General features: G+C 42.5%; 12 protein-coding genes, 1 long non-coding RNA gene and 2 other non-coding genes across 28 annotated transcripts in view; 7 read left to right on the top strand and 8 right to left on the bottom strand.

The window, feature by feature from the left end:
• Positions 1-3,306: 3,306 nt before the first annotated feature.
• Positions 3,307-5,604, top strand: glrx (glutaredoxin (thioltransferase)). 2 transcript variants are annotated; one of them, XM_027003717.2, is made up of 3 exons: positions 3,307-3,694; positions 3,972-4,096; positions 5,025-5,604. In XM_027003717.2, exons 1-2 carry the CDS (start codon positions 3,488-3,490, stop codon positions 4,083-4,085), a joined length of 321 nt encoding a protein of 106 aa, XP_026859518.1. In that variant the 5' UTR covers positions 3,307-3,487; the 3' UTR covers positions 4,086-4,096; positions 5,025-5,604. The 2 variants fall into 2 exon arrangements, with proteins under 2 accessions (XP_026859518.1, XP_026859517.1); XM_027003716.2 differs by lacking the exon at positions 5,025-5,604 and adding an exon at positions 4,203-4,519.
• rhobtb3 (Rho related BTB domain containing 3) lies at positions 5,025-17,286 on the bottom strand. 2 transcript variants are annotated; one of them, XM_027003713.2, is made up of 12 exons: positions 16,737-17,286; positions 16,075-16,315; positions 15,345-15,537; positions 13,585-13,742; positions 13,291-13,399; positions 12,183-12,569; positions 10,453-10,562; positions 8,240-8,342; positions 6,792-6,965; positions 6,211-6,377; positions 5,763-5,859; positions 5,025-5,154 (listed from the first exon to the last, which is right to left on the bottom strand). In XM_027003713.2, coding segments are annotated over exons 1-12 (1,860 nt in total). In that variant the 5' UTR covers positions 16,739-17,286; the 3' UTR covers positions 5,025-5,035. The 2 variants fall into 2 exon arrangements, with proteins under 2 accessions (XP_026859514.1, XP_026859515.1); XM_027003714.2 differs by having other exon boundaries at positions 13,609-13,742.
• Positions 17,287-20,605: 3,319 nt separating this feature from the next.
• rfesd (Rieske (Fe-S) domain containing) lies at positions 20,606-23,035 on the bottom strand. The gene is made up of 4 exons (XM_027003698.2): positions 23,012-23,035; positions 22,276-22,444; positions 21,718-21,752; positions 20,606-21,469 (listed from the first exon to the last, which is right to left on the bottom strand). The coding sequence occupies exons 2-4, from the start codon at positions 22,433-22,435 to the stop codon at positions 21,173-21,175; spliced, it is 492 nt and encodes a 163-aa protein (XP_026859499.1). The 5' UTR covers positions 22,436-22,444; positions 23,012-23,035; the 3' UTR covers positions 20,606-21,172.
• Positions 23,036-23,123: 88 nt separating this feature from the next.
• Positions 23,124-27,062, top strand: nudt2 (nudix (nucleoside diphosphate linked moiety X)-type motif 2). 3 transcript variants are annotated; one of them, XM_027003701.2, is made up of 3 exons: positions 23,124-23,432; positions 24,136-24,256; positions 24,349-27,062. In XM_027003701.2, the coding sequence occupies exons 2-3, from the start codon at positions 24,136-24,138 to the stop codon at positions 24,669-24,671; spliced, it is 444 nt and encodes a 147-aa protein (XP_026859502.1). In that variant the 5' UTR covers positions 23,124-23,432; the 3' UTR covers positions 24,672-27,062. The 3 variants fall into 3 exon arrangements, with proteins under 3 accessions (XP_026859502.1, XP_026859501.1, XP_026859500.1); XM_027003700.2 differs by having other exon boundaries at positions 23,124-23,515; XM_027003699.2 differs by having other exon boundaries at positions 23,125-23,421.
• A 4-nt stretch (positions 27,063-27,066) lies between these two features.
• Positions 27,067-35,617, bottom strand: ube2r2 (ubiquitin-conjugating enzyme E2R 2). Of its 2 annotated transcripts, none has more exons than XM_027003696.2 (6): positions 34,990-35,617; positions 34,422-34,625; positions 29,188-29,274; positions 28,982-29,079; positions 28,640-28,774; positions 27,067-28,090 (listed from the first exon to the last, which is right to left on the bottom strand). In XM_027003696.2, exons 2-6 carry the CDS (start codon positions 34,596-34,598, stop codon positions 27,835-27,837), a joined length of 753 nt encoding a protein of 250 aa, XP_026859497.1. In that variant the 5' UTR covers positions 34,599-34,625; positions 34,990-35,617; the 3' UTR covers positions 27,067-27,834. The 2 variants fall into 2 exon arrangements, with proteins under 2 accessions (XP_026859497.1, XP_026859498.1); XM_027003697.2 differs by having other exon boundaries at positions 34,911-35,001.
• A 1,822-nt stretch (positions 35,618-37,439) lies between these two features.
• Positions 37,440-47,801, top strand: ubap1 (ubiquitin associated protein 1). The gene is made up of 7 exons (XM_027003694.2): positions 37,440-37,593; positions 38,501-38,549; positions 38,655-38,779; positions 38,942-39,751; positions 39,873-40,037; positions 40,196-40,297; positions 47,549-47,801. Exons 2-7 carry the CDS (start codon positions 38,510-38,512, stop codon positions 47,687-47,689), a joined length of 1,383 nt encoding a protein of 460 aa, XP_026859495.2. The 5' UTR covers positions 37,440-37,593; positions 38,501-38,509; the 3' UTR covers positions 47,690-47,801.
• A 2,665-nt stretch (positions 47,802-50,466) lies between these two features.
• Positions 50,467-59,215, top strand: dcaf12 (DDB1 and CUL4 associated factor 12). Its single transcript, XM_027003693.2, has 9 exons — positions 50,467-50,849; positions 54,717-55,007; positions 55,206-55,481; positions 55,618-55,678; positions 56,291-56,484; positions 56,610-56,675; positions 56,836-56,998; positions 57,087-57,265; positions 57,534-59,215. Exons 1-9 carry the CDS (start codon positions 50,793-50,795, stop codon positions 57,690-57,692), a joined length of 1,446 nt encoding a protein of 481 aa, XP_026859494.2. The 5' UTR covers positions 50,467-50,792; the 3' UTR covers positions 57,693-59,215.
• Positions 59,216-59,788: 573 nt separating this feature from the next.
• Positions 59,789-79,400, top strand: ubap2a (ubiquitin associated protein 2a). 6 transcript variants are annotated; one of them, XM_035527512.1, is made up of 27 exons: positions 59,789-59,824; positions 62,319-62,456; positions 62,702-62,779; positions 62,885-62,995; positions 63,887-64,052; positions 67,282-67,359; positions 67,454-67,517; positions 67,639-67,736; positions 67,861-67,913; positions 68,048-68,118; positions 68,232-68,406; positions 68,662-68,902; positions 69,418-69,701; positions 69,961-70,154; positions 70,435-70,723; positions 72,395-72,434; positions 72,530-72,701; positions 72,801-72,858; positions 75,275-75,497; positions 76,131-76,222; positions 76,463-76,513; positions 76,711-76,792; positions 77,061-77,423; positions 77,534-77,638; positions 77,795-77,862; positions 78,325-78,516; positions 78,630-79,400. In XM_035527512.1, exons 2-27 carry the CDS (start codon positions 62,361-62,363, stop codon positions 78,723-78,725), a joined length of 3,540 nt encoding a protein of 1,179 aa, XP_035383405.1. In that variant the 5' UTR covers positions 59,789-59,824; positions 62,319-62,360; the 3' UTR covers positions 78,726-79,400. The 6 variants fall into 6 exon arrangements, with proteins under 6 accessions (XP_035383405.1, XP_035383404.1, XP_035383403.1 ...); XM_035527511.1 differs by having other exon boundaries at positions 67,861-67,919; positions 72,804-72,858; positions 75,278-75,497; XM_035527510.1 differs by having other exon boundaries at positions 67,861-67,919; positions 72,804-72,858.
• Positions 79,401-79,447: 47 nt separating this feature from the next.
• nop56 (NOP56 ribonucleoprotein homolog) lies at positions 79,448-85,081 on the bottom strand. Its single transcript, XM_027003663.2, has 12 exons — positions 84,973-85,081; positions 83,965-84,054; positions 83,758-83,872; positions 83,380-83,541; positions 82,998-83,196; positions 82,175-82,362; positions 81,813-81,964; positions 81,468-81,568; positions 81,048-81,196; positions 80,735-80,856; positions 80,399-80,557; positions 79,448-80,168 (listed from the first exon to the last, which is right to left on the bottom strand). Exons 1-12 carry the CDS (start codon positions 84,973-84,975, stop codon positions 79,953-79,955), a joined length of 1,656 nt encoding a protein of 551 aa, XP_026859464.2. The 5' UTR covers positions 84,976-85,081; the 3' UTR covers positions 79,448-79,952.
• Positions 80,628-80,694, bottom strand: LOC113573473. Its single transcript, XR_003410210.1, has one exon. It is a non-coding gene; the product is annotated as a small nucleolar RNA SNORD57 (small nucleolar RNA).
• On the bottom strand, positions 80,925-80,997 carry LOC113573474. Its single transcript, XR_003410211.1, has one exon. It is a non-coding gene; the product is annotated as a small nucleolar RNA SNORD56 (small nucleolar RNA).
• Positions 85,082-89,646: 4,565 nt separating the features above from the next.
• On the top strand, positions 89,647-94,400 carry LOC118241587. 2 transcript variants are annotated; one of them, XR_004776218.1, is made up of 3 exons: positions 89,647-89,764; positions 90,331-91,034; positions 93,761-94,400. It is a non-coding gene; the product is annotated as an uncharacterized LOC118241587 (long non-coding RNA). The 2 variants fall into 2 exon arrangements; XR_004776217.1 differs by having other exon boundaries at positions 93,758-94,400.
• Positions 94,401-95,620: 1,220 nt separating this feature from the next.
• On the bottom strand, positions 95,621-101,761 carry zgc:64106 (uncharacterized protein LOC393348 homolog). The gene is made up of 6 exons (XM_027003728.2): positions 101,414-101,761; positions 99,513-99,752; positions 99,321-99,410; positions 98,999-99,187; positions 96,984-97,093; positions 95,621-96,451 (listed from the first exon to the last, which is right to left on the bottom strand). Exons 1-6 carry the CDS (start codon positions 101,574-101,576, stop codon positions 96,230-96,232), a joined length of 1,014 nt encoding a protein of 337 aa, XP_026859529.2. The 5' UTR covers positions 101,577-101,761; the 3' UTR covers positions 95,621-96,229.
• A 28,122-nt stretch (positions 101,762-129,883) lies between these two features.
• On the bottom strand, positions 129,884-133,492 carry tpgs2 (tubulin polyglutamylase complex subunit 2). The gene is made up of 7 exons (XM_027003686.2): positions 133,398-133,492; positions 133,020-133,099; positions 132,851-132,938; positions 132,223-132,354; positions 131,969-132,079; positions 131,682-131,845; positions 129,884-131,080 (listed from the first exon to the last, which is right to left on the bottom strand). The coding sequence occupies exons 1-7, from the start codon at positions 133,471-133,473 to the stop codon at positions 130,859-130,861; spliced, it is 873 nt and encodes a 290-aa protein (XP_026859487.2). The 5' UTR covers positions 133,474-133,492; the 3' UTR covers positions 129,884-130,858.
• A 197-nt stretch (positions 133,493-133,689) lies between these two features.
• The window catches only part of kiaa1328 (KIAA1328 ortholog), an 18,658-nt gene continuing 13,802 nt past the window's right edge, over positions 133,690-138,545 (top strand). For 2 of the 3 annotated variants that reach the window (XM_027003676.2, XM_027003674.2), the window contains exons 1-5: positions 133,690-133,749; positions 134,188-134,223; positions 134,492-134,715; positions 134,829-134,929; positions 135,187-135,302. In XM_027003676.2, coding sequence (XP_026859477.2) covers positions 133,698-133,749; positions 134,188-134,223; positions 134,492-134,715; positions 134,829-134,929; positions 135,187-135,302 — 529 coding nt within the window. In that variant the 5' untranslated portion in view covers positions 133,690-133,697. The remainder of the gene's footprint in view (positions 133,750-134,187; positions 134,224-134,491; positions 134,716-134,828; positions 134,930-135,186; positions 135,303-138,545) is intronic. The other variant, XM_027003675.2, reaches the window with a different exon arrangement.

Below are 138,545 nucleotides of genomic sequence, written 5' to 3'. Positions count from 1 at the left end.
GGGATGTAAAAAGATTGAATGACCTGAGACCTATATTATTTCAAATGGATTCATCATAGGTGTTCCAAGTTTCAAATACATTCGGAGTAGAGTTATTTATGCGCGCATATATATATATATATATATATATATATATATATATATATATATATATATATATATATATATATATATATATATAATTTTATTAATTTTAAGTGGGGAGAAAGGAAATTGTTGCTTTACTTTTGAAATAAGTCGAAAGTTATGGTTTGAAAGGAAGTGATCAAATATACACAACTTTATTTTCATGGTAATTAACAAATCTGTAAGTTAAAGGAGAAACGTTTACAAAACCTGTATGTTAGAATGCTTTGCCAAAAAAAAAAAAAACTGATTTGGAATAAACTGCGTCTATTGGTTTAGCATGTTTATCAGACAAGACAACTTTAGCTTCATTGGTTAGAAAACTAACATTTTAAGATCACTCAGCTTGTATTCTTATTTGCATTGAAGACAAGGTGATCCAGAAGATATGAATTTGGGAGTGTGTGCATCCTTCCCTGCTCTCTGGTCATTTTTGAATACTGCAGACATGTTCAAAGTCTTACTGGAGATGTGAGCTGTTTCTTATCCCTTGACTGTTTGAGTATTAACTCCACAGAGCTTACTATGTGTGGAAGAAACATATCGTGTAAAAGTGAGCTGGGTGCATGGGTCAGACTTTGCACCAGTCAATAGTCTGTCATATTGAGAATCGCAACTAGCCCACTTTTTAGAGCCATGAGGTATCCTGTAACGTGTGGTGAGAATTATGGATAAGGGCCATTGTAAGGCAACCTGCAGATGAATATATCGTATTCAGTATTTGCGTCTCTTTGACTCGAAAGTCTGCAGCAGTTCTCACCAGATGAGCTGCAAGCCTTTCCTTAGGGACTGGTGCTACCTAACCTAAAATCTGTTGGTGTCTGAATAAAATGGCTTCAATTTTTCTTCTTTTTTCCCCCCACCCCTCTACCTTCCTTGGATAGTTAATGTTCTGTCCCCAAAGTGGATCAAGTGGGGATGGATGACAGCCAGATGCATATGATGGTTAATTAGTGGGGTTCAGCAGCATGTTCACTCCTGGCCCTGCCAGCCCCTCTCTCTCCCTTCCCTGCACTGACGCAGCTTATCTAGAGACTGTATCTTCTAATTGTTGATGTTAGAGAGCTGTGGGATTGATTGTTGCTTCAGTGAACTTTGCAGCTGCACAGTATTAGAGGGAGAGAGAGAGAGAGAGAGTTTATTCTCTATACATTCACAGAAAGATGACATTCATACAGCTAAAGTCTGGAGGTTGGCCTATATCTGGCCTGGATTACTTCGCTTTGCCCTTTTGAAGAGGCTGGAAGATGTCTTTGACACTGCCAGAAGGAGTTTTGGCATGCATCAGACAGGAAACATGCAAATAAATCACTCTGAATTATGGTCATCTTTTGATTTAGCAGTGTGGTGGGGTTTATTTGGATTGTTAGATTTTCAACTGGCTCACCTGAAAAATGCATTACATCATCAGTTCAATAAAATGTGAACTTGATTAAATATTTATGCATCTGTACTTTTCTTGGCCTTTTTTGTTTACTTCTTAATGGCTTTGTCAGTGTTCTTTAAGAATTTTCTTTATTTAAAATCATAACTTGTGAACATCACACCTTGGTAAACTTTTATAATACAAACATACAGAAAGAGCAGTGAAGGAAATGGCACAAATTACCTAAAATGTTGGTTTAATCTACTGTAGTTAAAACTGCAATCTGTGCACTTTAGAAAAGGCATGTAATGGGGGTTGTTCTGTTTGTAATACATGTGACTCGAGCTCCTCAATGACTTCCAGCATTTTGGGCTTAAGAGTATTAAAGTTGTTTCGTGCCACTATAGCTGGAGCCTGCTCAGCTACTGCTCACTTTAATATGAAGTGTTAGTATGTTTTCCATTATGGTAATCTCTAATTGTAATAATTGATTATATAACTATGCAGTGCAATGCAATACGACTATGGAAGGCTCAGAAACTAGAGGAAAAATTGGATACCATGGCTCCACTTGGTTTTACATACTGGCCAGTGAGCTGTAATGTGAGCTGTCACAGATCAGTGCAAATAGCAACGATATAGGTGGTTTTCAACTACCAGGAATTTTCATTTAAGCAGAAATTAGTTTTCAAACACACAGTATAGATTTTGTCTAATCCACCATTGTTCTCTGTGATTTGAGAAGCCAGACAGTTGCATTCTTCTACTTTGAGGTCCATATCCATAAGTAAATGCTTTTGGAATTTCCTAAATATTTATTTCACAATGCAATAAGTTTAAGTGATGGCACGTGTTCCTTAGGTAAAACCATTAAAGATTTTTTTGAGTATCCATAGTAACAAATTGGCCTGTGTGTGTGTGTGTAAGATAATTTACCATCATATTTACACATTTTTAGGATTCTTATTTTAGTGCATCAGTAACATCTGTCCCACATTACTGATGGCAGAACCTGCGTAGAATGGTCAGTTCAGCCTTGGGCTTTGCCTGATATTCCAGTTAAAGCATACTACACAGTACAGCTCAGTGCACAATCTTTAGAATGAATGCAATTTCCATAAGTCACTTAAGGTGTTTAAAAGTAATATAAGGTCTACTGACACCAGCACACATATAAACATCACTCGGTGACGGCCCTAGTAATGAGTTTTCCCAAGATAGTGAATTAAGTGGTTAGTGGCATTGATTCCAAATTCAGACAAGAGCCCTAAAAACACACTGGAATAACTCTTAAAAGATAATGTATATTTATTCGAATACACACACATACGTGCATTTGCATAAAAGAAAGGAATTCTGGCAGCTGCATATGTGATGCAAGCACATTTGAGCCTAGGTCCCTGGTTGTGATCTAGATTAAGTTTTAGGACATATTACCCAATTCTGGCTGTATAGACAGTTGTTTTATGAATTCAGTAAATATTTATCTAGTCACAGCGTTTACCAAGACAGTGGAAAGTATTTTAAAACGACGCGTTTGGGCCTATATGGAACTGCCATTGTAAATAATTTAAAATGATTCGGTGAGCAACAGCTATTGGAAAGTATCTTTCAGTTGCATCTTCAGCAGCGCTATGGGATTAAACGACACAGCCACGACTCTTTGGATGGATGGCTAGGTGCAGTATTAAAGAAAGGGTAGTCTCTCTGGCACACTGTGCAAGCAATTCTTCCAGCACTGGGATGGAGGACTTACCAAACAGCACATAATTACACAAACCCGCAAGTGTGGACTTTAGAAGAGCTTGTTGACACCTAAAGTAAAACATGGACGTCTTTGATATGGCCGCTTAAAAAGAGATAGGACGCGTCGGTAAACCCTCCTCTGAGGGGGTGTGTTAGACGGACGACCTTTTGCTGGCTTGTTACTTCCAACACTCGTTTTCAACCGGACCGGAAATCGTCTGAATTATCCAAGCCGAGGAAACTGCTCCAATGGCTCAGGAGTTTGTGAAAGCGCAAATAAAAGGAGACAGAGTTGTCCTGTTTCTGAAGCCGTCGTGCCCGTACTGCACACTGGCCAAAGATGTATTGTCGAAGTACAATTTTAAACCTGGACACCTGGAGCTTGTCGACATAAGTGCACGGGAGGACATGAGCAGCATACAAGACTATTTGCAGGAGATTACAGGCGCTCGAACCGTGAGTGTTGAGTATTGCAAGTGTTTCAGCGTTCCTGCTCTAAGTTGGATGAAGTTTAAAAAACATGGAAAACCATGAGTAAAACATGTAAACGACTTTGCATGTCCAACCCTGCTGGCGGCCATGATTAGTCATGTGCTTTCCTGTAAAAGCAGTATGTGCTGAAGCCGATTGAAAAGTTGAGCTACTAACCACCATGGAGTTTAAGCGTGGTTTCTATTTTAAAATTTCTCTAGGTGTATTATATTGTTTTAAACTAACTGTGTCATTTGCGTAGGTGCCTCGCGTGTTTATAGGGGAAACGTGTATCGGCGGAGGCAGCGATGTGGCAGAGCTGGACAGAAAGGGCCAACTGGACGGCATGCTGCGTCATATTAAAGTACTGCAGTGACGACACAGGAGGTAAATCCGACTGCAAATGTCAGTACGAAATCTAGTTTGTATTCGACTTTTGGGCCCAATCCCATTTGGCACATTGGAACACTGCTATCCCTGTTGTTCTGGTTAGGCACTGAATCTCAGGACGCACAACTTTGGGATCCTCCTAAAATGTCTTTTATTCAGCATGGGATGAAGCTCAACAGAACTGGACTAGACTACAAACAGCCAAGAACAGGCTCCAAGTCCAACACACTGACTAAACTAAATCCACATGCTGGATGCATACTGTCTACATATTCCCTCCCTCCCCAAATGTATGTGTTACAAAAATAGTTGCATCGCCATAAAATTATAACCTCATGAGGAAAAAATAAACATTTGAGATGTTATTCAAGTAATTCTGCAAGTGTAATCACAGATTAAATAAATTTCACCATGAAAGACCATGGTAGACAATGATGATGAAATATAAATCTCTATAGAGAATGAGTTTGACCCTACCCTGTTTACCACTGGAGATTATACCAGCTTTGAGTGACTTGTGTGATCACATTTTCTGGATAGGGTTTCAACCATAGCCAAGTGCACTCAATCTGTGGTTACAACGTTATTGTAGTCAGTAGATCCCATTTGGAGTCACAGTTTATTTCCATGTACATGAAGCCAGAGATGTGTGGTTGCGCAGCATGAGAAGCACAGTGTGCTCGTAGCCACAGTGTCTGCCCCAAGTCTCTGAGAACACACAGCTTCATAACATCACAGGATCAAAGGTCAACGTCCATACAGACACAGTGCATCAGAATTCTGCTGCTTCCCTTGCAGAGTTCATGAGAAAGGCCTGTGTCAGCGTGCCTTGTGTGTCTTGTCACGCCTCTCGCCTCCTCGATGTGTCTTTTTTGTGACTCCCCTCTCCTTCATCTCCACGGCCTCGTTCCGGTCCACACGGCAGACGGAGGGAGGTCACATGATGCTGCAGCGGGACTTGCGCACTTGCCTCCGGCGTCGCTGGTACTCGCTGAGCTCCTGCAGATAGCCCCGGGATGGCCACCGCAGATGCTCCACCTGCTCCCGCTCCTCCTCTGCTCAACAGTAGCATGGTGACCGTGCAGAAACCATGGCAACAACACATCCCCAATACCTATATGGGCGGTGGTGTTCCTCTCCACCCTTCACTTCCTGCTTTTTATGTAATATTAACCGCTTAAAAGAGAATAGCCACAATAGTGTAAAACATAAAGCATTTGAAATGTTTAACGTTCGCACGCTTGTTGGATATGTAGACGGTCAAATCAGTGCATCCCACTTTATTTGCCTCATCTGTACTTTTTAAAATAACCTAATTTGTTTCCATTCTTGGTGTTGCGTAATAGCTTGCATGCTTACTTGTTTATATGGCAGTGTATGTATCTAGGGGAACAGCTTGAAATCATAGAAGCAAGAGCTGGAGACATTGTCTTGAGATAATATGCACCCCCAGCAGGAGTTCTGCACTCTGAATTGTATTAGAAATATATTTTCCCCCCACAAAAGCTGTGTCCTAATGAGCCTCTGTTGATTTCTGTTCTGTAACAGCTGTTAGGTGGCAAAGAGGGCATTTGGTCAGGTATTTCTGAGTTTAACAATAGCACTGCATTTGCTGTAATGAATAGGAAATATCCCCTTCCAGATGGCCTCCCAAACAACTCACCTGATAGCTCCAGGAAGTCGGGCTTGTGGCTGAAGATGAGATAGTTGTTAGCAATGAAGTGAAGCAGCCAGACATATAGTTGGTCAGCATTGTGGCACTGTGCACAGAGAGATATCCAGACATACTTTGTCAGCGTTGAGGCACTGTGCACAGAGAGCTGTCCAGACTTGTTAAATATAACCACATTGTGCCATCAGGTGCAAATCCAAATTTGTTTTGGCACAGGACTGACCACAGTGTAACCAGCGTTGTGTAGTGTTTACATCGGCTCAGTGTGTTTAGTTACATAAAAGTGAAGTGGAAAGAGCTGTCGATACACCCTTCTGTATATCAAAGTGTCAGACTCTTAAGCATTTGCGGTGACTCTGAACAGCCGCTGGCACTGGGGTGGCAGCGGTTTGTTACGGGGAGTGCGGAGAGACACGTGCTAGGGCAACAGCAAGCTCACCTTTGCTCTCCTCAGTAAGCGTATGACACTAATGCTGGTGGAGGCCAACTCACGGCTCGGCATGCTCTGCAGGTATGCGCACACGCACACCTCACAAAGGTGCTGCAGCCGCTTCACCTGGTACATCTCTGCACACACCAGTATGGCCATAGCCTGCAACACACTGGCTACACACACATACACACACACAACCAGCTGTCAGTCATCTCCACGTCCTCGTTTCTCCCCGATCAATCAGACCGTCGACCTCTGTCACAATCCACAACATATTCATCCGCCAGCAGTCATATCCAGCACGTTCCTCTACAGGAGAATGTGCACTGCTCAGTACAAATTACATGGAATCCATCACATTTAGTGGAACAGCTTGAAACACTGCTATTGATGTGAAAAGTGGTGTAATATGATGAGACAAATCTGTCGTTTCTAAGTCAGTCTGAAGATATATGTCAGATTAGCCCCTGCAAAAAAAGATGAACAGTTGGACTAAGCTGTCTGGCATCTGAAAAAATTGAGTTTTTGGAGGGTGGATCTCAGGGATCTCTTGGGATGATGAGTGCTCTACTCTGCAGTGGCCTCACCTGGGCAGCAGGTGTCAGTGTAGAGGTACTCCAGGAAAGCGAGGAAAGTGTCGGAGGAGACTCCGTGGATGGGCACCACCCGGCTCCGGGCCTCTGCATACTTCCCACTGAACATTGCGGCCATGACATCACAGCGGGCCACGAGCACAGCTCTGTGTGCTGGCAGCACACTCCCTGAAACCGGACCCCCAGAAACCTTCTTTAACCATGACACGCAAGCTACATTCTCCTACAGAGAAGCGTCTGCGTCCCCTGAATATGTTTTCCTCACGTCAAATCTGACACACATGATTTTGTGTGTGCATGTACAGTCGTGGCCAAAAGTTGAGACTGACAAATTTTGGTTTTCACAAAGTTTACTGCCACAGTTTTTTTTTAGATCCTTTTGTCAGATGTTTATATGGTATAGTGAAGTACAATTATAAGCATTAAATAAGTTCTGTTGTTTTTTTTTTTTACTTTTTACTGACAAGTATTGATTCCCTTGGATGAGAAGCAACCCCACACATGAATGGTTTCAGGATGCCTCACTGTTGGCATGACACAGGACTCATGGTAGTGCTCACCTTTTCTTCTCCAATCATTTGTCCAGATGTCCCAAACAGTCTGAAGGGGGCTTCATCAGAGAAAATAACTTTACCCCAATCCTCTGCAGTCCAGTCCCTGTACTTCCTACAGAATGTCAGTCTGTCCTTGATGTTTTTCTTGGAGAGAAGTGGCTTCTTTGCTGCCCTTCTTGACATCAAGCCATCCTCCAAAAGCCTTCACCTCACTGTGCATGCAGATGCACTCACACCTGCCTTCTGCTAGCAAGCTCTCATCCATGGGAGTGGGTTTGCCCAAAATTTTGCCTAAGAACACTGTCATGAATAAGGAATGGTATCAAAACATCCTCAAAGAGCAACTTCTCCCTACGATCCAGGAGCAATTTGGTGATTAACAAATCTTTTTCCAGCATGATGGAGCACCATGTCACAAGGCAAAAGTGATAACCAAGTGGCTTGGTGAATAAAACATTGAAATTTTGGGTCCATGGCCAGAAAACTCCTCAGATCTCAATCCCATTGAGAACCTGTGGTCAATCCTCAAAAAGAGGTTGGACAAACAAAAACACAGAAACAGTGATCAACTCCAAGCACTGATTAGACGAGAATGGGTTGTCATCAGTCAAGATTTTGCCCAGAAGCTGAATTTGCCTTGGCAAATTGCAGAAGTCGTAAAAAAAAAAGAAGGGTCAACTCTAAGTGTTTGCTTAAACTGAATATATTTGTCAATAAATAGATTTAAAAAAACTTATGAAATGCTTATAATTGAATTTCACTATGCCATATAAAAATCTGACAAACAAAACTGAGGCAGTAAACTTTGTGAAAACCAAAATTTGTCAGTCTTAAAACCTTAAGCCACGACTATATGTCCGTATAACACAGAATAAGCCAAAGACCTGCCTTGGACCATGAAAATGACATCAGAGTAGAGAGGGGAATTGAAGATGTTGCTGAGTGTTTGTGGGCCTTGCTGGGAGCGAGGAGTGGGCGTGTCCCGGGTGCCCTGCACACATGAAAAGACATCGCTGCCACTTATCAGGTGACTTTAGGAGCTGTAATTAACCTTTACAGATTCCCTGCACTCTTCCTTCTTCCATGAGTGATTCGGCCACTGCAAATCAATCTACCCACAAAGTGTATTGTATGTGTACGTGCGTTTTATGCATTATGTATTTACGCACCCTGCAACTGTATTATGAACAATTATCAATTATCACAGGAGAGTTTTTAACAGCTACACCAGTGTTTCTCAACCCAGTCCTTTGGGCCCAACAAATGCTCCACATTTGTAACTCAGCCTTGCTTTTAGGATATGTGTAATAGATACTCAGGGTTTCTATTCGCTTAGTTCAGGTCATGTTCTCAAAATTTGCTTTTCAAACCATGTCACTGGAAGTGAACAACTCAGGGGTATGAGGCCATTTGAGAGCTTTCCATTCTCTTCCATTCGTTCTGAGGTGTCTTCGATCAATAAAATTAAGGTATCTGCATGCTGTTTTACATGACCATATTGCTCTGTTATTTTCTAAAGTGTCTGGACTTTCTGCTTGACAAATCCTTTATAGTTGTAAAATAAGAATTTTTCTGTAAAAAAATAAAAAAAATAAAAAATGACAGGCTAAAATTACTATTCCAACTGTGCTGAAAGGTTTGAAGAAAGCACCAAACCAAATGCTCTTGTCCATATGCTGTCAGAGTGGTTCAATAGGCTTTTGTCAATTAAACTTAGCTTCCTGTGAATTGTTGTAATAGTTTCCATTGGGATCAATAAAGTCTTATTATTATTATTATTATACTACAATAACTGATTCCCTGCAATATTAACTGAATTGCTATGCAGGCTATATACACTTATACATGGAACATGATTGCTGAATTTTCACCTAGGCTATTAATTTTTCCTGGGCTGTTTTTTTTTTTTGGTAATTATTTTAAACGCCTGTCTAATTGCTGCTGAGGGAGCAAACTGTAAATAAAACTAACAGCTGCTGTTATTCACTTAATGAATTCCCATAAATTGAATTCCTTGTTGTTTAGCTTGTTATTTCTTAGGATTCCTGAATTATTTGTAATTAAGGCTTTTTGTATAGTGTTGAAATCTTCATATCAACCTGGTTCTTTGCTGATCACCAGTTTTTATTATTTATTTGTTTTACTACATCATCATTAAAACTTAGTTGTGAGTGCCAGATAGCACAGGTGCACTGAAGCAACACTAAATGATGGTGGCATATACTACACCAAAAAATATATTATCCTTGATTTGTCGGCATCAGCCAGACGCCTGTTCTGAACGTTCCCATTATCCCCTGCATGAGAAGCCAATCAGAAGTGGCATGATAGCAGTCAGACCCATTTGAAAACAGCGGGATGGCCGGGTCCAGTTTCTGTGTGAGCCCAGTTCCAAATGGTTCCATAATCCCTGTGGTCCTCCTCCAAATCCACAATCTGCTGACGTCAATGTGCATACCCATGGTGCAAGTCCTCAGGAGTGCTCAGTTTAAAAGCGTGCATGTGGGACAGCCACATAGATCTTACAAACCATGCATCTATATTGTACCTGACAGTAACCTGAAGTTATTATCTAAGGTACTATTTTTAATTACTTAACAACCAATAAATAAATAAATTTGAATATTTCTTCTATGCCATGATGATCAGACTACTTGACACAAAACTATACACTCTGATCGGTCCTCGCCTGTATCACACCGAGTTCTGGGTAATAGGCTGCTCCTACACATGCATCATTGCAGTCCTGGCTGAAGGCTGCAGTAAGGGCGTGTAGAGGGCACTCATGAGCTCTCCTTTTGATCGCCAAAATGAGAAATGGGACACGCTATGGCCTTGTGTGGCGTGCATTTGTGCACTTCAGGACTGCAAGTGCAACATTTGGGACCTGGGACCGTACTGTCTATGGTTGGGACCTGGGAACGTACTGTCCGTACTGTGCCATACCGTCGGGTGTGTTGGGACCTGGGAACGTACTGGGAACGTACTGTGCCATACCGTCGGGTGTGTTGGGACCTGGGACAGAGCATAAATGTGGACCGGTGGACTATGTTGGGAAACAGTGCTGTAGAGCAAGCCTAAAAAAAGCCTCTCATATCTACCTTTTCCCTCCCCACGAACGAGCGTATTCTGTCCATCAGCTGGGCTACAGCTAAAGGGTTCTTCAGTTTCTCAGCTATAGCCTCCTCCAGATACTCCCATTCCCAGGCTCCTGTTTGGGAATGTGCGCACACACACACACACACACACACACACACCGAGAGACACATGCATGCACTGATATGCAAGTACATTACTGCAAGCCATCATGCATGACCAGTCTGTCCAGATGGGATAAGTCTCAGCCTGGCATATGGGTGGTACAGAGGTCTGTGCACACACGTTCACAGTTCAACCCCTGATCCACAGCTGCTGGACTCGTTGCACGTGATGCAGCTTTAAAGGCACCGAATTATCGTTCTATTCCTTGTGCCTCTTGTGTTGGCTACAGCAGACCACGCTGGCTGTCCCTGGACACTGGCGGAGCTCATTAGAAAGGCAAAAACGTTTATCTGGCACAATGTCAAGCTGATAACACCGTTATTGACAAGCCTGTCTGAAGCGTTTTCTTATCCCAGATTCCGCCCCCGATAGTCATATTGGCCTGTTGTGTTAAAAAATCCAGCCTCCCCAGTACAGGCTGAACAGCTCTTCCCTGTCCGACTGCACAGTGTGTTTCAGGGTGCCATTTCTTCTTAATGGGATGACTACCCTTGGAGGAAAGCATGTAAAGGGTCATTGCACAATAGCCCTGTAAGCTTGCGATGATCTCATTGGTATGAGTCTCGCCTTCTTAGCCATATATGTCTTACTACTGATAAATGTGTCCATCCCCTTCATTCAGCCCCCCCCCCCCCCCCCCATCTCTGACTGACTGCAATTCAAACCATAATCATTTAATATTGGAACATGATGTATAGCCTAGCAACAAAGGATAATATTTCTATAAACACTTACGATACGTAGATTCTGGGATGCCTTCTAAGCACCAGAACGCATTTTTGCCACGAAAACAATTATGCATTCAGCGCCACACATCTACAGACACGATACATCCCATGTAGATGCCTCACTGCCTCTCTTTCCTCCTTCATCCTTCTCTTTCTCATTCTCCATTTCTCCCACTCTTTTTTTTCTCTTTCTCTCCATCTCCCACAAATTCACACTCCCTGTTTCATTCACTCCTCCCTCTCTCTCTCTCTCTCTCTCTCTCTCTGCGTGACAAGTTTATGTTTGTGTCTGCTCCTGCTACCCATGCTAATCAGCCCTACATCCCCCAGGGTCCTGCAAAAGGGCTGTAGGAGTATCACATGTGCGCCACATGTGAGATATAATACACGCGCAAACGCGCGCGTACACACACAGATACACAGCCTAAGCCTTATAGCACACTGCTAATAATAAAGCACTGCCACCAAAAGTGCCGCTATTCAAACACAAAGGAAAATCCAAGTACAGAGCAGTGAGATAAGAGAGGCATGGCAGTGAGGAGTTTTACTATGACTTGAACGGATTGAAAGTGGGTGATTTAGCAGGAAAATGACTCACCGGCAAGAACAGCTGAAGAAGCATCTTTAAATAAGGCTTATTTCCCTGATTTTGATTTTCAATTAACTCTTGAGTAAGTAGAGTTTAATGTGGTTACCAAATAATTAACATCTGTATGTCAATATGAGACAACAAAAGAAAATCTAGCAAAATTGGAAGACAGCCCCACCCCAGGCTACACACAGTGTTTATATTCCCGTTAACATCAGCTGGGATATTTCACACAGCACTTGTGCATGCTCACCTCTGTAGAGAAACATCAGTGTCTCCCACAGGCACAAACACAGCAGCGGGTCCTTCACCACCAGCCTGGACAGGCGGCCAGGTAGGTGCCCGTCTGGCCTGGGCAGGTCGTCCAAGACGCCGTCCCAGGTGGAGAGGAGGGAGTGGGGGCCATCCCTCTCGCGGCAGGCGCAGCGGGAGACAGGCCTCTCCCACGCCTGCCTGCCCACCAGCAGCTGTCTGAAGTAGGGGCTGCCGGCACAGAGCACGGCTGCGTGCGCCCAACCCAGCTCCTTCCCGGAGTCGCCGGCGTAGAAGAGCACGTCCGCGAACTGCACCCCTCGCTCCAGCAGCCACTGCAGGTCCTGGGAGAAGCTGGACTCCTCCACTCTTACTGGGGGCAAACGTGCTGGGAGCACGGCAAACATGGACGTCAGTTAGCAAGGGTTGAGTCCACGTAAGCGGGAAACAGAGCAGAGGCGAGTAAAAAGGAGAGACGGAAAGAAAGAGGGATGGAAATGTCAAGGGAGAAGGAGAGAGTGATAAGACGGGCAGGGGAAGGTGTAGCAAATGTAATAGAGTGTGGCGGAGGAGGAAGGCACTTGGATACGTGAGCCAGCAGGAAGGGGAAGGCTTTGTAAGTAGAAAGAAATCGGATTTGAGGAAGAGTAACGGAATTCTCCATTAGAAAGAAAGACTAAAAAGCATGCACAACAAGCCTAATGCAAATATACACCGTAAACATGTGGCGATGGTTGACGGATCACTGATGCAACGCCACGCATCACTTTTTACGACTGGGCATGTTTGGCTTTGCCAAAAAGGGCCGTCCAGGATTCAGCAGCCTTCATATTTAATAGCCCGTGCTCCTGTAAAAAAGGGCCAGTGGACTTGGAGCAGCATCAACACTATGGGAAACCTTTGGCTTCACTGTGTGGCAATAATCATTGCAGCAAAGATTATCCAATGCTGAGGCATTTGAAAGTGTTTTTGGTTCAATAATATACATTATATCTAACCGCTTGATAGGATCTTATTATATCGAAATGCCACATGCCCACATACAAAGATTCCCAGCCATTAAAGAGCTCTTGCCGATGCAGGTTTTATTTGCATTTTCATATTCGTACCTGGCTGGTCCAAGTGGGGAGGGCGGGGTTCGTTAAACCTTTGTCCCCGCCTCTTGTCAGGTCTCTCTTTAGCTTTCTGCTTCAGACACTGAATCATGAAGTATTCAAGCTAAATGAATGCACACATGAAGAGTGTCATAGTCATTATACATATGAACACAAACATACACACCTTCTACTATTAAAATAGTAAGATGATCATTGGAATGTTTCTTTAAAAAAAAAAACTCAAAAGCAATGCCTTGTTGTAATTATTAAACTGTGAAAGGTATTTTGGCTGCTGAGTGAAGATACCACGCTGCCAAAGTAGCGACCCACGAAGAAGTTGTTGAGTGAGGGCAGCTCTAGGTAAGTGGCCCCCAGGTCCCGGGACAGCTGCAGGCCGTCGCCATGGGGCACACAGCTGGTCCAATCAGATGCGCACAGAGGGCATGTGCATGGGGGCCCGTCATCTGAAGACAGTGAGGTAGTGTAGGAGTTTGAGAGGAGAGGTGGGAGTATGGAAAGTATACACAGACATTCCTGTGCAAATGATACACTGTTATGACATACAGGTCAACCGACATTTGCAGAGAGCAAGACCCTCAATAACGTTCACACATAGTAGACACTGAAGTAGGCTAACAGGTCACTGCTCATGAAGATGCATGACAATTCTGGAATTGTGGGTGCCATGCACGCCGCGTAGAGGGCAGAACTGAAGCAGCATGACTATTGTTTTTATAATGCCAACATGTAATGCCTTAGAGAGCTCAAGGAAAAGAAAAACAGGCAGCTTGGAGATACTGGGAAAGGTAAGACAAAGAGTGAAGGCTGGAGAGGAAATGACCAGTTCACTGACAGGGTATGGAATGAAGCATGTGGGTGGGTGTGTGTGTGTGAGAAAATGCACTGCTCTGAGACTGTTCTGGGTGTCCCTACAGCCAGACAACAGGAAATGCACAGTTATCCTGTCATACCCAATATCCTATCATACCCAGCATTCACCAACAGGCCATGTTTAGCACTTAGGTGATGCCACACAAGACAGAGACCTTTCATAGGTCTGGCACTAACCTGCACAGCTCATTATTGCCATTCTATTAGCCTTCAGGGGCAAACACAATTATTGTAGGATTTTATTATCACCTTCTTGATCAATTCTAGATTTGAAGGGCAGTTGAGAACACACTGAGATGTTGCTGTTTGGTTTATTGACTGAGAAGTCTGAGGTGGAGGACTGATTCCAAGCAGAATAAATATTTACCTCTGAACATGTGCATATGAACAAGCTCTTCACATATTCCTCTTGCTTGGGTTAATATTAGAGGTCATACATACAAAATTATGACTTTTGGACTACAAGCAAGACTGTGTAGGGTTAAATAGTTCAGCCATTACACATTGGCTGAAACTAAGGGTCCAGTTAGAATCCTCACTAACAATTTATCCATAACAGACAACTCTCTTGGACTGTGGAACTTGTACTGTTGTGACCTCCTCTCCCTCAGTCAATAACAACCAAACAGACTAACCTGGATTGTCAAATGCTATCTTGAACTTAGGGTCTGGTAACATTTCAGGGAATTTAATTAAGGTATTAAATGGATGACTAATTTTAACACTGTAAGATCCAGCCAGTGCCAGATGTCTTCATGCTTCTGAACTGATGCGCTTTGTTACTGTTTTGCTTCTTTGATGGGTTTTGGAGACTTGTCAAGGACACATTTAACAGAGCAGAGAAGCCTTACTCGAGAAAGCATCCTTAGAATAAAACCTCACTATCTTCAACAACCTCACACATTCATAACACCTCTTTGACCCTCTTTAATCCACAACAGATTACCATATGATAAATATTCCATGACAGATTAATCCATGACAGATTACCATATGACAATTCATGAGCAGACTCTCAGAATTCAACTCTACCATCTGATGTTTAGGTAAAGCATATCAGGTAAACGGCAGTGTGATTTTATATGCCTCAGCCTTGAACATAGCACGACAGAGAAATGGAACTGTGATTGCACATCAAGCATCAGACAGTGCATAGCAGCTGCCGCTCATCTCACCGTTGAGCCGTGCCCCCACTGCTACCAGGATGACGGGCATGCCCCAGTGACGAAGGAGTGGGCGGAGTCGGGGGGCATAGCCATTTCGCACCTGCTGGAATGCCAGCTTGTCATTGACCGAATACTTAATGACCACTATATCAGCTTGTTCCAGAACACTCCGCACACTTGCCCAGTCACTGTCCAACAAGTCCTGAGAGAAAGGTGGAAATCAACGAGAAGGCAGTGATACAGGATCTTAAGATACAGATCAATAGAGTGTCCATCCCAGGATGCTTAAGTCTATATCTAATGTAGAAGCCACATATGCACACCTCTGCGTAGATACTACCCCAAAGCCCCCTAAAGCCCTGTAATCCTGCCTTTGTAGTCCTCCATTCCAGGATCATTTGATCACTCACTCACTCATCCACAGTCATTCACTCAATCACACCTATACCTATTAACTCATTAACTCACTGTCCCACCACACATGCAAACACCTTTACATAGTCACATTCTACCACATCAGTGATCACTATAATGACTCACTCTCTCCTTAATGTACTTATTCGACACAACACACTCATTCCTGTACTCTCACACTCCTTCTTGTAGTCTATTGACCCACTCTCATGCAATCATTCATCCACATCGTACTCATTCTCTCCTAACTACTAACTCAGCCACCATGCTATACACAACACCCACTCCCTCCCTCTCTCACCCACCCACCCACTCACTCACTCACCCAGCTGGAGCAGTCCTGCACCATCACTCTCACATCTCCAAACACCCTAGACTGGTACTCCATAAAGGCTGGGTTTAGGAGATGTCTGGATGGAGTAGTAGAGGTGGGGTCCAGCTCTCGCGCTCCATGGCCCAGGTAGCTCCACAGAAGCCCTCCCTGTAACTGCCCCGGACCAGCAGTTTCCTCCCCTGGTCCCACCCCTCCAGGACACTCACTCCCCAGGGCCACTATGTGAATGGACCTACAGCATGGAGAACACCAAGTATGTTACTGTTAACAAGTGCATGTGAACTTACGTGTCATGTAGTGTTCCTGAAGTTTCTATAGGCTATGGTATATACGCGTGCATGAGGCTCAGACCACAGAGCTTTCTATATGGTTTACGACGAATACCCTTAGAAACTGCCTTCCTGTTTTCGTGACTTATTAACTATGTGTGTCACGATGCAATTGCATCACATTTTGTCATTGAACGAATGACACTGACAGTTGTTTCTGACATTTAATTTCAATGCATTGTTGCTATGATTATTATTAGTTTTGTTATTATTGTTGTTATTATTATTGTTGGTGGTGTTGTGTAATAAACGATCTCTGTCATGTTTTGCCTTATTTTCTTTATGGATAGTCAACGTCAGATTTTTAAAAGCTTTCCAACTTACATGGTTACTCCAGCTCTCCGGATAACGCTTGGCGAGCACGTACTTAAAGCGGTCCGATTTCACATTAGTCTTCGAAGAGATGATTTTCCGCAATGAAGGTCGAGCAGACTAATCCACGGATCCACGAGAGTGAAGCCGGTCGACTTTCGCCTTCTCGGCGTGCCCCCCTTTCATTCATCAAACGATCGCTTTACGAAGACTGTCCGGTGCGCAATCTTCCAGCGAGCACGCCAGCATGGAAACGCACAAACGAGACCGGATCGAGTGGTCACCACGCACCCCCTGGCACTGCGCTAAAAAAGAAAACAAGTTCGCTTGCGGTGAAAGAAAGACTGCGCGAAAAAATGCCACGCATCGGTCTCTCCGGAACTCGGGCCACCGTTTGAGCCATAAAGCCTGACACCAGGACCGTGCTCTTCGGTAGAAGGCTGTTTTTTTTTTCGTGTGTGTCTGTATGAAAGGAAATAATGAGAGGCAGCAAGCAGCGTCCTAGTAGACACGGTGTGAGTTGGCACTCCTGACTCAGCACGACATGGCTACTATTACAACGCATCCACGGCTGCCTGAACTGGAGTGTTGTGCTTTACCCGGGCAAACGTACCCCCCCCCCCCCTTTTTTTTTTTTTTTGGTTTGTTTTTTTTTGTTGTTTTTTTTTGTTCCTCGCCTATTTTAATACATTTTTATAACGTTCATTGCTACAAACATACTTGCTTTATATTAAAAATAAAAATAAAAAAGATCCACGAGATGTGATCACACTGTTAAGTCCATGAGTTGCATTACCAAAGCTAGGGCATCAGGCACGCTGCATCAACAAGCCCACGCCAACTGCATGAGGGAAACGCATATCTAATGAGCTTGCCATCGCACACACGCGTGGACATATGCATCCAACACTTTTGCAGGTTGCTTTTTAGTTCTGCGGTGTGAATAACTCTACAATGTTGCCGTTTTTCACCTTTTTCATTGTCTACAGGTAGAGAGGTCGAGAAAAGGTAATACAGATGATGGAAGTCAGTATTTGACATTATGAGATGATTGAAAGGAGCTGACGTACTAACTTCCTGTTCTCGATATCTAAAAGAGATAAGGAAGGAAGTGAAATGTGTGAGATTGTGTGTTATGTGGAAATTTCTTGTGTTTGCCATTTATGAGCTGGTTGTTTTTTGTTTGTATGTTTTTTTTTGTTTGTTTCTTTTTTTTATTACAACAGGGTTTCCTTACAGTTTCCTTACAGTTTAAGTCCAGCCTGTGCATGGGTGTTCCTAGGCCTTCAGTAACTTATGCCTGAAAATTGTTTCTATAAAAACAATAGTGTAACATAGTGTACATAGTGTAAGTCTGGTCTTTCACTAATGGCAAGTCTCTGGGTGTATTAGATAGCACACAATATATATTTTAATATTTGATTTATTGATGGACCTATTTACTGTCATATGTATATACTTTGAATTGAAGTCCTTTCAAATATTATTATTAGTTGCATTTATATAGCGCCTTTCTCAAACTCAAGGACGCTTTTACAAATATCACTTTTTTTCTTTTTTTAAAATACCAAATTAAGAATTGATCTGAAGGTGTGAATGCTTAAAGGTTATTTGATAATGTATTCTTCTTATTGATAATCATTGCTGTAACCTACTACTAAGACCATAGCCTTTTCTGCACTCAGATTTTCCCATAATTGCAGAATAACGTTTCATATGATTTTTGTCTTTTATAAAGAATAAAGTAAATTGTAAATATTTATTAAATATTTGCTGCCCAAATATAGCCCCATTTCCTCTACATGGCAATACGTCTGAACCACCAGCCTTCACTTTTAGTCACGCACTTGTTATTTCATCCTGAGATTATAATTGTACCATCACCGCCTATATTCTGCACAGTGGTAACCAGAAGAAAAATCCTAAATTTGCTGCATTTCTATTTATGGTACAAATTCCCCATTGATAATGTGGATTGAAATTGTAGACATGGGTTAAATAAACAGGGTTGACTGATGTGCTGTGCCTTTCAGGCTGGGGTTGTCTGTGCAGGAGTGATTGGTGTGCTGTGCCTTTCAGGCTGGGGTTGTCTGTGCAGGAGTGATTGGTGTACAAGACCTTCAGGCTTAATATCAAAAGCATTCCTCTTTTCATGGTCACTCTAATTTCATTTATTTCTGATATGGAAAAATACTGACAAGCAACATGTTAAGGTTGTGCCTTAAAATATGAAAGCAACAGAATGCAAGAGTGTCCAATAAATGAGAGCTATTTCTGTGTTCAGTGGTTCTTTTGAAGAGGAATTACTCTTTTTTTGTATTTATGGTTATACCTGCAGATAAATGTTTTTCTATTTTTAGATGCTTAATCTTTTCTGCATGACAGTGCCTGCTAATAACCAATATCTCATTTGTGGTTAAAAAAAGGAGAAGCTATATTGTAGTTTACAGACATCTTAATCTATGTGTGTTGAGTATAGCTGTTTTCTTTGTCAGGTGTAGAAGCCATACAATAAACAAGATTGGTTCTGTGACATGGTGAGTCACTGCAGAGAGCTCCAGCTTGCTGGAGAGTAGACTTATTTCTGCACATTCATATTCTTGGTGCTGGAGACAGTAAACTCTGTCCCTCTGCAGACAGAAAAAAAGGTCATTATTGTGTGCAAACTGTGCATATAATTATTCACCAATAGGTTGAAATTTGAGGACACATTATGCCATATTAAACTTACAATTGACCTGTAAACTAACTAATATAGACAGGACAAGATTTTAACATTCCTGGATTCCTGGAAAACCTCTCATTAGTATAGAGATAAGAAAACTTTATTTCTTTAAGTATTAGAGCATAGTAATAAAGAATGGCAATGTGTGAGCATGCACCACAATGTGTTTATAAGCTGTTAATCACTCTGTGCTTGCTTAACTAGAATCATAAATTCATAATAAATAGAGTTTATTATGGGTTCTAAGCAGTGTCACAAGCTTTTAACTTGCTCAGTACATTGCTGAATAGACAGATTTGTTGTTACAGTGCTGAATGACATATTAAGTGGTCACACATATTGATCATATGAATGAGAGTTATTATTTATAATGTTTAACCTTTAAATGCCTAAATGTCTACACTTTCCCTACCATGCAAAAGATTTTTAGACCACTGATGCAACAGAGGGCATAGTTTGATTGCAACCTATTAAAAAACATTCATAGGCTGGGTTAATATTATCAAGACGGGCCAATTTAACTGAATTTCCTCATGCCAGTTATGATCAATAGTCACCTTTCATGGTTTGTTTTTAGCTGAAGTCTTGCTCGAGGGTTGGACACACATGATGCGATCAGGGAAGCCCAGTTAGCCCAGTTATACTGGTGACAGTTTCTGATCCCATGCAGGTGTGTCCCAGATCTGGCAACATGCGTTAAGATTGGCTACGGTCTTGATGTCACAATGGACAGTCAGTATATCAGTGTGCAATACAGCTGTCAACGTAAATTAATTGGTGTACGAATGAATAATTATTTAAAAAGTGATAATTTAGGAAAACATTTGTCTGAAAATTGAGACCGGCACTGCAGTTCAACCTTCCTATGCCCCAAAGCCTGATTTAGCTACATTCTGATGAATGAGAAATATTTGACATGCACCCCCTCCAAACTCAACACTCATCTCTGCTTCATATCTTGTCTGAAAAGACTGTAGTAAAATAAAATGCCAGTGTGTCCAGGAAATGCTTCTTTTGCTCTTTAACAGAAATATCGCTTCGCGTAATACCAAAAGAATGATTACACAAGTTTATTAAATATTTTAGACAGAACAGTTTTGTTGTTGCAACTTACACATGTACTTAAGAACATATTAATAGACTAGTGTCAGTAACATAATATTAATAGAATAGTGATAGTAACATATGAAAAACCATGTCAGAAAATGGTTGCATGGTTTAAGATGTTAATATATGAGAACAGGGTTCTGCTCTATGATCTGAGGTCTGCATCTTTGACCTACTGTAAAATAAGATACAGGAAGTCCTTTTATTACCACAGACAGTTATCACCTAAAAAAGAAACTACTTGACATGGCACATCACAATCAGCTGCATCACCTTCACTTGCAATCAGCTGGGATGAGCCATTATTCCACCCCATGGCTGTTTTTCGTGCTGTAAAGACTGATATCTGTGTTGCAGGTTTTTCTTTTGCATGGCTCTGGTTTGAACAGTGGTATGTATAAAAGTAAGCATCTGTAGAGAATATTGGTCAAAATTACTCAAAACATGCATAAATGCTGAATGTGCTGCATGCAACAGAAAAACTAGTTCTTTTTGTTTTGTATTAGATACTGTTTCACATGAACTGTTTCACTAACAAAACCACTAGTACTTAGCACATGTCTGTCTAGTTTCCCAAGGCATTGTGAAGCTCGTTTCTCCTAGGTTGGGTCAGCACTTAGCTGTTTGATTCAGTGGCTGTTTCTTCATTCTGCGCTTTCTTTAGCTCTTCTTTGCCATTTTCTGTCTGATAATAGTCTGACTCAATCCATTTTGGGATTTCGGACAGTGTCACAAAGATGTCTCCATCCAGCACAGTCACATTGTGGACTCTCTGCTTTATACCTTTGGAATACCAGCGAGGAGGCTGGGTCTTATCTTTAGGATTGGAGGCCTTGTAAAGGCACTCGCCCTGTGCCAGGCTGATCTTGTACTTGTGCTTGGGACACACAATGCAGTGTTTGCTGTTGATTTCCTATGGGGGGGTGGGGGATATAAAATAATAAATACATTTAAAAAACAGCATGAAAGTATGAATACAAACATAAACAACAGTGTTGGACTGCTGGTCACTAAACCTTCTGATTTTATTAATTCGTATACATTTAATTTCATTACATTTGATTGGACTCATCTTAATTCAGTTCAGTTTGGCAAAAAACATCTTCACCACCAGTCATAGTACCTTGATTAGTTTTGGAATTTGAAGACGAGAATGCTCACCTCAATATCTCCATTTAACAAAGATCCACCTGCATCTGTTGAAAAGAGAGCTGTATTAGTAAATTAACAAAGTGACTTGATTTACACAGCTTTTTATTCTAACCAGACACTGTGACCCTCTTTTATAGGTTTCTACCATCTAGGATTCTTAAGAGCTGCTCATCTAGAGCTATCCAATAACATGGCTTTATGCAATATGCTGTCAGCATATTGAGAAAAGTCCTGTTTCTTTAAAAAATCCATCTCAGTTCTGATTCACAAGTTCCGCCCCCACCAAGTGTTCTAAAACAAAGCAACTGAGCATCTAATCAACCTGATTTATCCTTTATTGAGACTTTAATCTTGCCAGGTGATTCCTAAAACCTTTAATCCTGAAGAATAAACTTGCTGACACACTCATTTTAATCAGTGCAGTTTACAAATGTTTGGAAAAGTGCAGCTTTGCCTCCATCTGCTGGTTAAGGTGAATTAAAGTGAATTGAGGTGAATAAAAACAGCCAATGAGATCCAGTTCATCACATAATCCAAATATATAGGAAGAACTGGGCAGGTACTCACGGTAACAGTGCTGATCCATAGCATAGAACATTCCTTGATGATAAATGATCAGTAGGTCCCTATCACCGACTGTAATGTTTTTGCGTTTGGCCTGAATGAGGTCCTTCTCCTTTCCCACAAAGAAGCGCTTAACCGATTCTTCCATTTTTTCTGTGGCCATGGTGGTCAACTAATCAGAGAAAATTGCTCACGTGTTAGGAATGTTTCGTGTTAGGAACGTGTTTCGTACAGGTATATTTTGATGTGCTTAAGTACTTTGGTTTACAATTTAATCAATCAATCTAGTTTTCTAGTGAAAGCAGTTTAATTCATTTATTCAATCGTTCATTCAACTGGAAAAAAAGATAATTAAATGGTTAATGAACTCAGTGCATCCACTATTATACCTGACATGATGTACGTTACATGATGCAAACGGTTGTACAATATGGGTACACGCTACTGTAAACGTTTTTCTTTCACCCAAGCGTTACAGTGAACCTCTATGCAGGTAAATGAACAGTGGACGGTAACACAATAAACGCCAGCCATAGAGCATCTTAGAGAGAACCTAAAGTCATGCCAAAGGTAGCAAACCCCAAAACTCCATCAGGGAAACCACTCATCGTTTCAAGTCATTTTTAGTTCAATTTCAGATTACCAGTCTTGCGAAAAGTTGAAAAATACCATATACACATGCTATATAGTATAGGCCTAGTATTTTCCTTTAAATAAAAATAATACATGCATTTCTTACCTTTAACCAGTCAGCAGTACGTGCACAGGCACTTGCACACAGAGGCCACTGAGTTTAGGCCGCCCCTTGTATGGGTCTACTGCAGTTATCTCTGCAGCCAGCAGAGAGCAGTTACAACTATCGCCTCTTCCAATCTGACCTTTCCCATCCTCCGACATAATCTGTCTTCAACACGAGGAGCTCCCCTCTGGATAGGTTACGCATCGCTTTCAGATAAATTAACTGCTATCTGTTTGTGCATCACATCCAGTAACCCTAAAATATATATAACGAAGTTTTATAAAAAATGAAGCTTCTCAAAAACTTCGCAGTGGACGTCTTAGAAACCGGAAACACTGAACCCAGGAAACACGGGTCCCTCTTCTATAGCACAACTTGCCACGTTTGAGTTTTAGACTTTATTCAGCAAGGTAGGTCTGGTGTAAGTATGCTGCTAGGCTGTTTTACAGTCGTTCCCCACATAGATTCCGTGCCTGGGCGAAAATAAATCAGCCCTCAAGCAAGGTAGGCGACTTGGCTAGAGCGGTGTCTCAGGAATCATATTAGCTAGTAGGCTAACTTGGCTTAAACATTACAACACTGCTCACAAAAGCTTGTGTATTTAAAGATGACTTCGTGGGAATGTCCGCAGGAGATTTATAAGAATGGGTAACCCTTTCTGAACCTTAGCCAATGTGTTCATGGGGCTCAACAGGCGACCAATGGTTTTAAAACACAAAACATTTCATGCGAACCATTGTGCTGTAAACCACAGCTGGGGTTTTTTTTTGTTTGTTTGTTTTTTACCGCGTTTCTTCATATTAAATTCATATTATATTATAGAGTAGTTTCATGATAACATAATTTCAGTTAATCATGGATTGCATGTTTGCATCACGTTTGTGTTATTTCGAATGTGATAAGAGCCCTGGCCATGAAAATGCACAACCTCTTGAGGTTCTGTGAACACGATTGTTGTCAGCCACTAAAATGACAAGAATTACAAACCAATTTCAGATGGTGGATCTAAAAATAAGATAGGAACGGAGAAATATCTTGATAAGAAATCTAATTAATTGGCGGTTGCGAGTGTGGAGCCCATTTAAGATTAGTTATTGCTGCGTTACGAGCAATGTTTTTCGCAGATGATGTTGCGGGCATGTGGATTTATAATATTCCGGCGCCTGGCATGTTGTTCCCCTGGTGACATTGAGTATCTTCTCCTGCAAACCTCCTATGGAGAACACCACTGGACTCCGCCAAAAGGTATAGCTCAAACCTATCGTGTTTTACATATGCCTCTTTACGCAGGCAGCGTCCAACGCCAGCCACCTTGCTGTTGTCTGTCTGTCCTTTAGGCCACGTTGATCCTGGAGAAGATGACCTGACCACGGCGTGGCGGGAGACGCAGGAGGAAGCGGGTTTAGGGAAAGAGCACCTGCGTATGGTCGATGGCTTTCTGCACAGGCTGCATTATGAAGTGCGCGGCAAGGAAAAGGAGGTTCTTTACTGGCTTGCCGAGCTACGGGATCCCAGCATGAACGTCACCCTGTCCGACGAGCATCAGGACTATCGCTGGGCCAGGCTAGAAGAGGCATGCAGGCTTGCAAAATACAGGGATCTACAGGACACTCTTAAAGATGTTCAGCACTTTCTGGAGAAAGGAGAAAGAAAGAAGTGATTCCTGGGTCCATATTCTGTTCTTTAACATATGAACGAGGCATCTTTTATTGAGTAACAATTTGGATATACTGTCAGTCATAGTTTACATCATAGCCCTTGATCTCATTTTAGTGCTTTGAGGAGAGCAATAGAGAAGAGTATAACTCCTCTAAGCCCTTCTTAGAACTATTTAAATCATAATGGTTTTATTGTTATGAGCTTCCAGTGTTCTGAATATTTGAGGGTTTTGGCCAGGTATCCTTGGGACCTTCTGATTGTTTAAAAGTACTCCACCATCTGGGCGCCTTTGTAGAATATCACAGCTCAATTATCTTTGATCATTACAGTATTGTAATCTAAAATTGTGATGATAAAACAGGGATTATACCAAACCCATCAAAGTGATTTGTTGGTTTCATTTGCTCAGTACTAACAAATGATGGAGACAGACTGTAATTAATCTCTCCAAAAAGTTTCTTGAGGCTTTCCTCTGGATAATGCTGTCAATAACAAAATTGTTACACACAGTAAAAGCCAGATCATGCTTTATGCCACACATTTTTGCTTATAAAATATACTGTACTATGGAAATCAAAGGACACTGAGAAACAGAATTCTTGTGTGTTAGTAAATAAGTTAATGGTCTAATTTCTGCTTTATATAAATGTCATGGGACTTGAGAAAGAAGGTATTCTGTGGTGAAAAAAAAAAAACATAATGCAAACAAAACCAATGGAATAAATAGCAATTCTAAATGGGTGGCCTAATGATTTAATTGCATATTTAATTTAATTTAATTTAATTGCATTTAATTACATACCATTTCTCCCATACATACACAAACTGATGTAACAAGCATCCCTCGAATTGAAACGCACACCTGGAATAACGACAGATTTAGATTCTTTCTGCAGTGATTTTTCTTGCTTAAATGACATTTGTTTAATGTGATTCAGTCCGTTACATCACTACAATAAAAAGGAACTCTAACTTAAAGCAAACAATGACCAAATCATTTAGCATCCATCTTGATACCATGAAGTGTGGTAAAGAATTCCACATCTACATGTGTGGTATAAGAGATCCCTAAAATAGCTGTGAAAATTTCCAAAACACACCCATGACACATGAATAATAATTTCCTCCTGCACAATCCACAGATGTTCAGTGTCACAGGAGGAGTATCAGAAGTCATTCAGATGATTTCCTGCACCAAGCATATTTGTCGCAAGTCTCTTGGCAGGAAGGAATCCTCACCTTCATTAGAAATGAAATTTTATTTATTTATTTATGTGCTGTCCATACCCAGCAGCTTCAATCAGTTCCCAGTGTTAAAACATCCCACTGCGAATATGACAGTCCTGTTAGGGGATGTTACTCCGAGAACATGTTGAGGGTTGAAAGGTTGTTCATTAGCTCCAACTAATTCACATACTGCTGTCCATCATGATTTTTAGATTTGGGCGTCTCTCCTTTACAGCTACTATAAACAGGAACATACGTCAGTGTCCTTGGCTGAGTTGCTGGGATACAGTAAGGGTGTACCTGAGACCCCATGTGCATTAAAGTCCCAGCCCATTAGTAAGGGCACAGTGCTGTGCCTGAACTCATAAATGATACATTTATATAAAACACATTAAAACAAGCACATGTGCATGCTGTTGAAAGCTGCAGGCCTTGCTGAAGCCCGTGGAAAAATGCCGAACTCAAGGCAGAGGATAAGAGGATAAAGCTCATCAACAAATACTGATGGGCCATGTGTCCTTGGCAGACTATAATCCCAGACCCCACACCCCACACCCCAATAGCTTAGAAAATCACGTTCATAGCCAAGCTACTGGAACAAAGTCAGCACTGATAAAATAAAAAGGTCTGAAAAGGTGAAGCATGGTTCTATTTTCAACCATCATCATGGAATCTACAATAAAGGCTGAAAAAGTCATAACCATTAAACAGTCTCATAGCAAAGTTCTTTACCATAATTTCTGGGTCAATGACACATAGAAACTTAAAGGCTTTAGCAGAGACTGGATTTGATACTGGTGTACATGTTGATGCTGTGACTGAGTTTATACTCCAGTAGCATCAGAAAGCACCTTCACTGCAATGTACCCCAAATCAACAATTTAATGGCTCAAATGTCTCACCGAAAAATGTCCTGGGTGTAAAAACTAATAGAAGCTTGCAACAGTTCACATGCAATGAGTTTTGTCTATTACCAAAAGCTTTTTTTTGTCCATCCTGGATTCCCAAAGTCAGTCATGACCAACTCTTTCTACCACAAATACTTACCTGGCAACCTATATAAGAGCAGAGGACTCAGTCATACACATGTGGTTGGGGTGAGGGGAACAGAGCTCTTAAGGCCTGGCTGTTGACATGTGAAGACAAAAGAGGTATGCGTGTTTTTTTTGTTTTTTTTTTTAAAAGAGAGACTCATTCGTTGGACAGAAATTGTCCCGTGTTGCTGGACATGGGAGCTGAGTGAGTGGTTAAAAGCTAGAAAGACATAACTGGAAAGAAAGAAGTCAAAAGAAAAACTCAGTGAGGCATTGGAAGGGAGGATGCTAGGGAATGCTGATGCCCTATCCAAGACAAGAGGGAAAACGAGAGAAAAAAATTCCTCCCTGAAAAACACATACTCTAAAAATGAACTCCACCAGAGCCGAGAGCACACTTTGAAATTGCTGTGTCGTTAACGGCAGACTGAGAGGCGTGAGTATCCAAAAAGCCCTGAGTTTTCGAGACAGCCAGGGAAGGGTGGGTTCCAGAGTGGTGGGGACAGACCTGTGCTTTCTGCTAGGATGACTACGAGTCTTCTCTGAAGGCCCTAGTGAGGAATCAGTGAAAACTGTCCAGCGTTTTCTTACAAAGAAAATAGATGTTCGGTGTTACAGCACTGTTTTTGCTTAAAACCTTTGTTGCAGCACTAAAAATTCATTCCAATTGCTTTGATTCCTTACTGGGGATCTCAGAGATGGGTTATGGTTTACACAGAGCACTTTATTAAATGGGATGTACAGAATGAAGAGAACTCAAGGCAAGAGGCTTTAGACGACGAAGGATCAGGCAATCTAAACAGAGGCTCATGGGCACACATTAAGGCAGTCAGACACATGACAGTGAGTGGAAGATAGTGGAGGAGAGGAAGGTTTGGCGTCACGGTCAAAAGTGCTAAAAGGTCAAGATTCCTCGTTTCCGGAGTCCTCCTCATCTCCGAAGCAGTCTCCACTCATGTCTCCGGCTGGCCCACCGGCCTCTACCTCATCGTCATCATCCTCTTCCTCCTCAATGTCGTCATCGTACAGGTCGTCATAGAGCAGGTCGGAGCTGCTGTCGTGGGAAGGCACCTTGGTCTGGATGCAGTACTCAGCGAGCGTAGTGGGCACCTTGACGCCGTCACGCTCCGCATCTGCCTTCGTGGACAGCACCTGCTTCCTGCATGCAGCGCAGCACAGCACAGGGCAAAGAGCAGTCACCTCGCACAGCACAGCCAGCCCAGGCATCCTAGGCAAGGCTGCTGTGGGACAGCGTGAGGGCACTAGAGTGCACTGCAAGTGCAGGTTTATGGGTTACATCCTAGAACAACCTAGACCTGCAATCTACTAGTCCTTTGGGGTGTAATTTGTGGTGTTCCTGGCACAGCTGTTTTCAGTGGCCTTTTTAATGAATGACCTGATATAAAACTACTACAAAAAGAGGGCAGGTACTATTTGGATATTGTTTTGTGTGTGTGTGTGTGTGTGTGTGAGAGAGAGACTAAATTAGTCAGTCAGCTGACTTCAGAATACAGTAACAACCTATTAAGTAAAGCTATAGAATAGGTGTACTGACATTAAAATTATAACGCTGAAGATGCAAGGCTGCTAAAATGAGACCATATTAGTATAGTAGTGTTGATGGCTAGAAGGTGCTAACCTGGAACTTTAAATGTGTGGTCCATCAATCTGCATCTATGGTTGACCAAGAAATGAAAAACAATCATACCGGATGATTTCTGCATATTCCTTGTCCTTTCCCTTGCTATCCCTCCACTTGCGGAACATGACGGAAGCATCCACATTAGCCGGGGAAAAGGTGTTGGGCTCATTCAGCAGAGATATAACACTTAGCAAGATGGTTCTACAAAAAATTAGAGGGAAAACAAAACTAAACCAGCACTAACAACATTACACACATCTGTATACTTGTTCAGTGAGGTGTGGAGTAGAATGCAGTTCTTTGTTTTGTTCTTGCTTTTCACATGGGCATGTTCGATTCATATGCAATGCAACTTCCGATTTGTGCTTTTTCTACGCATGCAAAGTGTCTGCTGGAGTACTGCGGCACCTGACGTTCTGCGTGGGGTTCCACCTCTCAGATGGAAGCTCTCCACTCTGGGGATCATCCACAGGGGGATGCAGGATGGAAATGCACACGTCACCATTCTGGGATTCAGACAAAAACATCATTATGGTCTCACATGCCACCAAGTCAACGCAGATGGTTTAGTTATAAAACAAATATATAAAATAATATAATACTGGTTTGTTCACCTCATATATATTTGGATGCCACATCTTGGTTAGGAAACGGAAGGTTGGTGGTGAGTATGGGTAGTCAATGGGAAACTTTATATGGGCCTAGAGAGGGAAAACATGTCAGCTACAGCACGTATGTACTTCAAGAGTCAGCAGAACAAAGAAAAAGATTTTACATAATGGTGCATGTCAGGATGTGAATACCAGTCAGAAGTGATCAGACACCTTAAATGAAACATTCTGGAAGGCAGCAAAAACATTCAATGATCAACATCAGACTCTACACAAAGCGCAAGACAATGCTCACATTTACATGCTGAGAATTTTGCAAAATAGTCCATATAGTCCATTGGCTTAGACATTAAGACAATAGCCTAATGCCAGTCCAGTTTAACGTGACAGAGTTGTGCTGTGCTGAAACACAGAGTGATGAGTCCGTTATGGAAGAATAGTTTCTTCTACATGCAATTTCATTCGTTTAGTTTCACCTCAGTAGTGCAGACTGCTGACAGTATGGAAGACAATAGGAGGCAGAGGCTCATGTATTTTTAGCCCTATTAGTTGGTGTAATTTGACCACATTCATGTTAGAATCTAATGCACTGCAGAGAAATTAAGAACAGCTTGCCCCAAACCTACATTTCTCCTGTTTTTGCTTTTTTGTTTGTATATGTCAAAAAATGCTACAGATTTATGCTGCAGCAGAGTCACTGTGAAGTCAAAAATTCAAATGAAGCTTCAGTGATCGCAGAATCTTTGTTCCTAAAAATGTCCAGCAGGAGGTGCCTTTGTAGAGGCACACTTAGTGAATACAATTTTATATCTGAGCTGGTAGGACTCTCTTGTTTAGTGAGGTAGGCGGATAGCATGAAAGACTTTGCCCAAGGGACCATACTGAAGAATGTCAATATGAGATCAATAGATCAATAGATCAATAGATCAATATGTATAATATGAATGCTATGGCAACAGGGAGCTAGGACAACAACAGGTCAGAGGTAAGATATCATCATCATCATCATCATCATCATCATCATCATCATCCCCACACCACAAAATTGGGAACCAAGACAGTGAACCCATGCACCAAGCTCAACACCAGAGCTGCTACAAGTTGATCATGATGATGATGATGATGATGATGATGATGATCATCATCAAGGAGCAGTATCCTCCTTGGAGAAGGAGGTTACATGCCAACACGGAGAGAAGTTAGTCAGCTATCAGAACTGCATGATGAAGGTTCCTGAGAAGTACAACAAGCTGATCATACCTGAGGCCTTGGAGACTGCCAAGCAAAGATGAACAGCTCTGGCTGTTTACCTGAAGAAGTTTTCCAATGAGCCATATATAATTTACTCTCGGTGGCAGAGTAACAGCATGAGAACAGGCCCATCAAAGCTGGAGACTGAACAATACTGGAAAATCATATACAAGGAGGCATCACAAAGCAACAATGGTTATTGAACCTGAGATCAGACCACATAAACAAAGGATAAAATTACAGTCTCTCGAGACTGTAAGACCAGACAGACCAACCTGTGCACCATCTAGATTGAGTACAAGAAACCAATGACTCAATGCTTCACACATGGATCCTAGAATGCATCAAGATTGCGATTTACTGCTGTTCTGCGTAGGCTGGAACTCCCTAAGTGAAATAAATCACCAACAGCAGTTATGGATACCAGCTCTGGAATGGAGCCAGCATTAGCCACCTCCAAGGATGACATCGAGTTGTATGCCAGAAGTGAACAAGACATTGACTCACTAATATCTGACTAGGATATATAGCAATGACATTAGAATGTCATTCAGACAGGATAAGTGTGATTTGGATGCTTAAAAGGAGAGGCCAGGTAGCTAGAACTGAGGGGCTCACACTACCAGATTGTGCAACAGATGTTGAAGGCAGCTACAAGTACCCTGGAATCCTACATGAAGAGGCCACAAGGAAAGCGGTTACAGCCAAATATATACAAAGAGTGAGGCAAGTCCTGAGAAGTCAGCTGAATGTGAGTACCAAAATCTGGGCCATCAACACCTACGCTCTACCAATCATCAGATACCCGACTGCCATAATAAGATGGCCAAATGAGGAGACAGAAGCCACTGACATCAAGACAAGGAAACGCCTCACAATACAAAGAGGGTTTCATCCCAAATACAGCCCTCTGAGACCGTCCACCAAGCAGAATGAGGGGGGCCAAGGACTAGTGAGCATCAGAGCCACTATCCAAGATTGAAACAATCAAGACCCAGGAATACACCAGGAAGATGGCCCCAAGTGATGAAGTGCTTAGTGAGTACCTCAGACAGCAGGAACCCAAGGAGGATGGGAATGAAGAGGAGCAGGAACCATCATAGGAGGATAAACCTCTGCATGGTATGTTCCACTGGCAAATAGTGGAAGTGGCTGACATGGAAAACGCCTAACAATGGCTGGAAACAGCTGGACTGAATGACAGCATGGAGGCACTAATCATGGCAGCACTGGAACAAGCTCTTAATACAAAATCAATACCATACGAAACAGAAGCCCAGATGCAGGGCGTTCAAAGATGCCCCTGAGAAAATCCGGCACATAACAGCAGGATGCAAAATGCTAGCAGGCAGAGCATACATGGGACACCATAACCAAGTGGCAAGTATAGTATGCAGAAACATCTGTGCTGAGTACAAGCTGGGAAGTCCAAGGTCAAAGTGGGATACAGCCCAGAGGTGGTGGATAATGACCAAGCTAAGATCCTGTGCGACTTCCAGATACAGACAGACAAAATGGCTAACCAACTCGACATAGTAGCGATGGACACGTGGTGATGGACAAACAGCAGAAGTGGGCCGTAATGATAGACGTAGCAATCCCAAGCAATAGCAACATCAGGACCAAGGAACACGAAAAGCTTGAAAAATACCAAAGGCTGACAGAAGAGCTCTAAAAGATGTGGAAGCTGAAATCAACAGTGGTTCCTGTGGTAACCGGAGCACTAGTGGCTGCGACCCCCAATCTGGGAGAGTGGCTCCAGCAGATCCCAGGAACAACAAGATCTCATTCCAGAAGAGTGCTGTCCTGGGAACAGTTAAGATACTACACTTATAACACCCTTAAGCTCCCAGGGCTCTGGTAGAGGACCTGAGCTTAAAGGAAAAAGACCACCTAGAGTTAGCGCAATATTACAGTATAATATACTGTATAAAATATATGTAAAATATTAAATATACTTTCATAGATAAAATCTGAAATTCAGCAAATATTTTTGCAAAATAGTCCATACTCAGACATTAAGATAATAGTCTATGCCAAAAGTCATGTTTTTACTTTTAAAAATAAAAATAGTTAGTTTGAGGAACCCAATGCAGTAGTTCCTCAGCACATTAATATTTCTGCTACATTTTCTGCTTTGTGTCTTTCACTTTAATGTACATATTGTATTCATTTTGGTATAGATGGTTAATTTTGGTGTGTTTTATTTAAATAACAATTGAATGTATCTATTGGCATTTTTATGAGACATAAATGCATGGGTCCTCCTGTAGTTCAGAGCTGTCTCTGAGAAGAAGGCTGGCACTCTGTTACTTAACCGTGACATACGGTACACGTTTCACACAATGTTAATTACTCCAGCAATCACTCTCTAAAAAATAAACTATCTCCAACCACCATATTTTAAATGTTCAAATTAGTCATACTGACATTTCAGACCTTGTAGGACGTAAACTTATATTAGGATAAGGCTATTCTTTATGATGTAATTCTTATGCAAAAACTGAGCAGTACACATTGAATTTACCATGGGAGGAGCAGTCTGTTTCTATACAGATACTACTATCAATGTTTAAACGTTCAAGACTGCTTACGTCACCTAACCTTGCTTCCTTTCCCATACACAAGCCTAATGCTGTAGTGAACTGATAGCACTATAAAGTCATGTACAACCATGACAGAACTGAAATACCTTATGTCTATGAGAATGCTGCTGTACTTTGACTGAGACAGAGGTTGAATGTCACTGGCTACACAGCATAGTGCAGCATGATTTTTAACTTTAGTTTACACCGATTAATCTATAATATGATATAATACAATACTGATTAAAAAAAACTAGTAGCCTATTCCAATTAGAGACATAACTGCTATGCCAGGTTCATAATGTAAACACACTCTAAGAACCATGACATCATTATGCAATACTGTAATGACTTCAAGCTTAAATCAGTGTTATAATTAAGATAACTTTTAAATAAAGGATGTATAGGCAGCAGCTGTTCTGTTTTTTTTTTTTTCATTCATAACATATACTGACTGAGGGGCAACCTGGGAGAAACTCACTCTGTCCTTCTCTCTTTCAGCTCTTCCACTGAGAGACCATTTATATCTGTCAGAGCTATAAATAGCTTGTATAAGGATCACATCACTTGGGATAGAGCAAAGAGAGAGAATGAGAGAAGGGGGAAGGAAGAGAAGTGGGTGGGTGGGAGGGGTTGGGGTGTACTGCCAAGACGGATTAAGAACATGACAGCAGAAATAACACATTAGTTACAATCAAAGTGCCGACTACATGCATAAGCACATGCACAGCTTATGTTATTGAGGACCACTGAGTAACGGAACAAGTTTTCTGAGATTATTGACAGATTAAAAGTGTAAAATCATACCACAGACCCAGATGTGTGTGTGTGTGTGTGTGTGTGTGTGTGTGTGTGTGTGTGTGTGTGTGTGTGTGTGTGTGTGTGTAGGAAATGTGCCCCCTTGAGCCAATTTAGTGTCTAGCAGTCAGCTGCTCATCTGCTCCACCCATTAGGACTCAGTATTCCAAGTGCCATAGCACATAGTTCATCCTGGGAAGGTAAATCAGGTGTTGCACTAAATGCTCTCTAATCCTAACACTATGAGGATTTGGGGAACTGTGACCAAGTCACTGGTTGCTAGGGTACAGACTGTCCAAAACTTAATGAGTTTAATTTTCAGATCCTTGTTCTCAGTTCAGAAATGCATTAGTAGCAAAGAAATGCTGTGGTGTTGTATATAAATATCTTTACACTACTTTGTTCACATTTTAAATAAAACTGTCTGGTACTTAGTGAAATATAGAAATCCTGTGAGCTTATGCCATTTAAGTGTCAACATAAGATGGTTTAAAAAACCTATACTGGTAGACCACAAGTAGAAAAGGTGTTTTCTCCCCTTCTCTACTGTCATGCTAACCTATTTTAATCCGTTGATTACGCAAACATTTTCTTGGGACCGACCTTGAAGTAACCTCCTTCATAGAGTGTATTTGGAGGTCCGAAGATAGCCACTTCCCAGTTGTATAAGTCTGACTCCTCCACCAGTGTTATACGGAAGCCCTCCACTGGCTCCTCCTGTAGAGACTTCAGCTCCAGCATCAAGGCCTTCTGGGAGCTGGGCATCTGCTGATGTGCCATGTCAGTCAGGCTTCTTCACGTTCTCCACTGACAGCAAGAGCGTAAAAGTTCAATATCTGAAATTCACTGTTATTTCTACGTTTGTTTTCTTCGTCTTTTACTTGTAAACATCTTCTACATGTCTCAGTATCAATATTTCAAATATAATACCAGCTTCCCGCCCGATGCCCTAAAATAAATTAATTCGAGAATATACTCAAGAAGCTATTCGCTTACACAGCAAATATGCTATTACTAAAGACAAGTTATAATTTAATTAAATACATTTGTAAACTCAGGAAAAGCTACTTATTATTTGTTACTAGTACTTACCATTTGTTACTATGTAACAAGTAAATGAAAAAAAAGACACTTAACGCGTTATCTTTTTCTTGCGATATTCGTCCATTACCTTATATTTAAGATTTCCGGGAAAGTCGTGGTCGTGGAGCTATCAAACTTCTTCCCTGGTGTGCCTAAACGTTAGTTTGTTCTTTACAGAAAGGGCCAGCTGCCAAAAGTCTGGTTTGTTTTCTCCACAAGGCCGGTCTGTGCGGATCTTGACGTTTCTCTGCCGTTGGTGAATTATTGTACTGCCTGAAGCTATAGCGGAAAACACACCAATCCAGCTAGCAATGGACGAGGGAGCCGTCCTCAGCAGTACTGGAACTAACCTTTTATATCCCCATAACGAAGCCAAAGTCTAGCGCGTAGTAATACTGGCTATGCTGGCTGCCGTCAGCGCATCTCTGCGCCTTTGCCCTGGTTTCTCGGAGCCGACCCGGGCGTTGTTTACATCTGCTTAGCCCGCTATCTTAGCGCTGCTCGGAGACTGCCTACTTCATCGCACCTTTCAAAACCAGTCTATTTACGCCAAAGACACGTCCGGGAAGGCGACGACGTCGACAAAATCCATTTAGCACGAACACTCTTAAATAGACAGCAAACGCGGTAACGGCACGGAATTACGTCCTGAATTCACTCCTCAGGTAAATAGCTATATCCCGTTCCCCGCTCCTAAACAATCGCCCTATCGGTGCTTCCGGTTATCGTTGTGCGTGACTACGTCTACACGTTTATGCGCCATGACGTCTCCCTTGACCCGGATTGTTCAGATTATTCTATTTCTTACTATTTTCATTTTGCTCTAGTCGTAAACGTATACATTACGAGTAAAGAGTAGCTCTGACAGTCTTAAATGTAACAGTAACAACAATAATAGAATAAAACAATAATCATAATAAATCTAATTTATATAATAATCTCATATTCTTCAATTTAATCCTGGGTGCATACGAGAAATATTATAGACAAATATTTTAGCGTATAGGTTTGTGAATTAAACAGGCGTATAAAGAAGAGTTTTAAGCATTTTAGTAATGTCAGTTTAATAGTATGTTCCACGTATTCACTTTTAAGAGTGAATGAGTCTTTTGGCTACCATAAAATTGTTCTGGGGTGTGTGTGTGTGTGTGTGTGTGTGTGTGTGTGTGTGTGTGTGTGTGTGTGTGTGTGTGAGAGAATGAACAGTGATGGATGGCGCTCTGTCCTGGACGTTATCCTTACTCCCCAGTCTCAGAAGGGGGTTACGTTTTGCCGTTGAGAGTATGCTGGGCGCAATTGGCTGCCGCTTTTCATCGGTGTGTTGACTTAATGTAAAAGCGCTGGGTAGTGTGTCGATTGTAAATCGTCCTTGGGTACTGAGAAAGGCACTAAATAAAGGTAATTTCATTCTTAAACTCCATGGCCTGAAATAAAGTCATAGTAAAGATATCCTTCACATTTCGGATCATTTCTTTGTTAGAAATTGCTTTGCTCATCCAAGATGTAATTTCTGACTTTAGAGTACATCAGCTGTTTCATTGTGCCCGTGTCTGTGCTAATAAGCATACAAATGGCTTCACTGTGATACAGAGACAGATATTAAATCTTTGATATATTGTATATAACTGCAAGCTCGGTGTTTCATTTTCATTTGTGCGCCCTTAAGACAAATTGCCTGGGTGTACCGCAGTCTAGATTTAAATCTGGATTCCATTCTACGAGTAAATGACAAAGCACTTTTGTAAATCGCTCTGGATAAGAGCGTCTGCCAAATGCCGTAAATGTAAATGTAAATTTCACCGACAAACTGTGGTAAAGGTTCCACTTTTGTAAAAATAAATCGGTGTGACATTATGATCTGTTAAAATCGCTTTAAGAAATCCCCATGGGTAGAAGTATTACAATAGTCTACTTCCTCAATAATGTACATATATACATTAGACACAAAAATCCAAAATCGGGTTAAATCGCTTTTAATAGAGGGGTTCTTCACAAGGGCACAAATATCCTATAGAGAAACAGTACTTCTGCAAAACCTCTGAAATTTGAAACAATAGGGTCAGTCTTCCAAAAAACAAACAACAACAAAAAAACAAACTAACAAAACAAAAAACCGACAGCATACTTCCTGCTATTGTGATATATCTTAGGTACTAGTAAAACATATATAATTTCAAACCTTTAACATTTCAAACCTGATAAAACTGGCTAAAGCAAAGTAGTGGGACTAGAACCGTTTAAATCCCAGTTTAAGTTAGTTTGAAGTACCAGTTATGTGTCAGTTGTAGCCGGAGGACGATTGGCTGTAGGGTTATGCAACATTTTGTTTCGACGACAATGACGAGTAATAATAAATTTGAGTTTTTATGTTTCATGACGAGTAATAATGAATTAGAGTTTTTATTTTTAATCCACGTGCTGGGCGGGACCCCGACCTAAACACGTGCCGATAAAATCTGCCCTGATTGGTCCAAACTGGCGTCCTTCAGCGCCAGGGTAGTGACGTCGCCAACCAGGAACCAAAGCAATAGAGGCGAAACAAGCCAAGATGGCGGCCCGCGATGAACCAGGGAACCCATTCCGTTTTCATTAGTATTCGTCACGTCAACGTCTTGATCGCAAGGCTTATGTTGGGAGAAGGCTGATTACTCGTTGGATAATACATTGGAGACTCAAGACGGAGCAGATACTGGTAAACATTGCTAATGATTCACTGAGATTTGGAGTCGGGGCGGTGGCAGAGGAAGTGAAGGGGCTGCTGTTGGTTATTTAGCTTGCTAGCGTTAGCGTTAGCTAGCTAGTTTCTGTTTGGACTTCGGATTCGAGTCGAAATGCCTTCATCTGGCTACTTAACTACATCTAAAAGTGGTTAACGTCAGTTTAAAAGTAGCCATACAAGTCACATTCACTTAGATATTTTGTGAACGAGCTGTTTGTTTCGTGTCGCTTCATCAAAAATTGTATACATAAATGTCGGTTAGCTAAGATAGCTAGCTTTGTGGAACCAGCTGGACGATCTCGCTGTCGCTACCTACTCGCGATTTGGCCTCATGTCTCACACAAGATCGTAATAACGTTAGGAAACCAGTCAGGTATTGGCTTGCTGTCATTCTACTTTATTACAAAGGCTTCCGGGTGAAAAAGCGATTGAAACACGAAGGAAAGGTTCGCTGACAGCTCGCTGTTGCGCAGCAGAGCGGCGAGCGACCGCAGGCCTGCTGGCTGCGCGTTTTCCTGGAGCTACCATGTAATCCCGGATCACACTGCGACTTTAGAGATGCCACTGGTCTAGTCAACGTAGAGTCGTGTTTGTTCATGAGCTGGTCCCATCTAAGTATTTTGCTCAGTTCACGAAAAGATTGATTGATTATATCTCTTTGGGGTACGAAGGTTGTTTTGATCAACGCGCTTCTGTTCCGCTTAATCACTGAAAGAAACTGTTTTCCACCAGACATACCATTCAGTTACCAAACGCTTCCCTTTTTCATGTAGTATCCCGCTAGACTGAATTCTTGACAATCACCGCGTATTCTTTTTGTAGTTGACATTTAGGATTTGTGCTCTAAGGTTAATGAGAGAGTATTTTTTTTTAAAAAAAGGTACTCTAAATGGATGCAAGGAAGTCTGGATCAGATATCCACAACAATGGTGAGTGACGTAGTTATCACTCATTTTATCTCACACCCTCATTCTGAGATTGTTAATTTATTTACCTTTTTTCCTCTATCCTTCTGGCTTAATTCTTGTATCTAGGACCCATCAGCTATCTTGATGAAGTTCCTTTCAAGCTCAATGAGAAGTTCCGCTGCCCTGCAAAAGTGGGTCTACCCATTGGCTTCTGTTTGCCTGACTGTAATTCTTTGCTCTCAGAGATGCAGGTTGGTCTACTTTATCCTTTTTTTTGTTACATTATGAAGCTATTTTTTTTAAGGCAGTGGACAATGTAGTCAGGTGAATTACTTGGTTAAACATGTCTAATTCCTAAATTTGTTTGACAACATTTTTCTCAAGGCATTAATATCACCTTGTACTGCCTACAGTATGACTTCTCTCTGGAGAATCTGACTGTGCGTTGGGGTGAGGATCTTGCAAAGACAAGAGCTGCCGAGACTCAAGCAGCCGAGACACAACAGGTGGAAACCGAAAAAGATGGGCAGGCCACCTCACAGGACATTGATGTGGGCTTGGCTGTTGGAAAGACCGCCCGCTCCACAGAGGAACACGACATCCTCCCTCCAGCTCTGAATCCTGTTCTGGCAGGCCTTCGGCATAATGCCATCCTTACCCCACTCCCTGCCCCGAGCTTTGGACCAGCGCGACCTGTACCCAACAACCCAGCCCCTCAATGCTTGAACCTGGCTGACTTTGAGCGAGAGGAGGACCCCTTTGATAAATTGGAGCTTAAAACGCTGGATGACAAAGAGGAGTTGCGCAGCATTCTCCAGAGCCAACCGCAGTCGTCTCTCTCGCCCCCGGAGCCTCCTGTCCCAGAATCCCACCCTCCCTCACAGAGCAACACACCACCTCTGCAGGGCAAAGCACCTGTCTTCCATAAGCCCAATGGGCTGGTTGGACTGCTGGACTTGGAGCGGCCAGTCCCTGGGGGTGTGGGGACCCCTAGGGGACAGATTGATGCTGAACGCCCCTGCAACATTCGCTCACTGACTTTCCCCAAGCTGTCGGACCCGGGGGATTCCCCCTCAGATCCTCTCCTCGGTGTGTACCCAGCTGCCCAACAGCACAGCCTACCTAATGGAACCCCATCATCGCTGCTGAGATCGACACCACACATCAGTTCTACTCCACCTGTAGAACTACCAGGCCATACTCAAAATGGAGCAACAAAGCAGGTATATACACAGCCTCCTACTAAGCTTTCTCAGTACTGAACTACACGGTGCCTGTTGCTCTGTTATGATTCTCAGAGCTCTTGCTGTGATTTAAGTTGAGAGTTGCCTTTATGTCCTGCAGTCGCACCCTGCCCCTGTAGTGGGTCCCTCCTCATACTCAGCTCATGGAATGCTGCTTAACCTCTCCGCAAGTGAGAGGCAGTGTGTGGAGACCATAGTGGGCATGGGCTACTCTTACGAAGGGGTTCTCCGAGCCATGCAGAAACAAGGGCAGAATGTCGAACAGGTTAGTTGTGACTCCTTTCATTTTTGAAAGCTAGAGTAAATACAGCAATCCAGTGTCGTGCAAAAATTACTGAGTCACAGCCAGAGTGGTGCAGAGCCCTTTTGTTCTGTTGCTGTTGCAGATTTTCTCTAAAGGTTTTGTTCTCTGTGCCTCTGCAGGTGCTAGAGTACCTATTTGTCCACAGCCGACTGTGTGAGAGAGGTTTTGACGCCAGTGCTGTGGAAGAATGCCTGGAGATGTACCAGTGTTCTGAGGAAAAGGTTTGTCCGCTATAACACTCTGGTAGCAAAAGTAACCTGCCAGTCAGTCCCAAACCCCAGTCTCTCAGCCTGTCTCTTATATACAGTTTTTAGGTTGCAGACAAAGTATCCCATGGTGTTCTCAACTCTTAAGACATTTTCTTCTAACAGTATGTGTGCATGTCACCAGAGCTGAGGGAGGGTGTCTGGCCATGGAGCCTTGAGACTGGGCAGTAAGAGTTTAGAACAGGTCTTGTTCTCTATCAGTGCTGAGTACATAAGGAGTCAATATATTATTTAGTGATTGTAATAACTTTATTTGTCTGATATAATATACATGTTAAGGGCTAGGCTATTACACACAGAGACTAGTATACATGGCAAACACAGGCTAGAAATGAACATAACAAGGCTGGAAATAAGGAAGAGGTGAAAGTAATGACAGGTGAGGAAAACAACTAAAGAACCAAACAAAACAAATACATGAGGCAGGGAAACCATGCAGACAGGGATGCTAGGAGGGTGGCCAATCCTGTCTATCTGTCTGTCTATCAGATATACACACACATATCTATCATCACTGGTGAATAATTAAGTCATACTGTTAATTTAAAAACTGTCAACATAGTTATTTTATTATAAGTTTATTCATTTGTAATAGGTGTATATACTCAAACTAAAGTGAAACAATCAGAATTATTTAATTAGTTATAGGTGATGAACATTATGGCATACTGATCATTTAAATGGTGTTCTATCTATCTCATATATATATATATATATATATATATATATATATATATATATATATATATATATATATATATATATATATATATATATAATTTATTTTTTTAACCGTGTGTACAGTCTCTTCCCCCGGTGCCCAAAAAGTAGTCGCGCACACCAGTTTTCCTCAGATAGTTTTAAGAAGGTCTGAAGAGCTGGATATGTATGGATAAGCTTGATATGTGACGATGAGATGCAGCAGACTAAGGCAAGGCTGTGTCTGAAATGCATGTGGAAACAGAGACCAGTTGTCACTACCTAGGAAATGAGTGACAGTGTTTGATTGGACTCCATACTTCTGAAAAGATTAAAACCATATATCACTTGCTAGCCCATGTTATTGGACCTGCTAAATGGCATACTGTGTTGAGGGTGTGTGTGTGTGAGGGAGAGTCTTTCCATATTATCAGGGAGGTGTTTTCAACATTTACAGAATTTAGCAGGTGCTCTTATCCACAGAGTTTTACAAAAGATCCATAGTTGTCTGTTCAAAAAAGAGGAATCCTGAAGACTCACCCCTTTTCTGCCAACAGTGTTTCTAGGACAATGTAATTTTGCAGGACAATTTATCTTGGAGCAACCATTTCTGTGTTTATGGACTGGAAAATAGGGAGATTGAAGTTAGCCACTTTAGCCAAAGGCATGATGCATTCCTGCAGCCCTGGTCTATAGATCTGAAATATCTAGAGTAGAGAGGGAAACAAAATCTAGCTATCACTGCATTTTAGAGAAGAAATGATTGGAGTGGAATAATTCCTATTGAACCACACGTGCAGTGGCTATGTGGTGCAAGACTATTGTTGTCAGGGAAAACGTACATGGGAAAAACGTACATGGGAAAAACGTACATGTCGGGCGTTAAGAGATAGTGATGACAAGGTAGGTGGAACCATCAGAATAGGTGCCATCAGGGGCATAATAAGTAGCGTCACTCAAGACAGCAGAGCTGGAGCATGAGAACAAAGTGTTGTGCCGGGAAGCTCTTTGGCTTGCCACACAATACTGCTTATCTGATGTTTCCATTTACTGATATGATCACTGCAGGGAATTCGTGTAAGGGATCTTGTATCTAAGGAGGAAAAAAGCAGACCTAGTGGCTTTAAGAAACTTTATGCCAAGATGTTAACTCAGAATGACTTACTCTCACACTAATCCATAACAGTTGTAGAGTTTTAAGCGATAGTACACTGTCTAGGGTTTTAGATTTGCTAGAATAAGTTATTGAAGTCTATAGCTGGACCAGATATTGATTCCAAATATAGAAAGCTAGGGGAAAAACTGTTCTTAAGATGGACTTTCGTGCGATATGTAGTATTGGGAATAATGAGGAACTCAAATAGAAATCCTTGGGATTAGAAGGATGATAAAATATTGCTCAGTACTGGGATGACTTTCTTGGCTAGACAGACTGGAGTGGGGCAAAGCATGACATCAGCAGACAGATACATGTATACAATGCTGTCAAAGGACTGTTCATGGTCTGGACATAAATGACTTCAACTGTCCCTGATAAGGGGTGTGAGGGGGACATGACATGATTTTTTTTAAGTTAGTGTATATGGGAATGTCAAAATCGAATGGCTTGGTCAGGGAGGGTAAAGTCACACAATGATGGGGTACTGAAATTCTCATGGGCTCTTTCAAAGTTATTGTAAAGGTTTTAAGACTAAAACGATCAGGAGAAAATAAGTGAGTGGATCTGTTTGTTTGGAAGGAGGGTATCATGTATTGTGATATTGCCTTAGAAGTGCATGTTACTTAGTATTTATAAGCACAATCTATCAGTGTGAGTATGTTTAACTGAGAGAACACTAGAACAAGTAACTAGATAAAATGCTAGGATTGGTTCTAAATAGTTCGAAGAAATGTCATATGTTGCTTTTCTTTGTGGCTCCAAATATGAACAGTCATATACCCCTAGATAACTAGGTGAATCTGATGCTTCTCATGCTTCTACATGAGTCAGTCTGTAATTCCGTGGACCTGTGTTATGCATACACACATGCAGAATTTTCTTTGCCAGTTTCCCAGTGTTCTATGGATCATAAATGGATCAATTCTTCCATCGAATCAGGAATGGCTGAAAGACACGTTAATTTCCACTAGATCAGGATCACCTAAATGAAAAAAATGACTGACTGATTTATTAATAGTGAAAGCTTCAAGACAAACAGATTATTTTGGAGGATGCAGGGCCAGACATCAGGGAGGGGAGTCCCACAGGAGGTGACTTTAACTAGGAAAAGTGGTGACATGGTGACTACAGCAGTGAAAGGGCCACTATACTTACTAGCAAGACTTCCTATATGACCTTCCTGTTTGACATGAACAGTAGCTTCTATTGAACATAGTGCTTAAAACGCAGAGCCACATTTCGCTCCTGTTGCTGAGATTTAACTAGGAAATTAGAATCTTCTAGGTGTTCACGTTTGTCCTTTGAAATATATCTGCAAAACATCTCTGAGAAGAGTCAAGGGGTTAAGATCTAATGGTGCACTGTAGGGAACCTCATAGGGCATCCTATACAAAAAGGATAAGCCTGTGGCTTTAATTTAGCTGTCAGTCATAGCTCTTCTACATGTCTTCATAGAGATTCTACACATCTCTAAGGGTGATTATGGGTTATAAAATTTTGGCCTAATACCCAGGAGTTTTGTCTCATCACTTTACCTGTGGAAATGGGTTCCCTGGTTACTCTAATTGAAAAGGAATTCTCCAGCAACTGAAAATCTGGCATAATTTCCTTTGGCAGTATATAACCTGCAAGTTAAAGCTTCATCCCATCATGAGAACAAATTTACAATTACCAGTATACTTGTAACCTCCACTAGGGGCTAGAGGTCCAGTTAAATAATTTGTTTGTATCCACTAGGGTTGTTGGTTTCATGGTTATTGACTGTGTAACCATTTGACATTTTTTAAGTACTTAATTAAAACAGATTTCTGTCCATTACTTTCTATACTTGTTACTCCCACCCCTGGATGTAGACTACATGTAAAACATTTGTCTGAATAATACACTGCATAAGCATGTTATATTTCGACCTCTTCTACCACCTTTGTAATGTTTATAACTTTATCTTACATGATAACTATTTAACGCAAAGCAGAATATGACATTACTGACCATAACTAAATTATTTTTGACTTTTGACCATACTACTTTTGACCCTAGTGACTTTATTTTTGCTTATATCAACTATACTAATAACGTAGACAAATGTATGATTTTCAAAACATTTTTATAAAAAATACAGGCATGTTTTTTTTTTTCTTTTTTTTTCTTCTCCCTCTCCAAGTCTAAGAACTGACTATGTTGAGCAACACTGTGACCATGCATAGAACCCTGACCTCAATGTTACTGAACACGTTTGGGATGAATTCGAATATCAGTTATGTGCCTGGCTTTCTCGTGCAACATTTCTTGACCTCACAAAAGCCTTTTAACTGAATGGGCTAGATTCCCAAAGGCGCATTACAAAATCTTTTGGGAAGCCTTTCCAGAAGAGTGGAGTGTGTTATATCTGCAAAGGGGGGCAGGGATTGGGCTGGGAGAATCTCCATAATGTTGGTTATGGATTTGGAATGGGATGTTCTGTAAGCTCATATGTGTGATGGGCAGGTGTCCACATACTTTTGGCCATATATTGTTTATCAGCAATGCATCATTTTAAACAAATTAAAAGCTGGCATTTATTTAAGCAGTTTATCTGCTGTGTGATAAATTTATGAAAACCAAATACTTTTTGTTTCAACTATGCTAATGAAAGCCCAAGTCAAATTGTAGCCAATGATCTTTTTAGATAAGTTTATCATGCTATGCAAATTTAAAACCACAACACCCCTAGACAGCCTGAACTTTGTGTAGGGATTTGTTTTCAGGCAGTAAACATGGCTATGACCATCACACTCTTTGTGGCCAGAAATAGGTTTGCTGCAACATGATGCATTTTATCAGCCCCAACATGTCCTACTTAGTGATATAAATTTATATAGATGAGCTTTGAGGACAACAGTTGTCACCCGGCCACTAGCAAGTGTGCTTCCTGAAATTACAGCTCAGTTGTTCCTACTGCTGCATTTCACCCAATGAAGTAACGTTTTAAAGAAAACACATCTCCTCAGTGCTGGGGGTACAGGGATGAAGAGAGACAGCAGAAGCTGCTGTCTGTAATGGACATGATGTGCGTGGAGTGACTTTTTGTGCTGAAAGATTGGTAGCATTGATGCCAAGTGCTGCAAATGGCTGGCTCACACTGTGTCCTGTGACTTTCCATATAGAGACTTTAAACATGGAATAGTGTCTTTATAGGCAATTGGGCCATTTCCTACAATTAAAAAATGTGTTCCTTCCAAATATAGAGATGAGGAGTTGGGCTGCACATAGTGCCACTGATAACAAAGCAATTAATTGAAGGCTGTTTAAAAAAACAAACATGAAAAACGTTTTAAATGGACTGGTCAGCCACTGAATGATGCCTGTTATGTCCGACAAAAAACAGCTTCCAGAGTTTAATATTGCTTGCACTCTTGTGTTAATCAGAGCAGCTGAAAAATTTGGGGGCATTATCAGCCTGTTTGACAAGATTCTATCTGCCCCAAATTGTGTCAGCTGAATAGTCCAGTTATATCAGAAACAGTCCAGTTATATCAGACCACTTTCACTAACAGTGGCAGGTTCACAGTGGCTACTGTTTGAAATGCCTCTGTCCTCGCGTGTACCCACAGAAAAGTTACGTTATCTACAAAGTTCTCATGAGCTTTAATGGCTTTTACATCCTCAGTAAGGCACTTGCACTGTTAACACCCCACTGTACATTTTAAAACTGCTTCTTCCCTTTTATCTCTAGTTTTCTTACTCACGGGTCAGATAAGATGTTCGTAAACCAAACCAACAAAGAGAAATACTTTGTTCTCATCATTATACCCATCTTTCACCAAGTCACCCATACTTCAAAAAGTGTTTTACAATAATTCTAACACTAACTCAAACTAACAACAATTGAAAACAGAGTAAATGGAGGATTTACTCACAAAACACTGCAGGCCTGTAGAGTAACCTTTTGACTGGGTTCTATGTGAGTACCTTACTGTGCCTACCTTACTTTGAAAAGATCATCCAACGTTAAACACTTTGCCGGTCTGCAATCAGACTATATAACAAAAGCTGAGGACACAATCTGTCCTCATGCTGGCCAGCCCCCTCCTCATACAATAACTCAAGAGCCTCTTTCTCCCACTTTCTAGTACACTAGACTTTTTTTTGTCAATCATAGACTTTATTAACCGTATACATGTATATGTGTATATACTGTTTATTCTAAATGGATATATTTTCTGTAGCTACATTACACTGCTGTTATACACTTTATTATTATTATTATTATTATTATTATGCTAATTTAAAAATGTTAATTGAATCATGGTTGAGTTTTCAAACACCCCCACACACACTAAAATGATGAGATTGATGTAATTCTTTATTACTAATCAGTGGTGAATGTTTAAAATGTGCTATTAAAGTTCTTCTTTTTCTGTTTTTCTTTTTCACAGAAGTAGTCTTGAACATCAGTAATAGCTGCAGTAGAAAACTAATTTGTCTGATAAACCAAATCTTTCAGTAACCAAAAATTCCTAGAAAATTAGGTCCATAATCACTCAGACATTGGCTGTAGAATGGATCATATTTAAGAGCTCAATGACTTTAAAATTGACACCACAGACCAATTCATGAAATTTGTTCCCTGATCAACTACTATTGTAAAATAGACTCATCTACGAGAAACAACAGCTCAGCAGCAAAGAGATCGTGCAAATTCACAAAGTAGGGACATGTAAAAACTACCTGTCCCCTGTTGCCTCACTCACTAACAGATTTTCAAACTACCTCTAAATACATCACAGGAACTATGCTTCAGTATCTTCAGGATATGGGTTTTCCTGTCCAAGCAGCTGTATGCATACTGCCTAAGATCAGCATTTGCAATGCAAAGCGTGGGCTGCAGTGGTGTGAAGCATGCCACCACTGGACTCTGGAGCGGTGGAAACATTCAGTCTGGTGGATGAATCTGGGTTTGGCAGATTTTAGGAGAATACAACCTACCGGAATGTATAGTTTCAAAAATAAACTTAAGTGGAGGAGGTATAATGGTCTGGGGCATTTTTTTCAGGCTAAGCACCCTTAGTTCCAGTGAAGGGTAATGTCAGTGTTACAACATACAAAGTTGAAATTCTCACTTTATTTGCTTTTGTCTTCATGGCGACAGTTTAGGGAAGGCCCTATCCTGTTCCACCATGACTGTTATACTGTGCGCAGAGTAATCCATTAAGACATGGTTTGACGACTTTGGTTGTTCGACTTCAGTTGCCCCAAACTTTACTTTAGTAATTACTAAATTAGTTGGTAAACCTCATGTCACTGCAGTGAATCCATTGATGAGAAATAACGTAGCACGTTATTGGTTTGTTTCTCTCCTCTTTCAGGCTCTGCAGTTCCTGCAGCTGATGTCACGATTTGGGGAGATGGGCTTTGAAAGAGATACCATCAAAGAGGTTCTGTTGATGCACAATAATGACCAGGACAAAGCTCTGGAAGACTTGATGGCTCGGGCAGCAGCAAGCTGAAGAATAGCCACGTCTGCTCCTGGAGCCACCCCTCCCTTGCCCCTCAACACTGTGGTCACAGAGAGAGAGAGAACGACCGTGTGTGTCTGTCTGTCTGTGTGTGTGTGTGTGTGTGTGTCTGTGTGTGTGTGTGTGTGTGTGTGTGTGTGTGTGTGTGTGTGTGTGTGTGTGTGTGTGTGTGTGTGTGTGTGTGTGTGTGTGTGTGTGTGTGTGTGTGTGTGTAGGAAGAGCAGGTAGGGTGTAGGCTGAGGGTGTCTGACGCAGGACAAACAAATATGTAACCCTTAAAAATATACATGCCCATTGAGGAAGGACGTGATTGGACCATGCACTTTCATCCCACTTAAGCTATGACCCCGTTAAGTGATCTTCGATTGGTTGTGCGTGGGAGGAGACTGAGCCCCCCCTCAGTGGAGCACCCCTGGCTTGTTTCTCCATTGCCATAGGTACAAGCGGAACCGGAGGACAGTGGGTGGCACCGAAAGAGATGGAATTGAGAGGAACTCGCTCATAGCTACAGCGCTGCCGTCTCTCGCTTCTGGGTGCAGGCTTTCAAAACTGATGGGAACTTAATGCACACACAGGCGTACACATTCACACACCATGTCTGAACAGAGAACTCAGAAAAGTGCCCTCTCTGTTCCTGCTACTGACTGGCTTTCATTTTTTTTCTGTCTCTGCTGTTTATTTGTTTAATCATATGTTCCTTTGTTGAACTGTTTAACAAGACAAATATGTTTTGTCCTCATAGAGATTCTGTTTCTTTGCCTACGGGTGTAGTAATTTCATTAAATAATCTAATTACCACAGTGAATGTTGTATTGGGGAAAAGTGAACAATTAAGTAAAAGGATAACAGCTGCTGCCTGGTTGGCTTTAGCACTGGAATGGACAGCAAATTTAATTGCAAGAGAAACTGAAGTGTTCCTGGAAATGCAATATTTAAACATGTCTAAGCATTCTCATACAAATGACTGCAAGAGGTTCACAGATATTAATATAAATGTATTTCAATTTGTTCAATATATACTGACACTTTCAATCTGTAATAAAGACTTTAGAAAATCTTCGCCATTTACCTGTGGATGTGAAAGTACACTGAAACACTCATCAAGGTGGATCATTGAAAAAGCAGTAAAATTGGAATCAGCTTGAGCAAAACTTGCCTTATGGTTTTGCAGTAGACAAAGGGGAAGGGCTAAACTTTTTCCACAGACCTAAAGACCATGAGCACCATAGAAAACGTGAATTTATTTCATTTCATTCCTTGTTGAGTCCCAGCTGCTCAAGCTTTCAAAAAATGTTTGTTTCCTAATTGGGTTATGTTTTAGAATGATGGTGAGTGCAAAATGCATAAATAGCCACCACCAGTTTTACTTCCAGTTGCTGATTCACATGTAGTCTGTGCTGTCGGGGACATACCGATGACATTACTTATGGGTCTGTTTTGATCAGTTGGCCTCTGGGCAGCATGCATTCATGGTAGCTCTGCCAATACTTATGCTATTTGGGCCTTTTTGTTTAAGGCTTGTTTTTAACTCCATAATAACTTAAAAGCCAGACACTAATGTTTGAAAAGTAACTCCTAAGTGTACACCTACACAGGGTCACTTGACTGCTGTTATATTAGCTTTGTTACATCAGTTCCATCTCTGGAAAGCTTGTCACAGAGAACAATGCTTCAATGAGCATTTCCAGGTGTCCAGATCAGTTTCTCTTAATGGTCCTCTCTGGTTCAGGGCTTAAGCCTGAGATATTTTGAACATGATTTTGCTCTTTTAGTTTTTAAAGGCTGGTACTTGCTGATCCTTTTAGGAAATTACTTTTAGACTGAAGTGATAAGATGTAGAGGGTGCTTCCTGAGCTACTTTTGTAATACATTGTCTTCATGTCACGTAACTGAAGATAATGAGATACAAGGACTTGAAAGTGGTTTTATTGAAAAGACGTGTTAATATAAATACACAGAAGCAAACTTTTGCCAAAACATAAAAGAAGTTGATTAAAGTGTTCTAGTCCTAATAAGATTGATAGTGAAAACGTGAAGTCTGTGCAGAACATAAATCTAGATTTTGTTTTTCCTAACGTTGATTTTTCTAGACAAATGAAAAGTAAAGCCTTTTTTAATGTTCATGTTTCCCATGAAAGTCCTTGGAGTCAAGGCTTAAGCTTGAGTTGTGTCCAGAAAACCAGCTCATGCAGTTAATGCTGATACTGAAATGTGATTCTAAATCATTTGGCAGTTCACTTTGATTAAACTTCTTTTCAAAAGATGTGGCAGTTGTTGGTCTTATGTCAGTTATGTGGAGGTGTTTGTGACAGTTGTCTGAAACATATCTGGTTTAAAAACAAAAACAAGCCAGCAAGCAAATTGTGCCTACACTGCATACACTGTCCTTTGTCATGAAAAGGTTTGTATTGAAAGCAATAAAGACCATTTTTACTGCTTTTCTTGTTGAATTTACACTGAAGAATAATCTACTCGCTTGCTCCAAGATAGGGCGAGAAAAATCTTCTCGGGGGTAATTTGTTTTTCCGCACTTAATACTCTTACTCATCAGTTCATATAAATTCCAGTCCCAATTATTCTAAAAGTACATTCGGACATGTTGGGTGAGAAGATAAACAAATTGCCGTGTTGGTAGTAGTAACCGTCATCTGTCAGGTCGGGTAAAATATGCGCACGTTTTACGCGTGTTGACGCGTGCTGACGCGCGTACACGCGAGCGTTGTTGTTGTTTGAGTCGAGCACGGCTGCGCGTGTCCGTCCGCCGCTGCCGTTGGTGACGCGCTCGCTAAGGAACCGGGGGGGAGGTAGAGGAAGGTGAAGAGGAAGGTGAACGGCACTGTCCGACGACGTAGGGGAGGAGTGAGTTCTCGTCCAGCTCCTCTAGCGACATAAACGTTTTTTTTGGTGAACACCAAAGCAGCCAGTTGACAAGGGTGTAGAGGCGTTTGCCGTCGTCCGGGAGCGTCTACTACTGAAGCAAAGGCGCTGCTTCAAAGCCCGCTCAGCGAATTTGCACATCGCCATTATATGATCCACCTCCCAGCGTCGCTAGCTTTGCCCTCCATGTGGGTGAGGGACCTTTGTGTGTCGGATTATGGCGAGAAAAACAGTTAGCAGGAAAAGGAAGGCAGTGGAGCTCAAGGAACAACAGGTAGGTGGGGGAACGGGGTTGATGTCTTGAGTCGGCGCTGGTTGTCTAGCCAGCTAATGTTAGCCTAGCTTGCTAAATGCCTAGGTTAACTGACGCTAGCTAACTAGGTTAGCTCGTCAGCTAATAACTAGGTTAGCTAAACTAGCTAAGCTAAGCTAGCTGTTTTGGAGCCAAACTAACGGCAGCCAGGGTTAGCTGGCTATCAAACCTTTTGGGGAATATGACACGACTTTATTGCGCTGCTTGCAAGATCGGCAACTAGCCAAGCTAGCTAAGTAAACGAAGAGGTAAAATGACAATTATTAAAAATGTCTGCTGTTAAGGTTTAATGGTGAGTTTTTGTGTTATGGTATTTATAGTGCTAGCTGTATGGTTCATAGGCCGTAGATGGAACAGGATGGCTAACGCTGGCTAGGCTAGCTGTCATTGAACTAACCCTACCCATCTAGCCTTTGGTTAACGCGAAACAAATGATTTATCGTTGTCATAACCTAAATTAACTGGACGAGCAGTCTTTTAGTTATCTAGCCAGCCAGCCAGCCACATACATGGATCATCACATGTGTAGTGGTGGGTAATTGCATCCAAATTTGCTAGGGAGCTAAATGGCTAGCGAGGTTATTAACGTTACCTAGGGTTGGATAGCTTGTTAACAGTAATTAATCTCCGCTAAGATGGAGTAAATATGCAAGATAAAGATAAAGTTAGTTTTTTGGGTAGGTGTCATAATGTTAACCTACCTAGTGAAGCCTTTGAAGACTACGAACTTAACCTAAGTCCATAGCCGATAGCAAGTTTAGCCAGCTTTACAGTCGGCTAGGGACAAGGCCGTCGAGCTGGTAATGGGTAATACTTTCTGCAATTTTTATGTTGGTCATTAACGTTATGTAGCTACATGGCATAAGGCCAAGCGACCAATTGCAGCTAATTTGGCCTAATGAGTTCCCTTTTGATCGTGGGGTTCATCGGTGTTTTATCATGTCATTTCGGACAGCCATCTTAAAATCCAGTTATTTTAAGGCTAGCTAAGTGTTTTGTCCTCGACTGCAAGCCGTTTTAAGCATTGACAGATTTCCGTCAATGTCTGTGAATGTAAAGAGTCAGGCATGCTCTACAGGCCTAGATAATAAGCTTGGAGCTGAAATTGAAAATTTAGATGGAAAACTATACTTGCACAAATGTATTAAGTGACATTCTGCACTCAGCTTTCACATACACATAGCGAAGCAGTGTCATTTACATTCAGTTAATTATTTGGGTTCCGATCTGTGGCGATAGTTTCAGTGTGACAGATCAACCTTCTTTTCAAACAACTGATCAACGACTTGTCCAACATCTATGATGTTCAGTCAACATATTGATATTCCATATTTTGTTTGAAGGTAGGACACAGTGTCTTGCAAACATGATATTTTTCAAATCAAAATATAACACGCAATCTGGTTTAAAAACAAAAATGACAACTCTCAGATGATGATTCAAGTGAGAAACTACATTGTACTGTATTAAAGACACAATGTTAGTAGAACATGTACACAGCTGTTGTTTATACTTTTATTTACAAGATTTAGTTGTAAAACAGCCTTCAGTAGAGGTTAACCTGCAGAGATTGATTGCTTCCTCAGATATCAAAGGGCACTCACTGCAAATTGATTTTGAAGATAGGATGGAAGAAGAGTGAAGGGCTGTTATGCACTCTGTTTTTAATGAAAATATATGCTTCATTTCAACCAGGCAGTCTGTTATGAAATTAAATGTAAAAAAATATTTGGTGGTGAACTAAAAGCTGTTTATGATAGCAGGCTGTTTATAACACAGGCTACTTATTGCAGCATCACATTAGGTAGGTAATTGGGTTCGGTAATTGGCAGCTACTGGAGAAGGTTTTAAAAAAATGCAATGGCACCTAAATTGAATTCAAGGCCCAGCCTAAGCTTTTTAAGCATTATATGTTCAGGATATTCCCTGAAGATGTACACTATAGACTGTTTTGGAAGTGATTTAGTTAATTTGACAGACAGGCTGTTGGCCTGTAGATTACTTTTTTAGTTTAACTACAGTGTTAAATAAGTGTCTGCAAACGTTTTTGTTATTGCTGAACCTATTTCGCTCTATATGTGTTTGAGTCCTCAGACTGAAGGTTTGTGTGTATAGGCCAACATCCACCCTGACCTAGTTGGCAGCTATTATCTAGGTCAGTAATTTCATGCTTTTTGGAATATTAGGCTACACAATTCCAGCAATATGCCATAATTAGTTTTTAAATATGAATAAAATACTAGGTACAAGTTATTGGAAGTGAGTGATTTTGGAGCTGCAGCACTTCAGATAATTCATGGTACTGCAGCTTCTTTGTGCGGTTTCTTACTACCTCTACTCTCTGCACTGGTCAGCACTTGGTCATTTAGGTGTGTTTAATGTGTGGTGATTTCTGGAAATTCTTTAGTTTGTTTTTGGAAATCCTGTTAGGATTAATAACCGACATCATTTCGGAATCCACAGATTTATTTTGGAATTCACAATTTGTGTATTCCTATAGTGAAATGTGAACAGGTCAGTGTGATTGGTTGCACAGCACATAGACCTATGTATGTATGGTTGAACATTTTTAAGAATTTACATTTTGCAGCTGCAGAATAGATATTTGAATGCATCATATTTAAAGTGAATTCTACACTTTGTTAAAAACTGGATAAACAATATTCACATAAGTGCAAGTGTAAATGCACCCAATAGGCATTTAAAGTCTTAAAATCTAATCGCTCAGTCTGCTTCTGGTCTGACCTTCATTTGACAAATGAAACCCCTCCTAGTACACCATGTGTACAATAACAGGCAAATTTTATATTTTGCAAATAGCTGTACTCCATTTACACACAGTGCAACTGGAAAAGAACAAAAGTTCACACTAACAACTGGATTTCAATATGACTGGCTAGAGATGCATTTGACTACAAAATATAAATGCATATGGTTAAGATCTAATAAGGTTAGAATCCAATTACAAGTTGTGTAGACAGGGTCTTGGTAATCTAGCCTCATCATCCTCCAGTGAGTTGGTCTGTTTGCATGTCGATGCGCCTATAAATATTTGCATGTTAGGCACTTATTCTTTGCGTTTCTGTGGATTATACTTATATTTGTGGTATTTGGCAGATGCTGTTATCAAGAGCAACTTGAATATTTATGACTATGGCTGTATATGTGCTCCCTAGAAATTCAATCAATGACCCTGGTGGTATTGGCACTTGCTCTACCAAATGAGCTACAGTAGCACTAAATAACATGAAATTTCAACTGTCTGCATTTGTACTGTCCTTTGTTTTTAATTAAGTTAAACTAAGCAGCTTCTAACATGGCTGTCTGCCTTGAGTGTTTGTTTTTGTTTTGCTTTTTTTGGAAGGAATAATTGAGCATAATTTTTGGCTAATTTTGACAGTGCTAGTAGGTGATGTTAGAAATAATTAAATGTCATTTAACACAGGTTTAATAAAAAATGTTGGAATTATTAAATTATATACTCCTGTTTCCCTAAATATAGTTTTATGTCTTATGGAAATTTGTTTCCAAAATCATAGTTTCATGCTTTTGTTTCCCTTGGCCTACTTTTGTAATGCACCGTTTACTCAAGGTGTGTAGAATGCAGATGGTTTAAAAATGAGCAGTTTATGAAATTTATTTATTCACCTCATTTCGGTGTTTTTAAGGATGGAAAAAGCTACTTCAACTTGCACAACTCTTTAAAGAGCAATAGTCTATTTAAATCGAAGTCACTAATTCACAGAAATGCCACATAGGCTAAGATTTTGCACAATGCTCAAGAAGGAAAGCATTGTTATGTGTGCTTATATTTTCCTTCTCTGCCAGCCTGATTGGTGCCAGTCTTTGTATAAGCGTGCCCGTGTGTCATCCTTGTCGCGGCATGCCCAGCGGTGGTGGCAGGGCCGGCAGTCCGTGGTGTGCGCTATCCGGGGACGGGAGTTCCGCCCACAGCAGCAGCATGAGTGGAGGTTCCAGCGAAGCTTGCGAAGCTTTGCGGCTGGACGCATCCCAGGAATCCTGCGAGAGCGAGAGTTCTCCTTGGGCTGCCTCAACAAGGTGTTTGCCTCTCAGTGGCTCAACCACTGTCAGGTGGTGTGCGGGACCAAGTGCAATACGGTGAGATTTTTGTTTGTTACCATGTACTTTGTGTATTTTGTTGTTTTTTACATGACTTGCAGCACCAAACTAATTGGGGAAAGATCTTTTAACATATTTGAAATACTCATAATTCCAAGATTTGGGATTAGATTTGGATTCGAGATCTGTCATTGATGATGTGTGCTAATCGTCGTTGTCTTGGTTTTCCTTGCTTAGCTGTTTGTGGTGGATGTCCTCACGGGGCAGATTACCCGGATTCCTATGCTGAAGGACAGGGAGGGGAGGGGAGGAGGTTCGCTGGGCATGAGCGTGATAGGAGGCCCGCTCTTCCATGGCCCAGGCTCAGCTGCTGGTCTGGATAGCCAGCAGGGCTGTGGCATCCATGCCATTGAGCTCAACCCTTCTCGCACCTTGCTGGCCACTGGAGGAGATAACCCAAACAGCCTGGCTGTCTACCGACTGCCCACTCTAGACCCTGTCTGTGTGGGGGATGTGAGTGTGTCCCTGCTGTAGAATCTTAGATTTTTGCCATTTTTAATTTAGGACTGTTGAATGGAGAAATTTGAATACATTAAGACACCAAATAATACAAATTAAAACTCTCAAACTGGGGTTTTCATTTTGGTAGGATGGACACAATGACTGGATCTTTTCCATTGCATGGATCAGTGACACCATGGCTGTGTCGGGTAAGAAGCTTTTATTCAGCATTAAGATTTTTAAATCACATTTGTGCAGTGATCTTTATTAAACTGTACAACTACCTGAATGTATGGGCATATGAAAGGTTTATAGTTATAATCTCAGGATTGGTTATTATAAACATGTGGAGATTATAGTATAAAATATTTCAGTACAGTAAAATAATTGACGGTTTGACAAGTGGCATTTTTAATTTTCTTATTTTCTCATTGTTGCCTTCATCAGCACTGTTCGCCAGTGTTAGTATTTCAGAAACCTGTGACTTTCAAATCATATAATTAAATTAATAAGATTTTTACATAAATGATTTAGTTCCTCTCCACACTGGTGTTATATAGCCACTGACATGGCAAATTTGTCAGATTAACCACACACTATAATATTTTTGAGTACTGTATTTCAGGGATTTTTCCTATACATCAAATGTATAAAGACAATAGAAATTTACCACTGAATAATTAGAAGCTCTTCTTTTATAATGACACATGAATAATATGTGTATGTATAATAACACATTGTACTGTCATATAGACCATATCCTTCAGATTTTTGCATATCTGATAGCTAATTTTGGTTTTTGCTTGCTCATTTTCTGTTAGGTTCTCGGGATGGCTCCATGGGTCTATGGGAGGTGTCCGAGGAGGTACTGGACTTGGCAGCAAAACAGCAGGCTGAAGAGGGAGTCCCCTGCTACGCCCACATCTCCCACCGTGCCCTTAAAGACATTCCTAAGGAGTACACCCATCCCTACAACTGCAAAGTGCGGGCCTTAGCCTTTAATAACAACCGAAAGGTCTGACTCATCTCCTTATTGTGTGACGTTTTAAAATGTTTAAAAATTTAAAATGATACTTTCCTCCATCCTTGCCGTGTTTCTCATGTTACTGTGTGTGTGTGCATATGCGTGCGTGTCATCAGGAATTGGGTGCTGTGTCCTTGGATGGGTATTTTCATTTATGGAAGGCAGAGGACAACCTGTGTAAGGTAGAGTAGCAATGATTCTTTGTTTCCTTCTGTAATAAATTTACCTGTGTCTTAAGGATACCTTCATTTGTCCCAAAGTGAAGTGAAGTTAAGGTGTGCCACAGAATCAGGCAAATACATTTTTGTATACAGAAGTAACCTTTATACTTCTGACTTTCAGGAGCTGTCTACCAAGCTCCCATACTGCAAGGAGAACGTGTGTCTTGCGTATGGACTGGACTGGTCCGTGTACGCAGTCGGCTCCCAGGCTCATGTGTCTTTCCTCGACCCTCGGCAATCTTCTCAGAACATCAAGTCTGTGAGCTCCAGGGAGCGTGGCAGTGGTAATATTAACCATACATATGATAATTTTTCCTTCCTTTTCTCAAAGCTTCTGTGTTATGTAATTTTGCACGTTTAACATCTGGACAGGTATCCGTTCTGTCAGCTTCTATGAACACATTGTGACGGTGGGCACGGGACAAGGCTCCCTGCTCTTCTATGACATCAGGGCCCAGCGTTTCCTCGATGGCCCATCTAACACACCCGGCGGGTACCGGAATCGCACTGCGGAAGGCATCCTTAAACTCACCACGGGGAGAGGTTGGCTGGTATGGGGCTGTTTTTCGTATAGTATTTGAACCTTTTCTTGCATATTTAGAAACATTTCAGGGCTACATGATGTGGTAGTTTAAAAAAAAAAAGAGAGACAACACTCCTGTACATAGAGTACAAAAGAGGTAGCATGGCCCCAGTTCATAAGGTCTTGTCCCCCACCTTTGTTTTTAAATGGAAATTTTAAAGATTACAAGACAGCATTGTTAAAATTGATAGATTTGCCATCTTTTGTTTTGTTTGTTTATTTTTTTTGGCTCTTAGAACCATGATGAGACATGGAGAAGCTACTTCTCGGATATCAGCTCTTTCCCCAACGCTGTCTACACACATTGCTATGATGACTCGGGCACCAAGCTATTTGTGGCTGGAGGACCTCTGTGCTCAGGCCTGCATGGAAATTATGCTGGTCTCTGGAGCTAGCCACCCCCCCCACCTCTCATAATTTCTGTGTCAAAGACATTTCTGTATACATACCGGCCATCGTTGTGCCACCTGAAGCTCTGTATCAGTCTGTCATTCATCTTCAGCTTTCTTCCTTTACAAAGGACTCAGGAGCATCATCATAATTATTTTCCGTTCTTACATTCTGTGTCCCATCGTGTCTTAGTACGATTTCTCCGACTTTTCTTTCGCTCATATGGTGTGGTTCTCAGCTTCTCGGTCATTTATGTCCGTGACAGAGCAGAGCTTTGACTGGCAGTGAGGCCTGTGCTCTGTGGAGCGCTTCAGCCCCCTCCGCTTCATCTGCCGGCACTTGCCACTGAGAACACTGACACAGTGGAAAGATATATTAAAATATTTAACAGCTTCTCTAGGGAATTGTTTTTTGTTTGGTTACCCCCTCAGTGCTGTCTTGAGGATTTGAGGATGGTGAAAGTGTTATTTTTAGCGTGGACTATTTGAACAGTCTGTGATTTTTGCCGTTCATTTGCTTGCAATGGACTGAAGTACAATGAAGATGAACAGTAGAAATACTGAATAGAAACTGATTTTGAATAGAAAAGCACAGAGAACCATAATGTGCTGGACTATACCATGATGGTCACATAGAGATTGGCGTCTACAAGGCTGACGAGAGACCAGTGCGGAGAACCTCTGAAAGAAATGTCAATGAATTCACACAAGCCAATGAAGACTCCTCTTCCTCCCCCTGCCCCCTTTTCAATTTCCTTTGATGGGAGTAAATGATGACCATTTCAGATCACTGACACCAACCATAAGAACGAATTCAGATTCTCTGGTTGACACCGAGTTGAAAAGATTTTATTTTCATTGTGTCCAGCTTTGAGTGAGACTAATATCCACACACATCTGGTAAAGTTACAACTTTTTCAGTAATGACTACTTTATTTTTTTCCATCCTTATGTCACTCCTGCTTTTGGTCTTCAGGTACAATTGTTTTTGCTAGCAGTGTTTGATTTTGAACGTCACTGAGAGGAAAGTTACTCATTTGTTCTTTTTCTCTTATTCAACAGAGGCAGGGCAGTAGTGAATGACATTGTTGCCTTTCCTGAGTCTTTCTGTGAAAGACTTGCAGATTTTTCCCTTTTTTTTCTTTTCTTTTTTTTTTACATGAAACCTTTTATGGAGTCATTGCAAAAAAAAATAGTTAGAACAAAGAGTGCAGATGTGACCATATATAAAGCAAATAACCATCACTTTTAAAATGTATTTTATATATAAATGTGTATGTATACATATTTGGAATCTTACAGATGGAGAATACATTTTATGTATGTGTGTGTGTGTGTGTGTGTGTGTGTGTGTGTGTGTGTGTGTGTCTGGACTAATTGTCATTATTTTGGTGGTGCCCTTTTTTATACACACTACATGCATTTTTACAAATTACTGAGTGTGAAAGTGTACAATATCAAAAAGAATGCAACAGAAAATTGTTTAAAGACAAAATAATGAATAAAAGTATTGATGTATTTTTCTTCCATTTCTGATCTTGCGTTGTGCCTTTATTTTTTTTCTAGAGGGTTTATCTTTGTTTACGGTACAACATGGGCACATTACAAAGCTGGAGTCTAGCTCGCCTCAAGTCACACTAGTAGAGCAGCTCAGTACAGTTGGGGAATGCGCGTTCGCAGTCTACGTTCATGTAACTACCAGCGCACATCTGCAGTGCGTTTGCAACTGGGCATTTTAAAAATACGCCTGAATGTAAATTGAAAGAAGGGATGAGTATTGAACGTCTTTCTTTTAAAGTGGTGAAGCTGCCAACTGGCCACTAAAGTTGATGCCTTTTGAGAACGTTTTTTCGCAGAGAAAGATTGTGAGCGAAATCCCGACACGCACTTTAAAAGGGGCTTGCTCAGTAAATACAGACTCGTACTTAACAGAAAAGCATCACAGAAGGCATCTGCATTCGTCGTGCCTAGTTGTTTGATGATGCGGGCCGATGTAAAACCTTAACGAGCGCAGGACCATTGTGTGTGCGAAACTGCGCGCACACTGAGCGCGCGGCCTCGTGCTGCCGTTCTGCATCGGGCGGCGCGGCGTGTCACGTGACGGTGTCTGCTGCTGGCTGTGCGAAGCGTGTTAGCAGGTAATAACCAAAAAAAACCCAACAAATCTCACTCACGCGTTCAAAGACGCGCTTACAATTTATAAAATACGCGATGGACGAAACTTTGCGTTTTCCTTTATCGTTCAGCGTGTGACGTGAAAAATAACTGAAGTGTGTGTGTTTTTTGTGCCTGTAGCGTTAGCATGTTCCCCGGCAGGCTAGCGTCGACTTTGCTGTGTGTGGCCATTTTTCCTCAATAACACGCCGATCCGCTCGCTTTGATCGCGGACCCACAGCGATGCGGCCGCTCGTTTCCTTCTCAGCAACCGATATACGATCCGTTTGTTGATTTAGCGTGTGTGAAACAGGATCGCCGTTTGACGAGGACGTTGGCTCGGCCGTAGGTTTACCAGCTAGGTGAGCTAAGCCCGTCCTGCTTTCCGTGAGCAACCCGGTAGCTTAGCAACAGCGAGTTAGCCAGTTATAGGACAAAGGGGTCCCACAGTCTCGCAAACTGGCGTTAGCTGTTGTGCTAATATATATGGTTGATGCCTGTGTTCGAGATCAGAGTCAAGGGTTAAATATTTCGTGTGCCGCTAATTTAATGTCTCATATGAATTTTTTAAAATCATTTTTATGGAAACAAATGAACCCAAACACGACAGGATGGATTGTCAGTGGCTAATAAGTTAGCCTGTTGGCTAGCCATCTGGATTATTGAAAATGTCGCTGCAATAAATTATCTACATCCTATTGTTTGCACCGTGACTTGCTTCTTGTTTGGTTCGCCTGGGTGGGTTGTACTAGTGCTATTCCTTGCGAATATTCTTAGCTGTGCCTATATGTAAAAAAAAAAAAAAGGAAAAAAAGAAAAAAAACCCGCAGGCCTGTGTTTATTAGAAGCCGTGTCGAAATCAAAGCGTTGACTAGCTACGTTAGCCGAGATTCAGCAATCGTGACCTTTTTTTGCTTTTAATGTGAGTTGCAAATTAATAAATGACGCTTAATGTTTGTAATGCTTTTATCAGATTTGTCAGCCGAGTCCTGCTGTTTTATGGAGAGACCAAACTTGTCTCCCCCTTGTGCAGCTGCGGGCTCAGCGACTCTACCGGAGGTCCATAGAGAGCGACATCAGGCTTTGTTCTTTTTTTCTGTTTTGGTCTGGCTCTCTGGACTGGTGCTTCAGACGACTATAGTGTTAAAGTCGGCTCCTCTTCTTGCCATCGGCTTTGCTTTTTCGGCTGTCGTCAAAAGCACAACTAAAGCATCTCTTCTATAGCAGTAGTAATTGTGGGTCAGTGTCAAGCGTTCAAAACCAATTCTTCTCATATGTATATAGCTGGCTTCTTGCATCACAGGAAAGAGTGAGGAGAAGAGAAAGACCTGTTGGATCCATCTTTGCTTAGAATTGACTATGATGTGGCTTGGAAACGTTTAAAAATGTACAATAAGGTCGACGTCTTGGTCCTCCTGATGGCGGCATTTTCCCCGAAGCTGTGTATATTGGTAATAGTGATTTCAGTTGCAGTAATTGATCTGTAATAAAATGGTATAGCTGAATTGTGTTTAAAGGTATTGGCTCTCAGACTTGATTTAAAAAAAAAAGGTATTAAGAAGTCATAAAAATGAGCTTGTCATTGATTCTCTGAGACATTTAACTTTTCTAGATCTTGAGATTTTAATGTGACATTCTGAACTTTATCTATTGGCTTATCTCTTGATGATATTTTTTTTTAGCAAAATAAAAAGTAACTTCTGTTCTGGGAGCACAGAGGGACTTGAATCACATACAATTTTATCTTTATTTTAGACACTTGTGTGAGTGCATTAATTGATGTGACATTGATGTTTCTGTAGACGTTTAATACCGTGTTGTCTTCATAAGACCTATCAGTTTACCTGCCATTGTTTAGTATTTTGGAAATTTGTAGCCTTCAAATCTTATAAGTAAATGAGTAAGATTTAATCACAAAAGACATGCTCATCTGTGCACAGTAGGAATCTTGTGTTTTGGCTCCTGCCCACACTGAGGTGTTGGATTTGACAGATTTAACCACATTTTCAGTGCTGTTTGAAGATTTTTCCTGAATGCTGCTATTGCTTACAGAATTTCAGATTTACTTTCACTTAGGGAGTGGCCATGTGGAATGCTGTTATACTGTGGTATTAGGACAGTGAGAGTTACAGTTGTGATGTGTAAGTGGACACCACTTCAGTCTTGCTTGGCCTCTGTTTAAGCCAAGCGAGAGATGTGTGTGCGTGTTTATGCATGTGTGGCTTAAGTGTTTCTGGTGGTCACAGAATTGCTCAATCTTGCCCAACTGGATTTAGGAGGAAAGGAATCTGATATGGTCCCTGTGTTTCTGCTTGGCAATTACATTTAACCCTGCACATACCCCATAGTGAAAGTTCTTTGGAGGATGATGATGATTGAATGATTTTTACTTTGGATTGTTTAATATGTGGATCTTTTGATCTGCAGCCTGTTCTGATAAGTGAAGTAACCACCTCTTTGTGTATGTTTATTTTTCAGATTTTTCTATTTTGTACATACATTGTTTTGTATATACTGTATATGATGACCTCGCTGGGCAGCGATCGGGCCCGGGGCACTCGGGACAAAGTGCTGCCCACAACCACACAGACCACACAACCACAAAAACAGCTTCAGGTATGCAGGAACTACTCTCCTTGTGTTTGTACATAAATCTACTCTTTGTCTAATATAAAATATTCTTTGTCTAGTCTATAGTCGCTGCTTTCAAATCTGCATTTAAAAAATTAGCTCATATAAGATAGCTTGTTTTGCCACGTTGCTCTCAAAAGTTGTGGTTTTCTCCCTGGCATTTCTCATTTGATTTTAATAGTGCCTCTTAAGTTTGCTCTTCTCCTGTTCCGCATGCCTGTTTTTTACAGGCTACAGCCGAACAGATTCGACTTGCCCAGATGATCTATGACAAAAACGATGCAGATTTTGAAGACAAAGTCAACCAGGTTAGAGAGCTTAAAAACTCCACCAAAGAATTGTGCAGCTTGGTGAACTTACATAGTCCTGTTGAACTTTGTGTCCAATCCTGTATATTTGTTTTGCGCTTATAGCTCATGGAGGTGACAGGGAAGAACCAGGATGAGTGCATGATTGCTCTCCATGACTGCAATGAGGATGTCAACAGAGCCATCAACTTCCTGCTGGAGGGAACCTCTGACACGGTAGAGCGTGCCCTCATTACAAACAGCCCACACTGACCTCTGCCAGTTGTTTTTGTACTACATTGCATAACTGTCAGAAAAAAAAAAAACTTTCAAAAACACTTCAAACAGGCCATCTTGAATGTCTCACCTGTTTTGAAGATTAATGTGTATTGACTTAAAATGTTTTTATTGCCTTGTTTTGTATAGGAATTGTTATTTTTATTTAGGAGTAAAAGACATTGTTTAACTGCCTATACAACTGATTCTTATCGAGCTGACACCTCTTTATTTATGAGTATTGGGCATAAGTCTGAATAAAAACTGAGAGCCTTGTGCTTGTAGTTGTTGCATTGTGATTTCTGGGAGAACTCTGGGAAAGTGGGTTGTTCCTTGGAGTTCATTGCTGGGTAATTCCCTATCATACGAGGCCACTGCATGCAACATGGTCTCAATGCGAGTTGTTAAGTGTTTTTCCTTCACTTTTATTCACCGTCTGTATGTTTTTAATTTTCCTATAGTGACCAGTAATGTGGTTGTAGCAATTTTTGAAAAGTGTAATTTATATGCTTAATGAAATGGACAATCCAAAATAAATCCTGTCTACTTAATTAGTTGAATATTCTTTTTATGGTAGATGTAAAAAAAAACAATGGTGTTTTCCCTCCTATGTGGGAAGGCATAAAGGTGGTTGCTGATTGTAAAATGTGTACGTGGTAACCAGTCGTAGCCAGTATACTTTGCTGTTCTGCATAGCTTTGAAATATTGACGCATGTGGAAACGGTCAGTGTCATTCAGTTCAATCACACTTTTATTCATGGCACAAGCTCCACAACCCTGTCCAGCAGTTCACTTCTACACTCCTTGGCTACTCATCACAGTGACTGTTTCTTCATCTCTGCCCATTGTAGACCTCCTGGGAGACCGTGGGGAAGAAGAAGAGCCTAGGAAAGGATGGTGTTTCTTCAGAAAGTAAGGAGAACAAGGAGAACGGGGAGAAGAGAGGCGAGAAGGAGAGCAGCAAGGCTCGTGGAGGAGCCAACCGCAGAGGTAGAGGAGCCAGCCGCAACAGGCCAGGTAAGATGAGCCTTGGCTGTCGTCAGGCCCTCCAGAGTCCCTGCTGACCTCTCAGCAGATGGTCAGGCTTTTTTTTTTTTTTTCGCTTTCATCGAGCCTCAGACTAGCTTGCAAGCTCTCACTTTATGTAGCGTGATTAGATTAGGCGTTAGGCCATCTCAGCTGTTTCAGACTGCTTGGGTACATGGAGGAGCAAAGTTCTTTGCAAAATATGAGTCTGCTGTTGTATTTTTGTTTAGTTTTTTTTTTTTTTTTGCTTTATCTGTGTTATTGTTGTCAATATGCATCAATATTTTTGACACGGAGCATTTTGAAACGATACCATACTTGTTTAATGTCTGCAGTGTCTACTATTTATGTCAAATGCTGTTTCCTTCTTGTGCTTTATTTTTATTCACGCAGGCTCTCATAATATATTAATAGCGATAATATATATATATATATATATATATATAAAATATATAATGTCCACTAGCGTTGTGGTTTGTCATGCTAAAATAGCAGCTTAACTGGTGAAGTCTTAACTGGTGAAGAGAACCTCGAGAGTGCCGTGTGGAAATACTTTGGCAAATAATAACAAAAAGGCAAAGGACGTTAGTAAGCCAGTATGTGAAGGGTGCTTCAGAACAGCTCCAGCTAAAGCCCTTTTACAGCAGAAGTGGTGTGGCGGGTGCAGCAGGTCAAGCCACGTCATGACACTTGCTGTTCCACACCAGACACAAAGCTCCAAGGTAGTCTGTGTGTATAGGGACACAATGAAAACTATTCCTACACTGACAATAGGAATGGGGATGAGCTTAATGGTAACCTACTTCCGTGGGGAAGATCATAAAGTATCTGTTAACAGTTCGGCTTTGGTGACTGCATTTTCTCTGCATGTTTTAATGTAAAACAGCTTTGGTTGTGTTGAGTTTTGTCATAGATTTCCTTTGAAAAGTTCAAATACTGATGAATAGTAAAAAAGTAAAAACAAAAGTCTAGACCTTTTGTGTTAATACTGTTAGAAATATAGCATAGGCTGGCTATTTTTGTTTTATGGTCCTAGATTGTATGATACAGCAATAATACTTAATTTTGTGCTGTTTCTAGGTACAGATTGCTTAGACCCAAAGCATATTTTTTGCTTGTTGTAAACATTACCGCGCATGGCTGCTGTAACAGGGCCACACTGATTAATGCAGGAGCGTATTGCTTACAATGTGCTGAGACACGATTCCTGCATCTCTTGTAAAATGGGCTTAAAATGAGGTTGAGGCTGCTAACACATCAAGTCTGGCCAAACACCTGTAGGTCTGGCACAGTGACATGTACAGGGTTTCCAAGAGGTTGGTGATTGCTCCTGTTTTCAATACCACTCCTCCTGACAACTATTTATCTTATTCATGGGCTAAGAGCCATAAGTGCTATTGACAGCTAAGCTAACTTGACATTGTCCTAAAGCATCCAGTAGTGGCCTCAGCGTTTACTTCTGTCAACAACTGAATGTTTCTGGAGTTAATTAAAAATAATTTGGTTATTAATGTTGTTGGCACAATAGCTGTATTTCTGTTTCTCTCATTCCACTATATCTGCATTGCTTGTGTGAACATCAGCAACATTTTAGTTTGGACTAAAGTACACTTACACACACTTGATGTTTCATGTTTTATATTATTGTATTTGCTGTGAGTAGTCATTGTTGCATAATGAATATGAATATTTGAGTTGATGTGTGGCTGATATTTGCCCATTATTTGAATTTCACATGAATCCCTTCAAAGCTGTTGGGGTTAAATTATGCACCACCTTAGTCACACCACCTTTTTGGTTATTTGAGTTTTAAGTGTCCCAGTAGGTTTTTGCAGAAGTGATTTAAGAGAGAAACCTTATTAGTGGTGTAATGGAACACAGGAGTCCTGGTTTGGTACCCGGGGTGGCAACAAAACCCCCTGACTGCATAGGATGAGGCTAAGTTTATTTATTTTGAACAGACAATACTACAAGTAACAGTTTTGTTCTACCTAATGTCATGTATTTTTTTTAAAAAGGCAATAGGTCACAGTCGGCTATAAAAACCGAAAAGCATCTCTTATTAGCTATATTTCAACATTTAAAGCTAAAGCCACCTGATGAAATGTAAATGATGATTGTTTCCTCAGTGTTTTCTATTTTAGATTCTAGATGCTGCAGAAAAGCAGCAGTTATAAGTAGTTGCAAGACTCTTATCACTGCATTTGCCTCTTTTCAAATCATGTTACAATGGTAAGTCAAGTGTGGAAATGTAAATGATTGGCACATCTGAGTGATGCCACTGAACATGCATTAGAATGTTCACGTGTTCCTGGACGTCAAGCCTACAACGATGACACACTGTCCACGTTTGCCACTCAGTTCAATGGGAACTTGAAAATTTCCCGTACAGCTGATTTGAAAGAAGTAGTAGGCTATTGCTCCTGTGTGTCATTCGTTACACTATTGCAAATGCAGTCATAATAAAATTGAGCTAAGATAGCATGTTGCTAACTTGCGTACGGCTTACAGCTTGTTGTGTCTGGTGGATCTGGCGCTTGTGCAGTATGGCTTAAGCATTACAGTCAGCCTTTACACATGGGCTACTGCATGTTCTCTGTACGACTACACGTACTGACCCACAATGTGTACCATGCCGGTTTGGGGTAAATAAATGCTGTTACTCCCCTAACTTTGGGCTTTGGACTATCAGTCGTAAGGCTGTCGGTTCGAATCCCGACTCTGCCATTGCAGCCACTGTTGGCTCCTTGAGCAATGCCCTTAACCCTCTCAGTTCCAGGGGACCTGTACTATGGCTGACCCAAAAGAAGCTGGGTTATGTGAAGACTGCATTTTGTTGCTTGGTAAAGAATATCAGTGTATTTCAAAGTATTGAAAATTTGAGTACAGGGGCATCTGTGTCATGCTGGGGTTTTTTGTCATCTATTGAACCGCCGCTAGTTTATCAGTTCAGATAAACCCACTTCTTTACTGAGAACTGCTTCCTTCTGTGGAGCTGGACTGAAATTAAGAGGAAATCAAAGCTTAATTGTTTCTGCATAGATTCTCATTCTCATACAGAATGTAAGCACACTCATCTGTGCTCCTTTGCCCTGGTAATTCAGTTATGAGTGAAAATACATGTGAAGTAGTTTTATTTTTATTTGCATATATATTTATTCTTGTGAAGATTCTGAGTTTTTCCTCCCTCTGCGTCTGTCTCTAAATTTGTGGCCGTCAGCGCGTGCTGAGGAGAATGGAGTGGACTCTGCACCCGTGGAGAAGGGAGCAGACCGTGGCCGTAGAGGACGAGCAAGAGGTACGCACACGTACACACGCACACTCTAGCATTCTCTTTACCCTCCTGGCATGCTGCTTTCACGTTACACGTTTGCGTGTTCTTGTGCTCACAGCATCTGGAGGCAGGGGAAGGGGCCGGGCACCAGGGACCAGCAGGTTTACAGCACAGGGGATGGGGTAAGGAGAGTTGTGGGTTTCACAGCATGATCCTCACGCTTAAAAGGAGTTCCACTGTCCCATTCTAGCGGGTGCTATCCAAACTCCGTTCTCACTCTGCTTGTCCACTCTTTCGCCTCAGGACCTTTAACCCGGCGGACTACACCTCGGACGGCGGCACGACCAACTCGCACGCTGATGTCTGGGAATCGGGGGCCAATGATGCCACGGACGGGACAGGTGAGAGACGGGCGCTAAAGCATAGCCTGGCATTCTGTGGGGGGGGAGAGACTGCAACGTAGTCCTGCACGCTTGCTCTGTTTTCACTATTGCATGTTTGCTTTTCTCTGTCATGGCTGTGCAGTGGCATGGCGGAGCACTCTGGAAGACTGGGCAGCTGAAGACTGGAGTGAGGATGTGAGTGTAAGTCAAGCAGTGAGCTATTAATCACCCAGAGTTACATGGACATTTCTTTCTAAATATTAATCAGGCTATTTGAATAGCCAGGAACCTGAGTTATTTGGTGGCTCACAATCCGTTTGTCCTTCCAGCTGTCCGAGACCAAAGTTTTCACCTCCTCATGTGCGCGTCCAGCCGAGAACCACATCACCCCTGGACAAAGGTATAAGAATTACATTTAACAACCTCATATTAATGTCCTGATTTGGGCTTCTTTCCTGAGAAAATGTTGGTTAAAAGACCTTGCTGTGTTTGTGCGTGTGGCCTGGCGTGCAGTCTGGACCTGGCATCTTTGCTGCAGAAACCTGCTGGCCGGGAGGAGTTGGGGAGTCTGAAGCCGGCCTCCGCACAGGGGCTCAGCCATAGCCTGGTGTTCACCAACTCCCACCACCAGCCCACCCGCAATGGAGGCCCCACCACCGGCACTACCAGCTACGCACACGCCACCCTGGTGAGCCCCTGGCAAGGGGGACTTGAGGCCGGTGTGGCTCACTGAATGGCCTGAGACGATGGCTCTGGACTGCACCATCTTGCCATATAGCTTTTATCTTTAACTTGAGACTGAATTATTGCATTGCATTGCATTAATAGTGCAAGAAAAGTAAGTGTTTGAGTGAAAGTCTGCTGGGAATTTTTGGGACTGAAGTGTGTGCGTGTGTGATCCATGTGTGTGTGTGTGTGTGTGTGTGTGTGTGTGTGTGTGCAGTCCTCAGTTCTAGGCTCTGGGTTTGGGGAGTTGGGTGGTCCTAAGCTGGGACAGACTGCTGGGCAACAGATACTGGAGCAACTGAAGGCACCAGGTCTTGGGCAGCTTACCTCGCAGCCTCCCAGCACGGGGACCAGCTGTGCTCCTGGAGGAGGGCTGCCAGGGACGGGGATCTCTGTCCCCTCTTCCTCCTGGGACATCAAACCCCAGAGCTCTGCTTCACTGTCCTCCCAATTCAGTCGTAAGTACCAGTTCAGACTGTTTTCCTTGTAGAGAGATTCTCAGACAGTTTCTACAAGTGCAAGAGCTGAGCTTTTGATGGGTTATACTTTGATGCATGGTTAGCCAATAGAGCATTATGCGGCTAATTTGATGATAGGTAAAATCCTATCATTCGCTGTGATTTAAAATTTTTGCTTAAATTAAGCTCTGTAAGATGATGATATCTAGGTTGATCAATTTTACAGTAATGTCAATATTCTTGAATGTGTTTCCAAATCTGCAGAAAGGTTGCATCTTCTTGCTTTTAAAGTGAATCAGCCCAAGAACATGCCTAAAACAAATCAGCAACACACTGGCGCCGCAGTGCATTTCTGACACATGCCAGTATGTCCTTGAAAACCCTGCCTTGCACACTCGGGGCAGTCCACACCCGTTATCGTTAACAGCCCCTCTCTTGTGCCATCTTGGGCTTTCTCACTGTTTGAAAATGGTGACTGAACCTGGGTGATCATCCCCTCTGTGTCTGCCCTCCAGGGGAGTTTAAGATGCAACCAGAACCCTCCTTGGTGCTAAGCCAGCTGAGCCAGCGGCAGCCGAGCTCTCTCAGCCACTCGGGCCCTCTGCCTCTGGCCGGGCAGGCCAGCTCTCCGCCGCTCACCGGCGCAACGCCCCCACAGGGCTCCCTGGAGGGCTTCTCCAAAGCACCGGAGCCCTCTCATCCCCCTCTGACGGTGGTGCAGCCTGCAGACCCCCAGGCCAGCAGCACGCAGCACCGCCAGATGAAGACACAGAAACGAAGGATACCTCCCACCTCCAAGGTGAGGGCGCTCTTCAGCGCTTATGTTGCCTGGCAGGTGTCTTAACGGAGGTGGCGAGCAGGAGTCCATGGGAGCATATGATGCAAAATGTTGTACCAGTTCAGCGCTCCCTCCCTGATGGCCCACAGCACATTACAGTTTTGATTGATTTCATGTAAATCATCTTAATTGGCTGAATCGCATGTTTAAGATGTGGATAGTCACATGCAAGATGTGAAGTTGTGGTATGAAAGGAGAAAATCCTTTGTGCTTGCGTTAGATTCCTTCCTCTGCGGTGGAGATGCCTGGCTCGACAGACGTGTCCGGGCTCAACGTGCAGTTTGGCGCGTTGGATTTTGGCTCGGAGTCGCCGATGCCGGACTTCAGCCAGCCGGAGAATTGTAACAGTGAAAGCACGCGAGAGGCCACAGCTGTTTCTCAGACCCAGAGCAGCCTCTACTCCAAACCTATGAGGTGCGTTAGCAGGGAAACTTGCATCTGGCTCTTAACAGTCCATTATTGATGCTGTTCTATAGTTGGGATATATTTTATGGAGGCAAGATTCTTCTTCATTTTTATTTGAATACTTTCTGTAGACAGAATTTGATGGGGCTGAACTGTTTTTGTGTTGTTTTTTTGGGGGGGAGTGGGGGGGGGGTGTCTACTAATGCCACAATTGCTAAAGGTTCAGGCCATCTGATGAATGATTGTATATTGTATGCACACTGATGGCACCATGTCTTTGTCTCTACAGTGAATCTATGGCCAGTCCTGTCCCCCTGCTGATGCCTCTGGTCTCCTCCGACAGCATCTACCCATCTCCCTCCGTAGCTCTGCCCAGCCTGGCTCCGTCTCTGACCACTCCTAGCGCTGCCACGGCTCCTGCGACCTCCTCCTCTTCCTCTTCTTCCTCCTCCTCCTCCTCCTCCTCCTCCTCGGCTTCCTCGGCGGCATCTTCAGCTGGGAACAGCTTCGACTGTGGATTAGCGCCTCACTCAAGACTGACCTTCTCTCAGAGCAAGGAGCCTCCAGGCCCAGTCTCTGTGAGTGAGAGTGCGTGCTCCTCATGGCCTGGCTGCCTAACACTGGCCAGTGTGTTGTGATGACCAGGGGCTTTAGTATTTAGTACAGGTATAAAGATGCATTGCAATGCATCAATGTGAAGTTGGCAATTCAGCCACTTTAAATTGTAACTGTCAATTTTTTATATATATATATTATTCACTGAAGTGCTCATTTTTCTCTTGGTCAAAATAAAATTTTCAGGCTATTTACCAAAAAAAAAAAATCAGAATGTAAAGTTTGCAAAATTGTTTTTATCTCTAAACTGATCAGCCATAACATTAAAACCACATGCATAATATTGTGTAGGTCCCCCTTTTGCTGCCAAAACAGCTCTGGTCTGTCGAGTTATGAACTCCACATGACCTCTGAAGATGTCCTGTTGTGTTTGGCCACATGATGTTAGCGGCACATGCATTAAGTTGTGAGGTGGGGCATCTATGGATCAGACTTGTTTTTCCAGCACATCCAACAGATGCTCAGTTGGATTGAGATCTATGGAATTCGGAGGCCAGGATAACACCTTGAACATTTTATTCAAACCATTCCTGAACAATTTTTGCAGTGTGGCAGGGTACATTATCCTCCTGAAAGAGGCCACTGTTATTAGGTAATGCCATTGCTGTGAATGGGTGCACTTGGTCTGCAGCACTATACCCAGATAATGGTATGCGTCACAGTAACATCCACGTGAATGCCAGGACCTGAGGTTTCCCAGCAAGAATTGCCTTCCCATAGAGCCTCTTGGTGCTATCTTCTCACCAGGTACACGATGCACACGCACCCAGCCGTCCACGTGATGCAAAACAAAATGTGATTCATCAGATCAGGCCACCTGCTGCATGGTCCAGTTCTGATGACCACATTTCACATTCTAGGCCCTTTTGGTGAGGGACGGTCAGCATGGGTCACAATTTGTGCTCTAGTTGGTTTGTGGAATCCGACCAGACAGGCTAGCCTTGGCTTCCCACGTGCGTTACTGAGCCTCGAGTGCCCATGACTCTGTCTCCAGGTTAACCTTGGTCCATTGCTCGGTACGAACTACTGCATACCAGGAGCACCCCATGAGACCTGCTGTTTCTGGAGATGCTCTGATCTAGCTGACTAACCGGCACAGTTTGGTCCCTGTCCGAATTGCCCAGTTCCTTGCGCTTACTCATTTTTCCCTGCTTCTACTCGTCAGCTTCAAGAAAGGACTGGCTGCACTGACTGCCTAATATATCCCAGCCCTGGACAGGTGCTGTTGTAATGACACAATCACAGTCTTATTCACGGCAGCTGTCAGTGGTTTTAATGTTGTGGCAGATCAATGTATATTTCGGTGCATTTGGTATGTGGGTGTATGTATAGATTTGTGTGGTTTTTTTTTTCCTCTCCTCTTTTAATAAATCTGACCTGAATTCAAATGATCAAATTAATTGATTTGGTAAAATTTGAGAGAATTCTCACATCATAATATTCAGAATCGTTTCCTAAAGAATTGCTGAGGTCAGAGATGTACGCCCTTATCAAGCCGTGCCATTAGTAACACTGGATGGACGACCTGGCTTTGTTTTTTGTTGAAAGTGGAATTTCCTTTGTATGAAATGCATGTTTTGTTTTCACACGAAGGTGGATGCATACCGTTTGTTCTTGTTTTTGTCTTCAAACAGAATGGTTTTAATGGCGTACGGACCTCTGCTGCTCTAGACTGTAAGTGGAGTTTGGACTCAGCTCGCTCCAGGGTGTGACCCTCCGGTGTCTGTTTCAGCATGCCTTAACCTTCTCTCCGTCCACCCTGCTTTTAGCCGCGTCGAGCTCCTCCACTCCGAAGCCAGAGTCTCCCTCTTTGGGCAGCAGTACCAGTGTTGCACCTTCTGCCCCCTCGTCTCTGCTGCCCCCCTCCGTTACCCCCCACAGCTCAGCCCTATCCAGTCTGGCCCCTGAGCTGCCCTCTGCCAGCCTGACTCCCCTCAGCAGGTGAGTCTGGTTGGCCCCCGTGCCCTTTTACTCCCTTCTCACACTGGAGGTGTGCGAACCACTGACTGTTTGTTTGTTTCTCTGCTTTCTTTCTGCCAGTAGTCATGTGAGCAGTGGCCATTCAGTATCAGCACTTTGTACCAGCGCTTCACTAACGGTGAGTGTGATCAGAGGCACACACTCGCTGATCACTTTATTAGGATCACCATAATTCAGACTAAAACCACCAATTGCTCTTAGAACAGCAACTATTCTTTTGTGGAATGCCTTCCACAAGATGTTGAAAAGATGTTGATTTTGCTTTGTCGACGTGAGTGCATTATTTGATTGTCAGCTGCACATTTCTGCTGCTAATCCCCAGTTCTACCACATTCCAAAAGTACATTTAAATCTGGTGACTGAGAATGGTAATGAATTGTAATGGTCACGTGACAAGTTTGCAATGATTTGTGGTTTGTCGTCTGGTGTATTATTCTGGAGGTAGCCATTATAAGATGTGTAACTTGTGGCCATGAGTTCCTGAGAGAGGCTGTAGCATTTATTTGATCGGTTGATTATTGAGGGGCAAACCACTTCCACCAGCCTAAGCTGTTGGCACACGTCATGGTGGACTCGTGCTGTTGTGTCCATTCTAATCTTCAGCTCTCCTGTTGAAGTGAGCCACTATAGCTCAGATTTATATCCACTATAACTCGGATTTATGGCCGTGGCTGATGGGAGTGGGACCCAGCCTGGTCTACTGCTGCCTCAAGCTTGGACATGCCCATTTTGTGATGCTTTTCTGTTCATTAGGGTTGATAAAAAATATGGGTTACTTGAGTTACCGTAGCTTTCCTGTCCGCTCGAATCAATCTGGCCGTTTTCCTCATTAAAAAGGCGACTTCCACCCACAGAACTGCCTCGCACAGGATGATAGATTTTTTTTTTTTGCACCATTCTGTGTAAGCTCTTAAGGCTGTTGTACGTGAAAATCCCTGCAGTTTCTGACTAGTCCTACTGATGCCACCAACCACGCCACTGTCAGTCACGCCAATCACACCCCCCATATAATGCTGCCATATAATTGGCTGACTGATTAATAATAACAATGAGCAGGAGTATAGTTGTCCCTAATAAACTGGACAGTGAGTCTGTTACACAAATTACATGGCACCTGTGGATCCTTAAGAAGTTGTGAAATGTTTGAAAGTAGTTTACTAAATATATCTTGGCATCAAATTCTAAAATGAAGTCATAGCTAGACCTGCGTTATACTTTTCCTGTGTTACTATGTAGTGCGATTTCACATGCTTATTACTGGAAGAGGTGGCGAGCACCCACACTGTAGAAAACCGCAAACTCAACAAAAAATAGCTCCAGAATAAAATGTACTGAGACCGACTGGTATAAGCAAGCGATTGCCAGATGCACAATATGTTGAAATATTTTTAAAATGCGTACAGTGAAGATTTAAGGTTATGGGTTCATACATAGAATTTCAGAAGCATCACTGTTATGATTCCACTGTCCAAAATGCATTCAGTGGAATCATATTTCAGATTGCCAGCTGCTGCCAGTTCTGCTGAGGTTGGCTGTAACACAGCTGACCAATTGAGTTTGGTGTTTAGTAGTTTGGTGTTCAGTGGTAGAAGCTCTGAGAGCAAACGTGTAAAGAACCCACAATGCAAGTCGAGGCCAACCATGTAAAACAATATTCACATATTCAGAGTGCACCGTGTCATGCACCTGTGGGAGAGAGAAATCATTTGTCATGTTTGACAAAAATATAAGAACAACCCATTGAAGCAAACAGGTCCTGTTTGCTGGGAGACTAATGACTCAGGACATGTGTTCACTCTGCCAGGGCTCTCACTTCACGAGGCATTGCAGTCATGTTTAAATTCTGCCTCAGTCTGCTTCAGTTGGAGTCTTTTTGCTTCAAGCTTGGGCCCTCTACCAGATGCCTGGGAGCTTGAGGGTCCAGTGTAGTATCTTGGCTTTTCCCAGGTCTGCACTCTTCTGGACGGAGATCTTTGATGATGCTCCTGGGATCTGCCGGAGCCACTCTCCCAGTTTGGGGGTCACAGCGCTAATGCTCCACTTACCAGGAGAGCCACAGTTGCCTTCACCCTCCACATCTCTTCCAGCTCTTCTCTTGGTATTTCTCAAGCTTTTCATGTTCCCGGTGTTGCGATCACTTGGGATTGCCACATCTATCGCTACAGCCCTCTTCTGCCATTGATCCATCACTACTATGTCTGGTTGGTTTGCTATTACCATCTTGTCTGTCTGTATCTGGAAGTCCAGCAGGATCTTAGCTTGGTCATTTTCCACCACCTTTGGGCTGTATCTCATTTTTGACTTTGGAATTTCCAGCCCGTACTCGGCACAGATGTTTCTGCATACTATGCCTGCCACTTGGTTATGGTGTCCCATGTACGCTCTGCCTGCTAGCATTTTAGATATATAGATGGATAGGTTTTTATTTGTTCAGGTCTTCCAGTCTTGACTGCAGCAGCCGTATTCAACTGTGTAACTGTGTCCATGTCTCCCTGACCCGTCTCTGTCTATCTCTCCCTCTCTCTCTCCCCCAGCAGTACACTAGCGTGGACAGCGCGAGTTCCCTGCCGCCGCCGCCGCCGCCGTCGTCAGGAGCGTTCTCGGCGGCGGCCGCCTCGGCTCTGCCCAGCAGCAGCGTGAACAGTGCGGCGAGCGCTGGCAGCAGCGTGCTGTACTCCGCAGCCCTGGGCCTGGGGGTCAACGGCACAACAGCGCCCTCTGCTGTCAGGACCACACCCCTGCTCTCCTCCTCTACCGGTCAGACTTCGCCTGCGTTTTAACTGCCTTCCAAGCCTTGGAGGCACCTGTTTGCTAAATAACTTCCGTCTACGTGTAGGCAACATCTTCTTGCTGGGAATTAAATCACAGGTTTTATCTAGAATATTGAACATCTGCATATTTCATGAAAAATGTTTTGACAAGTTAGTCTTAAAAAACAACCTGTTGTCACACTGTCAAATAAAATACAGTGGATTATATTTTTTGGTAAATGTTTAATTAAAGAATTATAGTATACTTATTTCCTCAGTCTTTTTAAATGCAATATTTTGCTGGTGCATTATCTCTTCCATTAAATATAATAGTGCTTGTTGTAATTTATGAAAATTCCTCCATATATCATGCTACCAGAGAGATGTTTTTGCTGTAGTGTTCCCATCTACTCCCGGCTAACACTGATACGTTAGTGATTTGCCATGAGACCAGCCGGAGTTGAAGTACGGTGAAGTGCTCTTTGCACCTCTGTTATGAGTTACATTACGTTTCCACCCTCCAGCACACCATCATTGCCCACAGGGAACCCGTAGAAAGCTTGTGTGTTGATTTTGTTGAGAACAGTAGCCCTGCGTCTGTTGCTGTGTGCTGATCTGGACTCGCCCTGTTGCTCTGCAGGCAAGGCTCCCCCTAACTTGTCTCAGGGGGTTCCGCCACTGCTCCCCAACCAGTACATCATGGGGCCTGGAGGTCTGCTGCCTGCATACCCGGCAAGTGCCAGCCCTCCAACAGTAGAACACGGCCGCTTATTGGCTTTGAGTAGGAGACTGAGAGAGAGAATCTGTGTGTGACTGTGTGAGTGGTAGGACGCTTGTTAAAATTGCTGCAGAAGTTCTGTTGCAGTAAGGCTGTGCGTAGATGGCATGCTGACCTTACCAGCACAAGTTGGTGCTGCTGCATGCCTTTCAAGTGGTGACAAGTCATGTGATGTGCTGTTTTTTGTCCTATAGCAAATCTATGGCTATGAAGACCTCCACATGCTGCAGTCCAGATTACCTATGGTGAGTCTGCTCATAGCTTGTTCATCATACTTACAGCAAACCTGGATTTCGTAGCCCTCCTGTATGTTTTCTGCTACTCCAGTAAAAGTTCTGTAGGATATAACCTTAAAAAAGATAAGGAAAAGGCACATCGAGAGTTTCGCTTGTGTTTTCTGGTTTCATCTTACTTCCATTATCACCTACTTGTCACCCAACAGGATTACTATGGAATCACATTCCCGGGGCCCACAGCGACACTGTCCAGCAGAGATGGGAGCCTAGCCAACAATCCGTACTCAGGTAGGGCACTGGTTCCTCCCCTTCAGACTCGGCACCAAGCCTGCTACTTCAGGCCAGTGTACTTTTATGAGATTGTTTCTCGCATGTCAGCAACACACAGGACAAGCGCGCCACTTTTGAGAACAAAAGTGGGGCGAAGAGAACATAATGGAGCTTGCACAAATTGCTTGTGAATGGCAAAAGTGTCCTCTGACGGACTTCTTTACAAGTGGCTTCGTATGACACAGCCTCATATGTAGGCCTTCTTTCCCTCCCCTTCTACGTGAAGGTGAAGTGACAAAGTTTGGGAGGGGCGACTCCACCTCACCAGCGCCCCCTACCAGCCTGTCGGCCGCTCACGCGCCCCAGCAGGCACAGCCGCTGCAGGCGCAGAGCCAAGGCCAGAGTCAGCCCCAGCCCCAGGGACACCACAGCGCCCAGCAGGCCTTCCTCAACCCGGCCCTACCCCCCGGCTACAGCTACACAGGCCTGCCCTACTACCCAGGAGTGCCGGGCGTCCCCAGCGCCTTCCAGTACGGCCCCACCATGTTCGTGCCTCCGGCCTCGGCGAAACAGCACGGCATGGGCCTGAACAACCCCTCCACACCATTCCAACAGCCCAGCGGCTATGGCCAGCACACCTTCAGCTCAGGTGAGTCTTGCACGCACGCACGCACGCGCGCACACGTATACACTCACGCGTAGTACTGTGGCGCATCCGTAAGGATTAAATTAGATGACCTGATATGTTTGTGTGCTCAGGGTATGATGACCTGACACAGGGCCCAGCAGGAGCAGAGTACAGCAAAGGGTACAACAACAGCTCTCAACCACAGGCCAAATCTGCTGCCTCTGGCCCAGGGAAAGGTACCGTAGCATGTGTTCACACTTACACACGCACACCTTTTGTTTCAGAGGGGATTTTAGCAAAAACACATGAGATTTGGGAAGAAATTAGACATTTTTCTTGATCAGAATTCTAGCTCCAAATGTTATATACCAAAATCATATATACCTCCACAGGGGTCTCAGTGACATCCAGTAACTCTGGCGTCCCAGATATCAGTGGAACTGTTTACAATAAGACTCAGGTAATAACAAATCCTATTGTCATTTCCGTCATGGCCTTGGCTTGAGTGTTGTATGCCAATTGGATTGTTTGCATAATGGATATTTCTTTTGTACTGGCATATAAAACAGTGCACATCACAGCATTAAAACTGCTATAAGTGATGTTTTGGCAATTTGTGCTGGACAAAAAAAATCTGTCCCCTGGTTTGTCTCACCCTCCAGCACCAAGCACTTAGTCAATACTAACCCGTGGAAACTGGGAAACACTTAATTCCTTTTTTTGTCTGATGACTCCTGGTCTTGGTCCTTTAAAACAGTTCGTTAGTTGTAAGAGAGACTCTTGCTTGGAACCAAAACGTGCAGTCTGGTTGGCCCTTTACAGACTGGCCCCCTTCCCAATCATCTGTACTGAAGACTTCATTTCCCTGTCACATGTGTGGGTGTCTTCTCTTCTAACTGTTTTCTTGTGCTTCTGGTTACAGTCCTTTGATAAGCAGGGTTTCCATGCTGGAACTCCTCCTCCCTTCAACCTGCCCTCAGCCCTAGGGGGCACAGGACCTTTGACCCCGAGTGGTGCCCCTGGCTATGCCCCTGCTCCGTTTCTCCACATCCTGCCTGCGCACCAGCAGCCTCACTCCCAGCTGCTCCACCATCACCTCACCCAAGATGGCCAGGTCAGCTGCACACTCCCCAGCATTTGCATGCAATTCATTCGTTTGTAACCTCTCAGAATTGAATGTACATCAGAGGTAATGAGCTAGGAGTCGGTTTTGTGCTGTGTGCGCAGGGTGGGCCGAGTCAGAGGAGCCAGACCAGCACCATGCAGCAAAAGACCCAGGTTAACAAGTCCAGCTATGGCAGCTCCCCCTACTGGGGCAACTAAGTAGTGCAAGAGTCCCCTGCCCCTCCTACGCACGCCACACTGAGCCCGCAATCTGATCAGAGCGAAGGGACGACTATACAGTGCTGTGCTAAACTCCCATAAATACACACACATGCACACACACTACCATCTCCCTTAGTTCTCATCCCCCCCCCCTTTTCAAATTTTTGGCTGTTGTATGTAAAATATATTTATGTATGTATTTATACAGTATATATGTATTGGTAGGATATGAAATGTGGTTTACTGCATTACCTTTTGAAGGACATTTTTGTTCATTTCAAAATGGCTAAGATATGATTAAATAAAGAGGATGAGAACTAAATACTAAATGGAAGGTGAATATACTTGAACCAGACTCAGCATCATGAATACATGGGAGACTTTTCATTTTGTATACATACATGATCCCAATAACAGTGTACATTATTGCTAAGCATCATTTGATGGTGAACCCTTTTTTTAAACTGTTTTTGTATGTTTGCCCCTGCACCCTACTGACCTGTGACTTTTGTTTTTAAAATGAGGGGTTTTTTAGTTGTGTTCAACTTTCTCCTCCCATTGTGATATCCCCCTCTTTATCCTGTTAATTGGCTGAAACGTAGCAGTTCAGGATCAGAATCGTTTTAACAATGGTTTTACCCTTGCTGTCCAAATAAACTCTCTGACCATTTCCTTGCTGTGTCTGTCCCTCATTAGCCTGGGGCAAGGTAAGAAATGACTCGGTATGTGTATACATTTTATTTAAAAAAAGGGTTGTGAAAAGGAAGTTACAACCCTGCTTTAAATCTGAATTCATCAAATTGTGACCAGTCATACCAAGTTACCACCTCCCCCCAAGGCACAGTTGTCCTCAACTACATTGGAGGTGAAGCCAGATTAAGTGATAGGTTAGGAAACTTCATGCAAGACCTGATTACAAAAGCACTTACTGAGCTCATTAAACATTTAAGTACTCACAGCAATTGTGAAGGATGACATTTTTCTACAGCTTAGCTGAGAAGCATCTCAAACCAGAATCTGACCACTGATGACAAGAGGCATTTTAACTAACGAGGCACAGCTGTGGTCAGTCAAGGGGGGGGGGGGGGTTATCAATGAACAAAACCAACAATTTGACAAGTTTTGAAATCAACTTAAACTCCAAGGATGCTGTGCCATATCCTGCCATTCATCACCTCTGTAAAGTAAAACAAAGACCACTGTACAGTACGTTAAACGAGTGTGCTACTCCTCCTCCACCTTTCTCCTCCTCTTTTTCTTCTCAGGCTGCAGGGCCTCCGCCTCCACTTCCTGCTTCACCTCGGCCTCCGCCTTCCGCTTTTTCTTTTTAGAGGAAGCCGTCTCCTCTGGTCCGTTTGTCGTCACCTCCTCTTCCTGCTCCGCTTCCAACTTAACCTTCTTCTTTTTCTTCTTCTTCTTCACCTCGGCCTCTCCATTCTCCTTCAGAGAGAGGGGAAACAAAACGTTAAAATCATATGGAAATAAACAGCCAATTTATTCATACAGCTGTCCTGCTCACTTCAGTGATCAAACCCACTGCAGGGGGTCTGTCAATGGTTCGGAGAAGTTTTCCTCTAGCATGGTGTCCAGGGAGGCATGGCCACAGGAAAGGCCTGGCTCACGTCTAGTTACATGCAGCGTCAACGGCCCAGCAAACACACTACACTTACACAGGACCCTGGCTCTCCACCGGTTTTGACCTCTTCCTCCTCCTCCTCCTCCTCTCCCTCAGCCGTTGACAGGGCTTCTAGTTTTCTCTTTTCGCGCTTCTTTTTCTTTCTCTCCTTCTTCTCAAGTTTGCGTTTGATCTCCGCTGCCACCTCACTTGCCTGCAGAAGACACAGCTACACTTACTCCAGACTTGCACGTTATCCAGAAAACGTCACCGATGGGAGCAATGTGTCAGGCTCATTAAATCAGTTTTTGCCTCCATGTTCTGGTCAGGGAAGAAGAGTCATCACTCACAGCAGAGAAACAGCAATCGGAGAAACCCCCAAGCCACCAACCTCTGCGACTGCCTCCTTCATCACATCCAAGTTCTTCCGAGGCGTTTCGCCCGTCTCATAAAAGGCCAGACGTTCTTCCACCTGGTCACGCAGCTTGTCTCCGAACACACTAGTAGGAACCTCTGGAATACAGAACGAGAGAGTCGGTGACGCAAGACTAACAGCACATGACGCACAGGACTTGCCGGCCTTGCTCAGTTTCATTTTCTCAACATCCACTCGAGGTGGAATGCTGTTGACGAAAAATAAGAGCATCACAGCAAGGGCTTGGCCGGCCTCGTCGTTACTGTGTACTGCGGACGACAAAACTCACCGGAAAAGCAGTCAATACGAGAGGCGATGGTGCACTTGTTGGCAAGGTAACGGGAGATCCGGCCCTTGTTTTTGGCGGCCGCGCGGCCGATGAAGGTCGAATGGAAAATGAGGCCGTACTTCGGGGTGTTGCCTCTGGTCTTCAGCGCCCTAGATTTATGGAACAAAAATCATAGCAGTCTACACACTGGAGGCATCAGTTAAACATTACCGTGACCCAAGTTACAGCGGACCCAAAGGGGCTGCGTCTACTCTAACTACCTCTTGGAGCCCTGGGCGGCTGCTCAGACTCGGGGGAGCATGGGATCGTTTTCGGTGTGCGGTTAAAACGCACTCGAATCAACCACTGCAGCAGCACCGCCCCTGCCCTGCCATCACTGCAGCCGCCGGAACCCCCAGCAGGGAAGGGGTGCCCCAGTACCTGAACAGGGCCTTCTCTGCTCCCAGGATCTGCACAGTGGACGCCGGGTACTTCGCCAGGTTAGTCAGGCTCCCGGCGTGGGAGATGAGACGAGCGCCGACCTAAGAGCGTAAGGCAGTGTTAGCGGCAGGACAATTTGTACACACCGTTCCCAGGATACATTATAGACCAATTTGCAAATATCCCTTTATAAAGCACCACATTTGAGAACACATTGCCAACGTTGAGAAGCTAAGCTTATTTAAAAGCAAATTTAAGACTAGGAATAATAATAATAATAATAATAATAATAATAAAAACCCACAGGGCTGGTCACTGCAACCAGCAGCCAGAAACGGTACATACCACATCTCCAATGAGAGTCGACAGGTTGGGGGCCACCTGGCTCATTTTGGAGCGAAGATATTCCTGTAGCTCAAGCCTGTACGAAGTGAGGGAGATAACTCTGCTGGAGAAGCTCTCGATGTTGATCAGGTCGATGGGGGAGATGTCCATACCTGAGGGGGCAACGGTCAACGTTTCAGGCGCAAGTGCTCGCGGTGCCCTACCGTGCAGCTCCAGCACTACGTCTTACGCCAGCAGCTCGGGTGTTCAGTTAAGCAGCTATGCTGTCATCACGTGGACTCAGTGGATTGACAGATTATAGAGACATCACGACACCTGAACCAGATCGCATCCCTAAAGAATTAAGGCAGCGGGGCCATTACCCATGGAGCTGCGGGAGGCCTCCAGGATGGCCTGAGCTTTGGCGCCGTCCATGGTGACCTCCTCAAGGGCCTCCAGGCTCTCTTCGCTCAGCTCCTTCCTGTTCCCAATCAACTTGGCCAGCTTGCAGTAGGTCGCATTCTCGCTCACTATCTTAATTAGTTCAGGAAAGTGATATCCATACCACTCACTAGACACAGAGCCAGAGAATAAACAGCGTCAAAGACAAAAAGCCATTTCCACAAAACGTTGGGATCAGTAGCTGCTCACAAAACCAAAAGCTTGGTTGCTGGCTAGCCCAAACCGGGATGGCTGTCTCCGCCTCAGGCGGCGGTCTGCCCTGCTGACAGACCAAGTAGGCCCAAGGACTGGCTTTCAGTGTTCCTCCTCTTCCTGTACAGCCAGCCCAGGAGGGGGTGCTGCCTGCAGTAAGCACTGGGAGGCTGCTGAGTGCGTATTCACATGCACTCAGCCCCTCTGTTGCATGGGCTTCGCACACCCATGACAGGAGGGCTGAAGAATGAAGAACCACAGCAACTCGACACCTCAAAGGCACACACAAGCAGACACACCCCAGCAAAATGCCAATGACAAAGATATTAGGTGGCAAAAGAAAATGTATACTTCCTATTTCTGTCCTACAGATTGATGTACAGGGAATGTGGGCAAGAAAAATTGCACAACCTTTAACACAAGTTGGCAGACATTAGGGCAAATTTCCCTTTAGTCATCAGTTTGTAAGCAGACCCGCACACCGTGCAGAGACAGCCAGCCAAGCCCTGAGACTAGTTTACCGGAGCACGAGCTGCATTCAAATCAGCATACCGCACACGCATGGAGAACGTGTTGATGTCCTTGTCCAGCTGGTCGAGAAGGGCAATGGACTGTATGATCATATTGTCGGCCCTGTTGACGTTGAACTTGACCTTGGCTCTGGAGTAACTGTGGCCCAGGCCAAGCTGTGCTTTAGAGGCTGCCAGAGCAGTCAGGCCCTTCACCAGCGAGGAAAAGTGCAGCCTCACACCTAGGGACACAGAGGACTTCATTACCAGACCGAATCAGAGCTAGGGACTGTGTTCTCGAAACACAGGCCCGACTGTTCAGCTTTTCAGTATCAGCCATCAGATATCAGTAAGTATGGACACATCACAACAGAGCAGGCTTTCCTGTACTACGACACATTCAATTTTGGACAAATTCTTCAAACCTCGGAGTATCTCTGCCACCACTCCTCCGGTCTGGATGGATGCGCCTAGCTCCTCCTGCAAGGCTGCACCAAGCTTGCCATCAGCAACCCCCAACAGGTTCTTCTTTTTGCCAGAAGGCAGGTTTGTTTCCAAAAACAGTTTAAGGTCTGCATGGACAACTCCTGACAAGAATTTGAACAGTTAATAGCTAGGAAAAAGTTGCCTGTGGTTTGGAATTTTTACCCAAGACAAGTTATTAAACTGTCCATCAAACATTTTGCTCAGGTACTCAGTTTCAGGTATGCTGTCAGCACAAAAACTCAGTGGATTGACAGATTATTTGACATCATAGCATCTGAGCGACACGTGTACAAAAATCTAGATTCGACTTCACTAACCTTCTGAAATGGCATTTATGTTTTCAAGCGCACTCTGCGCAGACTTGAAGGGAAAAAACGCCGCCAACTTCACTACACTGTTTAGTTTCCCAACATTTAGCAAACTTTCCTCCACCTGAGCCAAGAAAGACGACACCGTTAAACTGTACAATATGAGCATGGCACTTTATAGTCTTATTCAAATGTCATTTTCCAAATGAGACGTACCTGGGGTAGAAGCATGCCGATCTCCTCCACCTCCTTAACCGCGAACAAGGCATAGCCCGCGGCGTGCTCAAACAGTACGTGCAACAGCACCTAGGCAGGAGAGAGAGAGAGGGTTAAACCAGACCATCTTATTCACAGCGGCCACGCAAGCAAGTCTGTCTTCACCGTCCAAGTTCATAACAACGGCAACAATGCATCTTAAAAAAAAAACACGCACCGAAACGTTAACCCAACTTCACACGTGGTTTAATTCCGCTGCAGGTAGCTAACTTTGATGCAAAACTCCGTCTGAAGTCTCATCAGAATAAACTCAGAAATCTAGCTATATTCCTGCTGTAAGAACACGTTGAGGATCTTGAAGATAAAATAAGATCAGAAGTCTATAGTCCTGTTGTAAGTGAATACACTGAAGATCTCGGTGTTATTGGCTAACCCACAGGCCTGGGCAGAAACACCACGTGTTCTTGCTGGATTAAACTCGCACAACGTGGCTACAAAAATGATCGATGTCGAGTTTACCACAATGCAAAAAAAAACCCCGATATGAAACGGAATCAGTACTTTGGCCATTTATGGTTTTAAATAAACCGTAGTTGGTTAAATCTGAAATATGCCTGTACCAACTATCTTAGCTAGGCCAAGGCCTACTAGCAGCTGCACAATTAGCTAGCGAGCTAAAGGAGCTAATCTTAAAACCGATGAACACTGAATCTATTTTTGCACCCAGATCACTAACACACGCAAATAAAAAAAACTAAACCCTGACCTTGATCGCCGAAATAAATTATTTCGTTATCAGGTTCAAACTGTAGCGAGCTATGCTACATAATGAAGAAATCTCAAGATAACTCAGCCAGCAGCTAGTACGATAAGCTATAAGTCAAATTTTAAAAGATCTTGTGAATATATGCCACTATTCGTCTGCACTGCCGTTAGACCCGTTTGCTACTCCACGTCCCGACAGTTTCTGCACGGTGCAACGTTGCATAAGGAGGTTAAACGTCCTACCATGCTGGGTCCGTCCGCTACCTGCACCGCGACGACTTCTGCGAGAAAGACAAGCGCACGCGCTCACGTACGCGCCCCGCGTGCGGAGACGACCCTTTTCTCTTTTTTCTTCTTCTTTTTTTTTCCCTCGCGCGATTTGGGGAAACGCACGCTGGACGCCGTCTCGTGGGCACCATCTGCAGGACATGCCGCAGTATCAGTGGTGAGCAATCTTATCCAGCATGCGTTCATATGAGCAGAGGGGGAGCTCATTGCATCTGCTTAAGCAGAGGGTCTCGTCCTTCAGGTGAGGAAAAAAAAACGTATTAAATTCTGTAACCCTATAGTCATGCTTGGTGTTGTCTACCCTCGCGCGGAAAGAAAGTTAATCTTCCACATTTCAGATCAGTTTAAAAATATATCATCTCTCTCTCTCTCTCTTTCTCTCTCTCTCTCACACACACACACACAAGCAGAAAAATGAAACTTTTCTTTGCCTCCATGTTTTATGTTTTTCTTCTAGTTTTATGTGCAATTAGTCTTTTCAATTGACAATTTCTATGTGATGGATCTGTGCAGGTATACAAACCTTTCTTTACAAACCAACCTGTCGACTGTGGCATTTATAGTTTTAGATGGTAAACTATGGCATCAGACACCAGACATATTTCTATCTGAGGTTGCATCTTTGTTTACAATTAATTCAATGCACAGCCCAGATATGTCCTCTGATGCAGAGGTGCTCAGCTCCTGGAGTACTGGATTCTAACAGCCTGATGAGTTCCTTGCTCAAACACCTCTACTAAAGCTGGTAATTAAGTGATGAGTTGAATCAAATGCATTTGGTGACTCACTATACTGTGCTAAACATTGGCCTTCTGGCCCTAGAGTTTAGCATATTTGCTATAAAGTGTAACCACAGCAAACTGCTTTGATTGGACCCCGATGTAACAGATATTTGATGCCATAGTTGACAGGATATTTTTTAGAAGGAAAGTACTGTGACGTCCACCACGTACTCAAGGAGTGGGCTGAGAGCCCAGCGAGTATTCCTTGGATGTCCTGTGCCTCTCTGATGAACTTATTTAGCTTGAATTTAATGTTTAATTGCTCAATTTTTGATCTGTGTAGTATGTGTGCATTTGGTTTCATCTAGTTTTGTCTTCTCATTTAGTGTTTTTAGAAAATGTTCCCCATTAGTTTGTCCTTTTCATGATTCCTGTGTTCCTGTTATTTGCACTCTTCAATTACAAAGCATTTTCCTTTCAACTGAAAATGGCATGCCCTAGCTCTTCTTCTCGGCTGTTGGAGTACCTTTAGCTGCATAGACCCATTACATAGAATTGGTCAGTGATAAAATGTGAGAATTTTCAGTCACATTTATTGGAAGCATAAAAGAGTAAGGTAAATTGTAAAGCTCTTTGTTTCCATGGACACAGGGAAAGGCTGGTGCAGATGACAAGGGAATAATAGCGGCAGTAAATGAAGACAGGCTGTGGATTGAGGATTTTTATAAATATCACTGTTATGATCAGAAATAAACAGTGATCCAACTCCATATCTGACCTCTACACACTCTCTCTCTCTGTTGTATTATCAGTGTGATATTTGGAATCACTATCTAGGAATCATAATAGGTATGAGTCCTGCACATAGAGCTTACTCATGATAAGTGAGATAACTCACAATGCAATCTGGTTTACATTCCTTAGGGCTCTATGCTCTTCATGTCGTCATTCCTAAATTTCTCTATTTGCTGGCACAGTAATTTCTTTCTGCAGGACTTAGCTTCTAAGAAAGGTTTACCGCCTTTCTCCTTGTGCTGAGACAGCACCGCTCCCACTCCAGCATTGGATGCGTCTACCTCCACCACGAAAGGCTTCATGGGGTCCAGCTGTTGCAGTACAGGTGTGGTGGCAAACGCGGTTTTTAACTGCTCGAAGGATCTCTCCACATCGAGGCTCCAACTCAAATGTTTCTTCTGACCCTTTAGCATGTCTGTGAGTGGTTGTACGATTGTGCTAAAAGATCTAATGAAGCATCTATAAAAGTTGGCGAACCCTAAGAAGTGCTGCAGAGCCCTACGTGTGGTTGGTCTCAGCCAGTCCTTAACTGCCTCCACCTTACCTGGTTGCATACGGACAATGCCCTCTTGTGTAACGTAACCCATGAAGTTTATTTCCCTGTGGTGAAACTCACATTTTTTGGCCTTGCAGTAAAGAAAGTTCCGCAAAAGGGTAAGGAGGACGTTGCACACGTCACGCACATGTTGGTCCCAGGAGGAGGAACAGATCAATATGTCGTCTATATAGGCGATGACTGATCTGTCCAAGAACTCCCTCAAGACCTCATTAATGTACGCTTGGAACACAGGGTGCTGTGACCAGACCGTATGGTAAGACCAGTTATTCTTAATGACCTAAAGATGTACTGAAAGCTGTCTTCCACTCATCTCCCTGTCTAATCCTTATAAGGCCAGTGGTAGCTCAGTGGTTAAAGTACTTGACTTATAGTCAGAAGGTTGCTGGTTCAAGCCCCATTGTTTCCAATCTTGGGCCTCTGAGCAAGGCCCTTAACCCACAATTGCTCAACTTGTACTCACTCATAATTGTAAGTTGCTTTAGATAAAAGTGTCATGTAATTAAGGTTATATGTGCTGTGTAAATTGAGTTAGCTCCCCTCAAGTGTGGCTGGAACCAGGGGAAGGGGATAAGGATGCTGCACGAGCAGTATGTTTATCCCCCGCTAATCCACACATGGCCTCAGACCCCCATCCTTCTTCTTTACAAAGAATATGCTGGCAGAGGCTGGAGACGTAGAAGGGCGTATGTATCCCTGGTACAGGGCTTCCTTAATGTACTGTTCCATGGTTCTCTCTTCCTCCTGAGACAGCGGATACGCTCAGCACCTGGGCAGTATTGCTCCCTCCTTCAGAGGGATAGCACAATCCCAGTTCCGATGGGGAGGGAGCTGTGTGGTCTGAGCGGGGCTGAACACTTGTGCCAAATCCTCGTATTCCTGCGGGATAGAGAATACCTTACCAGCCTCCGGATCCTCATCTGACATTGCTTGGATAGGCACTTTCTGGTTGGGAAAACAGCTACCCTCGCAAGAGGGTTCCCAATGAAGGATGCGGTTCTCCTTCCACAACAGGTGTGGGTTATGAAGGCGCAGCCACGGTAAACTGAGCATGATCTGATGAGATAGGGAGGAAAGGAGGTAAAATACCAGGTCCTCCGTGTGCTTCCCTTTGGTTTCAAGACTAACATAGGGGGTAACGTGAGTGATATAACCGGATCCCACCTGTCTCCTGTCAAGCGCTTGCACACTTAGGTGGGAAGGTGTGGCAATGGCTCTGATTCCCAACTTCCTAGTGAAACCCCAGTCCATGACATTAACCGTGGCTCCAGAATCGACCAGTGTAAGGGCTGAAAGCAAATGTCCTTTATAAGAGTCCTGCACAGGTAATTTAAATAACGAGATGTTCAAAGAGCAACTCACCGGATTGCCCCCTTCCTGCCCTACTCCAGCCATGCCGAGTTGTGTGTGTGTGTGTGTGTGTGTGTGTGTGTGTATATATATATATATATATATATATATATATACACATACAATACTATATATATATATATATATATATATATATATATATATATATATATATATAGTATTGTATTGTATGTGTACATATATATATATATATATATATATATATATATATATATTGCATTGTATTGTATGTGTACATATATATATATATATATATATATATATATATATATATATATATATATATATATATATATATACACACAATACAATATATAGTGTTCACTGATTATCTTGTGTGTGTTTGTCATTGTGTTTTACACCAGTCTGCGACAAAATTCTAAGTGCTGGAAAGCTTGGTGTCTGTGTGTGCAATGCCTCTGTTGGTCGGGCAGACTCAGGGGCACATCCAGGAAATAAGAGAGATGAGGGTGACAGCGTCATCTGCAAGACCAGAGCTAACCTGCATTCCGTGGCACTGGTATTGGTATGTTCTAAACATTACTACTACCGAAGCAAGGATACAGAGAGTCCATTAGTGGAACATGGAAACTGAGTATAAGAGTGGAAAGTGTGATGAACAAGGCCAGTGTCTTATGCTCTGCATGATGTGTCCCTCATTGTGCAAGACTGTTGCAAGCCACTTGGTTATGTGATGGAAAATGATACGAAACTATGTATTATGTGATTCATATAAAATCACACTGATCCTTTTGTTCGTAAATTAATAATGCTGTTTGCACATTTGTATCCACCTGTTGCTGATTAAGTTGAACATGTATCAGGAACTGTTAACATCAAGGTCAACTTGACACACAACCCACACTGTTTGGAGTCAGTTTGGGTTGGTTTGTGGAAAAAACCAAGCCGAGAGCTGATTGGCTTATAGCCACAGCAACAAAGGAAAGAAGAGCTGCTTAAGAAAAGATGATTGGTTAAAGACAGCACAGGAGTAGTATAACTAGCCACGGTTTTGTATACTCGGGGCTCCCTACCTGAGGAGAGGCAAACATTTATTTTATTCTTTTTTCTTATTAAATTACTCTCTTAATCACGTCTGACTTGCTGTTTGTTCAAAATTCCACAACAGAAATTGGCGTAGTCGGCAGGATCAGCGGTGACTAAACTTCCAGGACGCTCCTCAGAGAGAGAACTGAGCTGGAGAAAGAGGGGAAACCCGCAAGAATTCGAGAAAGTACCTAACCAGGGAGTGACGTCCCGCTAGACTCCGGTGGTGTACTCCGCCTGATCCAACGAACAGAAAGTAAGTGGTGAAGTTCAGTAATTCAGTCCTAGAAGAAAGTGACGTAGTGATCTGCCTGAGTCTACCCTGGGGTGGGTCTGTAAAGTAGCATAGTATATGAGATACTAGGGCTTAAAAATAGGGTCAAGAGGACTCCGGAGTCTGGGACTCCGCCAGCCTAAGAGAATAGGCACACTGAGTAGACGTACTAGTGTAAGAAATGGGCCCGGGCCGACAGAACACCCCGCAGGGAAAGGAGTGGACTCAGTGAACCAGCACGGATTGCTGGAGCAGAACTAAATTAAAGCAACGTCGGAGACGTGACTAACAGAAGGAAAGGGAAAAAAAAAAAAAAAAAAAAAAAGGGAAAATTTTAAATAAAAATATTAGTACGCCCTTTACCCTCAAACTCTTTTCTCTTTCTCCCTTTTTTAAATTTGTTTGTTTCTATCATATTTGGGTTTATTTGTTTGTTTATTTTATTTGTTTATCGCCCTTTACCCTTATAAAGGAAAAAAAAAGGGTGGAGGGAAGCAGCAGGTAGGGCATAGAAAAGGTAATAATGAAGTGTCTGTGTGTTTCCTTAGCTGATCCTGACCTCGATGCCGCCCCGCCGAGAGCCCCCAGCTGATTCAACAACCACAAGCATCAGGAAACCCACCTCCTTATCCCGAACCAGGGACTTCATCGCTAACATCAAAGCCGTCTCCATATGACGAACCAAGACGGCAACTGGAGGCAATAACCTCACCAGTGGCTCATCACACTCGAAGTCACGCCACTATAAAGCCATCCGCAGGGCCTGACAGAGGCTATGCCCCGCAGTTCCCGATGGTGGAGGTATCTGGACCTGAGGGAGCGATTATGGTCCACCGTCACTGGACTGCAGACGACATCATGAAAGCGGCCGACGGACTGAGCAAGCCAGGTGATATCGGCGGACGACGCTTCGGACAAGAACTGATGGCATTCGTGCAGTCCTGCAGACCAACACAGGCTGAACTGAGACGGTTGTTGATGATGCGGAAGAGGAAAAGGAGGGAAAATTGATTGGATGAAAGAACAGGAATGCTACAACTGTGGAAAGCTTAGACATTTTGCCAGAAACTGTCCGGAGGAGGATAACTCATATGACGGGGGCTCAGATCAGAATCCCACAATCCACGAGTGACGGGCGGTGGAGAGGCAGGACAGCAGCGGACCACTGAGTGAAGACGGCAAAAGGGAAGTGACGAATTTAAATTACCAACTATTGCAGCAGATTAGTAAAGGGTCAAGAGGCCTTCCTGAGGTAACTGTGAAAGTAGAAGGGAAAAGTGTTAGGTTTTTGGTTGACAGTGGTGCCACCCACTCAGTGTTAAAAGAAGGTTTAATAGAATGTAGCATGAGACCAGGATATGGGATAACAGTAATTGGAGTGGGAGGTCATCCCATTGATGAAAGGATGTCCGAGCCTCTCCAATGTAGTTTAGGAAACGGCCAATTCAAACACAGCTTTTTGGTGTCAGAAACCTGTCCAATTAATTTGTTAGCTAGAGATTTAATGTGTAAACTTGGGTGCACAATTAGCAGCAACCCAGAGGGGTTATTTGTTATGTGGGAAACACCTACACAGGGAGTCCAGCTAGAGGCAGGAGTCCCTTTGTACGTGTATGAATTGCAGTGCACTGCTGGGGAAGTACTAACACATTTTATGACTGAAGTTACTAACACGCTACCTGGTGAGCTGACAGTTAAACAAAGTGACTCTATTCACTGTACAATGAAGGTCCATGAGGGATCTGATGTTGATTTTGAACAGAAATTTGACTTAGGGGGCAGTGACAGTTGGATTATCACAGCTATAGCGTGGGACTGCGAGTGGGCTGCGGGAGTGGTGCAGCTCTCAGCTAAACAAAAATCTTTATATTCGATCTCACATGCAGCACCTCATGTGTCGCTGGCTAGCGCACATGTTGACCCAGACTGGCAGAGAGTAGGGTTGTGGACAAAACGCGTGTTGAGCGCAACTGATTGGATAAAAGAACCCCAGTGTAAAGTCATGTACAGCCCAAGCATAGATGTGTGGAAAATGCCAACCCCGTATAGGCTAAATTGTAAAAGGGGGGGTTGAGCTTGTAAGTCCTAATATAGTAATTATGGCAGCCTCTGTTACCCTCTCAGAGGAAGAGGAGGAGGAATTGAAAACAGTTCCTGCAGGGTTATGGGCACAGGGAAAAAATGATGTGGGCTTAATAAAAGGATGTGAGCCCGTCCACATCACCCCAAAATCTGATTATAGACCACACCAGCACCAATACCCTCAAAAACCAGAGGCAGTGGAGGGCATCAGGCCAGTGTTCCAACCTTTAAAACAAGCAGGAGTTATCATACCATGCCCAGATTCACCAGTACGTACTCCAATTTTCCCAGTTAAGAAGCCAGGGAGAGATGAATGGAGATTTGTGCAGGATTTGCAGGCTGTCAACACGGCAGTACACCCTAGAGCCCCAGAAGTTCCAAACCCGCACACCATTCTCTCTCAGATCCCACCAGACAGTAAGTGGTTCAGTGTAGTTGATTTGGCCAACGCTTTCTTTAGCGTACCTGTGCACAAGGATAGCCAATTTTGGTTTGCTTTCACGTTTGAAGGAAAGCCATACATATTTACAAGACTGTGTCAGGGGTATTGTGAATCACCAACCATTTACAATGCGGCCTTACACTGAAGCCTAGAAGCTTTAGAGCTCCTCGAAGGAACAGCCTTGCTGCAGTACGTTGACGATCTTTTGATTTGTGGGAAAACACGAGAAGCGTGTAAACAAGCCACGGTGGCACTGCTATATCATTTAGCAGGGGAAGGCCACAAGGCATCCAAATCCAAATTACAGTTTTGTAAACAGCAAGTGCATTTTTTTAGGACATGACATTACTGAACAAACGCGCATGCTGACTAAAGACCGAGTGAATGCCATCTTGACTATACCAAGACCCACGACGAAAAAACAACTGCTGTCCTTCTTAGGCATGTGTTCCTATTGTAGAACATTCATACCATCTTATGCAGAGCATGAGGGGCCACTCAGAAATATAATACGGACCAAGGGATCGAATTCCTCTCAGTTAGAATGGGTGCCAGAAGCTGAAGCGGCCTTTACAGCACTGAAGCAGTTATTACAGGTCATGCCTGCTTTAGGCATTCCAGATCCCAATAAATCATTTGAACAAACCATGTCTCCCCACTTCTTATATGAAAGGACCAATTGAGATTGCTCATGGAAGAAGTCACATGAGCAAAGGGGGGGGGGGGGATAGTGGAGAGTATAACGAGACATTGGTATGCACCGGGAATAAACACACATACCCAAAAAATTTTGTTCCCGATGCTTGGTATGTGCACAAAACACACCACACGGAGACAATCATGCCAAACACGCACCCGCCGGACACCCGCCGGACACCCGCCGCCTAGTGAGCCATTTCAACATTGGCAAATAGATTTTGTGGAACTAACACCAGCCAAAGGGAAGAGGTACATGTATATGTGTGTTCAGTAAGTGGGTGGAGGCCTTCCCAACAGGGAAACAAGATAGTGATGCAGTAGCAAAAGCGCTACTGAGAGAAATAATTCCCAGATGGGGGTTACCACAACGAGTGTCCATTGACAATGGGACACCCTTCGTACATGAAGGGCTAAAGGCTCTGACTAAATACCTAGGGGTGGATATGAGAAAACACTGCAGTTATCACCCTGCTAGTGCAGGGGCAGTAGAACGGGCAAATGGTACCATTAAAGGGGGTCTAGCTAAATTAATGCAGGAAACGGGCATGAATTGGGTAAAATGCCTTCCCCTCGTCCTGTGGCAATGTCAAACCAGGTCGCAGGCACGAACAGGCTTATCAGCTTTTGAGAGAGTGTTTGGACGGCCTCCCAACACGGGGATAGGTCCGCCCGACTGGGATACTAACCTGATCAATGAATCGCTTTTGCAGTATTGTGTGTCTCTGCACAAATCTCTTTTCCATGTGTCTAAGCAGGTGAAGGCAGTCCTTCCTGAGGTGACGGATAATCCCCTCCATACACATCAGCCAGGCGATTGGATGCTGATTAAGGACTTCAGGAGGAAGCGGTGCAGCCAACCCAGGTGGAGAGGACCATTCCAAGTACTACTGACGACACAAAACCGCATAGCCTTGGACATGCTCCTTGCTAAGGAAGGGGGAGTGTGCTCGATGATAGGCGACCATTGTTGCACGTACATACCGCCCAGTGATGCACCTGGAGGTAATATCTCCATGGCCTTGGACCACATGAGTAAGATTGCTGACCAACTTCGTGCTGAAGAAGCCGGAGTGAGACCTTGGGACTGGAAACGGGGATCTCTATTCTCAATGTGGAAAAGTATTGTAATTATGATTTTCCATCCATTTTACTACTTGCCTTGATTATATGTTGTGGACCCTTGTTATGTCAATGTATGCTTAGTACTATTCGCATGAATATGGATACCAACTTATTCAGGTCACTAAAGAGGACCTGGATGAGGATAACACCCTGTACCTGCACACCGTATTCTCTGATAATTAACAAATGATTGTATAAGAATCAAAGGGGGGAAATGTGATGGAAAATGATACGAAACTATGCATTATGTGATTCATATAAAATCACACTGATCCTTTTGTTCGTAAATTAATAATGCTGTTTGCACATTTGTATCCACCTGTTGCTGATTAAGTTGAACATGTATCAGGAACTGTTAACATCAAGGTCAACTTGACACACAACCCACACTGTTTGGAGTCAGTTTGGGTTGGTTTGTGGAAAAAACCAAGCCGAGAGCTGATTGGCTTATAGCCACAGCAACAAAGGAAAGAAGAGCTGCTTAAGAAAAGATGATTGGTTAAAGACAGCACAGGAGTAGTATAACTAGCCACGGTTTTGTATACTCGGGGCTCCCTACCTGAGGAGAGCCAAACATTTATTTTATTCTTTTTTCTTATTAAATTACTCTCTTAATCACGTCTGACTTGCTGTTTGTTCAAAATTCCACAACAGTTATCACTTTTGCCTTGTGACATGGTGCTCCATCATGCATTGTTCATCACCAAATTGCTCCTGGATTGTTGGGAGAAGTTGCTCTTGGAGGATGTTTTGATACCATTCCTTATTCATGGCAGTGTTCTTAGGCAAAGTTTTGAGCAAACCCACACCCATGGATGAGAAGCAACCCCACACATGAATGGTTTCAGGATGCCTCACTGTTGGCGTGACACAGGACTCATGGTAGTGCTCACCTTTTCTTCTCCAATCATTTGTCCAGATGTCCCAAACAGTCTGAAGGAGGCTTCATCAGAGAAAATAACTTCACCCCAATCCTCTGCAGTCCAGTCCCTGTACTTCCTACAGAATGTCAGTCTGTCCTTGATGTTTTTCTTGGAGAAAAGTGGCTACTTTGCTGCCCTTCTTGACATCAAGCCATCCTCCAAAAGCCTTCACCTCACTGTGCATGCAGATGCACTCACACCTGCCTTCTGCTATTCCTGAGCAAGCTCTCATCCAAGAGAGTTGGTTTGCTCAAAATGTTGCCCAAGAACACTGCAATGAAACTCCCCAGATCTCAACCCTATTAAGAACCTGTGGTCATTCCTCAAAAAGAGGGTGGACAAACAAAAACACAGAAACTGTGATCAACTTCAGGCACTGATTAGGCAAGAATGGGTTGGCATCAGTCAAGATTTTTCCCAGAAGCTGATATCCAGCATGCCAAGGTGAATTGCAGATGTCTTAAAGAAGGCTCAACATTGTAAATATTAAATCTTTGCTTAAGCTGGATGTATTTGTCAGTAAAAAGTTACAAAACATATGAAATGCACCATTGAAGGGGGAATTGCAGATTTTCATTTCAGAGATGGAAGGAGATGTTATGAGGAAGAAAACAACCTTGTTTTGTCTACTTGTTATCTGCTACCAAGTACACAGCCTTCTGATTATATGCTGGTGTCACCCACTGAGAAAAATGCAAGAATAATACACAGTATGAAATAAATGTCAAACTTTTCTTCAACAGTACTTAAATAGGGCTTTCTGGTCACAGAAGTAATAGCTTATTTAAAACTTGTACACAATTAAAGGATTTATTAAACAGGTTCAATATTAGATGATCTTTATCAGCAATAGACACTGTTCTGCATTTCTTTTTCTGTTAAGAGCAGGCAAATTTTGAAACTTGTGTTAGCGCTAATGAAATCTGCACAATTCCACTTTAGAAACACAGGACCAATAGAAAGGCATGCTCGCTTGTACAGGTTCATTTTATCCGCACAGTTGAGACTTGCTCATTGGTCCATTCCAAATCTGTGAAGTAAAGGCCTACCAAAATACAGCACACTAAAGTTGATTAGCATATTTCTACATTTTATGTATATGAATACTAAGCACATATATAAGGATGTACACTATCCTAAATCCCTCTGCATGTCAGTGCACTGGTTAGTGCCATACAGTTACGGGGGTGGAGTGTCTGGGTCTGAAGCATCTCCAGCAGTTCGGGGGCCAGCCGTTATTCTCTCGCAGTATTCGTATTCTTTGGCCAAAATGGCTGGGTCCCGGGCTGCGAGGGCAGGCAGTTTGAGTGAGCAGTCACTGTCGAAATACTTCCCGCTGATGTCCAGTGTCTCTTCAGCCACCGCGCAGTATATCACACTGACTGCACCTTCTTCTGAAGACTGGGTGAGAAGGTCATGAACAGAACAGTGTGTGTGCTAGTCCCTCCCGAATACTTTAGAGGAGTATTCTAGTGTAATCCGTTTTTAATAATACATCGTTTTGGGGCCCAGCAAATAATTCTACACAGCATGTAGAAAAAGCAATTCAAGGGTTATAGTCTTTTCTATTAGTCTTTCTGGTCTGTAAATTTTCTATTAGTCTTTCTGGTCTGTGATTTAGGTCTGTTTGGATTTGCCCGTCGGTTTTGTTTTCTATCTGTTCCCTGCTCATTACTGAACCCTGCCTGCTCTGGTATATTCTTCAAAACTACACTTTTACTTCTTAACAAAATATTTATTTTTAGCAATTAATGTTTTGGCATGAAACAATTATAGTTGGTGAGATCATGCATGAGTTGAGTTCTCTTGTTCCCTGTTCAAAGGAAATTGCTTAAGATGCAGCCACAAGTTATTCAGCTCTTTCCACTGACAACTAGTACCCGTTATTCACTCCTTATAAATGATTATTTTTGTTCTGAAGACAGGAAATTACCTTGAGGAAAAAAAGTCCCACCAAATTGAAGATTAATCGAAGCAGCCAGTGGTAATGTCTCATAATTTCAGTCACAACTGCACCTGGATGCACAGAGTTTGCTGTCACATCTGAAATGACACACACACACACACACACACACACACACACACACACACACACACACACACACACACACACACACACACACACACACACTCACTTACTTTAGAAAGCCATAGAACAGTCCATATTCAGCACATTTTTAAATTACTGACAGTTGTTTGCTTTCTGGGCATTCTGAACTAGAGGAGATGTGAAACTGAAAAAATGAAAAATGACATTGTGAACGTGCCTTCACTCTTCTGCTATGAAGCAATAGTAATAAGACAGTTTGTTAAGCAGGAATGTGATCCAGCCAGTTTTTTAGCCAATCAACTATAACAAAAAATACATCAAGGAAGATTTTCAGTACATATTGTCTGTTACATAATGACAAAGACACAGCACAACCAACTGCAGTAAGGCAAACTCATCAATCCATTAGATGATGCAACTATACATGAAATGTGATTCAAGAAGTTTGATTACTACAACACTCACTGTCACCATATAAGGCACCAACCTTAACACTTTATAAGGAATTAAGGGCTTTATATGGAAAAAAGGCAAGCAGTGTTGATGTCTCTCAACTCATGTTTCAAATCTAACCCGGTCTCGCTGATTTCTCCTTTGTAACTTAAGAAGGATTCGGCCCTTTCTCTCGCAGGAAGTTACCCAGGTGCATGTGCTTGTGATCTCAAAGCTAGACTACTGCAACTTGCTACTCGCTGGTCTTCCTCTAAGAGCCAATAAACCTCTACAACTTGTCCAGAATGCAGCAGCACAACTGGTCTTCAGTCTTGCGAAGTTCACATTACTCCGCTGCTATGCTCCCTCCATTGGCTTCCAGTAGCTGCACGCCTCAGATTTAAAACCTTGATGCTTGCCTACAAAGCCAAAAATGGACCAGCCCCTCCATACATGAAGTCAATGTTCAAAGCCCGATCCGTACCTCAAGTACTTTGAACCTCAAGTACAACTCGGCTTGAAATACCATGCTTCAGGTCTCATGGAAGACAAGCATCGAGACTATTTTCTGTCCTGGCTCCTAGATGGTGTAATGAACTCCCGCTTGCTGTACGGACAGCAGAGTCCCTTGCAGTCTTGAAACGCAGACTAAAGACCCATCTATTCGTGGAATATTTAAATGACTAAATTAGTACTTATTGTAGGGTATCATTTATTACACTGATGTTGTTTAATAAACTCTAGCACTTATTGTTTATTACACTCATCATTGTTTAAGAGGGACCTTATGTATTTTGTACTTCTAAGCATCAGCATTGATTCCTGTATTTCCACAGTATTCTATATCATTGGACTCGAACCTGCTGTACTGGCCAAGATGTATTCTATAAGCAAATGACAGCACTTTTGTAAGTCACTCTGGATAAGAGCATCAGCTAAATGCTATAAATGTAAATGTTACTACAGATCCAGAGAAAATGATTCAACACTTGGCTGATTTCTCCATTGAACTATATTCTTCTAAATGCAATGGTGAGTCCCCAATACTCAATAGTTCCTTGTGTTGTGTGTGCTTGCCTAAACTTAACAACTAGGCAATAGATGTTCTTGAGGCATTACTTCAGAAGAATTGAGTGGTACTATTAAGGCCAAATCCCTCCCTCTTTATTTTCATGCTGCATTGAGCTACTTTAATTGTTTTTCTAATTATTCCTGCAAATGCTTAATTACAAAAGTATTCATCTTTTCTTTGCTTTATATATTGAACAACATTGGTTAAAAAAAAAAGTGCTGTCATCTGTGTTGATTTTTTAAACATAGCAAGCATTAGTGCAAACAGAAACACTAATATTTGGGAGCCATCTGATTGGTCAATCATTTTACATTCCTTTACTGATTGACCTAGTCCACTGGACATGGTGTGCACAATTTTGTTGAAGTTTGCACACTGCGGTGTTGCTCTCTACCTGTGCCCTTCAGTCGGCGTGCCAGCTCATTGGTCCAGATGACATTGTGGAGCTTGGTGTGGTTGTACACAGTGTCCAATAGATAAGTCAGGTTTTCACCACGGAAATGAGAGAAGTCCACCTTTCCTCTAAAGTGGTTAACTGAGGAAACGTTCACAATGCGTGCAGGGGCTGATTTCTTCAGGAGATCTGACCCAAGGCAAAGAGAAACACGAAACAATTCAACATTCAAAAGTTGAACAGCACAGGCATGAACTATGTTGCAGTGTAGGTAAAGAGTCATAGGTCATGTCCAGCAGTTTAAATAGAAGTCAGCTCTAACCTAGTAGCAGACTGGTAAGGAGAAAAGGCCCAATGTGGTTAGTGGCAAAGGACGCTTCCAGTCTGTCTTCAGTGATTCCCCTGGGGATACCTGCACACATGTCGTGCATTACACACAGAGGCACACAAGCACATAGACTAGATAAACAGATGGACTAGAAAGGTAAACGGCGTATGCAGAATCCAGCACTACCTGAAACACCAGCATTATTCACCAGTATGTGCAGTTCCTTCTCTTCCTCCAGGATTCGAGCGGCAAACCTGCGGACAGAATCGAGGGAGGAGGTGTCGACCAGCTGCAGGTGCACATTCTGGTTGCCACTGCGCTGTTGAATGTCCTTCGCCGCGGCAGTGCCGCGAGTCTCGCTTCTGCATGCCAGAATAACCCGTGCCCCACGCTTGGCAAAATCCAGAGCAATGAACTTCCCAATCCCTGAAACAGACACATGCAGAGATATGGAGGGTGCAAAGCAGAGACTAAACAGGATGGAGTAGGCTGTTAGAATACAGAACGACTTGGCAAGGTCACAAAGATTATCTGGGGTATCATGGTACTGTGACAATGACATTTGATTTACACAAACAAAAAACTGAGTGAAAAGCTTGATTTACATTAATGTTTAGAATCTGTAATAAGCCCAAACGAGAAAAAAAGGAGGTTCTCTATAACATAGTTCTCTCCTGTTTAGAAATTACTCTGTGAAGAATTACTTCCATATGACTTCCCGAGTGCCGCAGGGTGAGGGGCAGGATGCACAGACTCCCCCGACTGGGAAGAACATTTATTAACAAACGACAGCGGCACTCACATGGACATGAAACGATTGACGTTAAACACGATACACAAGAATACATTTAACACAAAACACGTTACATTGAGACATTTCGTCTGCCATAACCAACACCTTGCACACTTTCACACGGGTTTATATACATTTAGGCAGCTTCCCTGCCTCTCTCGGGGCAATCCGGTACGCTCCACACAACGTTGCACCTGTAAACACGAAAGCGCAAACACACGATAGCGCCAACACACAAACATAAAGCGCTGTGACGTGACACCTGCCGTCCCCGCCGGCACCTCGACATGCGGGGGTGCACGTCCGCCCCGATTCCAGATGTGCTACCTCCCCTAATGGCCCTCCACTCTCCCGACGCTCCAGGAGCGTCCCTAAAGCGGGTTGCCTCCGAGGCTTTGGGCAGACCCATCCCGCTGGCGAGTCCGCTGAGGGGATAGGGACTCAGGAGATCCCGCTGGCTCCACCCGACCGCCCTCTTTCTGGTCGTCGTGGTGCCCCTCGGTCCTCCTCGGCCCGGGCTCAACAGCCTCCCACCCCTCCCCCCTATATTCCTGGGGGTACTCCCCTTCTCCGGCGAAGACGCGAACAACAGTAACAGTCCTCCGAGGAGGACCGGTCCTGCAGCAGTTGGTTATTCTGTGATGTGTTGCGACATGTACAGTATAAAACCAAGAATTCTTCTGTGTGACCGACTTGCACATGCCTTTTAAGAGAAACGTAACTCAAGGTGAAAGTACGCAATTTACTGACCGTTACAACTTACTCACGTACCAATGATGACTTTCAATCATTTTATTGTAGGAATTTGCAATAATGGGACGACACATTTCTATTAATTGTCTATTCGGTTCCATATATATGCAACATTTGAAGCTCTATAAAACAAACAATTCAAATTGTTATCAGATCACTCCACTATATACACTTTCTTTAATTAAGATGAAGAACATGTTTATTTTAGATTTTCAACGTCTGCACTAAAAGTGCGATAAACCTTCCCCTTACGTCGTTTCACAAACTGGCTATCGTAATACAACACGCAGACGTGTTGAGCCGTCGGTTTGGATAGCGCGACTGAGCTTTTGCGAAGTACAGATGACGTGACAAATGCACACAGGTAACAAACGTTTACGAACTCTTATTCTTGCTGCAAGTAATTGAATAAATATAAGCAAACGGGTTACGCTAATTCCGTTACAACACGGGTTACGCGCAAAAGAGCACAAAATTGGTGACTGATAAAGATATATCATGACTTAAACAAGGTAAAATGGTTGATGTATTATTAAATTACCTGTATTTGCTCCGGTGACGATGGCCGTTTTACCTTTGAGCTGAACGGGACAATCACACGGATTCCAGGAACCCTTCCGTTGCGACCGCACAACAACGGCCAATATTAGTGTAAATACAATCCATACTGGATTATAAATTATATCAGTAAACTCACAAGGCATTTACCCAGTTGACGTGCCTTAATTTAAAAATCCGGAATATAACAACAAAAGAAACGACGTGCAGTTGCTGAAAAAAAAATTAAAAAATAAAAATAAAAGTCCTGGGTGCTTTCAAACGAGCACAGACGTTTTCAGTTCACAAAGCAGACTAAAGTCCAATATCAGGGCTATGCGTTTCCACGTTAGTGGAAATTACTGGAGTTGGTTTCCCCGCCTCTACTGAGACTCAACCTCAGATAGCCCAGCCTGCAAGGAATTCTGTTAATACTCTTCTATTAATACTCTTTACTTTAACAACAAGAACTGTCCACAACATGACCATCGAATTAGTTACAAGACTTGAAAAGAATGATTAATAATGATATTAAAAATGATAATGATAATACCCGTGACACTGACATTGTTCCACAATGTTATGAGATTACTTTATAATACTGTAATTATGCTGTAATATAAAATTGTAATTTATCACCTGAAATTAATGAATTAATGAATCCAGCTGGGTAGCTATTAAGGATCTATATAAGAAGTACTGTATTCTTTCTTAGGTCAAAGTGATAAGAATGAATTAAAACTTCTTTCCATGCCACAATAAATCTCCTTGTATTTGTTCAGTGTAGAGATTATGTTTGTAATGTAGTATATCACAATGAGTAATTAAGGTTAAAATAAGGGAAATACGGACTTACAAAACATTGACCTTACTGTACTTGGTTTCCACCTGAATAAGTCTAGTTATATTATATTTTGAAGAACAAATATAAGGAAACGTTTAATTTAATTTTAATTTAAGCAAACCGCGACTGTGTCGGCCTTATTCTGTATGTGACACTGATGTGTGTGTCTTCTTCTTTCTACAGTTTGGGTATTAAGTAGCGATTCAAGTAAGTAGCCTGTCAAAGTTTTACTCTTGTGCGCAGCGTCGTCTTTTGTCTCCGCAGACTTGCGAGAGCGCAGCGCGCGTGCGTGCGCACGACGCTTATGTCTTTTCCTTTCTTGTCTCCTTTTGGCCAGAATGGATTACAAGCCCAAATTTAGGTGAGAGACCTCCGGCGAGCTCACCCTCCAGCCTTCGCCCGTGGCCGTGGAGCAGTCCGACGCCTACAAGCGGCGGCCGGCCTCGTCTCGGGCTTGGAACGCCGAGAGGGTGAGGGAGGAGGCCAAGGACTTCACGGGGGCGACCCGGGAACGCCCGGCTGGTGCTGAGCGAGAGCACGGTACAGTTCGGGCAGTACCGGGGTCAGACATTCAAATGGCTGCTGACACATGACGTGGGATACTCCGTCATGGTGTTGGCGGCCCATCAACGGGAGCGCGAGGGTGGCGCCACTTGGATGTACCCTGCCATGGTGAACAAGGACGCCCTGGTCCAGTACGCGAGCCTCTTTCCCGACGTGACAAGAGCCGTCGGGGATCGCCGGACCAGGGACGGGGTCTTCCCCTCCTGGACAGGAAGACCAGTGTCTCGTGGGCTTCGGGGAACACCAGAGCATCTCGTACAGGGATCTGTACGAGGGTAAGGAAAGGGAGAAGAGGAGGTATGTACTGTATTCACGCAGGACAAGCACAGCAGCGTTGGAACATGGAAGGTTTTGCTGTGACACGTGCGGTTTTGTTAATCCAGCTACGTCCAGTGGATCCGGCGGCAGAAGGTGAGGCCTGGGAGCAAGATGGAGGCACTGCAAAAGTACATCCAGCGCAGAGACTGAAATAGCTCCTTGTGTCCGTATGCAGGTGTCTCCGGCCTTCGGAGTTCCACAGCCAGCTGCTCCGCGTCGGAAGGCTCAGGTGCGCGGCCGGCGTCGGAAGGGTCCTGTGTTTGGCTGCTGTCCGTGGAACTCGCACGGCCGGTGACGGCACAGGAGCCTTCCGATGCCGACCTGCTGGTCGAGTCCGTGGAACTGGACACTGAAGGTGAGTTGTCCTGCCGAATGGACTGAGTGAACTACACAAGTATAAAATTGAAGGTCTGTCTTGTTGTTTGGCCTGACTGTAACTTGTTTTTGTTGTTTTGCATTGTAATGCAGCTATAATGGGAAGGACTTGGAAGCTGTAAGGTAGGTGATGCGAGACGATGGCGTTAGAATAGTCTCTGTTTCACCCTGCACGGTCATTAATTCATTCTTCACTTAATCATTAAATCACTAAAAGCATGTTACGTGGTGCTCTTCATGTTCGCTGTCACTGTCATCATTTCATCTGCTTATTTCATTAACATAGCTGCACATAACCTAGATTTGCTTGACGCTGCTGTCATCGTCGAGGGGTGGGTCTGGGAGCGGCTCACGCTTCGGTAGCGTTGGATATTTTCAGGCTTCTTGGCTGTCGTCCCCGCAAGCCGACATGCACCTGTGCTGTGATGTCAAGTGACATCTTTTGTCCTTTTCTAAGCTCATTAACACGTGGGGTTCCAGCTCCCACTTCCTCTGCTCCGGAGGTCCTTGCCCCACCCCAGCGCTCCCTGCCGACGGCTGAACCGGAAAAGCAGCCATCGCAAACGCAGCCAGTGCCCACTGCTGAGGTGAGCGGCACCACCGCGCCTTGGTGCTTTTGTGGTCGGTCGAGTTAATCGGCAAGCTCATATTCTCGATGCGTGCGTTTGTTCGTTTAAGGTGCTTCTGCCTGAGAGCTGGAAGCAGACGCTGCCCAGAGAGCAGCATCAGTGGGTTAGCTGGGCGCTCTTCACCAGAGAGCAGTCTGGGAGGCCGGCGCTGACCAAGAATCTGCGTCTGTGGTGGTGGCCTCCCGGACCCCGGCTGGTATACGCACAACCTTCATCTTCGCCTGACGCCTTCTTCCACAGCAGACTGTTCCTGTGGATGCCCTACCGCATGTGGGCATTCAAGCTGCTGTGCGTGCAGCCTGAGTGCCGTCGGCTGGGCCATAAGCTGACGGCCTGCGGGCTGTACAAGACCGTCCAGAGGGTACCTGGAGTGCCGCTGCTGTAAGAAGAAGGTGGCGGGCTGGTCGCAGGACATATTGGAGCAGCTGGACCCCATCCATCGTATGTGTGTGTGTGTGTGTGGTCACACTCTGGGGAACAGTGTGACCTCGCTGTACAGTCACCTGTGTGTCAGGCACAGACAGCAGTGGCTGGCCAAGTCCTCCGAGTACCTCTACGTGCTCAGGAAGTTTCTGGCCCTGGGCACCGACCCCTGCACCATCACCATCACCCGCCAGCTGCCCCCGATGGTGCCGGTTTATGCGCAGGACATGCTGTCACAGCTTGAGGAGATGAAGGCCAGGGCCACCTCCGCCTACGGAGACGTTTTGAAGATGGACTCCACAAAGAAGGTAAGCTTGGGCACAACCTGCACACGCGTGCCACTGAACCGCTACGATATGCTTGATTGTCTCATGTGCACTTTGTTCCTTCAGGTGACCAAGGGCTACAAACGTGGGGAATGAGTTTGGGCAGGTCCTCATCAGCGTCCTCTGCCCATGTGCGACAAGCTGATGGAGCGGTACCGGCGAGCCGGAGAGGCCCCTCCCCGGCTCCTCTACGTGGACCGTGACTGCTGTTCCAGCGTGGGGAAGGGCAAGGCAGCTGCATGTTCCACGAGTGGGACCAGCTGGTCGTCAGGCTGGACGTGTGGCACTTCGTGCGACGGTTCGCGGCGGGTGTCACCATGGGCAGTCACCAGCTGTACGGCCTCTTCACGGGCCGCCTCTCCTTCTGCGTCTTCGAGTGGGACGCGGAGGATGTGGCCCGTCTACAGGAGGCCAGTCGGAGCTCGGGGAGGCACCGCGGTCCAGAGGCCGCCTGACTGACGCCGGGTCTTCCGGCACACCCACGGCCAAGGAGCTGGCTCGGCACTGTCGGTGGCGCATGCGCGGGGCCCAGGGGACCGAGCTGCTGGTCCAGGAGCTGCTGGAAGACTGCATGGATGTGACGGACACCATGGGAGAAGATGGAGGACATCTGGCAGACCCAGAGGCGCCACCCCCACTGCATTCTGGACCCTCCTGGTGTTCAGCTGTACAGGAGGATGGGGCAGGTGACCAGGGGAGGGGTCATCCTGCCCGTGTATCGCTGCGCACGCGGGTCCATGTCCCTGGAGTCGTTCCACCTGAACCGCTTTGTACCTGGTGAGTGCCTCTCTCGCTCTCGCTCTCTGTATGCATGTCAGCACTGTTTGCTAAAAGCCTCCTTTCCTCGACTGCTGCAGGTACAAGTGCGAGTGCCCTGCACTTCCAGGCGTACCTGCTTGAAGGGTTGGTGAGGTGGAACGAGGACCGCACGGCAGCGGCAGTGGAGGGAAGCGATCCTACTCAGGTCTGCTACAGCGGCCAGCTGCAGCACTACGCCAACCAGCTGAGCCAGCAACTCCTTGGGCTCCAGCTGGCTGAGGATTACACTAGGCCTGGAGAGTATACAGGTAATTCCCCCCCCCCCCCCCCCCTATTTTCTCTCACACACACACTTAACCCTTTTTTCCCTTTGTAATGTATTAAACACTTGTATAGGTGAGCTCATCGGGGTGGAGTATCTCAGACCGGCGCAGTGCTGCAGGAGGACCTCGGCAGGGATCCAGATGGGATCAGCGATGAGGACCTTCCAGAGCTGGAGGACAAGGGCTTCGTGGACGTGGGATTCGATGAGTTTGCGGACCCCACGTGCTCCGAGCACAGTCTCGAACCACTGCCGCCTCTCCATCGTGCAGCAGTGGGACCTCGTTCTACGGCTGCCTCGTCGCGGACCCGGTCGGACCCGGCTGAGTCCTCGGCGTCTGAGATGACCAAGGAGACTGTCCCTGAAGGCCAGGTTGCTACCCAGACTCAGGCTTTGTGTGGGGATAAGGAGGATGTAAGTACACTGTAGTTCTTTCTGTTCACTTTGTATTTACATGTACAGCGCGACAAGTCCTAAGCAATCCAAAAAGGTGTTCAACCATATGAGAGCAGTAAACGTTTGTGTGCTTCAGTCCAAAAGTGTATGTTTCTTTCTTTTATTTCTAGGAGAGCCTGGGACCTGATGGTGTTCCAGGTTACCATCACGTAGTAAACCTGGCCGACAGTCTGGTGGACCTGCGTCACCAGGCCTTTGTGACACAGCAAAAGGTAGACAGCATCGTCGCTCTCTGGAACAAACTGCCAGAGAGTGACGAGGGCGGCGTTGCCTACCCACCGCGTCAGAGAGACCGACTTATTAAGGGACGGTTTAAAAGCAGCCACTCTAAGACCTCTGTTGTAACTGGAACAGACAGTCTGAAGCAGTAAGCGCACTCTCCATAAACCAGTGAGTTTCCTTGAGTTTGACTTGTAGCTGTGTGAATAATTGAGTCTGTCTGTCTGTGTGTGTGCTTTTTGTATCTTCACAGCTACTTCCTTGGACAAGGCAGCGGGCCTGCTCAGTGGCCCAGAGTCAGCCGCCTCGTGAAGGCCGTGTGCCTGGCACTTTGTCAGCTTCACCCGGCCAGACAGACCGTCGCCGGCGTCAGGGTGAACAGGTGGGCTGCCGTCACGAGGGACTACGGTGTCATCATGGACGTAGTCCTCGGCAGCCCCGGCCTCGTGACCCGGACCCGTATTCAACTTTTTGAGTTGAATCAGCAGACACTGACCCAGTGGTGAGTTTAGGGGGTTTTATATTGACCTTATTGGCACTGTGGACTATACAGGCTGAGTACTAATAGGCTGTGCTGCTGTTTTTGTTACAGGTACAACGCCAGGAAGAAAAAGCAGGAACACGATGTTCTGCACCTGAGCGTTGGCCAGTCCAGCACTCCCATGGTGGCCCCGGAACCCCTCCTTCCCGCGTTGAGTAAGCTCCCGGAGCGTCCGACCCGTGGGCCTTTGACTTTAACATACAGCAGGATGCGTCCGGGCAGGCTTCTCGGCGCGTCCGAGGCCAACCTCCTCTTCCTCCCGGTGAGACCCCGACGAGCTCCGGTCCGGAAGGCGACGCAGCTTCTGCCCAAAGTGCCCCGGACCACAGCGTGGCGTTGGAAGAAAAAAGCAGAGGCCGAGGCTGCCGCCGCCGCTGCGGATGGTCGGGCCGTCCCCGCGAAGCGACATGAGCATGAACACTATGCCTGCAAGCAGTGTGGCCAACCTAAAACTAAGAGTTTGGCCACAGCAGGTTTTGTGGGGTGCACTTCTGCACGGCGGCAGCGGGGAAGACCGTGGAGCAGTGGATGGAACAGAGGAGATGCTGGACAGGGTCAGTGATCTGCTGACCACTCCACTCACCCCATTGTTCATACTTGTACATAGTTTTATATGTATTCCTGCTTTAATTATTTATTCTGTGTGTTCATAATCATTTGTACTTTTGAAAAGTGAAGCAGCACTGTTTAATACTGTCATACTTCACAAAGTGAAGCAGCACTGACTTATTCTGCTTTGTACTTCACAACGTGAATGAGCACTGACTTGTACTGTGTTATAAGTCTCAGTTATTCTGCTTTGTACTTCACAATGAACGAGCACTGATTTATTCTGCATTCTGTTGCACAAAGTGAATGGGCACCAATTTAAACTACTTTAAGAAAGTGAATAACTTTTTGGTAATGAGACACAGTCTCCCAAATGATGCACTTATTTTGATTGATATTTATTTCATAAACAACTATTCAAACAGTTCGGTTTCCTGGGTATAAATGATTCGGTTAAAATAACTTTATTCAATTAAGTCAACTTTATTCATCTTATTCTTAAATGAACATGCAATTTTAACTATATATATATATTAGTGGGAGATATTTTTAAAAATGCAGAAAACCATTAGAAATGCGGAAGCCAATGAAACTGACATTCTGTGAAATGTCTGTTGGATTTTCGCATGCAATCTTAATCATGATAAAAGTGAATATAATTAGACACAGATATTCAAAAGCCAGTCTAACAGCATGAAACACAGCTAATTGACATTCATGCTCAACTGCGCATGGCTACTTAATATGCCAAACAACAGCCGACCCTCTATCGCCATAGTCCCGCCTCCTTGCCAGAGAGGTCACAGAGGTCACCTGGCCAGGAATTTGGGCAGATTCTGGGTTCTGGGTGAACCGCGGGTCCAGGAAGGCCGGGGACAGTGCAGATGGGGTCGGGCGCCTCCGGAAGGGCCAAAGGTGGGCTGAAGCGGCTCCGGAGGGGCCCTGGGGCCCTGGACTGGCCACAGAGAAGATTGGCCCCCAACCATTGCCCATAATAAATCTCACACTTCTTTGCACATGCATCCGCCTTCTTACCGCTCACCGTTACACTAACAAACTTCAGTACTTATTGTTTAATGCACTTATCATTGTCTGAGATAGAGCTTATGTATTTTGCACATCTAGGCATCAGCATTGATCCCTGTAATTCAACAGTATTCTAGTTCATTGTACTACTGTACTGGCTAGGATGCATTCTATTAGTAACTGACAAAGCACTTTTTAAAGTCGCTCTGGATAAGCGTCTGCTAAATGCCGTAAATGTAAATAAAAACTATTTTATATAACTCTTATGACAAACATGTTGAAATGTAGCTAGCCAAATTTGCTTCATACCATCATGTAACCTTTACATTTTAATAAATAATATTAATTCCTTTGGACTGTGGGTTTACGGAATACAGACAGGAGACCTAAATGGGTTTCCTCAAGCAGGCGAGACATGAGTCTCTACATGTTGGAGTAGTGAGCATTTCACAACTAGCTGGAGTATTGAAAGGACGGTGGGTGTGTCAAAAGGTGAGCGTGTTGACAGGAATAGTATCCTTAACGTAGATGCAACCTCCCATGTAACTGCCTTTGCGATTTCTAGAAGTATCCGCTCTGATGTAATCCCCGCAGATGGACCATCGAGGACCCAATCCCCTGTCTAGTGTTGCACTAGTAAGCAGTTAATGAGCAGTTTGCCCAAAGACACCTCTTACAAGGAGATATTTAATGGTGTATTTTATATTTAAACGTTAACATTTCAGGAGACTACTGTTACGAACCCCTGGAACCACACTCGCACACCCCCCTGATCGGGCTCACCAGAGTTCTAGCACACACCTGATTCTCATTCTCCTCATTGCTGGCCCCCTTTATAAGCTTCCCTCCCCCGCGTTCACATCGCGAAGTATTGCTAACCCTACGCGGCGTACCGAGCGTTTCCGAATCTTGTATGGATTCCTGGTTATTGACTCCTGCCTGCTTTTTAGACCTCGTCTCCTGCCTGACCCTTGGAAACCCCTCGGACACTACACCGTGCTTCGACCCTGGACCAACCTGAACGCGCTTACCTGCTTGATTCCACAGATCCGTTTGATTTCTGAAAATAAAAGTGTGTGTGAGATCTTTACACCTAAAGTCAGTACTGGGGCAGTGGTTAAGGTACTGTACTAGTACTCAGAAGGTTGCTGGTTCAAGCCCTGCCACTGTTGGGCCCCTGAGCAACACCCTTAACTCTCAACTGCCCAAGTTGTACTCAGTCATACTTGTAAGTCACTTTGGATAAAAGCATCTGTACCAGTTCACTTGGGGTTGAGATACTCCCTTATGCTGTCCTCATGGTGCATTCCTATTACACAGCTAACAAACAGATACCATTATCAAATAAACACCAATGCTTGACTCTTTTTAATGGCTTTGCTGAAGCAATGGTTTTGTTTTGTAAAATTGAAAATACAAACAAAAATGTCCATATATCAGTGAACATCTTTTTTACAGTGGCAAAACATCAAAATTATTTGCATATACCTGATATAAATGAATTAGGTTAATGTTACAAACCCATTAAATGTCAATACAAAATTTATTATACTTTCACAAAGTGCTGAACACTGCCTCTAATTTAACAGTGTGAAAGTTAATTATACAGAGACAAACAGTCTCCAAGGCTCAGCATATCAAATCATTGCTAGACCACAATGGAGGTAGAGAGCACCTGTCTCTCTCTTCCAAAAGGCGTCGGCAAGACTTTGGACTTATTTCCACTGCTTTTTATAAAGGACAGCTGTGTCAAGGTTTCCAGAGGGTGCAGATAAGGAGCTCATTTTAAGTCAGAAGGATTGCAGGCATATCAGGGTCTGATGAAACAAGAAGCAGTGGTCCTGCGCTAATGATTTTCATGACCTCTGCCATAAATGATATGAGCAGATCCTGTCTTCAGCAAAATTGATTCTAGGATGGCCACACATTCTCAAGACCTGTTTATCATGTGCTTTCTTGTGATCATCTTTTGATTTTTCAAACATTGAACATCCTAATCTATCTGTACTTAAAGCAAAAGTTGGACCTGGCACTTCTGCGTAGGTTGAAGAGAGAGAATCTTAGTGCTGTGAAAGGTCACTGAAGTTTTCCGTTAGCTGTATGATAGCGGGACAGGAATTGGCAATATTGAGAATGGATGCACAATAAGCTCTCTTCTAAACTGCAAAAGGACTCTTAGCAAAGTGTTTTTTAAATCCGGCCCACTGAGCATAACACTGTTCAAAGACACTCCTTCACATTCTGCACTCGAGTCAAAGACAATCTGAATCTGACCTGGCTTTTGTGGATGGTTCATGCCAAATATTGGAAGGTGCCAGCACTCTTTTCCTTCTTCCAGAGGTGGAGATGGCTCAGCATGGTCATTGTCCAGCATCTTTTGCATAAAAATGATGAAATGTTTTTTTCATCTCATGCTTCATGTCCAACAGCTTCCTGAGAGAGCAGAGGCATTTCATTGCTTGCTCCCTATTGCTGGTTAAGCAAAATCTTGAAGAACCAATTGGCAGAGGTGCCACCCAACATCTTGATCCCATCATCTTGATAAACCATTGTCCATGATTCTCAAGAACTGTTTATTATGTACTAGCTGTGTTGGCTTGTCATCATCTTTCAAACACTGAACTTACTAAACTATCTATGCTTAAAGTGAAAGTTGGACCTGGCACTTCGGTGTAGCTTGAAGAGAGAGAATGTTAGTGCTGTGAAACGCCACTGAAGTTGTCCTTTAGCTGTGTGATATTGGGACCGGAATTGGGAATATTGAGAATGGATGCACGACCTGTGCAGAGCACATTTGCTTTAATGTCACTGACACCCGCTGACTTATGGGGTGTGACCTCATCCACAATGACCCATCCTACGTCAAGGCGCTATGCATAAGGAGTATTGTTGGGTCCATTTATTTGTTCTCGTACCTTGTGCACTCTTAAGATGTCTTGGCCTAAGTGCAGAAGGATTTGTGCATTAGGGTCTACAGCTGGAATTTTGTCAGCAGCTGCCTGTAGATGTGGATAATGTCATGCTATCCCAGGACTGGGAATTTCTGACCTCTCACCTGGAATCATGTCACACTCTTTTTGCAGTCTCTGGTGACATGCTGAGTTGAAACATAACACCTGTAGGGAATTTTGCTCTCCTTGAAGAAGGTCTTGTGCTCCTCTAAGGGTTTATATCTAAATCTTCTGCAATTCTTCAGAGGGTGTGGCTTTCTGTGTATCAAACAATATTGCTCAGGGCTTTCCATACTCTTCTCTGTACTATATGCTTGGTTAACTGGAGGTTCTGATGTTACATCTGTCTTATGTACAAACACAGAGGTCCTATGTTATGTCTCACAGGTTTGTCAACCTGGACGATGTGGTGTGAGAGGTACTGAAGAAGAAACTGGGATAATTTCTTACTTTTCTTGCTTTATGTCTTACAAATCTGGAAACAATACAAAATGGAGGGAATGCAGTGTCGAACTCCTGTTTGTATGTAAATCCCATTTCTCCTGTATACATTGGTGGGAGCCACTACTGGTTTCACCTCATGTGCAATATTCAAGTAAGCTAGTGCAGAGAGATAGCCTTCTTCCTTTGCACATTGAAACTCCAGAAGAATGTCACCCAGCTCTTGAAGTTTGACATTATCATTGTTGGATAGTCTTCAAGCTCTTGAGTAGTGAAAACTTTTCAAGCTTCTTGAGTAGAGCATTTTGACTACTTCTCATGCTCCATATCACTCTTCAAGTCTTGGCCATGCCATGAGCAATCCTGCTGTGGGCCTGAGGGCATGCACGAATGATTTCTTTTTATATATTCAGGTGACTCAGGTCCTAGCCACTACATTATTAAGTGCAGTTCCTCCCTAGCAGAGAGATTTAACACTCACAAAGGATGCTTTCCATGACCAGTCATTTTTAGGTCAGTCAGGAGATCAGAACTCAAAATTTCGTTTCAACACTTTTTGGTTCAGCTAACTCCTTATGTTCTCTGAGATTCTTGGAGGATATCTGACATGTTGAGAAGTTAATTGATGTGTCCTTTAATTTAGCCTCAGCTTCTCTGTGACTGGGAGTATCATGTTGAAAATCACGATGAAGAACTGGTTCAGGCATGGACATTTTGGATTTCTCTCAGCTCTGTGACTTGTGATACAGCTTCTTCATAAACTGCAACTTCAATTGTAGCAGCAGCAACAGCTTTTTGACAGTGAGGATGTAGGTTAGTTTCTGAATCAGACTTTTGTCTTATAACTGCAACTTCTTTCTCAGCAAAGGCTGACTGAGTCCAGTAAGCTTCAGCCTTATCTTGTGCTTTAATGGCTGCAGAACTGGAGGATGACTGTCAGCTGCTCCTTGATGCTTTAGAACGCACTGAATTAGTATTCTGAGGATACCAATTTCTTTGTTCTTGCTGAATATTAGTATCCTCTTGTAGCATGCCATGTTCATCATTATGCAGGTGGTACTGTCTACCAGACTGTAGGCTCAAATTTGCAATATAACAATTCCTTGTTTTTGGGCTCAGTATTAGGCCCTCTTCTCTTCTCTTTGTATACCCTCTTCTCTTCTCTTTGTATATTCTCTTGGTGATATAATATAATCTTATGACTTCTCCTACCACTGCTATGCTGATGACACCAAATTATTTCTTTCTTTTACACCCTCTGACATGCAGGTCTCCAGATGTATCTCAGCATGCTTGACTGACATTGCGTCATGGATGACAGCCCACCACTTGAAGCTGAACCCCAGTAAAACCGAGCTTCTATACAGCCCAGGAACTCCCAACCCTTACCATGACCTCACAGTTTCCTTCGAGAACTCCCTGATGTCACCATCTGAAGCGGCTTGTAGCCTAGGCAAAACGTTGGACAAACAGTTGTCATTCTCAACTCATGTTTCAAATCTGACTCGGTTTTGCAGATTTCTCCTTTGTAACATTAGAAGGATTCAGGACATTCTCTTGCAGGAAGCTGCCCAGGTGCTTGTGCAGTCTCTTGTGATCTCAAAGCTAGACTACGGCAACTCGTTACTTGCTGGTCTTCCTCTAAGAGCCATCAGACCTATACAACTTGTCCAGAATGCAGCAGCACAACTGGTCTTCAATCTTCCGAAGTTCACACGTCACTCCACTGCTATGCTCCCTTCATTGGCTCCCAGTAGCTGCACACATCAGATTTAAAACCTTGATGCTTGCCTACAAAGCCAAAAATGGACCAGCCCCTCCATATATGAAGTCAATGTTCAAAGCCTGATCCGTACCTCGAGTACTTCGAGCCTCAAGTCCGGCTCAGCTTGAAATACCTTGCTTCAAGTTGCATGGAAGACAAGCATCGAGACTACTCTCTGTTCTGGCTCCTAGATGGTGGAATGAACTTCCGCTTGCTGTCTGGACAGCAGTGTCCCCTGCAGTCTTCAAACACAGACTGAAGACCCATAAATTTGTGGAATATTTAAATGACTACTGTCTCTGCTCCTATGTTGACTAACTGAGACTAATACTTATTGTAGAGTATTGTTTATTATACTGATGTTGACTGCTCCCTTGTTGACTAACAAACTCTAGTAATTATTGTTTATTATACTTATCGTTGTCTGAGACAGAGTTTATGTATTTTGCACTTCTACGCAGTAGCATTGATCCCTGTATTTCAACAGTGTTCTAATTCATTGGTATATTGGACTCTAACCTACTGTACTGGCTAGGAGGTATTCTATGAGTAAATGACAAAGCACTTTTTAAAGTCACTCTGGATAAGCGTCTGCTAAATGCCATAAATGCAAATGTAAATATAAACTCTTTTTATATAACTCTTATGACAAACATAGTGAAATGTAGCTAGCCAAATTTGCTTCATACTATCCTCAAGTAACCTTTACATTTTAATAAATAATATTCATTCCTGTCCCTCTCTTGCAAAAGGTGTCGGCAGGACTTTGGACTTATTTTCATTGCTTTTCATGAAGGCCAGCTGTGTCAAGGTTTCCAGAGGGTGCTGATAAGGAGCTCATTTTTGAGTCAGAAGGACTGCAGGCATATCAGGGTCTGATGAAACAAGAAGCAGTGGTCCTGCGCTAATGATTGCCATGACCGCTACTATAACTTATATGAGCAGATCCTGACTTCAGCAAGATTGCATCTAGGATTTATGGCATTTAGCTGAGGCTTTTATCCAAAGCTACTTACAATAATGACTGAATACAACTTGAGCAAATGAGGGTTAAGGATCTTGCTCAGGGACCGAACAGTGGCAAACTGCCAACCTTCTGATTACAAGTCAAGTACCTTAACCACTGAGCTACCACTGCCCACATGGCCACACATTCTCAATAACTGTTTATCATGTGCTTGCTTGTCATCATCTTTTGAGCTTTCAAACACTGAATGTCCTATGCTATCTGTACTTAAAGCAAATGTTGGGCCTGGCACTTCTGTGTAGGTTGAAGAGAGAGAATCTTAGTTCTGTGAAAGGCCACTGAAGTTGTCCTTAAACTGTGTGATATTGGGACAGGATTTGAGAATATTGAAAATGGATGCATGACCTGTGCAAAACACATGATGTCACTGATGCTCGCTGACTTATGGGCTGTGACCTCACCCACATCCTGTCCCATCCTACCTAAAGGCGCTATGCATAAGGAGCATTGATGAGTCCATTTATTTGTTCTCGTACCTTGTGCACTCTTAAGATGTCTTGGCCTAAGAGCAGAAGGATTTGTGCATTAGGGTCTACAGCTGGAATTTTGTCAGCAGCTGCCTATAGATGTGGATAATGTCATGCTATCCCAGGACTGGGAATTTCTGACCTCTCACCTGGAATCATGTCACACTTAATTAATGTAGGAGCTTTCCACTTATGTGCTCAATCTTGACCTTCACAGCTCTTTTACCACATGCCTCTGTTGTCCCTGAACAAGTTTCCATTGAGTGTGGACTTGTGCTTGTCTTTGACATAAAGATGCTGAAAAACTGTTTTTGTAAGTGATCTGTTACTCTGTTCATCGATGACTGCATACATCCTTATTGCTTGTTCTCTCTTGCCTTCAGGATATATTCTCACCAAGCATATTTTGGAGCAAGAGCAGAGGCTGGGAGCATTGGCCTCATCACAGATTCTGGCATTGGAGAAGATGTGCTTTCCTTTATCTCCCTGCCATGCCCTTCATCATCAGCAACAATGTTTGTGGCAGAAGATGGAGGACCTCCATATAAGGCTGATTTGTGATTTTCGTTGTTATATTCAAAACACATGACTTGCTTTTTGAAGCCTCTGGTGACATGCTGAGTTGAAACACAACACCTGTCGCAGATTTGGTTGTCCTTGAGGAAGCTATTGCACTCCTCTCAACTTCTGCACTTTTTCAGAGGTTGTGGCTTTCTGTGTATCAGACAGTGTTGCTCAGGGCTTTCCATACTCTTCTCTGTACTATATGCTTGGTTAACTGGAGTTTCTGATGTTACATCTGTCTTATGTACAAACACAGAGGTCCTATGTTATGTCTCACAAGTTTGTCAACCTGGACGATGTGCTGTGAGAGGTACTGAAGAAGAAACTGGGATAATTTCTTACTTTTGCTTTATTTCTTACAGATCTGGAAACAATACAAAATGGAGGGAATGCAGTGTCGAACTCCTGTTTGTATGTAAATCCCATTTCTCCTGTATACATTGGTGGGAGCCACTACTGGTTTCACCTCCTGTACAATATTCAAGTAAACTTTTGCACATTCCAACTCCAGAAAAATGTCACCCAGCTCTTGAAGTTTGACATTATCTTTGTTGGTTAGTATTCAAGCTCTTGAGTAGTGAGAACTCTTCAAGCTTCTTGAGTAGAGCATTTTTGACTACTTCTCATGCTCCATATCACTCTTCAAGTCTTGGCCATGCCATGAGCAATCCTGCTGTGGGCCTGAGGGCATGCACGAATGATTTCTTTTTATATATTCAGGTGACTCAGGTCCTAGCCACTTCATTATTAAGTCCAGTTCCTCCCTAGCAGAGAGATTTAAAAGCTTGGTAACACTCACAAAGGATGCTTTCCATGACCATTAATTTACAGGCCTGTCATCAAATTTCAGGAGACCAGAACTCATGGTTTCCTTTCAGATTAGGTATTTTGTGATATCTTTCAACACACCTTGGTTCAGGTAACTCCTCATGTTCTCTGAGATTCTTGGAGGATATCCATCCTTGGAGGATATCCTTGAGAAGTTAATTGATGTGTCCTTTAATTTAGCCTCAGCTTCTGTGTGACTGGGAGTATCATGCTGAAAACCATGATGAAGAACTGGTTCAGACATGGACATTTTGGATTTCTCTCAGCTCTGTGACTTGTGATACAGCTTCGTCATAAACTGCAACTTCAGTTGTAGCAGCAGCAACAGCTTTTTGTCAGTGAAGATGTAGGTTAGCTTCTGAATCAGCCTTTTGCAGCTTCTTTCTCAGCAAAGGCTGACTAACTCCGGTAAGCTTCAGCCTTATCTTGTGCTTTAATGGTTGCAGAACTGGAAGATGACTGTCAGCTGCTCCTTGATGTTTTAGAATGTACTGAATTATCATCAGTATTTTGAGGATACCAACTTCTTTGTTGTTGCTGAATATTAGTCTCATCTTATAGCATTCCATGTTGACCATCGTGCAGATGGTACTGTCTATCAGACCGTAGGCTCAGGTTTGCAATATAACAATTCCTTGTTTTTGCTGACACCTGCTGTAAACCTTTTTCTTTTTACCATACTGTCCTCACGGTGCATTCCTATTACCTAGCTAGTGAGCAGGTACCATTCTCCAATAAACAACAAGGCTGGACTTTTCTTAATGTCTTTACTGAAGTAATGGTTTTGTTTAGTAAAACTGAAAATACAAACAGAAAATGTCTGTGTATCCATGAACATGGTAGTGTCAACACATCAAAATCCTTTGCATATACCTGATATAATGAGCTAATGTTAAAACCCCATTAAAATTCACTAAAGAAATTTACTATACTGTCACAAAGTGCTGAACACAGCCTCTAATGTAACCCAGCGAGAAAGTCTATTACTCACAAATAGTATTTCAGGCTCAGCATACGAAGAAATTGCTAGATCACAATGGAGGGTTCTTTTCTCTTAAGAATGCCACTGCTTTTAAGCAACATCCTGTTTTATTAACTACACTCATGACCACCGCTAGGTGGCAGTGTACAGAAGAAAATAACAGCAAAACCCCCATTTCTGCAATTGCCATACATGAAAGACATCAGGGCCCTTGACGTTTTTAGCTAGCATGCTTACTAGTTAGCCAGCCAAGCTGTTCCACTTTCAACAAGATGGTCTGATAACAAAGAGGTGTGTGGAAAGAAATCTTTTTATTTTATTTATTTTATTTATTTTTTTATTACTTAGGATGCCCTGCTGATACACCTGCCTGTGCATTAATGAGCCTTTTAAGAAGCACTTCAGTCACCTGCCAGGACGTTTGGTGACATATAAGTCAAAGGGACACACATGGCACTGTCCCTATGCAAAGCTACAAACCTCAAATGTATTGCAAAGTGTCGCTTATTTCAAACACCAAGGCACTTGTTTGAGACAAAAATTGATTCACCTGTCACAAAGACTCATTAGCTCAGAAATGTCTACCCAGTTGTAATGTGTGGTACAATACATTTTCACAGAGACAAGCTTCCACTCCAACGGCGGCACTTAATTATCAAACAAAATGCTTTCCTTTTAATTTATTTGTTAGCCTGACCCCCACCCTCCACCCCCTTGGAAGACTTTTAGAATTTTATTATTATTATTATTTATAACTTCTCATTGTGTCCAACAATAAGGGGTGGAGATGAACAAACAAATGGGAAATGTACATAGAATATTTTTAAGTATTAGCCACCTGCACCATTACGGGAATGATGTGTGTATTTCTATGTGTATGTGTATGGGTATGTGCAAGTGCATGTGTGTCTGACTGTATATGCACACGTACTAGAGTGGGATATTTCTAGTTTATGGATTGGATCTATATGGTTTTTATCAAATAGATCGAGGGAAGAATTCTCAGAATTAATCAGAACTGAACCAATAGCCTAGACTGGACGCCTTTGATAAAAACTATACAGACCCAATCCATAAACTAGAAATATCTATTAAAAATTTTATTAATAGACTATATATCGATGGAAGAATTCTCAGAATTAGTCTATTAATAGATTTTTTCAGTGGGTGATACTAATGATATTTTTTGTTTTCCAATTCATAAGTATGTTTTTTTTTTTTCATGTTATACATAGTATCCTGTTTTTTTTCTATTGTCATATTGGTTGATGTTATGTCTCCTAGGAGACATGATGTTGGATGAATAGGGTTATTTAAAGCATGGGATATGTGCGTGATGACTTCTTGCCAAAATTGGTGATAGATGTGCTCTGCCACATGGCGTGGATGTAACTGTCAGCTGTGTTTTGAGTACAGTATGTACAGGTTACTAAGCTTGTGAATCCCATTTTAAATATCTCATGTGCAGTGTAATGTACTCTATGTATTATTTCATTCTGAATGCATTGTAGGTTAATGTTGTTGGTAATTATTACACATTTTAATCCAAAATTCAGCATCGCACGCTAGTAATAAATCTTCCCCCCGTTGTCATGATGGGAGTGTAATTGTGTGGTTTGATTATTTTGTATATCTTAGATAATATATATATTTTTTGTATTAGGAATGTATAAATTCTGATATGGGTGTAGATAAGTTTAGCATATCTGAATTGATTTTTGAATAGTTAAGGTTTTGAATAGTTAAGGTTAGCTGATGGAATTGTAGGGACTGAATGCTTTCTATATTGTATTTTTGGGCTAGTTGTGGAAGTGACATGAACGTAGTCTTATGATAAATGTGTTTAAGATGTGTGATGCCTTTTTCTATCCAAGATGTAAAGTTACATTTTTTTGTTGATGGTAAAGTGTGGAATGTTGCAAATGGGAGAGTAGTTTGTGTGAGTGTGGAATTTGTTACCTTGTAGAATTTCCACCAGGCTGTTAGTGTCATGGCCACCGTCAAACTATTGAAACACGGATGTTTTTGATTGATTGACTGATAAATGCTAAGTCTGTGATTTTTATATCTCTGCATAATGGTTGTTCTATGTCTTTCCACATTCTGATATACTAGATTGATCAATTTTATTAATTATTGTAGTTGATTTGCAATATAATAACGGAAACAATTGTGGGCTTCTAGGCCACTATGTGAATTTGATTGATATTGGGATATGTAATGTGATTGGTATTGAGGGGAATGGGCAATGTTTTAATTGCATCATAAAGTTTGCTCATGTTTAAAGGGAGGATTGTAGATTTTGTCCAAATGATAGAATATTCTGATAATTTGAGTAGCTTTTGATAGATTGGATAGTTTCTGTTATTGAATTGAGTGGTTCTTGTAAGAAAAGCAGAATGTCACCTGCATAGAGGCTAATTTTATGTTCCATGTTGTGTGTGTGTTCCCTTTACATTTATATTTTGGCGTATTGCTGCTGCTAATGGTTCAATGAAAATAGAGATGAGGTAAGGAGAGAGAGCACATCCTTGTCTAGTGCCTCGATGCAATGTAATTAGTTGTGATATTACTCCATTAGTGATAACTGTGGCCTTAGGTCCAGTTTAAAGAATCTGGACCCATTTAATAAATGATTATCCAAATCCAGAACAAAATTATTTCCAACCAAGACTACATGTTCTTTCTATCCAGGGAATCTGACATCGGAAAGTCCATTGCTGATTACCAATCATGCCATGATTGTGGGTATTGGTTGCTTTATCAACAGTAAGTCTTTGTTGGTTTAATTCGCATACCTTTTATGTCTTTAATAGTGAGTTTGCCTTTTATGTTTGTCTATAGATGAGTCAGCTTACTTCAGACAGTGCCCATTCCAAGAATGGAAAGAAGGACTCCATTTATTCCCGTACTTTAGCAGTATTCTAGTTTATTATATCTTGATATAACTTCTTGAATACTACCAATATCCTGAACACTAACTTACTGTACTGGTTAGTATACACTCTATAAGTAGATGACAAAGCACTTTTGTAGGTCTCTCTAGATAAGAGTGTCTGATAAATATCAAATATGTAAATGTAAATGTAGGGAATCCATTACAAATGATGATCATATTGTGCTAACTCTGGAACTTTGCATTTTGTTAAGGCAAATTCTACAGGTAAAATTGTACCTTGGTATGGTTTGGCACACTAATTAATGTGCTATTGACTATTAAATATTGTCAGTTATTGCAAAAAATTGTTATATTTCTTACAAATCCATACTGATGTGTCCAGAATGACTAGTTCTTCGGAGGGTCTCCATTGTGATACATTTCCTTACTGAGAAACCATACCACAAGCAAATTGCAAATTCAAGGCTCTTATAGGCCATGGATACAAATATACTTGTCTTGGTAACTGTGGATACCATCTAGCATTAGTCACCATAGACCTGAAAAAAGGAGTCTTTCAGCATGGCTGCTATTTTCACTGAAAGCATCTGGTTCTTTTCACTCCAGAATCCTCTCCACAACCCCACCTTATCCATTCCACAACCATATTTCCTCCCTCTTTTCATACCACTTCACCCCTTAGTCCTTCCACAGCACATCTCATTCCTGAGTCTTATTGCCAACCCCATTTGAGCTGAGTCCCACCCCCAACCCTATCTCATGATTTGTAGTGATGCATTTTATTTACTAACAATGCACCTGTTTCACGATGAGTGACTTAAAAGAGCCTCCTAACAACTTCATTGGAGAGGTCAAAATTTAAGACTTTTGGGACTGTCATTGTGGAAACAATTACTATGGTTTTGTTCCAAGTAGATTTATGCATTGCTACTTTACCATTATTTAAGAAAAAACTTGAAATATTGCTGCCTAGTGTCCTATTGTATTGGTTGTGCAAAAAAAAAAAATCCCTTTCAGTCCATCTTATGAGTATTAGGCTCCATGGATTGGCCCAGTTGCAGAGCTGTTCATATTGACAGAACTGCATCGTATTGATGAAACTGAGGAAACAAAAGCTAAAATACTGTAAATCTGAATCTTCACACTATACTTCGATTTTACTGATCAACTGCCTTATTAAACATAGGTAGGTGCAAACTGTGCAAGGCATGTTATATTGACCTAAGGGGATCACGTAGTGGTTTAATTGTAAGATTGCAACAGGAGATGAAAAACCAACATACTTATGCCAAGGTTTTCCCAAAAAATCTATGTTGTTAAACAATTACCTTCCAGTCATTTCTACATGTACCTTGACTATCAATGTTTTTTGTCTGAGATGTTTGATACTCTTAAACAAGCCCTTGTTTGTGAGTGTGAACCTAACCCCCTACCTGGCCTGTTCTCTACACCTCATGTCCATTAAAAAAGAATGTTATTTCACAGTGTGTTATTGTCTCTACTACCTTGCCAACAAGACTTGCCAGTCTCCTTAAGCTGAAGAATCCCACCCCTTTGACATATGATAGGTGGGTCCATGAAATTTTAGCTTGTGAAAAGTTAGACCCATGGTTACAATCTGAGCTGAATGGATGAGAAATTTAATTCTATAATATCTATTTAAGAGTTACCTATGGGAACAATGGCTCTCAGCTGAAAGCCTTATTTTTGGGGGTTGATGAAGGGCCAGTTACCAGTCCACCCGCATGAGAGGATGGGATAACTCAACATGATAGATTTCCGGATGAGCCGTGCGTGATTTGCCACACATAATTCTAATAACCTTCCTCTGCCCTTTCGATGACCCTGATTTCCTGCCCAAAGGTGGTCCAACATGACAAAACTAGATGGTCAGATTTGTTCAGTCTGCTCTGGACTTTGCTGAAGTCCCCGAGGCATTGAAAGGTGTCCCAAAGGTGTTTACAGGTGTACAGCCATCTGAACCAGCACCGATAGGTAGGTTACGCTAACAGTTGTTGCGAGAAGGGAGGACTCAGCTGGTCAATGCATGCATATTAATTGTTTCTTTGTTGTGGTCTTAGGCTTTGATTGAGCCAGGCATTTTCCTTGTGTTAGTTTACAAGACACAAAATAATTCAATGTAATAAATTAAAGAAGAATAAAACAAATGGAAAACAAAAGCATATTGAGATATTGATACTTGAGGTGAAGTGAGATCAATTTTCTTTTAGGCCATAGTAAGTGGGAGCATTTTAATCACACCAATTTCACCTGAGCATTAAGCCTGCATATTTATAAATGAAAGAATATAATATAAGACACGCAACAATATAGAAAGGAAATAGTTGCATTCTTCCTTAAGAGATAATCTATTTAAAGAGAGGAAATATGATTATTACATAAACATTATAGTTTTCCTAATGTTGCCAGTGACATTCATGGCTAAAATAGCCTATTATACTTGAACTGAGGAGGTAATCACTTAGCTGTAACAATTATGACGGTTATTATGCAGATACAACAAGGATAGGGGTAAGACAGATTTTATAACAGTTTCATGGGCAACTGACACAACAAGGTATAAGGGAAAGGTAAGATAAGAAGAAAGAAAATCACCTTTTCACACAGGGCCATGTAGGTTTGGATTTTTTTCCCCTTAAAAAAAACCTTCATTTAAAAACTGCATTTTGTGTTTACTTGTGTTATCTTTGTCTAATATTTAAATTTATTTGATGATCTGAAACATTTAAGCGTGACAACATGCAAAAAAAAAAAAAATATCAGGAAGGGGGCAAACACTTTTTCACAGCACTGTATATGGCAATCTCTTCTGGTGAGGCAATGTATTGTTAATTGATCCCGGTTGCAGACCCTGTTACAAACACTGGGGGGCGCTGTAGATTCATAGCTCACACAGTCAAGTGTTCGGTTCTAATCCCTTTTAGTAAGAAATAAAAAAAAAATCTTTTATTCAAGTTTGGTATTGTTGCAGTGGTTGGGAGGTGACACTTTGTTTTATAAATGTTAAAATCTAGTACTCCTTCAGGAATATGGAATTTTAATAAGTCTAGCAGATCGAGGAATTTATCCTTAAGTTCCAAGAGCGGTGTTTTATGGTCTTTGTTAAGACCTTGCAGAGGTCAAGAGGACAAGAAGGCTGCATTTGCCATTACAATCTGTTGGTTGCTACATTCATTACTGAGTTCTAAATAGCCTTTGGAAGCAACTTCAGCACAATTCAAGTTCTATTGGAAAAATCTTCGGGAAACCTTTCCCGGACCCACACTGGAGTCTGGCCTTCACAGACCAGGGTGTGACACCACAGTGCTTCATTAACTAATATTAGTTTAACACTCCTGAATCAACTTGTCAATCAATAATCAGGTTTAGTAGGTGTGTCTGAGGACAGCAATTGCTAAACTTTTCTGCACTCTGGCTGCCAGGACTGGTCTTTGACACTCCTGAACTACATATTAATGCATGGTTTTGCCAAAAGATGTTCAGTTATCCTCATACTGTCAAACATGTAGAGATATTCATAATTGTAGTGAAGTACACAAGGTTTCCAGAGAAACAGGACATTTCTTCATCAGCTGTGCAAACAAGGTGCTTCTGAAGTTTTAGGAAACCTTGTGTACTTCACTCTATGTAAAACCTCATGTCTATCCAATGTTATATGGCCACTGATTTCCTAAAATTCCAAATAGGACCTTCCATCACTGACACAAAGGGATGAAAACCACTGTCCGGCAATGGATATACATGCCTGTTTTTTTCAAAGCTTACAAGCAAGTAAGAATAAAATGTTCATTTGAATACACCTCATCTAAATTTAGATTAAAAAAAATAAATGATTATGCTTTTTTAATAGATCAATGTGTCCAGGAGTGCAACATAAGGCCTGCAGTTGGCTACATGGTGACTTGGGGTTTATCCAAAAACATTCAGAGAAGACCAGCCTTTTAGCTGCTGATGACACAACCCAGGACCATATCCATTTGAAAGTTTTAATATATTTTGTAAAAGTAAATCAATTTTTATTTTTTTTGGATAACCTGTTAAAAATATTTCTGTGCCACCAGGACATATGCAGAAGTCAAGGAAAAACCATGTATCATATAAAGAAATTCTGGTAATTTATTTAATTCATTATGTTTTACTGATGCAGAGAAAATGACTGTTTTGCCCTTCTAAACACTTGTTAATGTATTTTGATTGCAGATACTAGCGCTGAAATGTCTAATAGAATGTTCCAAATCAGAATTCAACCTTTGATCCTAAAATGAAACAATAGGGAGATGGGAGCATATCTGTTTTACAGAAGAACAGCTAATCATACTGCACTCCTCTTTTGAGTTAACAGGGTTTATGCTTTTGCTGTTGTATTTTCACATTTGGTCATGGTGTTTAGGATGTTGTTGTATTTTCACATTTGGTCATGGTGTTTAGGATGTTGTTGTATTTTCACATTTGGTCATGGTGTTTAGGATGTTGTTGTATTTTCACATTTGGCCATGGTGTTTAGGATGTTATTGTATTTTCACATTTGGTCATGGTGTTTAGGATGTTGTTGTATTTTCACATTTGGTCATGGTGTTTAGGATGTTGTTGTATTTTCACATTTGGTCATGGTGTTTAGGATGTTGTTGTATTTTCACATTTGCTGGTGCCTTTTTTTAATTTTAGTGTTTCCTTTTCTGATTTCCTGTTCTGATTTTATTTTGTTAAAGTGAAGTGCAATTCCAGGCCACACATAACTTCAGACACACTGAAATACAATTAAGAGCTACATCTGTCTCCTTAAAGAATGAGAAAAACAGAGCCCCACCCATGACATAGCTGAACGTCTGGCCAAATGGACAGAGGGAGAAAGAAGCCTTAGATGGCTTCATTTTACTGAACATGAGATGGAGCCTAGAGATCAGTCAGATACACACCAAAGACGAAAAAAGACTGAAAGTACAGGAGGTCTGCTGTCACATATCTATATGCCATGTCCGTAGAAGATGGCAGTATATTTTAGATGCGAATAATAATGTAGCTAGAATCTCTGGCTCACATGTGCTGCCTGTCAATTACCTTTCTAGTGTGTCTGACTTTCCCAGTCATATCTCGAGGGCTTAGGTTGTGTGAGATGATGTACAGTGTGCCTGTACAGTGACAGCCCGTAGAACGTTTGCTAGTTTAACGGAGCTCTAAGATTTTCCAGGTCACTATAGCAACTTGGAATCATTCTATTGCTATTTCATCCTATAGCAGATTATTTCCGGATTTATTACTAATTCTATGTCAGTTACTATATTATTGCACATGTATGTCTTCTGCATCTGATCCTGAATTTATTCCTGGTAATATGTGATAATCAGCAAATCACACTATACATGTTACACTGTAAATGTTACGATCATGTTATTTAAAAAAGGATATTAATGTAACATTTGATGTCTTTGTTTTAGCGATATCAAGAACAGCAAGGCTGCTTTCTCGTTTATTTTGTCTATTGTTTGTGAATTGGAAGTTTAGAAAACAATTGTTAGTCTAACTGTACTTGAACATAACCTATGCTTATTGCTTTATTTCAAAATTATTGTTGTCTTGTAGTCTGTTTAAAATGAAAACTACTTTGGTACCCAAACTGAGGCTTGTTTAAAGCACTTACTGTGAAGACACCATAAACTCCACAGCTGAATTACCATCTGTGTTCATTTTAAGTCCAGCTAAGCACAAATACACCTGTAAGAGTTCATTCAACACCTGGGATTTGGCTGTGTATGCCTATACCCAGAACAAACTGAGCTGCAATAAACGCAGAAACACTTTGAACAAAACATGAAATAGCCAAACTATTTATCTAAACAGCGGTTGGTATTTAATTTTAAAAGCAGTGTGTTCACTGAGTAGGTGAATTGCCCTGTTTTGAAAGTGCTGTAAGATAACTTGATATATATCAATGCTATTCTCATGTACTATATATCAAGTGCAATAATGTGGAATTTAAACTTCTATCTTAATGTAATGGCATAGTTATATAATAAACCTAGTTATTGAGCAACATTAAACCTCTTAATTAAATGAGATTTTAACCACACAGATTTCAGGCTAAAGTATTAAAAGTATTACACAGTTATATATGGTTCAAAGGTATTTTCTATGCCAGAGTGTTGTATGCCATGTTTTTGAAGAGAGCATTTGAAAATTCTCTGAGAGCTTAATAGGCTACTCCCCGCTGTCAATCATGTATTCTGCTAAACGTAGAGGCCTGTAGGGTAGCTGCATGGGAGGGTGGTGAGGTGGGACAGGTAAGAGGTGCCACACCCTTGAACAGCAGGAGCATGGAGATGAATCACAAACTGGCTCAGGAAACAGAAGGTGGGTCTGCCTTGCAGAAACTCTGCACGTTTGTCCTAGCGGGGAGATCAGTCAAGTAATCTCATTAAAAGGTACAATTTTAAGATATTTATCTTTTAGAATTTCACTGAATAAACATCCTACTCTTCAGTGGTTCATCCTACTGAAGAGTTCATCCTACTCTTCAGTGGTTACCATTTAGGTATTGGTAATAATTGATTGCATAATAAAAATCTGCTTACATTGTAATTTAAATTAATTAAAAATAACTCTGTAATTAAATAGTGTTGATGGTAATTAAAATGCAAAGTAAATGTTTATAAGCATAATTCAAAATAGTAAGATTTTTTTTACTCATAGCCTCTTAATTTCTACAGTGATATGCTTATAGTGGTAGTCTTAGAGTCCAATGCTATTGAATGTTATTACCTGGAAGATGTTAGTGAAAAAATAGTGAAAAATGTGTAAGTACTTTCTTTCAAGGACACTGATTGAACAGATGCCACACAAACATGGGTAAGCAGACACATAGACAGAAACAGAAACACACACACACACACAGAGAAGAAGACTGGTCTGCAGAATGTCATCCAACTGACTATGCCAAGTGAGATTCATGTCTGTTAAAGAAAACTGGCTTAGGTATATATTGACTTTTCTGTGAAAGTTATGCAGAGGAAATTGGACTGGCAACTCGTCTGTCATGCATGAACATTTTGGTTAAATAAAAGTGATTGAACCTCTGATTTCTGTCAGCATTTATAAATTCTAATTTGAAATGTGTCACCAATTTATCAAAATCCTGTTCTTAGAAACAAATGAACTAAAGTATATGATTTACAAATCCTTGATCATAAGCAAATGAACATTGAATGTCATTTGTCAGACATTCATTTATGTCAGATCAATGCATGGTTCATCATTTCCTCCAAAATGCAATCGTGGTTAGGTGTATTTTACTTGGTCACCAGTATGTTCTGCCCATGCATACTATTGTGGAGATGTATATGTGCTTTCTCTAGGTATGTTTTTGTCTCTATATATAAGTGTTTGCACTAGGCTCTGTTGCACAGGTGGTTACAGGAAAATGCACTTTTGTATTAATCTAGGTTTTGCTATGGGTATAGTAATGGAAGTGCATGTACGTGGGACAGTGTGAGGTAAGGTGGTGTAGTGGCCTAACAGCAAATGTGAAATGACCATATTCTTTAAAGAGGTTTAAATATGTGAATGCTAAAAGACGTGTATCCTAGTTCTCCTGCTATGAGCTCACCTGAATTCACCAGTGTCATTCACCATGTGCACGTATGGCCAATAGACCCCATTACTGATAGAGACCATTACTGTGGGGGCAACTTAAAGTCTGGCCCCAACGCAACAGCAGGAATCTCTGCTACTTATCCAGTATCTTGCATTTCATTTCAAGCTGGATTCCTGGAGCACGTGAGCCAACATCGACCAGCTGAGATCCTTCTGTTAAAGAAAGCAGGCTCATTACCTCCCAAACCCACCAAGTCACCACGAGAAGATCAAAATGCTAAATAAAAAAAGAGAACAGAAAAAAAAGCACACACTATAATAAGATATTTATTAAAACATTCCATGGATGTGAGGAAGAAAGCCCTTGGAACGTTCATAACTTTTTTTCAGATTAATTCCTTCATAATAAGTGTGACATGCCAAATACTACTTATTCCCATCTGACGCACACGGGCGCTTGGCACAGCCATGCTGTTGCTGTGCTCTGAAGGATCTGGGGAACCTGCCTGCCTGATCCGGTGGAGGGCCAGTGCTGCTGATTGGAGTTCCGCGGAGAGCAACAGAGGATATGACATCAATCCCAAACGAGACCTGGGGCTGAGGCTTTTTTACAGCTGGTGCACGCAGGGGATTAGACGCATTCTGGCAAATGTAGAGAGAAAAAAATTCTAAAGTATTTTAAAGCTGATAAAAGTACAAAAGTGACAATATTTAGCTTTGGCCAGAGTAGACAGAAACCATACACTGCAGAGTCTTTGTAAAATGTTCTACGTTCTTCTGTCACACATGTGGCTCTTGTCCAGAGAATGATCTGATTAGCTCTCTTCTTCTTCTGCCACAAATAGGAAAACACTCATTTCAGGTCAACATCAGATTAGATTGCTTAGGCCTTCTCTAAAGGAACAAAAAAATACATGCTGCAAAAATGTATGTTTCTTCCTGTCACAAAACTCTGTATTGCTCAGTGTTTGCACTTTGATGTCTAAATGCATTAGCAGTGCAATCTAAGCCATATTCACAAAGCAAATATGAAAGAGAATGATACTCAAAAATGTAATATGCAATATCTGTTGAGGTCAGTAAGAGTGTTTACAGGAAAAAGAGGAATAACATTGAATTAGAAATATTGATAACCTAAAACACAAAGGACTAGAGATATTCTGTATCCTTATAAAATCTGTGTACAGGGGCCTCTGTAGACTTCTGCAAAGGACTCTGGGTAATCCTCTGCAGACCTCTGTGTAAAGCACATCATCTCTCAATCACTTACAGGATGGTAGAGAAAAACATTCTTATCTGCAGATTTAAGATGAAGTCATTTTTTTTTAAAGAGAGGTCTTCTTTTGGAATGTAATGGTACCAAATTTTAACTAGTTTAAATATTGAAAATCAATTTGCATAATGGTAAATAATGTATGAGTTGGACATAATGGTGGAAACTTCAAAGATCAATATGTAAAAAAGGCAGGGTGATTATATAATCACCCTTGAAAAGGTGTATAAAAATTAAACTCCTGTGTACCCGACATTCTCCAGAGGGTACCTCAAATGCATGTTATCTTTAACTTGCAATAAAGGACGGGACCAGCTATTCTCTTCAACAAATTCTTGAGTCTGCATCTTTATTTTATGTTTGAATGTATCACTTTAAAGCCAGAAAATTGGGAATTTGGAAACGACACAATCCTAAAGGGGATGTAGATATATTTCATTGCTCTTTTCTTTTCCTTTTCCAGGGCAGGCAGTGGTTAGTGCTAGGTTCCTGTTGTGGCCCCATTAGTAGGTGGAGTTGCTGGGGCTTTCATCTATAGTGTATTTATAGAACTTTTCCAACCTGCTCAAACTGACAGAGAACTAGAGCCCAGAAGGAGGATCAGAGTGTGCTCAGACTCATTAACACATCAGGTAGCCTAGGCACTGGGACCAGAAAAGACCAGGAGAATATCCAGTCCAGTCCTAAACAAGCCGCTTTGGTTATGCACAGAGATGAAATCAGCCTCCGCCTGTTAAAACACACGGATGACTATGGAGCTGCCCATGGGCTTATGGCCTCTGCTTATTTTCCTGGTCTTCTCTGAACAGAAGGCCAAAGTTCACAAACTGGCAAGAGGGGCCTCAACTATGCTCAGTGAGATATGGAGGGCCTAGAGGAGATATGGAGGGCCTAGAGGGCCTACTTGTCCATGTATATAACAAAGATGGATCGACGTAAAAGATTCTCAGCATACAAGAGTAAAAGTAATTTTAAATGAGTTTGTAAATGCTTTAAAACAATGGCGCACAAACTGACAACAATTTTAGTCAGGGAAGTATCTACTATAGACACAGGATATGGATGAACATTGGAATCTTGTAAAAATAAAATATGTAGTCTCAAATCTTTACAAAAGAAGGAGAGTACTTATGATTTGCATGAGCCTGGACACTGACATAACATGCTGCATCTCTTTTCACATAAGCCTGACCTCAGTGCTCAAGCACGTGGATAATATTTCCCATGATAACTGGACAGTTGCTGAGCATGACAGTGTAGAACAGTCCAGGTTGCAAGCCGTGTTGCCCTGTGTCATCGTCTGTTTACAGTCTGTCTGCCTGTGGCGCCTTGCCCTTTCGCAGACACGTCTCCACTAGCTGGGACCTGGGATGGCTGCTTTTTCTTGGAAGCGGGCAGCTTGGCTTTGCCCCGGAAAGCCTTGTCTGGGTCCAGCTTGTTCAAGAACAGTTCACCAGCTGAATCAAGATGAGGGTCACCGTAGAAAGTAAGGGGTTGATAAAGAGACGCCCATTGCTGTGCAAGACGAGAGATCAATTTTAGTAAGGATCACTGTACCCTCCACTGCGCTGTCATTGCAGAGTCTGAGAAAATGATAACTAATTCTCTGAACTTACTACAGTCAGGCCTATGGCTCATATTCTGCAACTACTTTATTCAAAGACAGATGAAGGACAGTTAAGTTACTCTCATATAGTGAAAGCGATGTGGCTTGCATAGTAATGAAAAACTTCTAAAAACCTGAGAGCCAAGTTCCTGCAGTTATGAACTAGAACAAAAGGCTGCAGTGAAATAGTAAAGTTTTAAAAAGCCATGTGGTTATTGCCCCTACACTGAGCTAATTTTTATTACATCCTAATGAATACAAATGAGAAGCGCAAGCAGCATCTGATCTTTCACAGCCATTTAAAACTCAAGAACAGCAAGCTACAAGGGAGCCTTATTAACAACATTGACACCAGTACAAGGTTTACCACTCTCTCTTTGAATTTGATATTAATTGTACAGAGACTATATGCACCATTAAACAGTTAATTGGTTGTTTTTACAAAGGAAAAACAAGGTTGGCTGATGTTGACTTGGGGTGATTTAATTATAGTTAATGCTTTACTCCTACCTTGGCCTGTGGGCTGGGCCCGTATGGGGTGAAGTTGTATTGCCACTCGGGCAGGCCTAGATGTGTTATCATAAGCCTATAGTATGCAGTAAAGGAGGAGGTAAGTAAGTGCCAGTACAGCGACCGGTCCAGGAACCATATTTCACTCTGTTGGGCCACAGCACCTAGATGTCACAAGTTATCAGGTCATACAATAAATGTAGTACGAGTCATTTATCCAGTATATGAAACCTTCAGCACACCATGAGTTACGCTGGCTTTGTTTTATGCTTTAAATGGATTCTTACCGGGAGTGCAGTCTGTGTACACCAGGCAGACTCTACCATTTCCACCACAGGGGTCAAGCTCAAATATACGGCTACGGGAGTCAAAGTGGGGTTCTTTATATCCCTCTGACCCTAAAGATGATCAAAAATTCCTTGAAGGTACATATAGTAAAAATACTTATGCTGAATTCTACAACTTGTACCACTTATGCCTTAAAATCAAAGTTACTATACAAATTAGATCATATTTTGTAGGTGCCTTTAGAGAACCTCACCTTCTAATGCATCCTCAAAGTCAAGGTCAGCTAATGTGGGGGCACTGGGAAGGGAGTAGATGTTCGACTGGGCCAGAAGACGGAGTTTAGCCACACTGTTAATCACCATACAACCAACAGGAACTGGTTCAGCTGTAAAGCACAAAACATATTCTCATTCCTTGAGATTTTAATAGTGGGAAGATTTGAATGCTTTTATTCATTTATGCTTTGCTTTTGGCCATTCCCAGTTATAATTCACAGGTTACAGTGGCTGCCCTGAGACGGTGGAATGGTCTTCCTCTTTGTTTTCAGGTCTTCCCTTACCATTGACTTAAATTCCATTTAAAAATTAAACACTTCTGAGTAGCCCTTTGGTCTGTTTAAGGTATTTTTTCATCTATTCTTTTTTGCATTCTTTTCTTTACTTGCATATTTATTTTACTGAACTGCCTTCTGGCATTGTTGAGTGCATCTTATAAAATTAACTACCTGAATGAGTATTGACCATCAGTGACATGATGGAGAACCACAACTTACCAAAGGTTATTAACATACTTTAAATATCAATGCATGACTACTCCTTTGGTAAGGAAAGAGCAATTACTTAGATGCTTATCCTATATTTTTAATATAACATGGAACTCACTTTCTAGTTTGGAATTCCAGGTAAGAGTGAAGCCATCTGTTGTCAAGTAGAAGTCTCTCAGATCCTCTGGCAAAACACAGTTGTTTTTCTGAAGGACACACAAGCACATATTTAAATCTATTTATTCATTGGCATCTTCTCAGGATATGATAATTTTCTCCTTCCGTACCTGCTCCCATGAGAGGAGGTATCTCTTCTCTGCAGGTTCTCTCTCAACGAATCGTACATCAAGGACACCAGGGAGGCTCTCTGAAGATTTAATGGGGGTGTTTTAAAAAATAACTAAAACGAAAATCTCAACGACTGAGAAGCCTATGAGGACATCTCTAGTGTCACCTTTGTTAAAGAGAAAGCTATTTAGTCAACACAATCTCTAATTCATTAGGACCATCTTACTGTAATAAGGGTATTCAAGTTAGTTTGCGTAAGATGCTTTATCACAATGCACGACTCATAGCCCCCTTGCTTCAATAAGATACTATAAGCAGCTTATTATAAAGCTGACTGCTTTGATATGGTCAAATGAACACTGGCGGCGACGACTCACCCAGAACCCGAGTTATTCCCAGGGTAAGTCTTTCTGAAAACCCTCTGAAGGTCTTTTCCTCTTTCGCATCCTCCATTGCTTACGGCATATATGCGCTTGAATCCCGCAGTAAGGCGACCGCATAGCAACAAGGAACCCAAACATGTTAAATCCTGAACATCTATTGGTCAATAAAATGAAAGATGGCTCATTTGGCGAATCGTGCAGTCTGCACGGGGCAAGGTCAACAAATCACAGGTCTGCGTGCTAAGGAGGAGGCGGGGTTTTGTAAATGACTCTGGAAGTGGCGGTTGCTTCAATATGGCCGCTGTTGCCGAAGTCAGAAACTCTGAAATTTACTGGATAGATGACAGTATCCTTGCCAGTGAATTCATTCTTTGTCTGCCCGTGTTTACTTTGGATGTTTTTGATAGCTATGTTTTAAAGTGTCATTAACTGTGAAATGGTTGAGCCGAATGGTTTCGTTAAGTTGACGAGCTCCCTGCTGGCTAGCTACCAGCTAAATAACTGAGCTAACGCTAGCTAGCTGTTTTGTCTTACTGTGGCAACATCGACACAAACAGCTAAGTTAAGTATATCGTAACTAATTTAGCCAAACCCTTATCCAACTGGACAACTTGGCGAATTAAAGTTTAGCTACTTAGCGTTAGTAACCTATAAGCTTGTATTTTGTTGACATGAGAGCTATAGATTAATAATTTTAAAAGGAAAATGAGAACGTTTGTGCATATATTGCCTTATTTACAGTGGAAACAACACATGCATGTATAATATCGCTTGACTTGAACAGAATCAGACGACGAGCAGCCGAGAGTGTACGTTTCAGGTAAGACAAACTAGAAAGCAACGTAGTTAGTAGCATCAGTTTAGATAGCAAAGTTTTATCTGCGCTCCACTGGCCTTTCCTACACTATTCTTTGTACTGTTCCTTCCGGTGCACATTTATAAATAAATTTCCCCTTATCCACTTTAAAGATAAAGGTAAGGTCAGGTGACAAGACTGTTCCTATACTGAAGTTCTTTAATACTATACTGAGGTGTATTGATGTAAAGTAGAAGTGTGAGGTTATTCACTTGCCTTGTGCCTCTTTCAGGAATGAGCAAGAAGATGGGTGTTAAGGCTGCATCCATAAGCAGTAAAGACAGGAAAGTCAAAGGGAAATTCTCCTTAAATAAGGAAGGGAAGAGTGGGAAGAAATTAGACTTGTTCACATCACACGTTGCTGTAGAGCCACTTTTCGCTGAGTCGGCAGTGCAGAAGGCCACGGATTTTTCTGCTAAATCCAAAACCCTTCATCAGGTGTCAGAACCACCTCAGGTAGAACATAGATTTGCTTTCAGTGTCCTCACTCATGGAAGTACTGAGATATTGTTTGAAAAACAAAGAGCATAAGTAATAATTAGAATCTGTTCCTTTTCCCTTGTGTACAGGCACTGCCTAATAGATCTCAAGCCAAAAGCAAGGCTTCACTTAAGGATCTCTGCCCAGAAGACAAGCGCCGTATTGCCAGTCTGATTGAGGAGCTGGCCAGGTATAAGACCTTTTGATGCATGAGGCCTGCTGAATGTATAAATGATGCTTATTTAGAAAACTGTTTTGGTAACATCCTTGAAGGTCTTGCGTTATTGTCGTTATATGACATATGCATTTTGCTCTAATAAGCATAACATTACAAAATTATGCAGACACTAGTACATATTAATTTTAATGTTTACATGGATGCTGTAAGTGTTATATGTGGTATCCTTTGTAACTGTATGCCATTGTTCTGGCATCCCTACTCCCCAGAGTGAGTGAGGAGAAAGAAGAATCTGTGCAGAGACTCCGAGATGAACAAGAGACATTTGAGAAAAAAATACAACAGCTAGAGGAACAGAATCGACTCATCATACAAGAAAGAGAAAGTATCCTTTTCCCCTTTATTTTTATTTGAGAAGCACTCATACATTTGTGTAAAAATGTTATACTGGTAGCGCATACTGCAGAAAACATTTTGTTCTCTCTCTCCCTCTCTCATCCATATATATATATATATATATATATATATATATATATATATATATATATATATATATATATTACACACACACACACACAGAGTTATTGAGAATGTAGCACAGAATTTTTCTGTTCCTAGAATTGCGCTCTTCTGGACTGAGATTGATCTTGTCATTCCTGAGGTCTGTTGGATCCACTCCTCCAGCTTAGTGGCCAAAGCCCCAAAGTGCCCCATCACCTCTGGGGCAACCTTGGTATTAACTTTCCACATTCTCTCTCTTTCTTCTTTCAGTCCCTGATAGTTTTCAAACTTCTCATATTCCTTCCACTTGGGACTGCCACATCTGTTACTCTTGCTGTCTGGTTGGTTTTTTCACTACTTGTTTGTGTCTGGATCTGTAAATCCCACGGGATCTTAGTGATTCCTCCAATTTGAACTTAGGGGTGTCCAGCTCACATGCCTTGCATATGGTCCTGTATATGATCCCTGCCACTGGGTTGCATCTCTCAGTGTATGCTTTCACTACCAGCAACATACACTTATTACTAAGTGCTGGATTGTCTCAGATGCTCCTTTGCACAGTCTGCATCTTGGGTCTTCTCTGATGTGATACACCCATACTTCGATCAACCTAGTGCTTAGTGCTTGATCTTGTGCTGCATGATTATGACTCTGCTGTCCTGCGTTTTCCAGCCATTGGTGTAGGATTGTCTTATGTTCTTATGTCAGCCGGCTCTGCTGCCTGTCAGTAGTACATCCCATGGAGGGGCTTATCCTGCTATGGCACCTCCTCTGCTTTCCATGGTGAACATGTCCATTGTCAGGTCCAAGGAGCTCCGACACCAGTTCATCCTTGGGGGTCATTGCTTGGACATATTCATGGATTTTCTGTGTCTCGCCCTGGACAGTGGATCTTACACATTTTTGAATTATATATCCTCCCCCCCCCCATGCATCTATGTGTGTGTGTGTGTGTGTCTGTCTGTGTGTGTATAATCCTGACTCATTCTTCCAAAGTGTGATCATATCTTTTTCCCCCTTCACACTCGTGTATACACTCACACAAAACTTAAATAATGTTTGAGTCATCTCTCTATATATATTCATACACATAGTAATAAATATGTAGAGGTGTGTGAATGCATATGCATGTGTGGAGAGAGAAAAAGTAAGTTAGAGTTGGGTTTCATCCCTTTCACAGAATGGAAGTTGATTGCAGTGTTTCTAACAATGTTGCTGTTTGGAGCCAACATTCAGGTAGCATGTAGGTGGACTTTTATTTAGATTTTTATTTTGGACTTTTATTTATTCAAATTAAGATGTAATGCTTGGCATTGGTGAGGCATTGGCAAATGCAGGTGTTCTCAGTGTAGTTGATATCCCACATTTTCATAAGCCCAGTCTAAATCTCTGGTCTGTGGACTCATTGACTTCATTATCACAGGTAATCCTGCTCTCGGACTATTTCTGAAGTGGTCAGCGTCGTTATACAAACTCGTCATGTAAAACTGCATGGCTGTAAGTGCAAAAAAGTGCAGTTTTCACTGTTGCATTTGTTTGCATTTAATAACCATTACCCCTTTATGGCCCAGATGAATGGCAGAATTAGACCTTCTGAGGAATGTTCACTTAAAGTGCACGAGAGTCTGCAAGTCTGGAGAAAACTGGAGAATTAGATTGGGCTGTAATTACCTGTGTAATACCTGTGACCTCACTACAGGGGGCATTGTTGTTAAAGACAAAAATCTTTTTTACATTTTTGTTTTTTACTGGAGCTTAATTTTAAACACACTATGACACTGTAATGAACCATATCCATGTTTAAATGAAGGGGCAGTAGTATGCTGACATGATATGGGATCCAGGAATATGCAAACCTTTTTAACTTCCTCTTAAAAGCATGTTCAGTTATGCTGAAAATTCCACCCTCATTTCTGTTATGAGGGTGGAATGTAACATAAGCTGCTGCTGTGTGCAGTGTTACAGGCTAAATAATGCTGTCTGTGTCCTGTGCATTGAATGAGCCTGTTTGTGCTGGAAGACTTGGCTTAGTGTGGCTCCATTTTGCCTTTTATGTCTGTTAAATTAAAAGCGCTGGAATGGATCACATGAGTAGTGGGACTGTGCCAGCATGTCATTCTGTTTGAGCACCACAAACATCTCAGAGTTTTGAGACTCCTCTGTTTGGCAGCATTACAGTCTTTTGGCACTTTGACACGGGTCAAAGAATGTAGCATACTGTCAATTTTGCCCAGTGGTCTGAAATATGAAGAGTAATCGCTGGCTGCTAAATTGTACAATTGGCACTAGAGCTCAGAAATTAGGACTGCACAGCTCAATTAAATGCACTTTAATCCAGAGTCCTGGCATTTGCACTAAACTTCTAAACACTATTAAAAAGGGTTTTTATTTAAGACAAGCTGTGTGAGGGCCTCCAGCATCCACTGGATTTTCCATCTGATCCTATAGGAGGTGAAAGGCAAAGTCACTTAAGAAGATTTTATGTAAAATAATCTCTCTTATAGTCAATGCCATCTCATCTGCCAACACCACAGTTATCACCACAGTTATGTTTCCATGGTTGGCTAGAAGCAAGGAAAAAAATAATAAAATTTTCTCCTATGAGATGAAATTTGAAGCTTATATATAGAATAAAGTTAGAATTTTGGTGTTCTATTCCATAACTCTGAGCACTAAATTCCATTACAGTGAGCAGCACTAACTTTGTTCTTAAAAAAAAATCACATCAAGCACCCTAGTAGACACAAGGGGGAAATTGAATGCATTAATCAATATCATTAATCTTCTACAAAGTTTGGGTGGCAGTGTTTTGAATAGCATTGATAGATGGTAGTACTAAAACAACTTTTATAAAAGTTTGTTTGTTTGTTCTGAATCTGTTGATCATTTGCTACTTTGTTAGAGCAAGAACTTCTGAATTAGCTTCAGAATAAATGTTCTTCATGAATGATTACTTTTCCAAGTGTTCTAACTGTAAATAACCAACCAAATTTTCCTAGAAAAAAATGTAATAAAAAATGTTACATGAAATCAAAGTAAGAAAAATATCGCTCTCGGGTAGATTGTCCTCTTAGTGATTTACATCACAGCATAGACACATAACCAGACAGACGAGACCATCTTGGCA

The sequence above is a fragment of the Electrophorus electricus genome, chromosome 6 (assembly GCF_013358815.1).
Source record: "Electrophorus electricus isolate fEleEle1 chromosome 6, fEleEle1.pri, whole genome shotgun sequence".
In the NCBI taxonomy this organism is placed as follows: domain Eukaryota; kingdom Metazoa; phylum Chordata; class Actinopteri; order Gymnotiformes; family Gymnotidae; genus Electrophorus; species Electrophorus electricus.
Note: the sequence above shows the minus strand (reverse complement) of the source record. Positions and strands in the feature narration are given on the sequence as shown.

What these genes read in the sequence shown, in the direction of transcription:
- glrx (XM_027003717.2), top strand. Translation starts at nt 3,488, where the DNA reads ATGGCTCAGGAGTTTGTGAAAGCGCAAATAAAAGGAGACAGAGTTGTC. An exon ending in AGATTACAGGCGCTCGAACC is followed by an intron (nt 3,695 to 3,971) that starts GTGAGTGTTGAG and finishes TCATTTGCGTAG; the next exon opens with GTGCCTCGCGTGTTTATAGG.
- rhobtb3 (XM_027003713.2), bottom strand. An exon ending in AGTGGGGGCACGGCTCAACG is followed by an intron (nt 13,743 to 15,344) that starts GTGAGATGAGCG and finishes CACTGTCTTCAG; the next exon opens with ATGACGGGCCCCCATGCACA. An exon ending in CGACTTCCTGGAGCTATCAG is followed by an intron (nt 5,155 to 5,762) that starts GTGAGTTGTTTG and finishes ACTGTTGAGCAG; the next exon opens with AGGAGGAGCGGGAGCAGGTG.
- rfesd (XM_027003698.2), bottom strand. Translation starts at nt 22,435, where the DNA reads ATGGCCACAGAAAAAATGGAAGAATCGGTTAAGCGCTTCTTTGTGGGA. An exon ending in TATGGATCAGCACTGTTACC is followed by an intron (nt 21,753 to 22,275) that starts GTGAGTACCTGC and finishes TCTTTTCAACAG; the next exon opens with ATGCAGGTGGATCTTTGTTA. An exon ending in TGTTAAATGGAGATATTGAG is followed by an intron (nt 21,470 to 21,717) that starts GTGAGCATTCTC and finishes ACCCCCCCATAG; the next exon opens with GAAATCAACAGCAAACACTG.
- nudt2 (XM_027003701.2), top strand. Translation starts at nt 24,136, where the DNA reads ATGATGTTGCGGGCATGTGGATTTATAATATTCCGGCGCCTGGCATGT. An exon ending in CCACTGGACTCCGCCAAAAG is followed by an intron (nt 24,257 to 24,348) that starts GTATAGCTCAAA and finishes TCTGTCCTTTAG; the next exon opens with GCCACGTTGATCCTGGAGAA.
- ube2r2 (XM_027003696.2), bottom strand. Translation starts at nt 34,598, where the DNA reads ATGGCACATCAGCAGATGCCCAGCTCCCAGAAGGCCTTGATGCTGGAG. An exon ending in GGCATCCAAATATATATGAG is followed by an intron (nt 29,080 to 29,187) that starts GTGAACAAACCA and finishes TCTGAATCCCAG; the next exon opens with AATGGTGACGTGTGCATTTC. An exon ending in AACCCCACGCAGAACGTCAG is followed by an intron (nt 28,775 to 28,981) that starts GTGCCGCAGTAC and finishes AATTTTTTGTAG; the next exon opens with AACCATCTTGCTAAGTGTTA.
- ubap1 (XM_027003694.2), top strand. Translation starts at nt 38,510, where the DNA reads ATGGATGCAAGGAAGTCTGGATCAGATATCCACAACAATG. An exon ending in AAAATGGAGCAACAAAGCAG is followed by an intron (nt 39,752 to 39,872) that starts GTATATACACAG and finishes TATGTCCTGCAG; the next exon opens with TCGCACCCTGCCCCTGTAGT. An exon ending in AAGGGCAGAATGTCGAACAG is followed by an intron (nt 40,038 to 40,195) that starts GTTAGTTGTGAC and finishes GTGCCTCTGCAG; the next exon opens with GTGCTAGAGTACCTATTTGT.
- dcaf12 (XM_027003693.2), top strand. Translation starts at nt 50,793, where the DNA reads ATGGCGAGAAAAACAGTTAGCAGGAAAAGGAAGGCAGTGGAGCTCAAG. An exon ending in TGGAGCTCAAGGAACAACAG is followed by an intron (nt 50,850 to 54,716) that starts GTAGGTGGGGGA and finishes CTTCTCTGCCAG; the next exon opens with CCTGATTGGTGCCAGTCTTT. An exon ending in CAGAGGACAACCTGTGTAAG is followed by an intron (nt 56,676 to 56,835) that starts GTAGAGTAGCAA and finishes TCTGACTTTCAG; the next exon opens with GAGCTGTCTACCAAGCTCCC.
- ubap2a (XM_035527507.1), top strand. Translation starts at nt 62,361, where the DNA reads ATGATGACCTCGCTGGGCAGCGATCGGGCCCGGGGCACTCGGGACAAA. An exon ending in TTGAAGACAAAGTCAACCAG is followed by an intron (nt 62,780 to 62,884) that starts GTTAGAGAGCTT and finishes TTGCGCTTATAG; the next exon opens with CTCATGGAGGTGACAGGGAA. An exon ending in GTCTGCTGCCTGCATACCCG is followed by an intron (nt 76,223 to 76,462) that starts GCAAGTGCCAGC and finishes TTTGTCCTATAG; the next exon opens with CAAATCTATGGCTATGAAGA.
- nop56 (XM_027003663.2), bottom strand. An exon ending in ACGTTCTCCATGCGTGTGCG is followed by an intron (nt 82,363 to 82,997) that starts GTATGCTGATTT and finishes CTCTGTGTCTAG; the next exon opens with TGAGTGGTATGGATATCACT. An exon ending in CGACTCTCATTGGAGATGTG is followed by an intron (nt 81,569 to 81,812) that starts GTATGTACCGTT and finishes TTACGCTCTTAG; the next exon opens with GTCGGCGCTCGTCTCATCTC.
- zgc:64106 (XM_027003728.2), bottom strand. Translation starts at nt 101,576, where the DNA reads ATGCCTTGTGAGTTTACTGATATAATTTATAATCCAGTATGGATTGTA. An exon ending in CGTCACCGGAGCAAATACAG is followed by an intron (nt 99,753 to 101,413) that starts GTAATTTAATAA and finishes TGTCTGTTTCAG; the next exon opens with GGATTGGGAAGTTCATTGCT. An exon ending in ACGCCGACTGAAGGGCACAG is followed by an intron (nt 97,094 to 98,998) that starts GTAGAGAGCAAC and finishes GTGTCATTTCAG; the next exon opens with ATGTGACAGCAAACTCTGTG.
- tpgs2 (XM_027003686.2), bottom strand. Translation starts at nt 133,473, where the DNA reads ATGGAGGATGCGAAAGAGGAAAAGACCTTCAGAGGGTTTTCAGAAAGA. An exon ending in GGGAATAACTCGGGTTCTGG is followed by an intron (nt 133,100 to 133,397) that starts GTGAGTCGTCGC and finishes TTAAATCTTCAG; the next exon opens with AGAGCCTCCCTGGTGTCCTT. An exon ending in GTACACAGACTGCACTCCCG is followed by an intron (nt 131,846 to 131,968) that starts GTAAGAATCCAT and finishes TGTGACATCTAG; the next exon opens with GTGCTGTGGCCCAACAGAGT.